The following is a 126,467-nucleotide window of genomic DNA, read 5'->3' on the forward strand; positions in this document are numbered from 1 at the left end:
TTCAGCTTTACTGGCCTCCTGCACTCCTTGGCATGTGGCCCTTTTCTCCATCTTCGAAGTACATGGCTCCAAAATCTGCTTCCATTGTCAAGGCATCACCTTCTTTTCTGTAGTTGTATCTCCCTCTGCGTCCCTTTTGTAAGGACACTTGTGATTAAATCATAAGGCCCACCTGGAGAACCCAACATAGTCTCTCCATTTTAAGATCCTTAAGGTCACATCCACATGCAGTCTCTTTTTCCACATGAGGTGACATATTCACAGGGTCTGAGGATTGGGATGTGGACATCTTGGGGGACCATTATTAGGTCTACTGTACTCCTCACACTTGGCATTATCTGACTTTTAATTTATTATTATTATTATTTACCAAAACAGTGGTTATAGAATTGTATCTAATTCTGGTTTAATCTCCCCCCATACTAATATTTTTTGCTCATTGCATGTCCTGCTATTTAAAATGCCTGTTTATGTCTTTTGCCCATTGATACATTGGCTATTTGTCCTTTTTCAAAGTGATTTGTACAAGTTTTTTATGTATTCTGGACAAATCCTTTGTGGATTTCATATGTGGCAGATGTGTTCCTTTGGTTTTAACATGTATTTTCACTCTTTACTTTCTTCACAATGTCTTTTGTAGACCAGCCTTTCCTTTTGTTTTTAATGCTGTAAATGTACCTATCTTTTGTGTATTTTTGTCTTAAGAAAATGTGTACCATCTCAAGGTCATATTTTGTTATACATGTATTTCAGGCCTTTTTTTTCCTCAATATTTTATCATGAAATATTCTAAGCATGCAAAAAAGTTAAAAGGATTTTACTGCAAAAACTTGTGCACTCACTGCCAACTTCTCACTGTAAGCACTTTCCTATACTTGCTTTAATATACTTCATTCCCCTATCCATCCATTTCAGTGTTAACTGGAGACATCATTACACTGCCCCCATGTACATTAACATGCATATTATTAACTTGAGTTCAATGTTGAATTATAGTTTTTTTTTAGCATAAAATTTAGATATAAGGAAGCATGCAATCTTAAGTGTCCATGTTGACAAATGCACAGTCCTGTATAATGCAAACCCTTGCAACATATGGAACATTCTCAGCACCTCAGAAAGTCTCTTTGTGCTCCTCCCTAGTTAATTCTTAACTCTATGTTCTCAATGGTAACAACTGTTTTGATTTTTTTCTCCATTGTAGATTAGCTTTGACTGTTCTAGAATTTTCTATAGATAGACTCATACAGTATGTACTCTTTTGTGCAAGGTTTCTTTCTGTTAGCATAACAGTTTTGAGATCTAACCATGCTGTTGCATATATCAGCAGTTTATTCCAGATTCTCCTATTAGTGGGTGCCTGAGCTATTTCTATAGTTTGACTATTAAAGAAAACACTGTTGGGGTGCCTGGGTGGCTCATTTGGTTAAGCATCAGACTTTGGCTAAGGTCATGATCTTGCGGTTCGTGGGTTCAAGGCCCACATCAGGCTCTGCCCTGGTAGTGTGGAGCCTGCTTGGAATTCTCTCTCTCTCTCTCTCTCTCTCTCTCTCTCTGACCTTTCCCCACTTGCTATCTTTCTCTCATAATATAAATAAACCTAAAAAAAATCTTAAAAAAAAAGAACAATGCTGTTGTGAACATTCTTATACAAATGTTTGCATAAACATATATTCATTTCTCATTGCTGGGTCGTAGGTAGATTTATGCTTAGTTTTATAAGAAACTTCCAGGCATTTTTTCAAAGTGTATTTTTTCAAAGTGGGTTTACCTTTTTACATCCCTCCAATGATATGAGAGTTCCAGTTGCTCCACATCCACTCTAACATTTAGTGTTATCAGTCGTATAAATTTTGGCTGTTTAATTTTAACATGTAGTGATATCTTGTGGTTTTAACGTGCTTTCCCTTGATGACTAATGATACTGAGCACTTTCTCATGTGCTTATTGCCATTCATATATGTGTTCACATACAGATAAAAAAGTCTGTTAACATCTTTTACTCATATTTTAGGTTGGGTTGTTGTCTTTAGTTGAGTTATTGTTTTTTCTACGTCCTGGTGCTATGGACTCAGTTGTGTCCCTTCAAAACTCATATTGAATCTATAAGCTCCACATGTGATGGTATTTGGAGATGAGGACTATGGAAGGTAATTCAGTTTAGATAAAGTCATGAAGGTGGGGACTTTGTAATGAGGTTAGTGCCTGTAGAGGAGACCCAGAAAGCTCTCTCTTTCTCTCTCTGTCTCCTCTGTCTCTGTCTCTGTATCCCCCATGTGAGGATGCAGTGACGAGGCCAGGAAGAGAGCCCTCACCAGGGAACTGAATCAGCCAAAACTGTGATCTTGGACTTCTCAGCCTCCAGAATCATGAATAATAAATTTCTATTGTTAAGCCACCCAGGCAATGGTATTTTGTTATGGCAGCCTGATCTGACTAATATGCCTGGGTACCAGTCCTTGGTCAGATATTTGTTTTGTGAATATTTTCTCCCAGTCTGTGATGACTTGCCTATTTATTTCTTTAACCTGATCTTTGATGAGTAGAAGTTTTAAATTCTGATAAAGTCAATGTAACAGTATTTTCTTTTGTGAGTAGTACTTTCAGTGTCCTAAGAAATCTTTGCCTCTTGTCTTGGAGATATTCTCTCTCTCTTTTCCAAAAGCTTTATGGTTTCAGCTTTTATATTTAGGTGTCTTGTCCATATTGAATTAATTTCTGGGTATAATGTGAGGTAGGAACTGAGGTTTAATTTTTTTTCCTCATATGAATATCCAGTTATCCCAGGACAATTTATTGAATAGACTTTCCTTTCCTTGTTGCTTTGGCATCTTTGTTGAAAATCAAATGGCTGTATAAGTGTGGTTCTACTTCTAGGAGCTTTATTCTTTTCCATTAATCTATTTGTCAATTCTTATGCCAGTACTTCTCTGTTTTGATTACAGTAACTTTATAATAAGTCTTCAAGTCAGGTTGTGTAAGCCCTTGTTCTTCTTTATTTTTTTAAGATGGATTTGGCTCTTCTAGGCCTCTACATTTCCATGTAAATTAAGAATTAGTTTGCTGACTTCTAAAAAAAAGTTTCCTGGAATTATGCTTAGAATTGCATTAAATATATAGATAAATTTAGGGAGAATTGCAAGGTGAAAGCATTCTATTTTCTTTTTTTTTTTTTTTTTTTTTTTTTAATGTTTTTTATTATTTATTTTTGGGACAGAGAGAGACAGAGCATGAATGGGCGGGAGAGGGGCAGAGAGAGAGGGAGACACAGAATCCGAAACAGGCTCCAGGCTCCGAGCCTGACAGCCCAGAGCCTGACGCGGGGCTCGAACTCACGGACCGCGAGATCGTGACCTGGCTGAAGTCGGACGCTTAACCGACTGCGCCACCCAGGCGCCCCAAGCATTCTATTTTCTAATGTTTAAGTGTGGCATATCCCTTATTTACTTAAGTCTTCTTTAATTTCCCTCAGCAACATGTAGTTTTCTTTTCTTTATTTTTTTAAATTTTAGAGAGAGAGAGTGTGAGTAGGGGGAGGGGGCAGAAGGAGAGAGAGAGAGCGAAAGAGAAAGAGAGAGAGAGAGAGGAAGAGAGAGAGAGAGAGAGAGAGAATGTTAAGCAGGATTCATGCTCAGTGTGGAGCCCAATGCGGGGCTCGATCCCATGGCCCTGAGATGATGACCTGAGCTGAAGTCAAGACTCAGATGCTCAACTGACTGACTCACCCAGGTGTCCCAATGTGTAGTTTTCAATGAAGAGGTCTTGCCCATCTTTTGTTAAATTTATTCCCAAGTATTTTATATTTCTTGGTGTGATTATAAATGAAATTTAAAATTAAGAGATTTTCCTATTGATTGATGCTACTATATAAAAATACCATTGTTAGTCAACAGTATATTAAAATGTATCTGGAGTATGTAAGTCTGGGTCCAATCAGGAGAAAGCAACCACACAGTAATTTGAACAGGGACAGTTTAAGATAAAGAATTATTAACTATAACAAGGGATTATAACAATGAGGGATTGACTAGTAAGAAATAAAAAGAATTCTAAAGAATATAGGAATGAAAGTTAAAAGCAGCAATCACTAATCTTAGCCCTGACACAGAGCACCTAAAGAAGAGACTCTCTCCCTCCCCAGGGCAGAGATCCAGAACTTGCAGGTTAGGACATAGTTGCAGCTCACTGGATGGCAGAGAATTTGCTGAGAGCAGTGCTGGAAGACTTGCTGGAAATCCACTCTTTAGGGTACCAGGAGAGCTATTCAGTAGGAGGTATCTCATTGGCTACTCACTACAAAACTGCCAAGGGTTCTAGAGAAGCTGTGAGCCCCTCACTAGAGGCATTTTGCTGCAAAACTGTCAGAAGAGGAGTCACAGTGAGGTTGCAGAGGAAGCTGCTGGCTGCTGAGGGCTGCTTGGCCTCTGCAAGAGAAGCTTTGTGTTTTAGCAGCCTGACGCTAAGGAAGCTGTACTCCTGATGAGAACGTGCCCAAGGAGCACACTGGAACCAGAAAACAAAACTCTTCTTCTTCTGTAATGTCTCTCCAGCGCTCTCTATTGACAAAACTTCAGTACCAACCGTCATGGGGAAAAAAATACTTAAAAGGCCCAGATCTATTTTCACAGAGCAGGCTAAAAGGAAGAATTTGGAGATTAGAGGCAATAAACTGATAACAGGCATGCTATGACATTATTAAATTCACTTATTCTAGTAATTTTATTTTGTAGGTTCCTTAGGATTTTCTACATAAACAATCATGTAATCCATACATAGGGACAATTTTACCTTTTCCTTTCCTTTTTAAGTATACAACATAACATTGTTGATCTGTATAGCAGATCCCTAGACCTAATTCATCTTGAATAACTAAAATTTTATATTTATTAAACAAAAATTTCCCATTTCCTCATACCCCCAGCCCCTGGTAACCACTGTTCTTTCCTCTGTTTCTATGATTTGACTATTTTAGGTACCATATGCAAGTGGAATCATGAAGTATTTGTCTTGTGATTGGCTAATTTCACTTTGCATAGTGTCATCTGGGTTCATCTGTGTTGTCACAAATGCCAGAATTTTCTTATTTCTTTAAGGTAAATAATATTTTATTGTATGTATATACCACATTCTCTTTATCCACTCATCTGTTGATGGACATTTGGGTTGTTTTGGTATTTTGGCTGTTATGAATAGGGTTGCCATTAACATAAGAGATTCTGATTTCAATTCTTTTGGGTCTATACCCAGAAATGAGTTTGTTGGAACTTATGGTAGCTCTTTTTTTAATTTTATTGAGGCACCTCAGTACTATTTTCCATGGTGGCTGCACCATTTTCCATTCTCACCAACAGTGTAGAAAGGTTCCAATTTCTCCACATCTTCACCAACATTTATTTATGTGTTTTTAATGGTGGCCATCCTAACTAGTGTGAGGTGATATCTAACCGTTGTTTTGATTTGTGTTTCCCAGATGATTAGCGATGTTAATTTAAACATCTTTTCATATACCTGTTGGCCATTTGTATGTCATATTTGGAGAAATACCTATTCAAATATTTTGCATATTTTTAAGTCTTTTTAAAATGTTTTGCTATTGAGTTGTAGGTGTTTCTTATATATTTTGGATTTTAGCTATCAGATATAGGGTTGAAAATATTTTCTCTCAGTCCATAAATTGCCTTTTTCATCTGTTTATTGTTTCCTTTGCCATGCAGAAGCTTTTTAGTTTGATGTAGTCCCACTTGTCTATTTTTGCTTTTGTTGTTTGTACTTTTGGTATCTATCCAAGTGTCAAAATTTCCCCCTGTTTTCTTCTAGGAATTTTATAGTGTCAAGTTTTACATTTAAGTCTTTAATCCATTTTGAGCTTGTTTTTATGTATCGTGTAAGATAGAGGTCCAATTTTATTTTCTTTTTATATAGATATCCAGTTTTCCCAATGCTCTTTGTTGAATGGACTATATTTTACCCATGTGTATTCTTGGCACCCTTTTGAAGACCAGTTGACTGTACATGTGTGGGTTTATCTGGGCTCTCTGTTCTGCTGCATTTGTCTACATGTCTGTCTTTATGCCAGTACCAGAGTGTTCTAATTACTTTATCTTTGTAATATATTTTGAGATTAGAAAGTGTGATGCCTCCAGCTTTGTTCTTTTTTTCTCAAGATCACTTTGGCTATTCTGTATCTTTTGTGTTTCCATATGAACTTTAGGATTATTTTTCTTTATTTCTGTAAAAAAATCTCATTAGAGTTTTGATAGGGATAGTATTGGATCTGTAGATTGCCTTCAATATTAAGTCTTCTAATCCACAAACATGGATGTCTTTCCATTTATTTGTCTTCTTTAAATTTCTTCCATTGATATATTATAGTTTTCAGTGTACACGTCTTTCACTTGGTTAAATTTATTCCTAAATATTTTTTATGCTATAGTAGAGGGATTATTTCTTTGATTTCCCTTTTGGATGGTTCACATTAGTGTATAGAAATGATTTTTCTATACTGAAAAAAAAGTGATAGAAACGGATTTTTTAAAACAAAAACACAAGAAAATAAATCTACACCCTTGTTTATTTATTTATTTGTTTATTTCCTTTTCAGCTAATTTAAATCCTTGAGGGGTACAGCATCACACAGGTTCTGTGGCCAATGGCTTTAGTAGGAAAGTTTATTTGTAATTTGGCACAAACTATGCCACTGTTTCCATGAGCATGAGTTCCTTTTCCCCAGATGACTCTGGTTTTGTTCAGCTTGCCACCAGGAGTCACCATGTTTTTCTTTGCTTTGTACACATAAGCACATCTCTTGCCTAGATAGAATTCAGTTTCATCTCAAGCACAAACACTGTCAATTTTAAGAAGAGCTGTGTGCTCCCTCTGGTTCCACAGACACTGCATATAGTCAGCAAAAATGGCTTTGGACCACAGCCTTCTAGACATATTTGTCATCATAGGAGTCCTGTTCCCAGCAGGCTTCCACAGGTTCCAAGATGGTGGAAAGAGTGATAGAAACTGATTTTTGAATGTTGATTTTGTATTCCACAACTGTACTGAATTTGTTAATTACTTCTAATATGTGTGTGTGTGTGTGTGTGTGTGTGTGTGTGTGAAGTCTTTAGGATTTTTTACATGTGAGATCATGTCATCTGGAAATATAATTTTGTTACTTCCTTTTCAATTTAGATGCATTTTATTTCTTTTTCTTGCCTAATTGCTGTAGCTAGGACTTCCAGTATTACATTGAATAGAAGTGGCAAGAGTCAGGAGTGGGCATTCTTATCTTGTTTTTGGTCTTTATTTTTATTAAAAAAATTCTTTTTAATGTTTATTTATGTTTTGAGAAGAGAGAGAGAGAGAGAGAGAGAGAGAGAGAGACAGAAAGAGGGAATGAGCAGGGGAGGGGCAGAGAGAGAAGCAGACACAGAATCCGAAGCAGGCTCCGGGCTCTGAGCTGTCAGCATAAAGCCTGACACGGTGCTCAAACTCAGAGACTGCAAGATCATGACCTAAGCCAAAGTCAGATGCTTAACTGACTGAGCCACCCAGGCACCCTTTGTTCTTGGTCTTTAAAGGCAAATCTTTCAGTTTTTCACCTTTGAGTATGATGTAAGCTGTGGGATTTTTATATATGGCCTTTATTATATTGAGATACATTCCTTCCATACCTAGTTGAGAGTTTTTCATGAATAGGTGTTGTCAAATACTTTTTCAACATCTATTGAGGTGAAAACTTTTTCCTTCATTCACATTAATGTGATGTATCACACTGAGTTTTTAATTTAAATTTTAGTTAGTTAACATACAGTGCAATATTGGTTTCAGGAGTAGAATTCAGTGATTCATTACTTACATTCAACACCCAGTGCTCATTACAAGGACCCTCCTTAGTACCCATCACCCATCTAGACCATCCCCCCTCCCTCCCTCAACCCATAGTTTGTTCTCTATCATTAAGAGTCTCTTATGATTGTTTCCCTCTCTTCTCTCCCTCTCTTCTCTCCCTCTCACCCTCCCCACATGTTCATCTGTTTTGTTTCTTAAATTACACATACTAGTGAAATCATGGTATTTGTCTTTCTCTGATTACTTATTTTGCTTAGCATAATACATTCTAGCTCCATCCACATTATTGCAAATGGCAAGATTTTGTTCTTTTTGATGACTGGGTAATATTCCATTATATATACATATACCACATCTTCTTTATCCATTCATCAGTCAGTGAACATTTGGGCTCTCTCCATAGTTTGGCTATTTTTGATAATGCTGCTATAAACATTGGGGTGCATGTACCCCTTCAAATCTGTATTTTTGTATCCTTTGGGTAAATACCTAATAGTGCAATTGCTGGATCACAGGGTAGTTCTATTTTTAGTTTCTTGAGGAACTTCCATACTGTTTTCCAGAGTGGCTGCACCAGTTTGCATTCCCACCAACACTGCAAGAGGATTCCCTTTCTCTTCATCCTTGTCAAAACCTGTTGTTAATTTTAGCCATCCTGACAGGTGTGAGGTGGTATCTCATTGTGGTTTTGACTTGTATTTCCATGATGATGAATGAAAATGTGTCTGTTAGCCATCTGGATGTCTTCTTTGGAAAAGTGTTGATTCATGGCTTTTGCCCATGTCTTCATGGGTTATTTGTTTTTTGAATGTTGGGTTTGATAAGTTCTTTATAGATTTTGGATAATAACACTTTATCTCATATGTCATTTGCAAATATCTTTTCCTATTATGTAGGCTGCCTTTTAGTTTTGTTGATTGTTTCCTTTGTTGTGCAGCAGCTTTTTATCTTGATGAAATCCCAGTCGTTCATCACTGCTTTTGTTTTCCATGCCTTCAGCAACATGTCTAGTAGGAAGTTGCTCCAGCCAGAGTCAAAGAGGTTGATGCCTGTGTTCTCCTTAGGATTTTGATGGTTTCCTGGCTCATATTTTAGGTCTCTCATTCATTTTGAATGTGCTTTTGTGTTGGTGTAAGAAAGTTGTCCAGTTTCATTCTTTTGCGTGTCCCCATCCCCTTTTCCCAAAACCATTTGTTGAAAAAACCATCTTTTTTCCATGGGATATTCTTTCCTGTTTTGTCAAAGATGAGTTGACCATATAGTTGTGGGTCCATTTCTGGCTTTTCTATTCTGTTCCATTAATCTATGTGTCTGTTTTTGTGCCAGTACCATACTGTCTTGATGACTACAGCTTTGTAATATAGCTTGGAATCCAGAATCGTGATGCCTCTAATTTGTTTTTCTTTTTCATGGTTGCTTTGGCTATTTGGGGTATTTTGTGGTTCCATACAAATCTTAGCATTATTTGTTCTAGCTCTGCAAAAAATGCTGGTTGTATTTTCATAAGGATTGCATTAAATGTATAGATTGCTTTGGGTGTATGGACATTTTAACAATGTTTGTTCTTCAAATCAATGAGCATGGGATGCTTTTCCGTTTCTTTGTGTCCTCTTCAATTTCTTTCATAAGCTTCTATAGTTTTCAGAGTATAGACCTTTTACCTCTTTAGCTTAAAAATTTTTTTTTAAAGTTTATTTATTTACTTTGAAAGAGAGAGAAAGAGAGCATGAGTGGGGTAGGGGCAGAAAGACAGGGAGAGAGAATTCTAAACAGGCTCTACACTGTCAGTGCAGAGCTCAACACAGGCTTAAACTCACAAACTGTGAGATCATGACCTGAACCAAGATCAAGAGTCGGCCTCTTAACCAACTATGCCACCCAGGCACTCCTACCTCTTTAGTTAGGTTTATCCCTAGGTATCTTATTGTTTTTGGTGCAATTGCAAATGGGATAGATTCCTTGATTTCTTTTTCTGCTGCTTCATTATTGGTGTATAAAAATGCAACAGATTTCTGTATGTTCATTTTATATCCTGTGACTTTGCTGAATTCGTGTATTAGTTCTAGCAATTTTTTTGGTGGAGTCTTTCAGGTTCTCTACCTAGAGTATCATGTTGTCTGCATATTGTGAAAGTTTGACTTCTTCCTTGCTGATTTGGATATTTTTTATTTCCTTTTGTTGTCTGATTGCTGAGGCTAATACTTCCAATATTATGTTAAATAGTAATGGTGAGAATGGACATTCTTGTCTTGTTCCTGACTGTAGGAGAGAGGCTCTCAGTTTTTCCTCATTGAGGATATATTAGATGTGGGTCTTTCACATATGGTATTTATTATGTTCAGGTATGTTTCATCTATCCTTACTCTGTTGAGTGTTTTTTATCAAGATTGGATGCTGTATTTTGTCAAATGCTTTTTCTGCATCTATTGACAGGATCATATGGTTCTCATCCTTTTTTTTTCTTTTCTTTTTTTATTAATGTGGTGTATCACATTGATTGATTTGTGAATATTGAACCAGCCTTGCAACCCAGGAATAAATCCCACTTGATCATGGTGAATAATTCTTTTTATATACTGTTGAATTAGATTTGGTAATATCTTGGTGAGAATTTTCGCTTCCATATTCATCAGGAAAATTGATCTATAGTTCTCCTTTTTAGTGGGATCTTTGTCTGGTTTTGAAATCAAGGTAATGCTGGCTTCATAGAATGAGTTTGGAAGTTTTCCTTCCATTTCTATTTTTTGGAACAGTTTGAGAAGAATAGGTATTACTTCTTTAAATGTCTGGTAGAAGTCCCCTGGGAAGCCATCTGGCCCAGGACTCCTGTTTGTTGGGAGATTTTTGATTACTGATTCAATTTCTTTGCTGGTTTTGACCTGTTCAAATTTTCTATTTCTTTCTGTTTCAGTTTTGGTAGTTTGTGAGGAATTTGTCCATTTCTTCCAGATTGCCTTGTTTGTTGGTATATAATTTTTCATAGTATTCTCTTATAATTGTATTTTGATGGTGTTGGTTGTGATCTCTCTTCTTTCATTCATGATTTTGTCTTTTTGGGTCATTTCTTTTTTATTTTTGATAAGTCTGGCTAGGGGCTTATCAATTTTGTTAATTCTTTCAAAGAACCAGCTCTTAGTTTCATTGATCTGTTTTACTGTTTTGTTGTTGTTGTTTTTTTTTTGTTTCTATATCATTTATTTCTGCTCTAATCTTTATTATTTCCCTTCTTCTGCTGGCTCTAGGCTTTATTTGCTGTTCATTTTCTAGCTACTTTAGGTGTAAGGGTAGGTTGTGTCTTTGGGACCTTTCTTGCTTCTTAAGATAGGCCTTAATTGCTATATACTTTCCTCTTAGGACTGCCTTTTCTGCATCCCAAAGGGTTTGGACTGTTGTGTTTTTATTTTCATTTGCTTCCATGTATTTTTTATTTCTTCTTTAATTTCTGGTTAACTCATTCATACTTTACTAGGATATTCTTTAACTTCCATGTATTTGAGGTCTTTCTAAATTTTTTCTTGTGGTTGACTTCAAGTTTCAGTGTTGTGAATTGAAAATATGCATGGTACAATCTTGACTTTTTTATACTTGTGTAGGGTTGATTTGTGACCCACTTTGTGATCTATTCTGGAGAATGTTTCATATGCACTCAAAAAAGAATGTGTATTCTGCTGCTTTAGGATGAAATGTTCTGAATATATCTGTTAAGTCCATCTGGTCCACTGTGTCATCCAATCCAAATCCATTTTTTCGTTGATGATATTCTGTTTAGGTGATCTGTCCATTGCTGTAAGTGGGTGTTAAAGTCTTCTACTATTATTGTATTATCAATGAGTTTCTTTATGTTTGTGATTAATTGATTTATATATTTGGGTTATTTCAACTTGGGGGCATAAATATTTACAATTGTTAGCTCTTTTTGATAGCTAAACCCCTTATAATGATATAATGCTCTTCTTCATCTCTTGTTATAGTCTGTGTTTTAAAATCTAGTTTGTCTGATATAAGTAGGGCTACTTCTGCTTTCTTTTGACCTCCATTAGTATGATAGATGGTTTCCCATTCCCTCACTTTATTAGCACCATGCTCTAACCAACTGAGCTCACTGGCCACCTGCTCCATTCTCTCACTTTAATCTGCAGGTGTATTTAGGTCTAAAATCAGTCTCTTGTTGGCAGCATATAGATGGGTCTTGGTTTTTTTTTATCTTTTGATTGAAGCATTTAGTCCATTTACATTCAGAGTGATTATTGAAAGATATGAATTTAGTGCCATTGTCTTGCCTGTAGAGTTAGTGTTTCTGTTGATGCTCTTTGGTCCTTTCTAGTCTTTGTTGCTTTTGGTCTTTTTTTTTTTTTTCCTTCACTCAGAGAATTCCCCTTAAAACTTCTTGCAGGTTGGCTTATTGGTCACAAACTCCTTTAATTTTTGTTTGTCTGGGAAACTATCTCTGTTTCTATTTTGAATGACAGCCTTGCTAGATAGAGTATTCTTGGCTGCATATTTTTCCATTCAGCACGTTGAATATATCTTGCCACTCCTTTCTGGCTTGCCAAGTTTCTGCAGACAGATCTGCTACAAACCTGATCTGTCTTCCCTTGTAGGTTAAGGACATTCCCCCCAACCCCCCTGCTGCTTTCATAATTCTTTCCTTGTCTGTGTATTTTGTGAATTTGACTATGATATGTCTTGGTGATGGCTGGCTTTTGCTGAATTTCACAATATTCTCTGTGCTTCTTGGATTTTGATATCTGTGTCCTTACCCAGATTAGGGAAATTTTCAGCTACAATTTGCTCACATAAGCCTTCTGCCCCCTCTTCTCTCTCTTCATCTTATGAGACTCCTATGATACAAATGTTATTATATTTTAATAAATTGCTGAGTTCCTTAAATCTGCCTTTGTGATACCTGACCTTTGTTTCCCTCTTCTTTTCAGCTTTATTATTTTCCATAATTTATCTTCTGTATTGCTGATTCATTCCTCTGCCTCATCTGTCCTCATTTTTATGGCCTCCATTTGAGTTTGCATCTTGGCTACAGCATTTTTAATTTTCACCTGATTAGATTTTTGGTTCTTTTCTCTCTGCAGAAATGGATCCTGTGGTGTTTTTTTCAAGCTCAGCCAGTAGCCTTATAATCATTGTTTTAAATTCTAGTTCAGACATCTTACTTATATCTGTGTTGACTAAATCCCTGGCCATCATTTCTTCCTGTTCTTTCTTTTGAGGTGAATTCTTCTGCCTTGTCATTTTGGAGGAAGAAAAAAAACAATAAGAATAATAGAATGAAATAAAAATTTAAAAAATTTAAAAAATCAAATAAAGGAAGCTAGATCCTAGGTGTATTTTAGTCTGCTTGTTAAGAGAAGCTAGATATAAAGAAGAGAAAAGAGAAAAGAAAAGAGAAAAAATTAAAAATTAAAAAATAAAAAAAATTTTTAAATGGGAAATATTGCTCCCTCTGTATCAAGAAACAAAAGAAAAGAAAAACAACAACAACAAAAACAAAACTAGAAGCAACAAAAATAAAAACAAATGAACAAGCAAACAAAAAACCCAAATGAAGCTAGATCCAGTTTTCCCTAGAGGTGAAACTTTGTAGCAGTCACTAAGCTCATGGAAGGGATTTGTTCTGGTCTTCTGGGGGAGGAGCCTGCGGCTCTGATTCTCAGGCTTACTCACTCTAGTGGAGATGTACCCGGAGGGCACAGTGGGGCAGAGCTTGGTGTAACGGCTTCATTCTCCAGTTGGTGGCTCACTGGGGTCCATCAGTGTTGGTGGGCTAATGGTGAGAATGACTTCGCCCCACTCACTACTCCAGAGTGGGAAATTTGTGCCCTCACAAATGAGCAATCAGTCACCCCTCTTGTGTTCCCTGCTTCCAACAGCTCTCTGCATTTCCCATGTCTGTGTCTGAGCTGTCTCCCTACTAGGTGGCACCTTTCTCCAGAGTTTTATCTCAGATGTGGCTGTGTTTCTAAACTCCACAGTTCAGAGACCCCCACAGTTTGGACCCTCCGTGATCTTCTGGGGGAGGGTCTTGCCACACTGTGACCAGGGCTGGCTTGTCCCAGGAAGTGGTTGTGCAACCATGCAGAGGCAACAGCTCAGAATTTATGGTAAATCACAACACACAGCCAGTGTCAGGGTTTGCTGCCCTCAACCAGTGTCTTTTGTTCCTATATGGGTGAACGTGGTTGCTTGATGGTGCCCTCTGTGTCTTTTGCCTGCGGAGAAGCCATATCACCTCTACCAAATGCACTCTGAGTAGGGGAACCACTTCTCCCTGTGCAACCTAGGGGATCCTCACACTGTGTTGCCCCCTACCGGAGCTCCATCTTTATTCCTTACAGGAGCACCACCAGGGCCTGACCTCTGAAACTTCAGACTCTGTGCCCCACTGTTTATAAAAACTGGCAGTATTGAAACCCTCTCCTTTTCCCCCTGTTAATGGTTTTGGGGAACTGCTCTCTTTCCCCTTCTGTCTTTCTTCTCTCCATGAAAATGGTTCCCTCCCCTCTGTTCATCTCCCCCAATTCACCTCTGCACCGCACCACATACCTGCTGTGTTCTCTCCCTCAAATTATGCAGATTGTTCTGTTAATCCTCAGATTGATTTCCTAGATATTCAAAATGGTTTCTTGTTGATCTAGCTGTGTTTGAGGGTCAAGACAAACCCAGGGTCCCTTTACTACTCTGTCATCTTAACTCCTCCTCTCCCTTAATTGATTTTTATGTGTTCAACCATTTTTGCTTTTCAGAGATAAAGTCAACTTGGTCATGGGATATGATCCTTTTAATGTGTGGTTAAGTTTAGTTTGCTAGTATTTTGTTGAGGGGTTTTTATATCTATGTTTATTAGAGATATTGGACTATAGGTGTGTATGTGTGTGTGTATGCATGTGCGTGTGTGTGTGTGTGTGTGTGTGTGTGAGAGAGATATGTCTTTGGCTTTGGTAACAAGGTACTAAAGCCTTCAAAAATTAATTTGGAAGTGTTTTTTCTTCAACATTTGGAACAGTTTAAGAAATATTGGCATTAATTCTTCTTTAAATGTTTGATAGAATTTACCAGTGAAGCCATCTGGTCCTGAGGTTTTCTTTGTTGGGAAATTTTGCATTACTAATTCAATCTCCTTACTGGTTATCGGTCTATTCAGATTTTCTATTTCTTCATGATTCAGTTCTTGTAGATCATGTGGTTCTAGGAATTTATCCATTTCTTCTAGGTTACCCAATTTGTTGTTCATAGTAATGTCTTATGATTCTTTTATTCCTGTGGCATCAGTTTTAATATTCCTCTTTCATTTCTGATTTTGAGTCTTTACTCCTTTTTCTTAGTCTACCTAACTGTGAATTTTGTTTATCTTTCTAAAAGACCATCTGTCAATTTCATTGATTTTTTTAAATTGTTTTTCTAGTCTTTTTTTGCTCGTATCTTTATTCCCTTCCTTCTGCTGACTTTGGACTTAGTGTGTCCCCTTTTTTTCTAGTTCCTTGAGGATAAGTTTAGGCTATTTATTTAAAATATTTCTTAATGTAATCTTTCTTTTTTTAATGTAAGCATTTATTGCAATAAAATTCTCTTTTAGTACTGCTTTTGTTGCATTCTATAGGTTTTGGTATATTGTATTTTCATTTTGTTTGTTTCAAGGTATTTCTTAATTTCCCTTTTAACTCCTCCTTTGACCTAATGATTGTTCAGGATTGTATTATTATTTAATTTCCACACTTTTGTGAATTTTCCAGTTTTCTTTCTGTTATTGACTTCCTTCCACTGTATTCAGAAAAGATACTGGGTGTGATTTCAAAATTCTTAAATTTGTTGAGACTTTTTGTGTGTCCTAACATGATATCTCATGAAGAATGTTTCATGTTTATTTGAGAAAAATGTGTATTCTGGTTTTTTGTGTTTTTTTGTTTTGTTTGTTTTTTTGGAGGGGGTGGAATGTTCTGTATAGGTCTGTTAGGAGCATTCAGTCTGTAGTGTTGTTTGAGTCCTTTGTTTCCTTATTGACATTCTGTCTGGATGGTCTATCCATTGTTGAAAATGTAGTTGAAGTCTTCTACTATTATTGTGTTGCTATCTATTTCTCTCTTCAGATCTGTCAATATGTGCTTTATATGTTGAGGGGCTCTAGTGTTGAGTGCATATATGTTTATAATTGTTATATTTTTGTTATGAATTAGCTTTTTAATTATATATCAACCTTTTTTGTCTCTTGTAACAGTTTTTGATTAAATTTTATTTTTTTTCTGATGTAAGTACAGCCATCTGTACTCTCTTTTGGTTACCATTTGCATGGATTATCTTTTGCATGGAATATTCACATTCAGTCTACATATGTCTTTAATTCTGAAGTGAATCTCTTGTAGGCAGCATATAGTTGGATCTTGTTTTTATTTTATCTATTTAGCCACTCTATTTCTTTTGATTGGAGAGTTTAATCTATATATTTTTATTTTATTAAATGTTTATTTATTGTTGAGAGAGAGAGAGAAAAAGAGAGAGAGAGAAAGAGAGGCAGAGAGAGAGGGAGAAAAAGATGATTTGAAGTGAGCTTTGCACTGACAGCAGAGAGTCCAGCATGGGGTTTGAATTCATGAACCGTGAAATCATGACCTGAGTTGAAGTCGGATGTTTAACCTGCTGAGCCACCCAGGCGCCCCGATCTATTTATTTTTAAACCAATTATTGATAGGTAAGAACTTACTATTACCATTTTGTTAATTTTTATTCTGTTTGATTTGGGTTCTTTTGTCCCTTTTTTCCTACTTTACCATTTTCCTTTGTTATGGTGACTATAGTGATATGCTTTGATTCCTTTCTTTTTTTCTTTTATGTATCTACTATAGATATTTTCTTTGTGGTTATCACAAGGCTTACATAAAATATTTTATAGTTAAAACTGTGTATTTGAGCTAATAACAACTTAACTTCAATTGCATACAGAAACTCTACACTTTTACCTCTCTCCTCCAATTTATGTTTTATGGGTATTACAATTTACATATTTGTATATTGTGTATTTGTTAATACATTCTGTATTTATAGTTATTTTAGTACTATTTTCTTTTAACTTTTGTGCAAGAGTTAAAAGTGATTTACACAACCCCACTACAGTATTACATTATTCTGTATTTGTCTGCATATTTACTTTTGTTAATGAATTTTATACTTTTGCATGCCTTCAATGTTTATGTGTAATATATATATATATATATATATATATATATATATAGTTTCAACTTAAACAACTTCATTATTTATGTTTATGTGTTATATATATATATATATATATATATATATATATAGTTTCAACTTGAACAACTTCATTAACTCCATTTAGCATTTCTCATAAAGCAGAGTAGTAATGAACCCCCTCAGATTTTATTGGTCTGGGAAAGTGTTTATTTCTTCTTCATTTCTAAAGGATGGTTTTGTTAGATACAGTTTTCTTGGTTATCAGTTTTTATCTTTCAGTACTTTTAATATATCAGCCCATTCTTTTCTTGCCTGAATTTTTCTCCTGAATAATTTACTGATTATCTTCTGGGGGCTCCCTTGTATATGAGGAGTTGCATTTCTCTTACTGGTTTCAAAATCTTCTCTGTGTCCTTGACTTTTAACAATTTGATGTTAAAGTCTTTTAATGTAATCTTTGGATTCACCCTTTTTGGTTCTTTTAAGCTTTATGAATCTGGATGTCTATCTCCTTCCCAAGATTTGGTAAGTTTTCAGCCATTGTTCCTTTAAGCCTTATGCTTCTTTCTTTATCTCTCTCTTTTCCTTTTGGGATTCTCATAACGTGTATCACAGTTTTATTGATAGTATTTCATAATTCTCTTAAGCTTTGTTTTTCAGTTTTTTAAAAATCCTTTTTTCTTTTTTTCTTCTGAATACATAATCTCAAATGATTTGTCTTCAAGTTCTCTGATTCTTTCTTCTGCTTGATCAATTCTGATGTTCAACTTCTTAGTGAATTTTTAAATTCAGTTATTATATTCATCAGCTTTATGATTTCTGTTTGGTACTTTTCAGTATTTTTAAGTCTCTGTTGATATTCTCATTTTGTTAATGTATTGTTTTTCCAATTTTGTTTACTTGTCTATCTTTGTTCTCTGGTAAGTCATTGAACTTCTTTAAGATTTTTTTTCAGGCAATGCATAGGTCTCCATTTCTTTAGAGTCAGTTACTTTCTGGGGGTTTATTTTGTTCTTTGATTATGTTGTGTTTCCTGATGCTTCATGTTTTCATAGTCTTGCATTGGTGTCTGCATATTTGAAGAAACAGCCAACTTTCCCCGTTTTTATAGACTGGTTTGACTGAGAAGACCAGTCTTCTCTGTCATCCTGGCTAGAGATTCTTGGCCTTTGTTTTTAGCTGCCCTAGGTGTCCAATCTTTCTTTTTCTTTCAAGAACCCATAATCTCTCGGTCTCTCTGGTGTCTGAGTATGTCACTTCCTTCAGAGCTCTGTGTGAGGTGAGGCAGAAACCAGCCCTTTGGGAAGTATGGGATGTTGGATTCAAACTCAAATCATCTCTCTTCTCTAGAGAAAAATCCTCTTTCGTGTGCATTTTCTGAACCTCATAGATCTGATATGGCTGCAGGAAGATGCCTTTTGTTCTAGCTGACCCAGGGGTCTGAACTCTGCCAGTTCTTTCAGCAATCTCTTGTGTGAAGTGAGACAGAAACCAGCTCTTGGAGAGTGCCCTGAAAGTCAGCAGTAATCTGGAAGCCTGGGGAAATTGGATGTTCACCCCAATCTCTCACCCTTTTCCCAGGAAAGAGTAAGATCTCTCTTGGCACTGAGCTGTGCTTATTTAGGAGAAGAGCTGACCTGGGTAGAGTGAAATTTCTCTTGCCTATTAAAGTGTGTCTACTTTCATGTTTTACACATATACATACTTCAATTTCTTAACTGGATTCTGGACTTCTTATAAAGGTATTTTGTTTCTTATGCAGTTGTTAAATCAGTGTTTCTGGTGGGGGGGGTGGGGGTGTGGATGAGAGCTAGGGCTCCTCGGACTCTCAGTTCCATTATTTTGCTGCTGCCACCTTCCCCCCCTTTTATTTCTTGGCTTGTTTCACTGGTTAGCACCTCTACTATAATGTCAAATAAAAGGGGCAAAAATAAGCATCCTTTTCTTATATCCGATCTTAGGGAGAAAACATTAAGTGGAATGTTAGCTGGAGGTTTTTTACGCATGTCCTCTAGAAGTGTGAGGAAGTTCCCTTCTATTCCCAGTTTTCTAATGGTTGGGTTATTCTCCCTCCTCACTAGTCCTTTGACAGCTGAATTTTGGGCTTCTTGCTTTGTATGAAGGTTCATGCTTGACTTTTCATTTAGTACAGACCTTGATTTCTGCCTTTATGTGAGGCTTATTGCATCTGAATTTCTAGCGTTTTAGAGATGGGCAAGTGCCCTGAGGAAAACCTTGAGTTTGAGCACCTTTTTAAAAAAACATTTTTGGCTGGATCCGGGGAAGATGGCGGTGTAGGAGGATGCTGGGCTCACTGCACGTCCTGCTGATCACTTAGATTCCACCTACACCTGCCTAAATAACCCAGAAAACCGCCAGAAGACTAGCAGAACAGAGTCTCTGGAGCCAAGCGCAGACAAGAGGCCCATGGAAGAGGGTAGGAATGGCGGTGAGGCAGTGCGCGGTATACGGGCGGGTGGGAGGGAGCCGGGGCGGAGGGGCGGCCCGCTGGCCAAGCAGAGCCCCCGAGTCTAGCTTGTAAAAGTGGAGGGGCTGGATGGAGTGTGTTCCGACAACAAGCGGGACTTGACATCCGGAAGGTTATAAGCTAACAGCTCTGCTTGGAGAACGGGAGAGCTGAAAGACAACAGGAGGGAGAGTTGTTGAGCCCCGAACGACAGAGCTCAGCTTGGCAGGGAACAAAGGTGCTTGCCAGCACCATCTCCCTCACCCATCCCCCAGCCAAAATCCCAAAGGGAACCAGTTCCTGCCAGGGAACTTGCTTGTACCACGCAAACTCCCAACGCTGTGCTTCTGTGGATCCATCCCTCTGGTGGGTCTGACTCCCTCCTGGTGCCGCAGGGCCCCTCCCAAAGCGGATCTCCGAAGGAAAAGTGAGCTGAGCCTGCCCCTCCCGCCCCCCCCCCCCCCCCCCCCGTGCACCATGCCGATCCACCCCAGCTAATACACCAGATCCCCAGCACCACAAGCCTGGCAGTGTGCAAGTAGCCCAGACAGGCCACGCCACCTCACAGTGAATCCTGCCCCTAGGAGAGGGGAAGAGAAGGTACACACCAGTCTGACTGCGGCCCCGCCCACCAACGCAAGTTATTCAAGACAGCACAGGGGAAGTGCCCCGCAGTTCCGCACCACTCCAGGGACTATCCAAAATGACGAAACGGAAGAATTCCCCTCAAAAAAACATCCAGGAAATAACAACAGCTAACGAACTGATCAAAAACGATTTAAACAATATAACAGAAAGTGAATTTAGAATAATAGTCATAAAATTAATCGGTGGGCTTGAAAACAGTATAAAGGACAGCAGAGAATCTATTGCTACAGAGATCAAGGGACTAAGGAACAGCCAGAAGGAGCTAAAAAATGCTATCAATGAGCTGCAAAATAAAATGGAGACAACCACGGCTCGGATTGAAGAGGCAGAGGAGAGAATAGGTGAACTAGAAGGTAAAATTATGGAAAAAGAAGAAGCTGAGAAAAAGAGAGATAAAAAAATCCAGGAGTATGAGGGGAAAATTAGAGAACTAAGTGATGCACTAAAGAGAAATAATCTACGCATAATTGGTATTCCAGAGGAGGAAGAGAGAGGGAAAGGTGCTGAAGGGGTACTTGAAGAAATAATAGCTGAGAACTTCCCTGATCTGGGGAAGGAAAAAGGCACTGAAATCCAAGAGGCACAGAAAACTCCCTTCAGGCGTAACTTGAATTGATCTTTTGCACGACATATCATAGTGAAACTGGCAAAATACAAGGATAAAGAGAAAATTCTGAAAGCAGCTAGAGATAAACGTGCTCTAACATATAAAGGGAGACCTATAAGACTCGTGACCGATCTCTCTACTGAAACTTGGCAGGCCAGAAAGGAATGGCAGGAGATCTTCAAATGTGATGAACAGAAAAAATATGCAGCCGAGAATCCTTTATCCAGCAAGTCTGTCATTTAGAATAGAAGGAGAGATAAAGGTCTTCCCAAACAAACAAAAACTGAAGGAATTCGTCACCACTAAACCAGCCCTACAAGAGATCCTAAGGGGGATCCTGTGAGACAAAGTACCAGAGACATCGATACAAGCAGGAAACCTATGGACATCACAATGACTCTAAACCCATATCTTTCTATAATGACACTGAATGTAAATGGACTAAATGCACCAACCAAAAGACATGGGGTATCAGAATGGATAAAAAAATAAGACCTATCTATTTTCTGTCTACAAGAGACTCATTTTAGACCTGAAGACACCTTCAGATTGAGAGTGAGGGGATGGAGAACTATTTATCATGCCACTGGAAGTCAAAAGAAAGCTGGAGTAGCCATACTTATATCAGACAAACTAGACTTTAAATTAAAGGCTGTAACAAGAGATGAAGAAGGGCATTATATAATAATCACAGGGTCTATCCATCAGGAAGAGCTAACAATTATAAATGTCTATGCACCGAATATAGGAGCCCCCAAATATATAAAACAATTACTCACAAACATAAGCAACCTTATTGATAAGAATGTGGTAATTGCAGGGGACTTTAACACTCCACTTACAGAAATGGATAGATCATCTAGACACACGGTCAATAAAGAAACAAGGGCCCTGAAGGATACATTGGATCAGATGGACTTGACAGATATATTTAGAACTCTGCATCCCAAAGCAACAGAATATACTTCCTTCTCGAGTGCACATGGAACATTCTCCAAGATAGATCACATACTGGGTCACAAAACAGCCCTTCCTAAGTATACAAGAATTGAAATCATACCATGCATACTTTCAGACCACAATGCTATGAAGCTTGAAATCAACCACAGGAAAAAGTCTGGAAAACCTCCAAAAGCATGGAGGTTAAAGAACACCATACCAAAGAATGAATGGGTCAACCAGGCAATTAGAGAAGAAATTAAAAAATATATGGAAACAAACGAAAATGAAAATACAACAATCCAAACGCTTTGGGATGCAGCGAAGGCAGTCCTGAGAGGAAAATACATTGCAATCCAGGCCTATCTCAAGAAACAAGAAAAATCCCAAATACAAAATCTAACAGCACACCTAAAGGAAATAGAAGCAGAATAGCAAAGACAGCCTAAACCCAGCAGAAGAAGAGAAATCATAAAGATCAGAGCAGAAATAAACAATATAGAATCTAAAAAAACTGTAGAGCAGATCAACGAAACCAAGAGTTGGTTTTTTGAAAAAATAAACAAAATTGACAAACCTCTAGCCAGGCTTCTCAAAAAGAAAAGGAAGATGACCCAAATAAAATCATGAATGAAAATGGAATTATTACAACCAAACCCTCAGAGGTATAAGCAATCGTCAGGGTACACTATGAAAAATTATATGCCAACAAACTGGACAACCTGGAAGAAATGGACAAATTCCTAAACATCCACACACTTCCAAAACTCAATCAGGAGGAAATAGAAAGTTTGAACAGACCCATAACCAACGAAGAAATTGAATCAGTTATCAAAAATTTCCCAACAAATAAAGATTCCAGGACCAGATGGCTTCCCAGGGGAGTTCTACCAGACATTTAAAGCAGAGATAATACTTATCGTTCTCAACCTATTCCAAAAAATAGAAAGGGAAGGAAAACTTCCAGACTCCTTCTATGAAGCCAGTATTACTTTGATTCCTAAACCAGACAGAGACCCAGTAAAAAAAGAGAACTACAGGCCAATATCCCTGATGAATATGGATGCAAAAATTCTCAATAAGATACTAGCAAATCGAATTCAACAGCATATAAAAAGAATTATTCACCATGATCAAGTGGGATTCATTCCTGGGATGCAGGGCTGGTTCAACATTCGCAAATCAATCAACGCGATACATCACATTAATAAAAGAAAAGATAAGAACCATATGATCCTGTCAATTGATGCAGAAAAGGCCTTTGACAAAATTCAGCAACGTTTCTTAATAAAAACCCTCGAGAAAGTCAGCATAGAAGGAACATACTTAAAGATCATAAAAGCCATTTATGAAAAGCCCACAGCTAACATCATCCTCAATGGGGAAAAGCTGAGAGCTTTTTCCCTAAGATCAGGAACACGACAGGGATGTCCGCTTTCACCGCTGTTGTTTAACATAGTGTTGGGAGTTCTAGCATCAGCAATCAGACAACAAAAGGAAATCAAAGGCATCAAAATTGGCAAAGATGAAGTCAAGCTTTCGCTTTTTGCAGATGACATGATATTATACGTGGAAAATCCGATAGACTCCACCAAAAGTCTGCTAGAACTGATACATGAATTCAGCAAAGTTGCAGGATACAAAATCAATGTACAGAAATCAGTTGCATTCTTATACACTAACAATGAAGCAACAGAAAGACAAATAAAGAAACTGATCCCATTCACAATTGCACCAAGAAGCATAAAATACCTAGGAATAAATCTAACCAAAGATGTACAAGATCTGTATGCTGAAAACTATAGAAAGCTTATGCAGGTAATTGAAGAAGATATAAAGAAATGGAAAGACATTCCCTGCTCATGGATTGGAAGAATAAATATTGTCAAAATGTCAATACTACCCAAAGCTATCTACACATTCAATGCAATCCCAATCAAAATTGCACCAGCATTCTTCTCGAAACTAGAACAAGCCATCCTAAAATTAATATGGAACCACAAAAGGCCCCGAATAGCCAAAGTAATTTTGAAGAAGAAGACCAAAGCAGGAGGCATCACAATCCCAGACTTTAGCCTCTACTACAAAGCTGTAATCATCAAGACAGCATGGTATTGGCACAAAAACAGACACATAGACCAATGGAATAGAATAGAAACCCCAGAACTATACCCACAAACGTATGGCCAACTAATCTTTGACAAAGCAGGAAAGAACATCCAATGGAAAAAAGACAGTCTCTTTAACAAATGGTGCTGGGAGAACTGGACAGCAGCATGCAGAAGGTTGAAACTAGACCACTTTCTCACACCATTCACAAAAATAAACTCAAAATGGATAAAGGACCTGAATGTGAGACAGGAAACCATCAAAACCCTAGAGGAGAAAGCAGGAAAAGACCTCTCTGACCTCAGACGTAGCAATCTCTTATTTGACACATCCCCAAAGGCAAGAGAATTAAAAGCAAAAATGAACTACTGGAACCTTATGAAGATAAAAAGCTTCTGCGCAGCAAAGGAAACAACCAACAAAACTAAAAGGCAACCAACGGAATGGGAAAAGACATTTGCAAATGACATATGGGACAAAGGGCTAGTATCCTAAATCTATAAAGAGCTCACCAAACTCCATACCTGAAAAACAAATAACCCAGTGAAGAAATGGGCAGAAAACATGAATAGACACTTCTCTAAAGAAGACATCCGGATGGCCAACAGGCACATGAAAAGATGCTCAACGTCGCTCCTCATCAGGGAAATACAAATCAAACCACACTCAGATATCACCTCACGCCAGTCAGAGTGGCCAAAATGAACAAATCAGGAGACTATAGATGCTGGAGAGGATGTGGAGAAACAGGAACCCTCTTGCACTGTTGGTGGGAATGCAAACTGGTGCAGCCACTCCGGAAAACAGTGTGGAGGTTCCTCAAAAATAGACCTACTCTATGACCCAGCAATAGCACTGCTAGGAATTTACCCAAGGGATACAGGAGTACTGATGCATAGGGGCACTTGTACCCCAATGTTTATAGCAGCACTCTCAATAATAGCAAATTATGGAAAGAACCTAAATGTCCATCAACTGATGAATGGATAAAGAAATTGTGGTTTATATACACAATGGAGTACTACGTGGCAAAGAGAAAGAATGAAATATGGCCCTTTGTAGCAACATGGATGGAACTGGAAAGTGTTATGCTAAGTGAAATAAGCCATACAAAGACAGATACCATATGTTTTCACTCTTATGTGGATCCTGAGAAACTTTACAGAAACCCATGGGGGATGGGAAGGAAAAAAAAAAAAGAGGTTAGAGTGGGAGAGAGCCAAATCATAAGAGACTCTTAAAAACTGAGAACAAACTGAGGGTTGATGGGGGGTGGGAGGGAGGAGAGGGTGGGTGATGGGTATTGAGGAGGGTACCTTTTGGGATGAGCACTGGGTGTTGTATGGAAACCAATTTGACAATAAACTTCATATATTAAAAAAAAAAGAAAAAAATTTTTGTGTACTATATGTAATTTACATATATATGCATACATTTCCATATTTTTGAGACATTTTTCATTAAACAATTTATCTTAGCTATGTTTCAGTGTCAGTATAGATCTACATTATCACTTTAAATGCCTTTGTATTATTTAATGTATGAATAAACAATAACTTATAATTTGAATTCCCTCTTTTTGAACATTTAAATTGTTTCAGAAATTTTAGTATTATAGGCAACACTGAAATGAACATTTTTATAATTGTTTTTGATCACTATTATTACTTGTTTTTTGTGGGGCTTGAACTCATGACCCTGAGATCAAGACCTGAGCTGAGATCAAGTTAGATGTGTAACTGACTGAGCCACCCAGGCATCCCACTTACTATCATTCCTTTAAAAAAATTCCTTGAAGATTTGTTGGGTCAAAAAATATGCACATTTTAATGTTTTTATTAAGTATTGCCAAATAATACTCCAGAAAATGTGTACCATTTTACCCTTTCACTTGCAGCATGTGAAAAGGCATTTTCTTCACATTATGGAACAATGATGGGGATTTTTAAATTTTGCCAACAAAACAGGTGAATAGTAGTGTCTCCTTGTTATTTTAATTTTCATCTTTTTTATTAGTAGTGCAAGAGAGCATTTTTATATCTATTAGCCACTATAGGTTTTTAAAGTTGACATGGCCTTTAAGGTTAATTTAAGCAAATGGTTTATTTTATAGATTAGTAAATCAGGATCCTGAGATTTTATCTGAATTAATTTGATTCATCTGATGTCACATATTGTACAAGTGACAACAGCAGTTCTCTAAATTGAGTCTTCTGACCCCAAGTCCAGTGTTCTTTTTCCTACCTTAAAGGCCAACAAATTACAGCAAGAGGCCAATTTGGTTTGCCACCTGTCTTTACATGGTATGTGAGATAAAAATGGCACTTATATTTTTAAATGATTTTTAAAAATTTAAAAAGAACATTTCAGCGTACATAAAAAGTATGCAGAATTAAAATTTCAACATCCATAAATAAGTCTTATTGGATTGCAGCCACACTTATTCATTTATGGTTGTCTGTGGCTGGTTTTGTGCTACAATGGCAGAGTAATTGCAACAGAAATTGTATGACCTTCAAATCCTAAGATATTTGCTATCTGGCCATGCACAGACAAATTGTGGACTCTTTTTCTATACCACACATTGTCTTCACTTTCAGTGAAGCCAAAAGAACAAATTCCTAATTGGGCCTCCAGAGGGAGACATTGAGGAGGGTCTTCAGATAGGGTTTGGTTTGTTTTGAGTCATACCAGACACTAATGATTTTATATACAACTCATGTATATTTCAAAACTTACTCCTATATTCAAAGGCCATATAGCTCAAAATAAAATATCCATGAGAAACATGTGTAATGCTTTAGAAAAGCAGCTTAAAACCCCACTAAGATGATGGAAATCAGGCTGAATTGCTGTTTAACAGATGGAGAAGAGGAAGTGAGTTTGGGGTGTCATTGAGGGATGGTTTGTAGAATGTTATGATCAAGTTTTGGATGTTGAGAACTTAAAGTCCACGTCTAGAATCAAGCTGATCTGGGTCTAATCCTGACGCTGCCATTTTAATACTTTGTGGTAGTAAATACACAGTTCCATTGAGCCTAATTTTTTCACATCAATAATATTCCATACATTTAAATATATAGGCCATCTGGAACATAAGGTGATTTTCTCATTTTACCAATAAAAAAATTTCTAAAAACTTGAGTATGTTTTTAGGAAAGTAAATGAAATAGTCAAATGTCTACCTGTAATAGTTTATTAATATAGTTTCAGACATTTTAAATTTCCTATATTAGATATATTAATTCAAAAGTAGTACTTCATTAATTCTCACACTTTAAGAAATAATTTTATTCAAAGTTTTCATAAATGGTTTTAATTTAATGGAATTGGCATCAACTAGAGTTATTTTTTGAGTTATTTAACACAGTTTTCAGGAGCATATACTCTTACTTTCATTATGTTGTTTGATATACAGTACCTTTGAATCTTAGTATGAAGCTGTTCTTGGAAATTTTTCCAGGCTACAGTTTCTCATTCACATGCTAGTATGGTAGATGGTCCTTTACACATTTGTGATTTCTGCCATCTAACTACTTGTTAGATTGTTTCCTATTTTTTTTTTTTTAATTTCTGTAGCTGGAGTGGAGGGCTACAACAGCACCTGGCTCAAAGGGACCCAAACCATCTCTGACAAAATCCAAAGGGCAGAGAGATGAGTCAGAAACCAGAAAGGAATGTATTTCTGTGAGGCCAACACCAAGAAGACAGTGAGCTGATGTCTCAAAGACTGTCTCCAAAATGCTGAAAATACTTCCAGGTTTATATAAGAAAAATGTGGGACAAAGCTCAGTGGGTACCAATGTGCAGGTGAGTAGTAAAGGTCAAGTTAATCACTGTCTTGGGGTCAATCACACAGGGTCTTGCTGGCTCAGGCAGTCCTTATTGCTTGAGGTGGCAGTTTGGTTCTCATCACCAGGATGCTCTGCCTGCAGGATATTTTGCCTGAGTTAAGAAACAAACTGGAAAGAAGAACTTACTCAGTTAGGAAGTACAGACTGAGGTCAAAATGGAGGTAGTTGAAATCCTCTTTCATTTAGCAATAATTGTATAGTTGCACACAGTTTTTAAAAATGATACAGAAGGATCCTGTGTCCCTTTACCCAGTTTCCTCCAAAATGGGAACACTTTGCAAAACTATGGTACAATATCATAATAAGAAAATTGACATTGATACAATCTACTGATCTTATTCAGATCTCCCAGTTACACATATACTCATGTGTGTATGTGTGTTTACCTCTATACAATTTTATTACATATAAGTTTGTGTGCCCACCATCACAGTCAAGCTACAGGACTGTTCCATCACCACAAGATTACTTCTGGTTGTTCTTTTATAGCCATGCCCACCTCCAAGCACTCATCAGCTATTCTCTTTGGCAACCAATAATCTGCTATTTCCATAATTTTGTTACTTCAAGAATGTTACATAAATGGAAACATACATATATAAACTTTTGGGGTTGACTTTTTTCCCACTCAACATAATTCCCTTGAGATTCATCAAAATAATTATCTGTATCATTAGTTCATCCCTTTCTACTGTATTTTTTTTAAATTTTTAAATGTTTTTTTATTTTTAAGAGAGAGAGAGAGACAGAGAGCAAATGGGGAAGAGGCAGAGAGAAGGAGACAGAGTCCAAAGCAGGCTCCAGGCTCTGAGCTGTCAGCACAGAGTCTGACGCGGGGCTTGAAATCATGAACCGAGCCAAAGTTTTGTAACCTGAGCCAAAGTTGGCTGCTGAACCGACTAAGCAACCCAGGCACCCCTATTCCTTTTTACCATTGAGTTGCATTCTACAGTATGGATTTATCACAGTTTATTTAACCATTCATCCACTGAAGGACATCTGGGTCGTTTCCAAAATGTAGCTTTTATAAATAAATTTGCTCTGAACATTCATGATCCACTTTTGTCTAAAATAAGTTTTAATTTTAAAATGATCTTTAGGGACTCCTGAGTGGTGCAGTTGGTTAAGCATCTGACTTTGGCTCAGGTCATGATCTTGTGGTTAGTGGGTTCAAGTCCTGCATCGGGCTCCGTGCTGATAGATCAGGGCCTGAAGCTTGCTTCAGATTCGGCGTCTCCCTGTCTCTCTGCCCCTCCCTTGCTTGTGCTCTCTTTCTTTCTAAAAAATGAATAAACATTAAAAAATTAATAAAATAATATTTAGAAGGTTATTGACTACGAACATTTGCAATTTTGAATTCATGTCCCCAAGGAATGTATTCATTAATTTCTCAAATATTTATTATTTTCTATGTGCCAGGTAGTGTTCTAGGTGCAGAATACATAGGTAAACAAAGTTCCTGTTTTCTTGGAGTTTACATTCTAGTGAAAAATGACAAGCCAAATATATGTATATAATAATTATAATTATAATTATTAAAAGGGTGCTACTTTTTTTGCTTCTTCTTCTCCTCCTCCTCCTCCTTCTCCTCCTCCTCCTCCTCCTCCTTCTTCTTCTTCTTCTTCACCTGATCCTATCAGTTGACTTGTAGCCATCCACAACTAGTATTAGTTGGGTCTCTTCTGGCTCATGTGTCTTCTCTAAGCAGTAGTTTTTTATTCAAAATAAAGTTATTGAGAGAACTCCAGGTAATGTGAGGGACTTCATAAGTTTAGTGAAGGCAACTTCCTTTTTTTTTTTCTGACGGAAGCTTTGAGACAAAGTATTGCCTTATATTTAGGCTGATGCTGTCTTGTCTTGCAATATTACTATGATAGAACCCCATAGAGCTAATGCTGTTTTGGGGGATGAGAGTGTGTGTCTGTTGCTGTTGTCCTCATTTAAAGGAAATTGCTTTTGATCTTCCTTACTGCTAGGGTTTAAAGGATTGCACTTTAAATGCAATTTTTAAAAGTTACCAGAAGCCATGTTAATCTGTTCCAGTAAAGATATCATCAGTAGCTTTAAGTCTACTAATTGGTTAAATTTACAATTTACAGTGTGTTGTCATCTGCTTTAATCCATCTGATTTCTATAGGGCAATATAAGTAAATTACACATGGATATGGCGACAACCACCTTTTTGCATCCTTATGTCTTTGGTGGTGATGCCAATCTCTGCAATTCTTTTTGACATGAAGTTTTGCCTTTGATTTACCTTCTTGGGAGGGGGACTTTAAGAGTGGGAACAGTTTTAAGAACTTATACTTGGTCCTTCTTAACAAAATGGCCCTTACTTTACAGGACAGGGAAGCAGCATGAGGGTCTTGTTAGTTTTGAATATACTCAATCACATTTATGCACTCAGTGGCCAAAGAACTAATCATAAGTTCCCTGTGAGATGAAACTGGCTGAGTGTTCCATATATCATCTGACATTCATAAGCTCCCACTCTGAATGGGAGGCCATAATGGTATTTTGTGTCCTTGGTATCTGTGCTGGCTCAGATGCTGTATTTAGTAGCCCTCTAAAGATTTGGTTATTCTCCTTTCTCATCTTTTGTGCTGTGGCCTTTTGTGTAACTCTGTTACCTTGGTAATGAAATCCTGGGCTTGTGGTCTGTCCTGCAGCTACAGAAGATAAGGGTATCTTTACACACTGCCAGAACTGCTGTCTGACTTTCACAGGAAGACTTGAGTTGATAGACTAACCTGAACCTAACATTTTTTTCAAGACTTCTGAAGTGTTTATAATAGTAAGCCAACTCTGCAACCATTATGAATACCCATGTCCCCATACCATTTAAAAACTATTGTTTCTGCCTGTGTCAAAGAGTCACTGTCATCTGTGTTTCCTTTCAATCCACCAAAGGTGAAATTGTTAGTTATTGTGATGTTACTGCATGCCAGGCATTATCCACCTCACATTTTGTATCAACTGTCAACCTAGATTCTCTTTAGGTAGAAAGCAGAGCCTGAGACAAGGGTTTGCATGTAGGTTGTTTGTTTTAGGAAGTGATGTCAGGGAGTAGAGTTGGAGGTCTTGGAGGAGGAAAGGAAGCCAATATAAGAGTATGCTATCAACTATCACCTTTATGGGTAACCGGGACTCAGTACTGCTGTGACCCATTGATGAACTCTACATTCCTCAGAATTATCCTCCTAAGAGGCAGGGAGGGAGCACTGAATCCTGAATCCCTGACAGTTAAGGATTGCTCCATGAGGTTATCTCCCTGCATTTGCATGTTTACACTCATGAATTATGGCTTTCCACAGACATCTCAAACATAGCTCAGAGAGGTGAGGGCAGAAAACAAGGATATGAATTTCAGTGGAGACAAGATACTTTTGGATTAGTCATGTGTGAAGGTGGTTGTCACAGCAAAGACTGGGGATAAAGGTGGGCCAAGAGGATATAAGGGGGCAAAAGGTGCCCTTTTCATCACCTTGTCCCTTTTTGTCCTTTTTCCTCATTTTAATTCTTTGTAGGTGCCAAATAATGTTGGATATCTTGTACTGGCCTCCTAACTTTCAAGTGGCTGAACTTTCTACCATTAGATTTACACTGTTTGCTTTAGATTATAATAGTCAGCATTCAGTAGGAATATTTGAGTGTATTGGGAAGGAGATCAAAACACATCAAGAACAGGGGCTTGTATACATGATTGGGCAGATTGGGACCAGACTGTGTAAATGTTTTCACTTATCCTAGGAAAATGAGAAAAATAAAGGCAATAGAGTTATTTATTCATGAAGTGAGAAATGAACAATTTAAAAGACCTGTACTTATCTTGAGATCATATCCTTAAGTATTTTGGGGGAGCCATGTCTGTTTTGAAAGATGAAATGATGTAAGCAAATATTTTCTAAAAAGCATTTTATATGACAAAATAGAAATTTGGAAACTGCAAGTCTGTCTCTTTGTTTTTCTTATCTTTAAAAATGTACTGGTCTGCAAGGTCCCTAATTTGGACAATCCCTAATCTAGAGCATGGAGTCCCATCAGAGAGCAGGCCTGGAATTGGTCCCCAGGAAAAGGGAGAACTGGATAATTAGAGGTTGCTCTGGGAACAGTAAAGACTTGGCTGAGAGAGAGGGAGAGAGAGAGAGAGAGAGAGAGAGAGAGAGAGAGATCTTGTCCACCTTGTGTCCATGCCTAGCACTGGAGCCAGAATGGTAGATGTACAAGAGAGGATGGGCCGAGAGTAATTCTGATGGAGATAGAGAACACTTCTTTTTCTCTTGGCTCACCAAAAACCTATCAAGGTGCTAAAGAAAATCTCATTTCTTACCCAGCTGGGTGGCTGTGATCAACAAAAGACTGAGATGGGCTAGAGAAATTTATGTCTATCTATATTTTCAGTACCAGCTGGCTTTGTGGTTGAGTGAAAGACCTGGCCCTCAGACTAGGACTTCCAACAGTATGTTGAATAACAGTGGTGGGAGTGGGACATCCTTGTGTGTTCCTGACCTTAGGGGGAAAGCTCTCAGTTTTTCCCCATTGAGGATGATATTAACGGTGGGTCTTTTGTATATGGCTTTTATAATCTTGAGGTATGATCCTTCTATCCCTACTTTCTTGAGCGTTTTTATCAAGAAAGGATATATTTTGTCAAATGCTTCCTCTGCATCTGTTGAGAAGATGTTTCTTTTATTTTAACGAAGGAATTTTAATAATCTTTCTTTTGTTAGTGTGATGTATCACATTGATTGATTTGCAGATATTGAACCAACCCAGCATCACAGGTATAAATCCCACTTGATATTTGGTGAATAATTCTTTTAATGTACTGTTGGATCCATTTTGCTAGTACCAGAGAAATTGGTCTGTAGTTCTTCATTGTAGGGGGGTCTTTGCCTGGTTTTGGAATCAAGGTAATGCTGGCCTCACAGAACGAGTTTGGAAGTTTTCCTTCCATTTCTGTTTTTTGGAACAACTTCAAAAGAATAAACTTTAACTCTTGTTTAAATGTTTAGTCGAGTTCTCCTGGAAAGCCATCCAGCCCTGGATTGTCATTTTTGGGAGAGTTTTGACTACTTATTCAATTTCTTTGCTGGTTACAGGTCTGTTCAAATTTTCTATTTCTTCCCATTTCAGGTTTCTTCCTGTTAAACATAGAAACATAGTTTATATGTTTCTGGGAATTTGTCCATTTATTCCAGATTGTCCAATTTGTTGGCATATAATTGCTCATAATATTCTTTTATTATTGTTTCTATTTCTGTGGTGTTGGTTGTGATCTCTCCTCTTTCATGTGTAATTTTATTCATTTAGGTCCTTTACTTTTTCTTTTTGTCCAATCTGGCTAGGGATTTATCAATTTTGTTAATTCTTCCAAAGAGCCAGCTCCTGGTTTCATTGATCTGCTCTACTGTTTGTTTGTTTTTAATTTCAATATCATTGATTTCTGCTCTAACCTTCTATTCTTTGTTTTTAAAATTTTTAAAAACGTTTTTTATTTATTTTTGAGATACAGAGAGACAGAGCATGAGCAGGGGAGGGGCAGAGAGAGAGGGAGACACAGAATCTGAAGCAGGATCTAGGCTCTGAGCTGTCAGCACAGAGCCCAATGCGGGGCTTGAACTCACAGAGTGTGAGATCATGATCTGAGCTGAAGCTGGACACTCAACCAATGGAGCCACCCAGGTGCCCCTGCTCTAACCTTTATTATTTCCCTTCTTTTGCTGGTTTGGGCTTTTTCTGCTGTTCTTTTCCCAGTTCAATTTGGTATAAGGTTAGGTTGTGTATTTGAGACCTTTCATCCTTCTTTAGGAAGGCCTGGATTGCTATATACTTGCTTTTTAGTACTGCCTTTGCTGCATCCCAGAGGTTTTTGACTGTTGTGTTTTCATCTTTATTGGCTTCCATGTACTTTTTAATTTCCTCTTTAATTTACCAGTTAACCCATTCATTCTTTAGTAGGGCATTCTTTAATCTTCCAGTATTCCTGGTCTTTCTAAATTTTTTCTTGTGGTTGATTTTAAGTTTCATAACATTGTGGTCTGAAAATATGCATGGTATGATCTTGATCTTTTTGTACTTGTTGAGGGATGATTTTTATGTAATCTATTCTGGAGAATGTTCCAAGTATACTTGAGAAGAATGTGTATTCTGCTGCTTTAGGATTGAATGTTCTGAATATATCTGTTAAGTCCATCTAGTCCAGTGTGTCATTCAAAGCCCTTGTTTCCTTGTTAGCATGATAGATGGCTCTCCATCCCCTTTCAATTTGCAGGTGTCTTTAGGTCTAAAATGAGTCTCTCTAACAATAAGCTACATATAGATGGGTCTTGTTTTCTTACCCATTCTGATACCTTATGTCTTTTGATTGGAGTGTTTAGTCCACTGATACTTAGAGTGAATACAGAAAGATATGAATTTAGTGCCATTGTGTTGCCTGAAGGGTTGGTGTTTCTGGTGATGTTCTCTAGTCCTTTCTAGTCTTTGTTGCTTTTGGTCTTTTTTGTTTTGTGTTATCTTTTCTCCACTCAAGGAGTTCCCCTTAAAATTTCTTGCAAGGCTGGTTTAGTGGTCACAAACTCCTTTAGTTTTTGTTTGTCTGGGAAACTCTCTATCTCTGCTTCCATTTTGAATAGCAACCTTGCTGGAAAAGTAATCTTGGCTGTATATTTTTCTGACTCAACACATTGAATATACCCTGCCACTCCTTTCTGGCCTGCCTAATTTCTGTGGATAGGTCTGCTGCAAACCTAATCTATCTTCCCTTATCAGTTAAGGAATTTTTTCTCTTGCTGCTTTCATAATTCTTTCCTTGTCTGTGTATTTTGTGAATTTGACCATGCTATGCCTTGGTGATGGTCAGTTTTTGTTGAATCTAATGGGAGTCTCTGTGCTCCTTGGGTTTTGATGTTTGTGTCCTTCCCAGATTAGGAAAATTTTCTGTTATAGTTTGCTCATGTAAATCTTCTTCCCTCTTTCCTCTCTCTTCATCTTCTGGGACTCCTATGATTCAGATGTTATTCCTTTTTTAAAAAGTCACTGAGTCCTCTAAGTCTTGTATCATGCTCTTTTGCCTTTGTTTCCCTCTTTTATTCTGCTTCATTATTCTCCATCATTTTATCTTCTAAATTGCTGATTTGTTACTCTGCTTCATCCACCCTTGCTGTTGTGGAATTATTCAAGATTGCATCTCAGTTATAGCATTTTTAATTTTGGTATGACTAGATTTTTTTCTTTTATCTCCACAGAAAGGGATTCTCTGGTGTCTTCTAAGCTTTTATTCAACCCCAGCTAGTAGTATTATTATCGTGGTTCTAGTTCAGATATCTTACTTTTATTTGTGTGGGTTAAGTCCCTGGCTGTCATTTCTTCCTGTTCTTTCTTTTTAGGTGAATTCCTTTGTTTTGTCATTTTGGAGGAAGAAAAAAAAATTAATAAAATAAAAATTAAAATTAAGAAATTAAAATCAAAACAAAAAATCAAATAAAGGAAGCTATATCCTAGGTGTGTTTTGGTGTGCTTGTTGAAAGAAGCTTGATAGAATAGAAAAAAAAAGAGAAAGGAAAGAAATAAAGTTAAGAAAAAATTTAATAATTAAAAACAATTTTTAAAATTTATATAATAAAATTGAATAAAATAAAATAAAGAAAATGAAATAGAATAGTAAATTTAAAAAAAAGTAAAAAAAAATGTTTCTCTTTCTGTATCCAAGAAAGAGCAAGAAGAGAAATCAAGAAAAAAGAAAACAATTTAAGTAAAAACAGAAGCAAAGAAAATGAACAAATAAGTGACCAGCAAACAGAATGAAACCTGAATGAAGTTACATCCATTTTCCCCTAGAATTGGAACTATGAAGCCTTCTATAATATGTACACTAAGCAGGTGGAGTGACTTATGCTCATCTTCTGGGGGATGTGCTTGGAAGGCTCAGTTGGGCAGTCTCCATTCTCCACTAGGTGGCGCTGCTGAGCTTACTGGGGTGGATCAGTGTGTGTGCATGCATGCGGGGAGAGGTGGAAATGGCTTTACCCAGCTCCCTAGTCTCTGGTGCAGGAACTTCACACTCTTACCCACGATCAAGCATCCCTCCTTTGGCTCAGGCCTCTGTCCACTCCCCACCTCTACCCTGTGTCCAAGCTGTCCGCCTGCAAGGCAGCACTTCCCTCCAGAGTTTTATCTCAGATGGGGTTGTGTTTCAAAATCCCACACTTCAGAGACCCCTGTGCTGGACCTGTGCTGACTCTCTGGGGGAGGGTCTCACTGAGCAATGGCTGGTGCCAGCTTGCCCAAGAAAAATGGTTTGGTGCTGACCTACCTGCATTTCAGAGATGAGACAAGTTCAGAGTCTCCATGCTACTTTCCCATCTTAACTCCTTCCTCAGAAGTCACACACTTTAGGGGCACCTAGGTAGCTCAGTTGGTTGAGCATCTGAATCTTGATCTCAGCTCAGGTCATTATCTCATGGTTTGTAAGTTCGAGACCCATGCCAGGCTCTGTGCTGACAGTGGGGGCCCTCCTTGGGATTCTTTCTCTCTCTTCCTCTTTCTCTGTCCCTCTCTGGGTGGCTCTCTTTCTCTCTCAAAATAAATAAATAAACTTAAAAAAAAAAGAATTCACACATTTTAGGTTAATCATCTTCCCAATGTTTAACATTTTTATTACCAATAGATTTACAGCTTACTGACCTTTAAATTAGCTATACTTTCTTGTTTGCTTTTAATTTTTTTAAAATAATATGGATAAATTATTTTTCTGGCTTAAAAAAAGTTTCCTATAAAAAAGTTTTCCTAAAGATTGCAAAAACAGTTGTTATATTTTGGGAATTTTAGCATTTCTCACAATGTCAAGTACGTTAAGAAAGCTTTCATATTTAGAAAGGGAACTGAAAAAAAAGAGAATCTACCTTATAATTCTTTCTTCTATTTTATTGAGTTTAACTTTTGACACGTTTTATCTGATATGTCTCATTTCTCAGATATCACAATCAGTAGTTTCTCTTCTCTGAAGCTTAGTTTTTATTTTGCCATTAAGCTTCTTCAAACAGATTGGTATGATTTTTCAATTTTTAAAATCCTAGATTATCTGTCTTTATCTCCAAGTTATCTATGAGTATTGCAAACACAGATAAGCTTTTTTTCCCCACACAATTCAGATGATGGAGAAATGCAAAGCCGATGGAAAGATAAGGAAGAGTATGTGACACACAAAAGGTACAAGGCAGAAAGAACAAGTTTATCAGAATCTCAGCCTTAGATCATTCATGTGAAAATGTTCTCAATTTAAAAATACAGAAGTGTCTTCTCCAACATCAAATTCTTTGTTTTCTGTCGTGTATAGTAGTTTTGATAACAAAATGTTTCTTGGATCGAACAAAAGAAATCCCCATCAAATAATTTTGTTTTCTTTATTAATCTAGTTTTTTGCCTTAAAAAATAATTATAAGTGAAACAACCTTTGGTCTTTGTAGGCAAAGATGCCTCAGACATTGAGAAACTGTAGATACTTTACAATAAAAAGAATTACTGATAATGGACACTTACAGGTTTTGCTTCTATGAAGAACCTTGACTAAGATTTTGGTAATGAAAGAGGTTCTAGAGGAACAGAATTTTAAGAATGGATTTTCTGAATTGGTTCTGGGGTTTATGGAATTGATTCTCCAATCTGATTAGATTTAAAGATGCTAATGATTCTATTTCTAGTAGTAAAGGGAACATAGCATAGTCCATGCTATGATCTGGCTTTTGAGATATACAAAATAGCTCCATTGTCCACTCCTAATCACTCACAATAAACAAGAATCTGGATGCCTGTGTATATGATACTTCCAAACATTTTTGTTAAACTAATGAATATAATGAGATTTGTTGTTTGCTCCTATTGTCACTGGACAAAGTGGGGAAAGAAAAGAATGAGCTCAGAGATTTGAAGCTCAGCTCATGTGCCACATAAGTGACCTGAAAACTTCTATATGTACCCAGAAGGAGACATTTATCTTCTGTAGCTGCAGGGCTGAAATTGCTGAAAGTCAAATCCAGGATCTTATCTTGTAACTGACTGAATTACAAGGAAAATGGAACTCCTAGATTTGCAGTTTGTCTACTGTTAAAGTGATGGCATTGTTAGGGAAGAAATGGGATCTTAAAAGTTGGAATGGGAATATGTGGGAAGACCCTGATAAAGCTGGGGATATTGAGTAAACTCTAGTAAGTTTTATCAGTGGAAGCAGCTTCTCCACTCCCCATAGAAGTGGCCTGTCTACCCATTTGAGGGAATTAAGCTTGCATTGCCTGAGGAAATGGTAATGGACTCCCCTGATACAGTGGCCATTCAAGACAATGCTGTTGCCCTCACTGTTTTTTTGCTTCACAACCTGTAACTAGACCTCAAGTCCCAGCAGGTCTCTAAAGGTGAGGTACAAAGTATGACCTATGAGGAGGTGCACTACACTCCAAAAAAACTACTTGAATTTCCTAATTGGAATGAACAGAAACCTGGAAGACATGTGGGAGAACAGATATGAAGGGTGTGGAATAATGGTGGAAGGAAAAATATGTTGGATCAGGGGAATTTATTGATATGGGCTCACAAACAGATTCTGCATTTAATGTTCTGCAGAACAGGGAATTAGAAGGGGCTCCAACTGTTTGTAAGATTGGCTGGCTGAAACACAAACCAAAAGGTGGCCACAATGAGCAAGTTAGAAATGCTGGGCCTGCCCTTGGTCTTATGTAGAGGAAGGGAATCAAAGGCTTAGGGAAATTGGAATGTTATAGTGGACTTGTCATGTAAGACCTACTCACCCACACAGGGAGGGTCCAGAAGACACATCTTTCTCCCTATGAGAAATATATTTGTAAGGGAGACCAGAATCCTAATGAGCTCTGTGATCATTCTTCTATGTAGGCCACCTTACAGTGGGAACTGTGGTCACTGAATTGAGATACCTAAATGCAATGGGAATCACTGAATCTCAGGATGCAGGGGCTGGGTGGTGGCATGCAATACCAAAGGCAAGGTGAATATGGCTGTCATCACGGACAACAGCATCAAAGCAGCAATCAGAACAATGTGACTCACACCCAGACCTATGGAATTGTCTAAGTACAACTAGAAGAAGAGGTCTACTAAGTTCCTACTTGGTTTGTATAGGCAGACAAGTTATAGGTCAAGTGAACAAAGGTTTAATCTGAATTGTATAAATGGAGTCATGGCCCCTCAATAAATTCTGACTTAAGCCAGCTTACAAACCCAGAACCCCTTGAAGGAGGGGAGGCCAGGTTCCCTTGAGGAAAGATGCTGCTACACTGTCAAAGACTTATATTGTTAATCTTTCTCTTAGTATTTCCAAATGGGACCTATGAGCTTTTACCAGGGTAACTATGAATTAAGGAAAAGTAAAATAATCAGACCTTTCAGGGACTACTGGACACTGGCTCTGAATCAGCACTGATTTCAAGAGACCCAAAACATCATGGTAGCCTATCAGAGTAGGGAGTTATGGAGTTCAGGTAATCAATGGAGTTTTAGCTCAGGTCCACCTCACTGTGGGTCCAATGGGTCCCCAAACCCATTGTGGTTATTTCCCCAGTTCCAGAACCATGAATAGAGCAGACATAATCAGCAGCTGGTAGAATCCCTCACTGGTTCCCTGACATATGAAGTGAGGGCCATTATGGTAAAAAGATCAAGTGGAAGCTATAGAACTGCCTCTACCTAGGAAAATAGTAAAGCAAGTGCAATATCACATTCATGGAGGGATTGCAGAGATTAGTGCCACCATCAAAGACTTGAAAGTTGCAGGGATGGTTACCCTATCACATCCTCATTCAACTCACTTATTTGGCCTGGGTCTTAGAGAATGACAGTGGAATATCATAAGCTTAACCAGGTGGTGACTCCAATTGCAGCTGCTGTACCAGATGTGGTTTCATTTCTCTAGCAAGTGAACCACATGTCCTGGTACCTGGTATGCAGCTATTGATATGGCAAATTCTTTTTCCTCTATACCTGATAACATAGACCACCAGGAGCAGTTTGCTTTCAGCTGCCAAGGCCAGTGATATACATTCCTGAGGGGTGTATCAATTCTCCAGCATCATGTCATAATTTGCCTTTCTCTTCCACAAGACATCATACTGTTCCATTACATTGATAACATGCTGATTGGAACTAGTGAATAAGTAGCAACTACTCTGTATTTATTGGTAAGATATTTGTGTGTCAAAGAGTAGAAAATAAATCTGACAAAATTTCAGAAGACTTCTACGTCAGTGAAATATCTAGAGTTCAGTGGTGTGGGGCATGTTAAAACATCTTTTCTATGGTGAAGGATAAATTGTTGCATCTGGCCCCTCCTGCAGCCATAAGAGGCACAGTTCTTAGTAAGCATCTTTGGATTTTGGAGACATGTTTCTCATTTGGGTGTGTTACTCTGGCCCACTTACCAAGTGACCTGAAAAGCCTCTGGTTTTGAGTGAGGCCCAGAACAAGAAAAGGCTCTGCAATAAATCCAGGCTGCCATGCAAGCTGCTTTGCTGGTGCAGACAGATGATCCAACAGATCCAGTTGTGCTTGAACTGTCAGTGGCAGATAGGGATGCTGTTTGGAGCCATTGAGAGCTCTCCATAGGTGAATCACAGCACAGATTTTTAGGATTTTTTAAACGAAGGCCTACCATATTTCTTTTGAGAAAGAGCTCTTGGCTTGCTATCTGGGATTTTATAGAGACTGAACACTGATCTATGAGCTACTGAGTTACCATATGACCTAAGCTGCCAATCATAAACTTGGTGTTATCTGACCCACCATGCTATAAATTTAGGCATGCACAGCAACACTCCATCATCAAGTGAAGATGGTATATACATGATTGGGCCCAAGCTGGTCCTGAAGTGAATGGCCCACTCAAATGCCCATGGCCTGCACTATTGCGACACTGCCTTGTCTCTCCCAGCCTTCACTTATCACCTCATGGGGAAGTTCCTACTTAATTGACAAAGAGAAGACTCAGACCATTTTTATGGGTGATTCTGCATGATAAGCAGACTTTACCCTAAAGTGGACAGCCCTTTTGTGGGACATTTCTGAAGCACCGTGGTGAAGGGAGATCCTCCCAGTGGACAGAACTTTGAGTAGTGCACTGGTTGTACACTTTGCATTGAAGAAGAAATGGCCAGATGTGTAATTACATACCAATTCATCGACTGTGGCTACTGGTTTGGCTGAATGGTCTGGGACTTGAAAGGAACATGATTGGAAAATTGGTGGCAAGGAAATTTGGGGAATAGGTATGTGAATATACCTACCTAAATGGGCAAAAAACTTGAATATATTTATGTCCCATGTGACTGTTTACCAAAGTGTGACTTTAGTAGAGGAGAGTTTTAACAATTAAGTGGATACCAGTCAGTTTTTTCCCAGCTCCCCCTATCATCACCTAATGGGTTCATGAATTATGTGGCCTTGGTGGGAGTGATAGAGGTTATGCATATACTCAGCAACATAGACTCGTATTCACTAGACTGACCTGACTATGGAACTGCTGAGTGCCCAATATGCCAGCAGCAGAGACCAAAACCAAGTCTCCCTACTATGACACTATTCCCTGGAGTGATCAGCTCCTACCTGGGCAGGTTGATTACATTGGACTGCTTCCATCATGGAAGGGCAGCATTTTATTCTTATTGGAGTACACTCTTGCTCTGGATATGAATTTTCTTTCCCTGCATAAAATGCTTCTGCCAACTTTATCATCCATGGACTTACAGAATGCTTTATCCACTGTCATGGTATTCCACACAGCATTGTTTCTGATCCAGGAACTCAATTCATAGCAAATGAAGTGTGGCAATGGGCTCATGCACATGGAATTCATTGGTCTGAGCATGTTCTCCATCATCTGGAAGCAGCTGGCTTGATAGAACAATGAAACAGCCATTTGAAGACTCAGTTACAGCACCAGCTATGTGGCAAAACCTTCATAAAAATTGACCAAAATGAAAAAAGTAGAACTTTTATAGGACATATTCATTATCATGAAGCAATGAAATTAGAAATAAGCATAAAAAGGGGACTAACAAATCATAACTACTTAGAAATAAGAACCACAGTCCTAGATAACACCAGAATCAGAGAGGATGTATAAAAAAAAATTACTATCTAGAAACAAAAAAATGGAGAATTACTGAAATGGAAAACCAACAAAAAAAGCAGAAGACCAAAGAATCTCACCAGTGAATTAGAGAAAAACCATCTGAACATAATAATGCCAGAAAGGCATTGGATTAAATTTATCAGTCATTCTTTTTTTTTTTTAATTTATATTCAAGTTAGTTAACATACAGTGTAGTCTTAGCTTCAGGAGTAGAACCTAGTGATTCATCTCTTACATATGACACTCAGTGCTCATCTTGAAAAGTGCCCTCCTTAATGCCCATCACCCATTTAACCCATCCCCCTGACACCACCACAGCAACCTTCAGTTTGTTCTCAGTATTTAAGTTTCTTATGTTAATATAAATAGAAAGAAGAAAACTCTGGAATATGAAAATGACTAAAAACCAACAGCAAATATTACCCTAAAGTGAAAGGCACTAAGACAATTTCAGTTACAGTAAAAAACTGGAGAGAAGGATGCCTACAATCACCATTATTATTTAATGTCATTTTGAAGGTGTTAACAAATGTAGTAAGGTACGAAAATGAAATAATAGGCATAAGTATTGGAAGAATAGGTAAAATCACCTCTTCTTGTTACTAATAAGATTATACCAAGACAATCTGAGGAATCATGGGGAAAAACTTACTGGATTTAATAAATAAATTTGGATGCAAGATAATTATATAAAAAAAACAAGAAATTTTCCCTACTCTGACAAGTAATGGAAATGGAAAAATTATATCATTTAAAATAACATTAAAAGTGACAAAATTATTTAATAGTAAAGACATAGAATCTATATAAAGAGACCTGAGATATCTTACTAAAAGACATAAGATCTGAATAAATGGAGAGACACCTTATGTTTTTGGATGGGTAATATAATAAAAATAATAAATCTCCCAAATTGATTATAAAAATTGCCATTTCAATTTAAATTCTTAGTGGGGTTTTTCTTAGAACTGGATGCAAATACCTTAAATTCCATATGGTAAAATGCTTAAGAATAACTAAGATTATTATGAGGAAGGAGAACAATAAGGCATGACTTGCCTCCTATACAATATATACAAAAAAGCTTTTATAATAAAATCAATATGGCATTTATATAAGAATAGACAAGTAGGTCAGTGGAACAGAATTAACAGTGCAGAATTTGTTGGACAACATAGGAATTTAACGTAAGACAAGTGAGGTAGTTCAATTCAGAGGAAGAATAATGTACTCTTTCATAAATGATGCTGACATAACTGCATATCCATCTGGAAGAAAAAAATGGATTCCATTCTTATATCAAAAACAAAAATAAATTCCAGATGGATTAAAGACAATTGTAAAAAAAATAGAGCTGCAAGAAAATGTAGAGTTAGAGAGATTCTACCAACCAAGATTGGAAACCCAGAAGTAATAAAAGACTTACTTAGCTATGTAAAAATGTAAAGTTTTTGGATAGAAAACATTTCCATATACAAAGTCTATAGATTAATAATAGACCCAGGAAAATATTTGTAATGCAGATGTCAAAGAGTCAATTTCTATAATATACAAACAGCTCTAACAAATTGTTGAAAGACTTAGCAATCATCAGAAAACTAAGCAGTGTGTTTGGAAAGACCCTTTATAGAATGAACAGTAAAAGACTATATGAAAAGATGCTCAAATTCATCAGTAATCAGGAAAATGCAAAGTAAAACAATGAAGTACCAGTTTACACCTATTAGGCAAGGAACTCTTAAACTCATTCTTTTCAGGTGTGTGTGTATGACACTTATACTTATGAAAATGTAAAGTGTTATATTTGGAAAGTAACTGGGACAATCTATCAAAATTTAAACTATCACACACCCTTTGAGAATGAGCATTACACTTCCAGGAATTTACTGCATAAAAACAAATGTACACAATTCATGAAGGCATATATGTTTGCTAATTGCAGTATTGTTTGAGTGGCCAAGAACTGGAAAAAAAAGTGAATTTCTTGTCGATAGGGATGTGACTGAATAAATAATGATACAGCCATACAATGAAATATTGTGCAACCATAAAAAAAAATTAGAGTCACATCAAATGACTTGGAATTATTTCTCTTAGGAAATGTTTGAGTGAATAGTGCAAGAGGCAGAAAACTGCAATAGAGCAAATGATGCTAGAAAAAAGTCTTGTGAATATGAATGTGCTTGTGAGCATGCTCGTGCACAGTGTGCATGTGTGAGTGTGTATGTAAGATTATCTGACTGTGAAGAAAAGTACAGAAAAACACCCATACATTTTTTTTTAAGTAGGCTTCATGCCCAACATGGGGCTTGAACTCATGCCCTTGAGATCAACATTGGAATTGAGATCAACAGTTGGGTGCTTAATGCACTGAGCCACCCTGGTGCCCCAACTCCCATACATTTTTAAACGCAGCTTATGTGGGGCATGGGGAATGGGGAATGGGGTGTGAGATGCAGAGAAGGTAAGGAGGGGGCCAGGAAAAGGCATCAAGGAAAAATGGCATATATATTATTTTCCTAATTGTGTAAAATTATCTAAGATTCAGTGGCAACAGATCAAAGTGAGGACACAGTTCTGATATGCACGAGTGTCATATGCATATGTATGTAAAATGTAAATGCTTTCCCATGAAACAAAATGCAATGAATAGTGAAGAAACTTCTGAAGAAAATGTTACAACTCTTTGAAAAGACCACCGGACTGTATGATCCATAAAGGCAGGTACCAGGTCAATTTTGATGATCACTTTATCTCCAACATGTAGTATGAGGGTGGCATTTGGTTTTTGTTGGATAATATTGTTGAATAAAATGAAAAAAATTGTAACTACCATTATTTTTGCCTCTCCAGTTGGTAATGATTAAAAATTACAATATTTAGAGATATGGGCATGCATGGAAGGGGCTGATGGACGTGTAAATCAGCTGATTACTTCTGAAGGGTGAGTTCTTCCAGACTTTCAAGGAATGAAAAATTCCCATTATATGTAATCTCCAGAGTTTAGAAAATCTATTCACTAACTTTATGAAACTCCTTTTAGGAGCCCTTTCTTATAAGTCCTGCTGTTTTCCTTCATGCCCTTTACCATAATTTTTAACTTTATTTAAAAGATCTACATACTGAACTATACTGTACTATATTCTATATTGTGCTATATCATAGTATATTATTCAATACTATACTATTCTATACTATACTATACTATACTATACTCAGAGAGATGAAATCACCATTCATTCATTTATTTCTTCCTTCATTAAAAATTCATGGAGGGGTGCCTGGGTGGCTCAGTCAGTAGAGCATGAGACTCTTGATCTCAGGGTTATAAGTTCAAGCCCCATGTTGGGCATAGAGCCCTTACTATGTGACATGCCTTATTCTAGGTGTTTACATATATTATCTCATTTAGTTTATGGTTAACTCACACCCAGTGCTGTACTGATCTATATTAGAACTAAAACAAAAGGAAAAATCAGTAATACCAACCCTATTTTGTTCATCATGGATCTCTTTGCATTAATTTTATTTAAAAATATTGCATTAAAATGTTATTTATCTTGATTATTCTGCTTTTTGGTACCCCTTTAAATTTTGTGTCTGAGGCAAATGCCTCACTCACCTCCCCCTGGTCTTAGCTCTGCTTATAATCCTGTGAGGTAGGTATTATCCTAATCATGTTACAGAAAAAAAAATTTCAGCTCAGGGATATTAGCTAACTTGCCCAAGTTTACAAAACTAATAAGTAGGAAAATAATAATTTAGATCCAGTTCTATGTGACTTTATGCCACTACAGGAAAAGTCCTTTAAAATCTAGAAAATGCTATTTAGTATTGCCACTCTAAAGCTTATTTATACTCTGTGTGTTTTGTTTAGAATCAAATGCTCCTATAATTTAGAGACCCTCATTTTCTTTGTATGGCACGGCATTATATACAGATAGGAGTGTGATTAATGTCAATTACATATGTATCATCTACAGTGTGCTTCCACACATATTAGCTGTTTGTTCTTCACAAGCCAGTGAAATAGAATAGATGGATATATTTCTCCATTTATTGGATGAGGAAGCTGAGGTTTACCAGGAATCAATGACTTACAGAATTCCACACTTACCTTCCTTTTTAAAAATTTTGTTATCATAACAGGTCAATAGGTGGGTAAAGTGATTGTCCTCATGCTATTTTTGGAGAAACTGGGGCCAGAGAAATGTGCCTTGCCTGAGGTCACAGAGCTGCAAGTGGAGAGGGAGATTTGGATGCAGGTCTCTCTGGCTCCAGAGCCCAAAGGCCCATCTCCACCATCTACCTGGTATTAGCTGAAGAATTGGGCAGTGTGGCTGAAGGAGGAGGGGAGTTCTGACTCCTGCTCCCCTTGTCTTCCAGACAGATGAGAAGGTGAGTGTGTGTCATTCTGGGGCTATGGGGAGCCACCATGGACAGGGAGTAGTGTTTGTTGGGGAGTGTACTGAGGGGTAGAGAACCCATCCTGGCCATGCTAACTCCTAGCAGGAAACACTTTTGTTTATTCAGCCAGGCTGTGGGCAGAGGGTAGCAGTGTGGGGTACCCACTGGCACAAGCTGGAGATGGTGATTAAGGGCAGAGGGTAAATAATTGCCCCGGTTATTTGGGTGTGCACCTGGGATGATGGGTCAGCTCTAGAATATTCTGGGATGGTATATAGTCTCTGCAATGTTTTTTTTAAATTTTTTTTTATTTTTGGATGCTAATAATGGCAGGGGTCTCCACAGTTCTAGAGTGGGAAACCCTAGGAACAAACTTAGTACATTAAATCAATAGTGAGATGATACTGTAAGAGTCTGAACCTTCATGGAGATCCATGTCAACCTGTTATTCATAATCACAGAACCCCCTGACATATCAGACATAGCAGGTCTGAGGAACTTCCTGTGGATTAGTACTCTCTGGAAACTTCTCAGAGACAACTTGGAGCTGGAATGGGGTGTTTATTCTAAGTGTGCACAGTATTATCATCACCCTCATCAAGAATCCCTCCACCAGGGAGGAGGAAAGAATGTGTCTTGTCTTTGCCCACATCTTTCAAGTTGTGTGGTGTGTGAAGCTCCAGACCAGTAGAGGGCACTCCTGCCAGTTGGCAAACCACTCACTTGTTGACATGCCCCATGAATCTAAGAGGAGTTATTTCATGAATACCAGCCCCAGTCTCATGAAGGTCAGCAATGTGACACTGTCTTTGGGCACAGATCTAACTAGAGTTTGAAGAGGGAAATCACCACAACAACCTCCTCTGTGGTCTGTGTCCAATTTTACTCTTCCAAACTCATTCTCCAAACCATAGCTAGAATGATCTTGGTCTACTTCAACGTTTTCTCTTCCTACTTTCCCTTAGATAAAATCCAAACCAGAATGGCTCTTTACAAATATTTACAACCCCATTTCTTACAGCTCTCATCCTCACATGTTATGATTCAACAATTTGGAGCCATTTTCAAAAACCTGAATTCACTGACCTGTCTCTTCAAGAGCTGTGCACGGGTTATATTTTCTGCCTAGGTTCTCTGTCCCCGGGACACCTTTTGCTTGGCTAACTTCTCGTCAACTCCTAGGTTAGATGTTATATTGTCTGGAAAACCTTCTCTGTCCCCTAAGATGGGATGATGGGAGCTTCTCATATGTTCCCATGCCCCCTGCCTTGCCCAGGTGTGGCACTCCTGTGTCATAATCATGCGTTTCTCTGACCCCTCCACTCAACTGTAAACTCTGGGGTCTTCCAAACCACCGGTCTTCATGTTCCTTGGTTACCTCTCCTCTGGTGCTCCTACCGTATTTCAGTTGCTTACTCTCACGAGTATCCCTTACGGCTTTTTACCCTATACCTTCTGCATAGTAGAACTCACCTGAGACTATTCAGTGAGTGAAATGTTTATTAAACAATTTGTTCTACAGCACCTTCCTAATGTGTCATTCATATCTCCAATTGTTATGATGTAGGTCCTTGGACACCACTCTCAGAGATTCTGTTAGATATGGGGTGGGGCCCAAGAGTGTATTTTAACAGATTTCTAGGTGACTCTTATGCATATTGAAAAGTAAGAACAACTGTTCTCATTTTGTTAATGATGGAGAAAATCCTTCTGTGTTTGTTGCCACCAACACAGTCAAACCCCCATCCAACAATCTCTTAGACTATGGATCTCCTTCAGTAGAGGGTGAATGTGATCTGGTGGCCTCTCCAGGACAATTTCTCCATTCTGTCTGATCCTCCTCACTGGAGACCCCATCCTCCAAAGAGAAATGCCCTTGCATTTAGCAGACGGTTCCCATCAGGTAGGGGCATGACCATGGAGAAAGGGGCTTTGTTCTTTTAGGGAGAAGGAAGGGCCTCCCTTGGTGGGAGCCAGCCTATTGGCTAACATGTTGACTCTCCCTCTCCAGATTATTTCTCCCTGTGTGTGCTAAGCACTTTGTAAATGTGATAATGAGGGGTCCAATTTGCTGTGCTTACAGATAAAACAGGGGAGCTGAGCGGCAGGGTTCTCTGGGAAAGCAAATATCTTGCTCATATTATTCCCTCATTTCCCCCTGCCTTTGCTACCTACCCCTCAGCTTGAACTAATCAGGCCACTAGCACTTTATAATGAATGTTAATAAACGCCTAATGGATAGTCTTGAACAAATAAGCCTTAAGGGCTAGAGCAAAACCTGGGCTCCCCATCTCTGTGCTCCTTGGGAATTAGGCCCCTGCTGGGAGCCAGGACAGGTGAAATGACTCAGAAGCTCCTCAGGCACCTGAGGCCAGAGTCTGGGCCATGGGAACGATATGACCGATATGACTGTCCCTTTCTTTGCTCAGCCTTAGAGGATATGCCAGTATAGCCAAGGCTCTTGTATTGGTCAGACCTTAGTTTGGAGAGACAGAAAAACAGCCGCCCTTCCATGTGCGACCACCTCCCCTGCCCACCCCCATGTCACCTGATAACAGGAGTTGGGAGAGGGAAGTGTCAAACTCACCCTCCCCCACCCAGGCTCTCTTTTGTGCTCTCAGAATAATCGAGTTTCAAAGAAGAGAACAGATGGATTGCATTTTCCTAACTTTTAGCTGGTTCCAATGTGCAAACGGTTAAGATCATAATGTTAACATTTTCTCGATGTTTTATGTGCATATAAAATATTCCTGAAGAATGTGCTTTTGAATGCAAAGTTTGATCCAATTACAATTTTATAGAGTTTATAAAAACATAAAAAGTATGTTTTCTGGGTGTCTGAGACCCTTTTGGCCTTTACAGTAAACTTGGAAGCTTGCAGGGAAACATAATTGCCACCATGTCAGAGAGGGCCCTATGGAGCTTAAAATGATGAGCCCATTATGTAAATATGGAAACATCCCATAGTCTCTTGGGGTGAATGAGATACTGATGAATGGAATTAAAAACAATCCTGTGGTCTGGGATCAGATTGGAAATGGTTGTTGTTTTCTGTCTTTGAAGAGCCGTTTAAAAAAAAAAAGGAAAAAGAATCTTGCAAACTTAACTTCTGTGGTTTAGAAAACATAAGGTGGCTCCGTGCAAAATCAGGCAGCTTCCCCATTCATGGGGCAGAAGAAACAGCCCCATAGCAAAAAGCACAGACCAGAAGACCCTTTTCAGCATGAACTCAAATGTCTGCAGAACGTGCAGAAAGCTTCCACTTGAGGACGAAGTGTAAGGGGATGCTCCTGGGAATAGAGACAAGCTCTTTCCAGTCTCATTGTCACTGTACCTGGGCAAATAACTCCAGCAATCTGAGCCTTGACACTTTGCTTGTAAAAAGAAAAGGTTGGGTTTGAGGATCTCTCTTCAAGCTCCAAACGCTGTGATTACTTACCACCGCACCCCCGCCCCAAAGTAATTACAAGCTGTTGGGATACATGAGACAATCAGCAGCAGCATGTCTGGAGGAGGAGTCCATTAACGAATGTCCAAAACTGAGTCCCCAATCAGAAGGCTTGGTTCCTGGAAAATATAGTTGCATAACAATCCTGTGTCTGAGTTGATTTGCTTGCTGTATTTTCTGGTTCCATATGTAAGTAGTTCATAACGTTTCCAGACTGTTCCCATTCTGAGATGTTGATTAGGAAAAGCTCTTGATACCCATAGTGAGAGCATGCACAAGATTGTAAAGAATAGTTTTGTTAAGCAAATGTGGACTGGATTTTGTTCCAGGGACTGGTCCAGCTCCAGCAGCTTCCCTGTGGCATTCAGGTGCCTTACAAGGGTGAGAATTTTTCCAATGCAAACATCTGGGGCAGGTCTTCTAGCTCTGGAGAAAACCAAGGTCATCTAATGAGAATTGCCCTCAGTGTATGGATCTGAGTCTATATCATTCATTAGTAATAGTTGCAGCTTTCAGAAAGAAATCTAGATAATGTCATGCCTTGTACATAAGGAAAATGTATGAAGCTTAGAGAGGTCAAGAGACTTGGGCAAAGTCACACAGAATCTCTCTGCCGTTTTGATATAATACTGTTGGCATCTTCCACATCCATATGGGGCATTTGAGGAACCCCATATAACTGGAACTCAATGAAGGAGGGAGAGTATGTGAGTTTCATAGTGCTGCCATTAGAAATTGTCATCAACTTGGTGGCTTAAAACAATGGAAATTTATTCTTTCACAGATCTGAAGGTGAGAAGTCTGAAATCAAGGTATCAGCAAGGCCGTGCTCCCTCTGAAGACTCTAGGAAGGAATCCTTCCTTATCTCTTCCAGCAAGCATGGCCCCAAGCATTCCTTGGCTTAGGCAGTATAACTCAACCTCTGTCCACCCCTGTTTTCACATGGCTGCCTTCTCTGTCTCTGTGTGAGTATTCTTTTCTTCTTCTAAGGATATTAGTCATTGGATTTAGGGACCACCCTAATCCATTACAGTCCCATTTCTATGCTTAACTCATTATGTCAGGCTATTTCCAATAAGGTCACATTCTGAGGTTCTGGGTCAATAAGAATTTTGGGGAACAGTATTCAACCCACTATAAGTGAGTGGTAGGAAAGGAAGTCTGAGAGAAGAGCAGGATCCTAGCTATTTCTGGGACATGCCAAGTGCATTCTCTCCTCACAGCTTTTGTACAAGATGTCTTTCCCCAGACATCAGTGTGGCATGCTCCCTCACTTCCTTCAGATCATGTCCTTCCTCACTTCATTCAAGCCTTCTTGATGAGGTCGAGTCTTATAGGCCACTTGTAACAATTTTATTAGTTTTTATTCTATGAGATGAGGAGAACTTTGAAGATTTTGAGCAAAAGAGTCCCATGATCTGACATGTTTTGTAAGATTCATTTTGGTTGGAAAATTGGCTATAAGAGGTTAGGGTAAAAGGAGAGAGAGAGAATGATATGGTTTCTCTGTAGATTAGGGGAAAGATGTTCAGAGTTGGAAGTGGTGGGAATGTAGGATGTGATTAGATTCTAAATATATTTTGAAGATATAGTTGGAGTTTTGGTCATTAGTGTTTGAGATGCCTATAGACATCCAAATGGAGATGTTGATTAAGCAGCTGGATTTATAAGTCTGGAATTAAGGGGGAGAGGTATGCATTAGAGATAAATATTTGGGAGTCACAGCAGTTAGATGGTATTTAAAGCCATGTCACAAGAGGAGCTTACCTGAGGGGTCAAATGAAGATAAAGGAAAAAGAAATCTGAGGTTTGTGTGTTGGGAATCTGCATCATTTCGAGGTTAGAAATATGAGGAGGATTCAGCAAAGGAAACAGACTACGTGACCAGTGAGAGACGATGAGAACAAGAGAAAGGGGTGCCCTGCAAGCCAGGTGGAGGAAGGTTTCAAAATGGAGGGAGTCATCACGTGTGTCAAGATTGGTTGACAGGTCAAAGAGGATGAGGCCTCAGGACAGTGGGGGTTGGTGCTGACTTTTACGTGAGAGAGGTGTGATGAGGATAAAAGCGTAATTAAATGCCTGCCCTGCCAGACTTCTGGGTCAGGTGGAAAATTACTGTCACAGAATCCACCCCTCCTACTCCAGGGGTGGATCCAGAGCTGCCTTGACCATCAGCAGTCTCACTGCACTCACCAGTGAGGTTAGGGGCCATGTGACCTAACACTGCACAATGAGGGGAAGTTGGCTGAGGGGATCAGGTGAAAATGTGTACTCATGTCTAGAAAGGACTAGCCAGAATACAGACACTCTTTCTCTTTGTGGAGATGACACATGGATGAGAAGAGCCCAGGCCTGTGGAGGGGTTCCTTTTCCGTCTGAGCACAGAGAGGCTAACTCGCTCTCTCCTTTCACCTCCAAGACTTCTCTGAGGAAGGAGGCCAGAGCAGAGGGTAACCCAGGCCTGATAATTTTGTCTCCTACATTTTGAGCATCATTGCATGGCTACAGCTTCCCTTCTGGTGTCTGTCCCAGTCTCCTCCAGTCTCGAGCATCCAACCAGCTCATGTCCTCATTCACAGACACTCCATTCCTGCCTTGGTAGGACTTGCTCCTCAGAACCTCTTTGCAGTTTAAGAAGGGGGTTCCTGAAGTTGGAAAAATCTTGCCACAACATTGATATCAGAATGGAAGATTCCTAGGCCTCCAGGTGGCCCCCAGGAGATTCATTCTGGAGCTGACAGGTTCATCCAAGGGGCCTCAAACACATCACCCAGAGGGAGCAAGCCACTTCATTTTCTTCAGACCTTTCTGTCTCCCAGGCAGACTCCCCCGGGGTTCTTCAGACCAAAGTACTTCACAGGAAGCTAGAAAAGGAGTTCTTGGAAACATACAGAGGCCAACTACGTGGGGGTGAGCAAGAGGTAAAAGATTTTTGCTCCAAAGGGAGGAAGCCTAGTGGAGGATGCTTTCATTTAGCCTGTGATGACAAGATAAGGAATTAATAGCTTTAAGCTGCATTGAGGAACGCAGAGATAACAGTGGGCGATAAACCTCCCAACCAGATGGTGCTCCAGACAACACGGGAGGGTCCTTGGGCTCCAGCCCAGCTTCCCTCAGAGTTACAAGAGTTTTAGAGCATTCACAAGGCCAGCTCATGGCCTTGGGAGTGTGTGGAAAATAACAAAGCAACCTGTAGAGACCTGGAAAAGAAACACATGCAATAAGGAAGGTTCTGTTCCAGCCTAGGGAAGCACAGGGGTAAGCCAAGACTGACCTTGTGCAGGAGATTTGCTTATACACTTCAGGAGACTAAAAACTTCCCAGGTTCCACACTAAGAATCCAGGATCCTCCAAAGTGAATTTACAGGGAAGTGACACAATTTATTAGAAGTCTAATAAATTAGGGCACTTGGGTGGCTCAGTCGGTTAAGTGTCTAACTCTGGATTTCAGCTCAGGTCATGATCTCACAGTTATAAGATCAGCCCTGAGTCTGGCTCTGTGCTGGGCACGGAGCCTGCTTAAGATTCTTAATCTCCCTCTCCTTTTGCCCTTCACCTTCTCTCTCTCTCTCTCTCAAAAAAAAAAAAAAAAAAAAGGAAAGTCTGTGGAATTGCACACTTGGTCTTGATATTTATGGGATCAGTGGGAAAAAGGAAGATGGAGAGAGTTCCGCTCTCTGAAGCTGGACATGTGCAGCCTCCAATTCAACTGTCTTATGAGCAGAACTTAGCAAAAGTGTGTACCTTCTCTCTAGAAGCAAGGATGGGGAGTCCATTTTGGACTGCTCAGTAATTTTAGGAAACAAATTCTGGCCACCATGGCACTCACTCTTGTGATTCATTTCTCCTATCTAGAATGGATCATATTGTCTAAACGTCAGGCCTATCCTTTGCACCCCACCAAAAAAAGAAAAGAAAAAATAAAGGAAGAGCCAAACCAATGCAGCAAGTGGATTTACAGGATGCATTTGGGCAGCATCCAGTGTCTCAAGAAGCTGTCAAAGCAAGTGTCTCCACGGCACAGAGCAGACCCTGTTGGGGCCAGAGTGACTCACCAGCATTCTTTTTCACCTATTGTTCTGGGAGAGGGAAGCTCCCTACTCCAGATGCTCTTTCTTACTCTCTTGATCAGATTCAGGCTCCCATTCCCCAACCATCAACCATCACCCCCACCTGAGTCTTCCTTCATCACTACTATTCTGTCCTCTGTTCTCATCACCCCCACCTCTGGGAGGTGATGAGAACAGAGAGGCATCTTCCTTTCTCTCACTCTGTCCATTAACTCTTCTGAGGCCCACCCCAAAACCCCCACGCTGAGCTCTGGAACACTAGGGTAATTTGAACCTGCATCTGTGGATAGCTTCGTCTGTGTTTACAGATAGAAGACAAGCTGCAAGAAACAGAATTGGATTTGTTATTTGTAAGTCAAACCAGCTGTGATCTCCTGTCTGTGGCTGCTTCCTTTGCAAATGCCAAATGTCACTTGTGGTTGGAGACACTTTTCTTCCCAGGGAGTTGTTTTCCCCTCCTGTAGCCAGCTCTCCTCCTGTGCCTCTTCCTCTGCCAGCTGCTCTTCTGCAAGGTGTGTGGAGCCAGCCTGTGCCCCACCCCCAGCTGGCTCCTGAGAGAATTCTATGGCTCAGGAGTTCCAGCACCTTTTGGAAGTCTGCTTAGCTGGGTGGGAGTGGGGTACTGGGCTGGATTAGACTAACTCCTTTCCAGAGTCTTTCTTTCCCCTCCACATTTTAGAAGTCAACTTGAAGTGTATCTCCATGGAGTTCTAAACTAAGAATCACTTTGGGGGGGAAAAAAAAAAAGAAACACTTGGCTTAACTTACTACCCCCCTAGAAGGGAGCATCAGAGTGAGTTTATATGTGTTTGGGGACAACTGCATTTCAAATTGGTAATATTTAAATCATCAACAAAAAGAAACTTTTACATTTAAGTTGGTCAGTATCCATCCTTTGGATGCAAGCTTCTTGGGAACAGGGACATGGTCATGTTATCTAGGGAGTTCCATATACAGATCTCCATTCAGCATTTGTTGAATACCTACCAGGTACTCAGCTTATGCTGTTAAAGAGCACACAATCTACAAGGTAGAAGAAAAGTATATAGCCATGGGAAAAGGTTTGTTTTATTCCCTTGCACTATTAACCAAGGGCTAGTTGAGGCTTATTGGCATACAATGCAATGGGAGTTTAGTGTGGGGAACGATAGTAGGCTGGGGGTGATCAGGGAAGGTTTCATGGAGGAGGGAGGGCTTAAACTGAGGCCCAAAGAAGTGACTCCATGTTTATAATAAAGGGATGTGTTGGAGCACCTGGGTGGCTCAGTTGGTTAAGTGTCTGACTTTGGCTCAGGTCATGATCTCACATTTCGTGAGTTGAAGACCTGTGTGGGGCTCTGTGTTGACAGCACGGAGCCTGGAGCCTGCTTTGGATTCTGTTTCTCCCTCTCTCCCTGCCCCTCCCCTGCTCGCACTCTCTCTCTCAAAACAAACAAACAAACAAACAAACAAACAAACATTAAAAAAAAGATGTGGAAAAATGGGGTTGGGGGAGTGTGGTTAAAGTTCAACAACTAGCTCCCCTCAACCTTGCATAAAAAGACATAATTACCAGTGTTGGCCAATTTCCATGGGGTAAATATACCCAGCATGGCTAATTTCATGGCCAATTTCAAGGTACTAATGTGAAGTCACTGAACTATGAGCCAGGAAAACATGCATAGTAGAGCACCATTAAGTAGCACTTTTGCCATACAGATACAATAAAAGTAAATCATGATGTGAATAAAATGCAGTAAAATAATTAGGAAGTGATGGGTTTTGAGCATTTAGTACCTTTGCTTTTTTTAAAAAAATTTTTTAATGTTTATTTATTTTTGACAGAGAGAGAGAGAGAGAGAGACAGAGCATGAGCAGGGGAGGGGCAGAGAGGAAGGGAAACAGAATCAGAAGCAGGCTCCAGGATCCAAGCTTCTAGCACAGAGCCCAATGCGGGGCTTGAACTCACAGACTGCGAGATCATGACCTGAGCCGAAGTCAGACGCTCGACTGACTGAGGCACCCAGGCGCCCCTACCTTTGCTTTTAACTTCAAGTTTGTATAACTTACTTTTTAAAAATGTTTATTTATTTATTTTGACAGAGAGAGAGATAGAGAGTGAGCAAGTGGGGGAAGGGGCAGAGAGAGCGGTAATCCCAAGTAGGCTCTGTGCTGTCAGCTTGGAGTCCAACATGGGGCTCAATCCCATGAACTATGAGATCATAACCTGAACCAAAACCAAGAGTTGGGTGCTTTAACGACTGAGCCACCCAGGATCCCCCAATATATACCTTACCTTTTAAATGATGGTTGGGCTTAACAATAAGATCACAAATTCCGGAATATTTTAATGGTTGGCTCTCATGAGTCACTATGAGCCAACTCCAGCACACCACTGGTACAGTACAGATAGAAGTATGGAATGGAGATTGATATGGGGTGTTTGGTGGATGTTGTACCAGTGAAAGGCTTTGCTAACACTAGTGATGATTAGTCTAGCTTTGGTGTTCCTGTTCACATTCTATTCTCTTCTAATGTAGATCTAATCTAAATTAGACTAATCTAAATTAGTTTCTAATCTTAAGAGACTCAAACTGCTAGGAATTCCAGCTGCCTATCTCTAAAGCTCCAGAGAAAAATCTTACGAACAGAATTAAAAAACATTTTTTTAAAGTTTATTTATTTTTGAGAGAGAGAGAGAGAGAGAGAGAGAGAGAGAGAGAGAACAGTGGAGGGGAAGAGAGAGAGGGAAATCCAGAGCAGGCTCCAGGCTCTGAGCTGTCAGTGCGGAGCCTGATGTGGGGCTTGAACTCACGAACTGTGAGATTATGACCTGAGCCAAAGTCAGACACTCAATTGACTGAACCACCCAGGTGCCCCTGAACAGAATTTCTATTTTTCTTTTTTTTCTTTTCTTTCTTTTTTTTTTTTTTTTTTTTTCTGTTTGAGACTCCATGAAAGAATGCTATTGAAGCACCCATTGGTCAAAAGTCACTCACTCTTTTGGACAAGTAGAACTTCCCCAGGGAAAATGCCAAACCTTTCTGCCTCCTTTTGCTTTCCTCCCATGGCTTACTATGCTTGGGCCTGTTCACAGAACAGCTGAAAGAAAGGATCACCACATTCCATGAAAGACCCTTTTTGGAAGGCGTTTGAACGGGGAAAAGAGAGATCCCAAGGGAGGCTGCTTTCACTTTTCTCTGGGAAGGGTGGCCTTAGATGTGTTTAAGACTTGTGCATATGCTGGTTTTTAAAATGATTTCTGGACATCAATATATGAATGTTAGCTCAAGAATGATGATTATTTATGTATTTATGTATTTATTTATTTTAATGTTTATTTATTTGAGAGACAGAGAGACAGAGCACAAGTGGGGGAGGGGCAAAGAGAGAGGGAGACACAGAATTGGAAGCAGGCTCTAGGCTCTGAGCAGTCAGCACAGAGCCTGACACTGGGCATGAACCCATGAACCATGAGATCATTACCTGAGCTGAAGTTGGACACTTAACTGACTGAGCCACCCAGGTGTCCCAGGAATGATGATACTTTAAAGGAAAGTAAGAGAATCAATGAGTCTGTTAGACATTAACCTACAAGTTGTTTCCACAAGAACAAATCTTTCTTTTTTTTTCCTGGGACAGGATGGGATGTTAATTGAAATGATTTTAGTGGGTGACCACCCCACACTTGAAATCCCATCTGCCAGAGTTTTCTTCTAGAATTCTATAGGCCTCTCATCTTAAGTTCCTCTGCAGCCCCTTAGAATTGAGTTTATAGGTACTGATGACATTTGTCCTTGTGGTATAATGTTTTATTTCCCCCTGCTCTTTCTTTCCGATTGCAGTGGTGGGGGAAGAACCAGCACTGGATTCTAGTGTTATAAAGAAAAGTGTAGGTAATGTAGAGAAGAGGTCTGACCTGAGCTCTGGGGCTGATGAGAAAGATCCCACAAAGAGACTTAGGTGTGGCCCATGACCCAGAGGAAACTATGGGAGACTAATACCTGAAAACATGGACAGAACATTTTTTTCCTTTAAGTTTCATTGGGACATAATTGGCATATAGCACTGTACACATTTGAGGTATAATGACTTACATATATTGCTAAATGACCACCAAAGTAACTTTAGTTAATATTCATCACCTCCTGTAGATGCAAAAAACAAACAAACAAACAAACAAACCAAAAACAAAAACAAACCCAAAACTTTCTTTCCTGGAGATGAAAACTTTTTTGGATCTCCTCTCATTGCAACTTTCGAGTATACCTTACAGCAGAAGCACAAAACATTTTCGAAGAAAGAGGATGTGATTAATTTGTGTCAAATGTTGGTAAAAGTTGTAAGAAGAGTGCTGAGAATTCATCATTGGATTTGGTGGAGGTCCCTCATGACCTTGTGTGTTGTGTTAGGGCTTTCCAGAGGACCAGAACCAATGGCATGTGGGATGTGCATATATCTATAGAAAGAGATTTATTTCAAGGAATTGGCTTAGATGATTATGGAGGCTGGGTAGTACAAATCTTCAGGATGAGTCTGTAGGTTGGAGACCCAGAGAAGAGCTGATGCTGTGGATCAAGACTGAAGTCCATCTGCTGGAATATTCTTTTTTTTTCAGGTGAGGTAGGTGTGTTTGATTAGATGAGGCCCCTCATGTTATAGAGGCAATCTGCTTTCCTCAAAGTCCACAATATTAAATGTTAATCTCATCCAAAAACACTCTCACAGAAACATCCAGAATAATGTTTGACCAAACATTTGGGCACCATGGTTCAGCTATGCTGACACATAAAATCAGCATCACGCTTTGACAATAGCAGTTTTGGTGATGGGGTGGGAACAGAGGCCTTATTAGAGTGGGTTCCAGAGATAATGGAAGGGAAAGAAGGAAGACAGTAGAAATCACTTTTTGAAGAATTTTTGCCATAAAGGGATATAGAGAAATGAAGCAGTAACAGTGGGGAGACATGAGATTTCTTTTTAAAGAGAGATATTGTAGGATATTTACATATTGATGAGAATTATCCAGTAGGAAGTAAAAAATGTTGGAAAAAAGAGAGGGGACAATTGTAAGAAAAGAGTCTTTGATCAGATAAGAAGCAACAAGATCCTGTATACAGCTGGAGGGGTGGCCTTATGGATAGATTTGGTAGAGGGGGCATGTGGAAGATCTCTTCTGATTGCTTTAGTTTTCTCATTGAAATAAAAATAAAAGTTATTATTTAAGGATGGGGTAAGGGAAGGGGCTATTATAGTATGGAAAGTGATAGCAGAGACTAGGTTGCAAGCTCAGGAAAAATGATGTTTATTTGGAATTACACTGAGACCTCTCATTGTAGCTTTCTCAAAGGAAGGAGAAGGAGGCAGGAGAGAAGAGGTGAAGAAAAGTTCAAGTATTTCTTCTTTACATGGGGAAATCTTGCGTATGTCAGTAGGCTAAGAGGGGGGTGGTGTGGGGAGACTGATGTTCTTTAAGACAATGATCAATTACACAGGTTCTAGATTGTTGAAGTCATTTCCTATTCACCTTTGTAGTCAACAGGTAACTTGTCTAATGTCCTAATTATTATAGATTCTTAAAATTTTCAGCAAATGTTTAGATTAGTTTCCTCATTTAGTAAGTGACAGAGGAGAGATTTTTCATCTAATCCATTTCATTTATTCACTGCCTGCTATGTATCAAAGGCCATGGACTCAGAGAAGCCCTAAAACTGAGTTAGACATATGCAAACATTTCTTTGATTTTTCAAGCATAGCTGATTTTTTCATTCTACCTTATCTTTTATTCACAAAAACGACTCTGTTTTTAGTCTTGCAGGAATTTAAAAAAATGTGTAGCCTGACAATCAGAAAGTGCTTCTTTAAGTTTTAGGTTTCAGTAGAGGCTCAAAATGTGGCTCTTAATTTATGTGAAGGATGGTATGAGAAGATTGGGGAAGAGGTAGTAGGGTAGGGGATTTCATGCAGGCAAGTAAGGGATGCTTTCAATTCTCATCATGATCTCCATTTGGTCAACCCACTCAATATTTTTACATCTTAATTTGGCTTAACTTCTTAGCAGCATAGGAATTAATGACCCCTCTTCCTTTTCAGGCTCAAAGCCCTCTGCATTGTTCTAAATGTCTGACATCTTCAAAGCTTTTCCACTATGCCTGCTACTCTTCTTGATGTCTACTCCTTCACTAGGCCATCTCCTCCACACAAATACTAGCTGTAGGCAGATTAATATATTCAACCCAGATATCTCTTTGGACCTTCAGACCCATAAATTGAAATGCCTACTTGGTATGCCTTTGGAGGTCTCCAAAATACCTCAAATTCAAGTCTCAACCTGCCTTGATGACCCAAGTTAAAATAATTAGTCCTTCCTTTCTGTTGCCACTACATCTTATTGCAATTATATGTATACCTGTGATCATTACTATCAGCCTGGGAGTGCCTAGAGAAAGAAATTTTGTTTATCAGTGAATCCCTAGCTCTGGCTCCAGTGCTTGGCACAGGGTAGATAGATGAAAGAATGAATAAATGAATGAATTATTTTCTATCAGTGAAAGACCCTGTGATTTTTTTGAAATTTCAAACATAAATAGTTGAGGAGTACATACTATTTGGTTTCCATCTTCATTATTTCACTGAAACTGTTCCTGTCAAAGTCACCAATAACCTCTATATAACTAAGTTCTGTGGACATTTCTTTCTTAAAAATTCATTTTTTACATTAATTTTTTTTTCTTTTAGAGAGAGAGCAGGTGGGGGAGAGGGGCAGAGAGAGAGAGAGAGAGAGAGAAAGAGAGAGAGAGACTTTTAAGCAGACTCCATGCTCAGCACAGAACTCAAAATGGGGCTCTATCCCACAGCCCTGGATCATGATCTAAGCTGAAATCAAGAGTTGGATGCTCAACTACCCAGGTGCCCCTCTGTGGACATTTCTCTAGTCTCATCTTATGTGGCTTGCCACTATCATTCCACATGATTTATCCTTCCTCTTGGCTTTCATGGTATTGTATACTCCTGGTATTCTGTCACTGGGTACTCCTTTAAAAAAACTTAAAAAAATGTTTTTATTATTTATTTATTTATTTATTGAGAAATAGAGAGAGAGAGAGAGAGAGAGAGAGAGAGAGAGAGCATGAGCAAGGGAAGGACAGTGAGATAGGGGGAGAGAAAGAATCCTAAGCAGGCTCCATGCTGTGAGTGCAAAGCCCAATGCAGGGCTCCATCCCAGGAACCATGAGATCATGACCCGAGCTGAAATCAAGAGTCAGCTGCTTAACCGACTGAGCTACTCAGGCACCCCTAAAAACACTTTTTAATTTAATTTAACTTAATTTAATTTAATTTAATTTAGCTTAGTTTTATTGCGTGTAATTGACAAATAGAAATTTTACAAATTTTAGGTATGCAACTTGATGTTGTGATATATGTATACAGTAGTCTCCCCTTTTCCATTTCCATGGGGAATGTTGTCCAAGACCTCCAGCTGATGACTGACACTGCAGATAGCACTGAACCCTATATATACTGTGTTTTCCTACACATACATACCTATGATAAAGTTTGATTTATAAATTAGGCACAGTAAGATATTAACAACAACTAATAATATAATAGAACAATTGTAGCAATAGATTCTAATAAAAATTGTGTGAATACGGTCTCTCTCTCTCTCAAAATATCTTGTGCTATACACTCACCTTTCTTGTGATGATGTGAGATGACAAATTTCCTACATAGTGTGATGAAGTGAGGTGAATGATGTAGGCATTGTGATGTAGTGTTAGGCTACAGTCTAACAGGGGTGGAAGGTTAGGGAGAGGGCCAGTCTACATTGTGAGATAATCACCAGAATCAAGCTAGTTAACATATCCATTACCTCATATAGTTACTTTTTTGGCTGTGTGTGTGATGAGAGTTCTTAAGATCTACCCTTTTAGCAAATTTCAAGTATACAATATAAGTAATATTAACTAGTCACCATTGGTATATTAGATCTCCAGGACTTATTTATCTTGCATAACTGAAATTTTGTACCCCTTGACCAACATCTCCTCCCCATTTTCCCCACTTCTACCCCCTGGTAACCACCATTCTACTCTGTGTGTCTATGAGTTCAACAATGGTAGAATCCGTGGATACTTCTTTTGAATCTTCTTGGCTCGATCCTCTTCTCTTTGGTCTCTAGATCTTGGTTGGCCTCTAAGTCTTGTAGTGTCACAAGATTGTAATGTAGGCCTCATTGTCTTCTTTCTCCACATTTTTCTCCTAAGTGATCTTATTTAGTTCCATGACTTTAACAACGACTGTCTTAATGCTTTTTAATTTTTATCTCTGATGACATTTTAAAACATTAGGTTTATATTTTACTGCTTGCTTGATAACACCATTAGAATGATAAATATCTCAAATGTATCCGGGATAAAATGAAATTATTAATTTCCTATCTTTTTCCCATCTCACATGTTTCTCCTAGTCTTCCCCAACTCATTATGTGGCTTTCCTATTTATTAAGCCAAACCCTAAGAAGGGGCCTTGATTTCATTCTAATTTACCTCCCACATTCATAGTTTTGTCTCTATAATACAGTGCTTTGCACAGAGTAGTAATAAAACATATTCATTAAGTGAATATTTTATAATATAATACATAGTAAAATGCATCCCTAGTTCTAAACAATTAATAAATGAAGTTTGGAAAAATAACGTTGCTGTTAGTTTTTGGCCTTTTCGTTTTAGACATGGCTTATTTATTTACTTAGGGTCTTCCTTATTGATATGTCATTCCTTGTCATGTTAGTCTTTCCATTTATCCTGTTGAGTGTTTATTTTCCAAGGATTGCTGGCTCCCTCTTTCGAGAATGGAATTGGAAATTCAGATCTGGGCAGTAGATGTGTTCATTGCTAGTGTAGTATTGTTATTTCTAGGCCTTCTCAGTTGAAAAAGCAAGGAAATATAAATGAGTATACTAACTATTTTATATACACATATCTTTAAATATTTCTATATGGAACCATGTAACCTATATTAAGCTAAACAGGAGTACACATTGATGTCTCCAACTCCAATCCATCACCACATGGATCATGGATCATTTTGGCTTCCTCCCCTTGCTTATCTGTAATTCCCTCTCATACAATGAAAAAAATGGCTCCCACCACCCACCATACATTTACTTATTTGTTCAATTACAGTATACATGTATTGTAGCTGTATCAGAATTGTTAACCCATACCCCTGTGGAAAACAAGTTTATCAACTAGAGTACAGTGTTTATGTAAACTTCCTTTTCCTATTAGGTTTACAGACTCCATTCATTTCTAAAGTTAGTTAGGTTCAATAATATCTCTTCCTTTCAGTAAGATTGTTTTGTACATATATTTTAAAATTATTTTAATATTTATTTATTTTTTGAGAGAGACAGACAGAGACAGAGCATGAGTGAGGAAGGGGCAGACAGAGAGGGAGACACAGAATCCAAAGCAGGCTCCAGGCTCTGAGCTGTCAGCACAGAGCCCAATATGGGGCTCAAACTCAAGGACTGTGAGATCATGACCTGAGCTGAAGTCGGACACTTAACCAACAAGTCGGCACCCCGTTTTGTACATATTTAATACCTGAGATCCTTTGACCTCCCAAATGATTTAATTTTTTTAAGTTTATTTATTTATTTTGAGAGAGAGAGAGCGCAGAAGTAGGGGAGGGGCAGAGAGAGAGGCAGAGAGAGAATCCCAAGCAGGCTCTGCACTTTCAGCACAGAGCCTGATCCCGGGCTCAATCTCACAAACCATGAGATCATGACCTGAACCAAAATCAAAAGCCAGGCACTCAACTGACTGAGCCACCCAGGAGCCCCAATGATTTAATTTTTTAAAAATTTTGCATACATTCAGGTTGGCTTTTTGTGGAATAAAATTCTATTGCTTTTAACAAATGCATATCATGTATACACATTACAGAATCCCACAAAATAGTTTTGTTGCCCTAAAAATCCTCTGTGATTCACCTACTCAAACCCTGTCCCCATCCCCCTGGCAGTCACTTATCTTTTTACTGTCTCTATAGTATTGTCTTTTGCAGAATGTTATATAATTGAATTATCTAGTATGCGACTTTTCCAGACTACCATCTTTCACTTAGTGATATGCATTTAAGGTTCACCCATGACTTCCTGTGGCTTGATTGCTCACTTAAAAAAAAAATCATGAAATAATATTGTATTATGTTAATGTACCACAGTTCATCCATTCGTATACTAAAGGATATCTTGGTTGCTTCTAGTTTGTGGGATTATGAGTAAAGCTGCTAAAACATTCATGCTAAAATATTTCTGTGTGGTCAAAAGTTTTCAAATCAGTTGGGCAATAGGGAGATAGACAGCCAGGAAGAGATTTCCAGCCCAGTGTTACCTTTCAGACATAAAAACCCAACTTCTCTTGTTTGTGTCTCTAAGCCAGCTTCAGACAATACACTTAGAGTTTCAAGAATAAAAATCTGTCTTGGGGCACCTGGGTGGCTCAGCTGATTAAGTGTCTGACTCTTGGTTTTAACTCAGGTCATGATCTCATGCTTTATGAGATGGATCCCCTTGTCTGGCTCCATGTTGACAGCATGGGGCCTGCTTGAGATTTTCTCTCCCTCTCTCTTTGCCCCCCCCAACCTTGTACATTGATATCTCTCTCTCTCTCTCTCAAAATAAACAAATAAACTTTAAAAAATCCGCCTCTACTGCGCTTCAAGGACTGTCATCTGGAGCACTGGGTCAGCACTGAGTGAGACTCACCAAATGATCTCTGATCAGTCAGCCAGGAATGAAGACAAAGTTGGCAAAGGTGCTCACTTGAGAGATCTGGGGTGGGGGTGGGGCCAATGATAAATTGGATTTGACTGATGGCATTATAAATGCTGAAGAAATAAATTGTTTATGATACTTGTTAAAGATTATAAGGAAAATTTTATTCAGAGGGAGCTAACACAATGGGGTTTTGCAGTAAGGGAGAGAGATTGGGTCAAATATGAATGTGACAAAGAAAAGTAAAGATTTATAGCCAAGGATTCATAGAAGCAGTGTTCTAGTAAGTGAAAAATTACTAAGAGATAGCATAATTCTTTGCTAAATTGACCTAACAGGATTTTGGCTGACGGCAGCCAAGAGGATAAGATACACAGGGTAGGGAATGAAAAATTTGATCAGATATCAAGGGTTATTAGGCCAAGGTTGGGTATTTTCACTTAAGTAATTCAGTGAGATTCTTACTAAAACTTGAGTAGGTGGACCAAGGGCAAGAGTCCAAGGTTGAGGCTTAGTCAGAAAGATGACTCCAAGGAGCCTGATTCAAGTTTGGTCAAAAGAGAGTATTGTCACTTAATAAATGATGGAAAGAAGGAAGGAAGGAAGGAAGGAAGGAAGGAAGGAAGGAAGGAAGGAAGGAAGGAAGGAAAAAATAAGTATATGTTAATGTCTACAGACACACACACACACACATAAGTTGATAATGGAGGTTAGCCCAGTGTATGAGACACAGAGGCAGTGGGATTAAGCCTGCCTGAAGGAGTCAGGAATGATTTTAGAGAGGAGGTGATGGAAGCTTGGGCTAATTCTTGAAGGAAAGCATTTGTCCTGGTATGGGAAGGAATGTTGTACTTCAGACTGGAGGAGAGAGTACTTGTTGGAATGGAGGGGGGTTAGAGGTGTGCTGTGGGGAGATGATGCTAGGAAGTGAGTTTCAATAGGTTAGGAGAGGGGTTGATGCCAAAAAGAGACAGGAAAGCCTGCAAATGAGATTAGTTTGTGTCCTGTGGATAGAGGGACAAGGGAGCCTGGGCATTCAAAATGTGACTCAGGTATAAACAGCATCTCTATCACCTGGGAGCTTGTCAGACATGAAACACTTGGGCCCCACTCCAGATCTACTGAATCAGAATCTGCACTTGAACAAGATCCCAGGGGATTCTTAGACACCTCAAGGTTTGAGAAGTACTTCTCTAGGAGTTCTGTGCAGGGATTACTGTGGCTAGAATTGAATTTTGAAGTTCTTTCATCTGTGACAATTAAATTTTTCTAGTGCAAACTCATCCAGTTTCTTGTGTGGGGGGCATATACCTAGCAGCAAGTGTTCGGGGAGCAGATAGGGGATGACTGCTGTGTCCTCAGCTCAATATTCAGGCTTTAGTTTTATCTGTCTGCTTTCAGCATCATGCCCCATCCCTACCATTTGGACATTATTTTGCACAATCTTGACCCTCTCCTGAGAATAAACTTCTGGTTTCTTGAATAGGGTGAGTGTGGATATTGTTTGGTGGGGGAAAGAATCCAGGGGTCCAATTGTTGTATTTATTTATCAGTATCCTTACTCTCAGCCCCACACCTCATTGTCTGTAGTGCTTCCACATTCAGAAGGATAAATTGGCTTATTTCTCAAGGGACCACCACTCTCCAGGATTGTACCTTGCTCTACTGAGAGAGAGGCGATATTTCTTTATCCACTTTACTATTTCCTAAAATTCTCCTAAATTCTCACAAGCACTATTACTGTCTGTCTTTTTTGTACTTGAAGATTTATATTCCTTTAGTGACTCTTCAGTTGAGTTTGGGAGAAAACAGACGATTCTTCCACATTTAAAGGAAAATTTTCGAGATTATGCTCTAATTTCTTTTTTTTTTGAAGTAACTTGACTTTAAACAAATCTATACATATAATAAAATGCACCCATTTAAGCATACTCTCTGATGAGTTTTTATTCTCAATCAAGATGTACAATATTTCTATCAACTCATAAGTTTCTTTCCTGCAGCAGGCAGTTTCTAAAAAGGCTCGTATTGATTGCTACCTCCTAGTACTCTTTCCCTTGTATAATTCCCTCCCATTGAAGGTGAACTGCACCCAGGGACTTGATTCTAATGAATAGAATATGGGAAATGTGATGAGATATTGCTTCTGAGATTAGGTTACAAAAGATTGTGACTTCCATCTTGCTGGCATTCTCTTGCCCTTTGTCCTCTTGCCAGCTTTCTCTGGCAAAACCAGTTTCAATATTGTGAGCTTTCCTGTGAAGGAGCCACCATGTCAAAGAACTGGGGGCATAATCTGGTCAACAGTTTATGAAGAATTGAGGCCCTCAATCCAACAACTGGCAAGGAACTGAATCCTGCCAATAACCACCTGAATGAGCTGAGAAGTAGATTCACTCTAAGTTGAGCCTTAAGAAGATTATAAACCCAGTGGACAACCCTGATTGCAGCCTGTAAGACATCCAGAGCCAGAGGAACCAGTTAAGCCATGCCCAGATTACTGGCCCACAGAAACTGAGAGATAATAAATGTGTTAAACTTTTAGTTTGGGGGTAATTTATTAATAGATAACTAATATGCCTCCTGACTGTTTGCAAATGGTCAGTCAAGTATCCACTGATTAGCAGATTACTTCAATACTATAGAGTTGTCTTCCTCTTCTAGAATTTCAGATAATATAGTATTTTTGTGATCTACCCATGTTGCATATATTAGGTATTGGTTCATTTTTATTGAATAATATTCCAGTGTATGGATATAACAAAATTTGTTCTCCCATTCGTCTATTGTTGAACATTTGTGTTGCTGCTAGGTTTTGGTTATTGTGAATAAAGCTGCTACAAGCATTCATGTATAATCTGTATGTGAAATATGTTCTATTTCTCTTGGGTAAATACTTACAATTGCTGGATCATATGGTAAGTGAAGCCTTGTATATTGTTCTTTTTAAGATCTGTTTCTTAAAGTGTTTGTAACTTTTTCAAGATCACTTTTTCTCTTGGGCTTTCAGCAGTTGACAGTTATGCACCTTTGTGTGGTTTTCTTTGTATTTGTCATATTTGGGAGCATCAAGTTTCTTGGACTTTTAAGTTAATACTTTCTTTTCATAATTTGGAAAACTTCTCTGCTCTTTATTTAAATATTTTTGTGTTCTTTTCTTTCTGGGACTCCAATTACACATTTGTTAGACTGGTAGGCTACATATCTACAGGCTTGTAGCCTGTAGGCTACATATCTTGTAGGCTCTTTTAATATTCAAATCTATTATTTGAACTAGATAATTTCTACTGATTTATTTGCAAGTTCATGGATTCTTCCCCCATCTTTATTCTACTGTTGAACTCATCTAGTAAAATTTTCATTTCAGTTGTTATGCCTTTTGGTTCTAGAATTTCTCATGATTTCCATTTCTCTATTTAAATTCTGTTTTCTCATTAGAACTCCATTTTCCTTTAATTATTAGTTCTTATTTTTCTTTAATACTTTAAAAATACTTATAAAAATGATTTTTAAATCTTTGTCTGCCAAATCCAACATCTTGGGCCACTCAGAGTCAATTTCTATTGACTAGTTTCTTATTTCTTCATATCTAGTATTTTTTTTGAAGTTTATTTTTATTTATTTTGAGAAAGAGAGAGAGAGCAAGTGGGGGAGTGATAGAGAGAGAGGGAGACAGAATCCCAAGCAGGCTCCTTGCTGTCAGCACAGAACCCAAATGGGGTTTGAACTCATGAATCATGAGATTATGACCTGAGCTGAAGTCAAGAGTTGGACGCTTAACTGACTGAGCTACCCACGTGCCCCTGTATCTAGTAATTTTTGGTTGAAAATTAAGTAGCATAGTACAATGTTGTAGTGGTTCTAGGTTCTATTATATTCTTCTAAGAGTTTTTGTTGTTATTGCTGTCATTCTGATAGTTAACTGTCTTAACTCAGACTGAAAATTCTGCTTCCTCCATGGTGTGCAGTAATTAATGTAACTGCTCAGTTCTTTTAGTTTCCAATTGCTGTGTTTTTTACCCTTGCCTCCCGAGTGGGTTTTTTTCCCCCCAGGTGCTTTGCCTCCTCCCCACACATGCATAATTTTGTGCTCATTGAGGACTTTAGGGCATAGTTTGCATACACGTTTTTAGTCCCACATTTTCTATAGTTCTTTTGCCCCCAGGATTTTAACCCTAAATTTCTACTTCTCTGCCATTGCTAAACTTTTTCTTCTGAAAATTTGAATTGGCAAGCCTCATTAAAAAAAAATAAACAAATAAACTTTCACAGCCATGAGGATTGGAGAGTGCTCTGAGGCAAAAACAAACAAACAAACAAACTAAACAAAACAAAATAAAAAACAACAAAAATAAAACACAGAGACCCCAAAGACAAAAACCCATAAACTTGTAATTCTCACCTGAAGCAGTTGTAGTCTTTCCCGAATAAGGTCTTCTCTGATTTACCAGTTTCTTTAAATAACTGATTATTAAAAAAAATAATTGTCCATTTTATTATTATTACCTAGGAAAGGATCCACCAACTACTTCACTTCATCATTATTAGAAGCAGGTTTATCTATATAGTAGCACTACAGCCTTTGTTGTAATAGTTTGTAATAGTTTTCCTGTCTTCTGCATGATTTTAGAAGTTTTTCTGCTGCATAAAAGGACTCTCCAGAGGGGCACCTGGGTGGCTCAGTCGGTTAAGTGTCCAACTTAGGCTCTTGTCATGATCTCACGGTCCGTGAGTTCGAGCCCCACGTCAGGCTCTGTGCTGACAGCTCAGAGCCTGGAGCCTGCTTCAAATTCTGTGTCTCCCTCTCTCTCTGCCCCTCCCCTACTCATACTCTGTTTCACTCTGTCTCAAAAATAAATAAATTAAAAAAAAATTAAAAAGGACTCTCCAGAGCCTACTCCATGATCCTCCTCCAAATCTCCTCTTTCTCTCCTTCAGTCCCTGCTGGGTACTCATGAAACTCAGTGACTTGATTTTTCATTTTATAAATGATATTTCTTCACATAAAGAAGACTTACACTTTGATATAGTAATTTTTGATCTTTTTCTTTGTTTTCTTTTGCCTTATTTCCTTCTCAAACCTTAGGTTGTATATTTACCTTATATTCATCAATTTTTGACATAATAGCTTTCCATTTAATACTTAAGCAATAGATAATTTATTTGAGTGTATGGCATGAGGTAGGACTTGAACTTCATTCTTTTTTCACTTGTTAACCAGTGTTCCCAGCACCATTTTATTGATTAATGTGTCCTCTTCCCATGAAAGCAAAATGTTGCATGATAGGGAATAGTTCTTCCCCATTTTAGATGTTTTTACCTTTAGGTGCAGGAAGTCTATTAGTGTGATACTTTTGATATCTTTCTATCTCTGTCCTCATTCCACTCCTGAGAAAGTTGAGTGACTTCTCTATTTAATAAATCTTCCAAAAAAAAAAAGAAAAGAGAAAAGAGTCAAGCATATTTAGTTTGTTTTTGTCTTTTCTGTTGGAATCAAGGTGTCCATAGGGAACAGTCTTTCGGTGTTAAATGTTTTTGACCTATGCAGCTACCATGGGATTTCTGAAGGGCATTTCTCTTCTCCACAGGAATTCTGAAAAAATTGAGATGATAGAAGCCATTCTTTATTACTGATAAAGGTTAAGTTGGAAGATGCAGTTTATTATGAGAGCCAAATGTGCTTGTTGACTGAATCTTGGGTTGGGCAGCTGGACTCAGTGCATGGAAATACTAGACCACAGCAGCCCTTCCTGCATGAAGGAAGATCCTGTTCCTGGAATTAGGGGAGAATGCCTGCCCCTTGTGGATAGCCCAGTCCCAAGTGAAGCATTGCCTCTATTTTCTTCTATATTTATAATTGAAGTGCTTTCAGGCACAGATACACACAGATTTATTTCTGAGCTTTCTTTTAGGTTTTGTTGGTTTGTTAATCTGTTATTAAGTCAGAGCCACTCTTTTAAAGTATTAGAGCTTTATAATACTTGTTAATGTTTGGCAAAGTGAGTCACTCTTCATTACTTTTATTTTGGTAATTATTGGTGATTACTTGGTATTTTTTGATTATTTTTGAAAATTATTTTTTAGAATAATTTTGTTAAGTGAAACATCTTGTTATTTTTTACATTGAAAATGTGTTAGGGGCACCTGGGTGACTCAGTCAGTTAAGCATCCGACTTTGCCTCAGGTTATGATCTCACAGTCCATGAGTTCAACCCTGCATAGGGCTCTCTTCTTTCAGCACAGAGCCCACCTCAGATCCTCTGTTCCTCTCTCTCTGCCCCTCCCCTATGCATAAATTGAAAATGTGTTATATTAATTGAAGAAATAATGACATATTTTTAGTACTGAATTTCTCATTTAGGAATGTGTATTTCTCTTGAGGTTTATGATTTTAAAAAATTTCCAATAAAATATTATAGCTTTACATATAGATAACCTGTATATATTTTCTATTTAAAGCAATTGAGAGAGATCTGATTTTTTTCATTATGAGCACATTTAATGAAATCAGTGGAGATTTCAGTGTTCTTCAGGGTAGCTTTTGTGCATAGAAAAAAATTATATGCAGGATGTTAATGTTAATATTTGATTTATTCAAATTATAAATTTAGAAAACTAGATTTTCCTTAATCATCTTTGTCCACATTACAAACCTTATAATTCTATTAATAAAATTAGCAAAATACAAAAAATTACTTTTCCTTTGATTAAAGTTTAATTAATGTGAAATGAATAGAACATATCCCCTTAAACAATCAGCCCCATTTACACCTCTGTTAATTAAATTCCTTCAATCATGAAAGCTGTATTTATTAAGTTTAACATAGTTGAATGCCTCTAAGCAGCATTGCTGAACAGCTCTATTAAGTCTGATAGAACAAACTGATAAATATGGCAAATCTTTAAAAACATTCCAGTGCTGTTTAGAAACTTAGCTAAAGTCTCTTACACCTTTCAACTTACAACTATAAAATTGATTACCTAATTGCATGTTGTAAAATGGAATCACAACTTTAATCTGTTAGATTCTTTCATATGCCCAAAACTCTTAAACCCTGCGATTACTGTAAATACCAAATACACACAGATTGTTCCAATGATTACAAAAACCTGTTTTTGAATGTAACACAAAAGTATTAATATCATTGAGTTATTTACTCAATTTGTATTTAATTCTAAACCTTCTCAGAATTAAAAAGACATCCCATAACATCCAAAAGACAATAACAAAAGTTATTACCCCAGTCAAATGGGGGAGAGATTTTAGCAGAATAAGTTTGCTTCTGGGCCAGAGATTTTTGGCCAGTTACTAGATCTGATTCTCCTGGAGTCACTCAGCAACACATCAATTCAGTTTTTTTTTTAAGAGAGAGAGACAGACAGAGAGAGAGAGAGAGAAGGGTGTGTGTGCTCATGAATGCATGAGGAAGAGAGGGAATCCCAAGCAGGCTCCATGCCCAGTGTGGAGACTGACATGGAGCTCCATCTCACTATGGTGAGATCATGACCTGAGCTGAAATCAAGAGTTGGATGCTTAACTGAATGAGCTATCCAGGCACTCAACTCAGTTTTTAATAGTCACTGAAAAACAGGGGTTCTGAGTCTATACCCTTTGGAAGAGATTGATCTTTTCTGAGTTTAAGATATACCATTACTTAGCTACTGTTGGGTGTTAAGTCTGCAACGTCCCATCCAGTTTGCTTCACCACATGTTTAGGTCAATAAATCAATTTCTGCATGATTTCATTCCATATTCCTTTCAGTCCTTTCTGTATGCCTCAGTCACACTTTCATAGCTGTTAATTACACCCTGTTGAATTCAGCATACATTCCCTATTTGGTTCACTTCCTTCCCAGGACTGAAGTCATCCTCACTGCAATAGAGACTATTATACAAACATACTTTTGCTCATCACTCAGCCTTTTCAAATCTTTAATTTTTTGTTATGTTTGCTTCAAGTTTTAAAAAACATTAAAACATTTCAGATGCAGTGGGAGCCTCCAGTGTACTCTTTCTTAATTTTGTGTTTTCCTTCCTCAGAGGAACACTCTCCTGAATTTTTTGTTTAGAATTTCCAGTGGAGATATAAATTATTAATTTTAGAATGTTAGTGATGTCTCTTATCAGTTATAATAGTTTGTAGTATTCTAGATTGGTTTTTCATGTATAAAAACATCATCTGGGGATAAGGACAGTTTAAAAAATTTTTTCCCAATAATTATTTGTTTTATTCTTCTGTTTTATTGTATTGGCCAGGACCTCCTCTGTAATGTTGAATGTAAGAAATGATGGTGGGTATATTTGTCTCACTCCTGACTTTATTGATAATGCTTCTCAAGTTGTACCATTAATTATGATATTTAATAAGTCTTTTGTATCATGTTTGATAATATAGTTTATGAGATTAAGGAAATCAGCTCATATTTCAAATTACTTGGGATTTAAAAATTTATTTTTATTTTTATTTTTTGATGTTTATTAGAGAGAGAGAGAGAGAAAGAGAACAGGAGTGGGAGAGGGACAGAAAGAGAGAGAGACAGAGGGTCTGAAGAGGGCTCTGTGCTAACAGTAGATACCTGAGAGAAAGTCAGACACTTAACAGACTGAGTCACCCAGGAACCCCTTTTGAGATTTTTTTTAAAGCATAAATTGACTTTTATCAAATGTTTTCAGCATCTTTTGAAATGATTGTGTATTTTTCTGTTTTAATCCATTAATTTACTTATACTACTAGTATTCTGATATCAAATCATATTTTCATTCCATTTAGTTAATGCTAATGGTTATACTATACCACAGTAAAATGCATTAGGTAGTCTTCTTTTTCTTTCCAATTTTGTAAAAGAGTTCCTTGAATGTTTTGGAAAATTCACCTATAAAACATTCTAGCCTTGGTGCCTTTTGTAGGGAAAGGCTTTTGATTACCAATAAAATTGCTTTAACCTGGTTTTTTGTTGAGGTTTTCTATTTCTTCTTAAGTTGATCTTGGTAATTAATTGTGTTTCTAGAAATATATATAATTCATCACATTTTCAAATCTGTTAGCATTTAATTCATATTATTATCTTATGATTTTTAAAACTACTGTTCTGAGATCATCTTCCTCTTTCTGTTTTAAACATTGTTGATTTGTGTCTTTTCTCTTGGCAGTCTTACTGCAGATTTGTTTTATTAATTTTTATAAAGCCCACCTTTCATTATTATTTATACTATGATTTGTGTTCTATTTAATTAATTAAAAATTTTTTTAATGTTTATTTTTTAAGAGAGAGAGAGACAGCGAGCGAGTGAGGAAGGGGCAGAGAGAGAGGGAGATGCAGAATCAGAAGCAGGCTCCAGGCTCTGAGCTGTCAGCACAGAGCCCGACAAGGGGCTCAAACCCATGAGCTGTGAGATCATGACCTGAGCCGAAGTCGGATGCTTAACCGACTGAGCCACTCAGGTGCCCCTCTATTTAATTCATTTTAGCTATTAACTTAATTCTTTCCCTCTTCTATTTTCTTTGATCTAAGATGTTGTGTCCTGTTTTGCTTTGTGAGTTGAGTATTTAGTTATTATCTTCAAGCATTTTTTACTGAATGACTTTATAACTACAGTTTTGGTACAGCTGCACCACACTAGTTTTCCTATGTACCACTTTTATTGTTATTCAGTTCTAATATTTAACATTTCCATTTTAATGTTGTCTTCATTTTGTGAGTTATTTCAGAGTTCATCTAGAAATTTCCAAACATACATTTCTTAAAAACTATCTTATCATTGCTTTCTAGTTAATTTGACCGAGATTAAAGAACATAGTTTGTGTCATTGATTCTTTGAAATCACTTGAAATTTTCTTTGACATCGAAGATATGTTCAATTTTTGTAAAAATTTCATGTGTAATTTAAAAATTGGAGTGCCTGGATGGCTCAGTCGGTTAAGCATTGACTTCGGCTCAGGTCATGATCTCATGGTTTCTGAGTTTGAGCCCCACATCAGCTCTGTGCTGGTAGTTCAGAGCCTGGAGCCTGCTTTGGATTGTGTGTTTCCCTCTCTCTCTGCCCCTCTGCTACTTGCACTCTGTCTCTCAAAAATAAATAAACATTTAAAAAAAATTAAAAAATTATTTTTCCCACTTCTGGGGTAGAAAGTCCCTCTTATATGTATTTCAAAGAAAGTTGAATTTAGTAGTTGAGATTACAATTTTTGTAATTACAATTACTGACAATTGTGACTTATTTCTACCATCTTTTTTTCCTTTTAATCATCCTTTTCTTGCCTTTTTTTGTACCCCATATTTCCTTCTTTTGATGTATTGATAAAAATTTCTATACCTGCCCATTTTCCTTTCTCAGATGGTTTGGAAGCTCTGGATGATATTTCTATTCTTTTGACATGTTCATACTTAAGTGTAATTTTTTTTTTTTTTTGGTAACAAAGCCTACAGTTACTTAGTATGCTTTTTTTTTTCTTAAACATGAGAGAGAACTTATCAGTGGTTGACAACTCATTAAAAAAATCCTCTGTCTTCTGCCTTGCCACTCCATCATTTTGAAATTGCTATCTAGAAAGTGCTGAGAGTCACATAGGTAATATAAAATTTTCTTGTAGTCGATTAAAAAAAGTAAAAAAAAAATAGTGAAAATAATTTCAATAATGTTTTCTTTAATTCATATCCCAAATACTATCATTTTAATATGCAATCATTTAATATGCAATCAAAACCATTAATGAGATATTTTAAATTATTTTTCATACTAAATCATTAAAATGCAGTGTATATGTTAAACTTCATCATACTTCAATACAGATAAGCCAGATTTTAAGTACTCAGTGCTCACATATAGCTAGTGGCTACCATATTGGACAGCTCAGTTCTAGAATTTTCATTTTTACCATATTCCAAACATAAAAATTACCTATAATTATTAATTATAGTATATATACACATATATAATATATGTTATATACTATATGTTTATATATATATATATATATATATATATATATATAGTATAGATATGTTAACTTTACCAACAAATCTATTTATTTTTAGTTCTTACTATTATTTCTTCTATACCATGTTTTCCCTCTGTATTTGCTTTTCTTTCTGTTGAATCACATGATTTGTAGTTCTTTTAGTGAGGGACTGTTAGATATAAAAATTGAAACGTTTATAGATCTGAAATGTTCTGTTTTGGCCTCACTCTTGAATAATGGTTTAGTTGGTTATAACACTATGTTGACAATCATTTTTCCTTATGGTTTTAAAAATATTACTCCACTGTCTCCAGGCTTCAACAGTGAGCCTAGCTATTTTCCCTTTTCTTGGAAAGAGTACTTTAAGTGCCCTTTGTCATTAAGGAGCTGAATTCTGGACCAATTGGCTTGCTCCTGGATGAAAGCCTAGCAGGCCCATAGCTTTGAATTTATTTATTCCCTTGTACTTCTCTTCAGTTTCTCAACTGTGGTGATGTTTATTTTATTTTTGAATTAGCTATGGTTTTCTAATATTCTATTTTACATTTCTTCTGTCATTGACAAGGGGTGTGTCAAAGCATGAGCTAATAGAACCATCTTGTTCAGAAATCAACAACTTTGCTAAAATGGAATCTTAGGTATTGATTGTTTTCTTGCATCTGTAGTATCTTTGCCTTTATAATTTCTATTTTTTTTTTTTTTTTGCTTCATGGTGTTCAGGAAAAATATTGATTTCCGTACACATATTTGTAATCACACACCTTCCTTTCTAATTGTTCTGCTTATTTTTTCAGTTCATTTTGTAGGCAAAAGGTAACATAACTTGCAAATAATTTATTTTATCTTCCTCTGTTTGACATGATTTATATGATTTCTTTTTCTTATTTTATTGCATGGGTCAGAACTTCCATGTTAGTTAACAGTGGTGATAGCTAATATGCAGATATTGTCTCTAACTTTAAAGAAGATTTAATCTAATGTTTCATCATTAAGAGTAATAGTGGAACTTGATCCAAAATAAATATTCTTGATTAGGTTAGGTAGTATCCTTTTAATTCTAGTTATCCAGTTATTTTTAAAATAAATCAGAAATGACTGTAAAATTCTTCTAAACACCTTTTACTTTCCCTCAAGATATTCATATGCTTTGACTTATTATTGTGTTAATGTATATTGATTTTAAAATATTGAATCATTCTTCATTCCTGGAATAAATCTTATTTGGACATGGAGTACAATTCTTCTAATATACTGCTGGATTCCATTGCTAATATTTTAGTTAGACTTTTAGATTAAAATAACAAGAGAGATTAGCCTGTAGTTTTCCTTTTTGTGCTTTCTTAGGTTTTGATTGGAGAGTTATGACGACTTTGTAAAATTAACTGGGAAGGTTTCCATCTTTTCATATGCTCTGAGAAAGTTTAATAGCATAGGAATTATCTGTTCCTTGAAAGTTTGAAAGAATTCATCTGTGAAACCATCAGATTATTGTTTCTGAATTGTTATTTTTACATTATGTATCTTCTGTTTCAGAAGTTATTTTTTAACATTTGCAATTAATTAGTTAACCAGACTTGCAGCAGCTCTTCCTACTTAACTGTTTGGTGCAATTGCTCACTGTCATTTTATACCATAACTGCTCCATTCTTAGGCTTTCATTTAGCTAAGTGATATTTTAAGATTTAAAAAAATTGTTTATTTATTTTGAGAGAGAGAGCGAGAGCGTGTGAGAGAGAGAGAGAGAGAGAGAGCGAGCAAGAGAGAGAGACAGAATATGAGTGGGGGAGTGGCAGAGAAAGGGAGAGAGAGAATGCCAGGCAGGTTCCACGCTGTCAGTACAGAGCCTGACGCAGGGCTCAATCCCATGAACCATGAGATCATGACCTGAGTTGAAATCAAGAGTTGAATGCTCAACTGACTGAGCCACCCAGGTGCCCCATGATTCTTTAAGGAAGATTATGTATATTTAGATCCCTTGTTCATATGATTTTTATACATGAAGGATAATTTCCCTGAAAGCAATTCTTGGGCCACAACCTTTTCTTCTCAAAACCGTGTAGACTTTCACCTGATATTTAGTATGGTGGTACAGAATTCTAAAATAGTCTAATGTTTATTCCTTTGAAGATAAGAAATTTTTTCAAAAATATATTATTCCTGGATCTTAGGGAATTTTTATCTGTAACTGATGATTTAAAAATTCCAAGATATGCATAGACTTGCATCATTGCTTATTGGTTTATGTTTAGAATGTAGTTTACTCTTTCAATATGCATTCCCTTCCTTTTTTCTTTTTGCTTTTTAATGTATTTTACTTACATATATTTTATGTACACATAAAGCTGTTGCTTTAGTTCCAGTTCTCATTTTTTTATGAAGAATAATCCCTAGGCTTGATTATTTATTTATATTCCAGATATTTGAGAACTTCTTTTGCAGTAGGGTCTGATCTAGGTACATATGTGCAATTTCTCTCATAAATTTCTTTGCTGAAATTTTCTCTCTATATTCTGATTTGATTTCTTTATATTTTTTAAATCTCAATCATATTTCTTTTCACTTAATCTTGTTATCCTTTCGTCTTTTCATCTTTTATTTTTAAGAATACTTGCCTCTGTTTTTACATTCTTTTGAGAATACCAAAAAGTTTTATGAATTAGTTTCATAAATCTTGCATTAAATAATTTTGAAAAGTATGTTCTGTCCCTGAATCTTTGGATCAAGTTTCCTTTCCTCTCATTCTGCTATACTTTTTTTTCATAGACTCCATTTACTTTATTTATTTATTTATTTATTTATTTATTTATTATTCTGGAATCTCTATGAATAATAGCTGTGTTGACTCAGAGCTTGCCAAAAGATTTTGAGAATTGCTTCTAGCATTCACCACATTCCCTCTTCAGGTCTACTGTTAGATGTATTCAGTTCTCATCTGTGGTAAACATCTATTATTTTCCCTTCTCATTGCCCCACTTCTTTTAGGAACTGCTCACCCCTCTTCTGGGAGCTGACTCTCCCCTGCTCCATCTGCAATGCCAGGTTTATGCCACATTACCCCATCTCTGAGGCACTTTTAGGGTACCTGACTGAGACTAGGCCATTCACTCTTTCATAGGAATTTTGAAATTAGAAAAACAAGGAAATATCTGGTTTTCCCTGGTTCACTGAAGTTGTAGCTCAAAAGTTAGAAACTATTTGTAATCATATATGTGTATATGTATATTTTTCTATCATGGTATTTTTCTATCATGTGGACTGGAGAAGTGGAAAATGCTGCTATATATAGAGAAAAAGATGAATAAAGCAGATAAACAGGGAGAAAAGGAGATGATAAGACTCATAAGTATGGAAAGGGGTGTTGGGCTGGAATCCAACACTGAGGTGTTGGATTGGAATTTGGAAGTATCATGAATTCATGGATATATATATATATATATATATATATACATATATATGTATATATGTATACATATATACATATATATGTATATATGTATACATATATACATATATACATATATATGTATACATGTATATATGTATATATATATACATATATATGTATATATGGAAATACACACATATGTCTATATCTATATCTATCTATATATACATCTATCTATATCTATATCTATATCTATATCTATATCTATATCTATATCTATAATCTAAAACCTCCAGCTAGATATGTAGGTAATTATAGAGGTATATGTATGTATATTCTTAGAGAAATAAATGAATCCAGACAGAACTAAGAAAAATAAAAAATGAACCTGAAATATTTTACTGGGCTAGGAAATGTGATAGTGCTCAAAGAGTTAAGGGATATGTCAAAAGAACACAAGGACCAGCTCAAAGGGGCTCCCCCTAACCAAATTTAGGACAATGTGAGCCTTAAAATAAACAATGAGAGTAGTGGGTCATAACCTATTGAATAAAAAAGAAACTGCAAGTCCATGATAGTATAAGAAAGTAAGTAAATAAATGAATAACTATAAACAAATGGAGGAGAAAGGAAAGTACTTTCAGTCAGAAGAATGTCAACTAATAGTAACATTATTTGCAAACATCATAAAGGTATAGTTGACATAGGTAGGAAGTTATCAATGGATCCTAGGGCCGGTGGGTAGAAGTTTGAGGATGAAGTGGACAATACTGGGGTAATAGAAGAATATTCTCCCAGCAAAATACTAATCAAATACAAAGGGGGAATGGTGACTTTTACAGTGGAGAAACATGGCATATACCAACTTGACCAGGTCATAAAGGTTAATATGACCAGCACTGAGACAAGTCAACTTAACTTTCTACTGATGTGATGCACGGAGAAAAGAGCAGCAACATTTCTGTGATTATTTCTTAGAATTTTAATGGAAATACAGCATTATCTTTTAGTATTTCTTTAAAATTTTTTTTAAGTTTATTTATTTATTTTAAGAGAGAGAGACAGTGTGTGAGCAGGGGAGGGGCAGAGAGGGTGAGAAAGAAAATCCTAAGCAGGTTCCACACCGTCAGTGCAGAACCTGACATGGGCTCAAACTCATAAACCGTGAGATCATGACCTGAGTCAAAACCAAGAATCAGATGCTTAACCGACTGAGCCACCTAGGTGTCCCTTTTAGTATTTCTGTAAGGAGGTCTGATTCCAATGTCATTTTTGCTCCTTATATAAAAGCTGCTTTTGCTCTAAATTTTTTGCATTTTTTAGCCTGTGTTCTGAAATATCATGATGATGTGTCCTTTTTTTTTAAGTTGAGGGAGAGAGAGGAGAGAGAGAGAGAGAGAGAATGAGCAGCAGAGAGGCAGAGGGAGAAAGAGAATCTCAAGTAGGCTCCATACTCAGTGAGAGCCCAATACAGGATTCAATCTCACGACCCCAGGATCATGACCTGGGCTGAGTTGGATGCTCAACTGACTGAGCCACCCAGGTGGCCCCATGATGTTATATCTTAAGGTAAATCTACTTTCAACCACTTTTTGGGGCACTTTGTGGGAACTTCCAAAAAAATTTTTTTAATGTTTATTTTTGAGAGAAAGAGACAGAGCATGAGTAGGAGAGGGGCAGAGAGAAAAAAAGGGAGACACAGAATCTGAAGCCAGGCTCCAGGCTCTGAGCTGTCAGCACAGAGACTGATGTGGGGCTTGAACCCAGGAACCATGAGATCATGACCTGAGGTGAAATCAGTTGCTTAACTGACTGAGCCACTCAGGCACCCATGTGGGACCTTTCAACATGGAAGCTCAACTTTCTAGAATATTTCTTTGAAGTTTTCCTTTCTTTGTTTTCTCTGTTCTATCAGATTTTGGACCTAATTACAAAATTCTTTTCTCTCTGATTTCTTATTTGCACTGCAAATTCTTCTGTCTCCAACTTCCTGTTGGCTTTTTAAAAATCTTTTTGATTTCAGTCCAAGGTGGTGACAGAGGAAGCTCCTGAACTCACATTCTGCCATGAACACACTGAATCTACAACTACATATGGATCAATTCCCTCTTAAAGAAATCCAGAAGATATCTGGGCAATTCCTACACATCAGATGAATGAGAAATTACCCATACTGAAATGGGTAGGAAAGGCTGAGTCACATGTTCACCATAAATCCCACCCCTGTTATAGTGATTACAATCAGGAGGAAACTCCCAGCTCCCAGCTTCTTCCTAAGGAGTGAAGGGCTTAGATCCAACATCTACCATCCCAACTTTTAAGACTTCTGCCTGATGAATGGGCCCTCAAAACACCCAGCTCTGAAGGCCAATGGGACTTGCATCCATAAGACTCACAAGACTATAGTGAACAAAGAAATAGTTCTTAATGGGCTTACTAGTACCCTCAGTGAATTTCACCTTAAGGCTCAAGGCAGAAATTAGCAGGCAGAAATGACCATCTCCTAGTCTTTCCCTGTAGAGGCTTATTTGCATACTTTAAGTGTTGCTGCCTGTGGATCAGGCTTCTAAATTAGCAAACATCTATGGGCTGACTGCAGTCCTCCCCAGAGATGTGGGTAGGCTGGAGGATGTTGTCTCTACATTCTCACTTTGGTGCAGTCCAGGTTGCTACTATCTCCCTGAAAGGAACTTATGCACATGTGTGGCACTTAGGGTTTTTTGGCCACCATCCAGAGGACAAACACCTTGAATGTCTAGCTCTGGTGGCCAGTGGGACTTGTGCTTGTGGTCTCTCACAGAACTGTGACAAACAAACAAACAAACAAACACCCCAGTTCTTAGCTGGCTATTCCTCCACTACTCAATATAGAGGGAGCAGACAGGAGTGTTCATCTCCCAGTCTTTCCCTGAAAGAGGCCTATTTGCTATACTTTAAAAGTTCCTGCCTGATAGCCTGAACTTCCAATCACCTGTTTGTAGGTCTTCCCCTTTGAGACACTAACAGGTCTTGGCACATTTTCAACTGCTGGGAACCATTAAGAAAAAATAAGGTGGCTTGGACAATCATAAAGGTTTGAGACACAACCAAGAGCTTGGGCTGGGCTGTACTTTTATCTTCTACATGAGACATCTCTGTCAAGACTGGGAGAAGTGGCTGTTTTATGCAGAAAATAACACGAAAATTCAAGGAAGATGAAATAAAAAACCACACACAACAGAGCAATATGTTCCAAACAAACAAGCAAGCAAACAAACAAACAAACAAACAAAAACAAGGTAAAGTTCCAGAAACAGACCTTAATGAGACTGAAATAAGTGATTTTCAATAAGTGATTTTCATGATAAAGAGTTCAGAATAATGGTCATGAAGATGCTTACTGAAGTCAGGAGAATAATGCATTAACTAGGTGAAAAATTCAACAAAGAGATAGAGAATATTAAAAAGTACCAAACAGAAATCATAGAGCTGAAGCATGTAATAATTACAATGAATAATTCAATGGAGGGGTCAACATCAGACTAGATGAAGTGGAAGAAAGGATCAGTGAACTCCAAGACACAGCAGTGGAATTCATCCAATCAGTGGAACAAAAAGAAAAAAGAAGGAAAAAGGAATGAAGAAACCTTAAGGGACCCATGAGATACCATCAAGTGGACTAATATTTGTATTATAGGGGTCATAGAAGGAGAACAAAGAGAGTAAGAGGCAGAAAACTTATTTAAAAAAATAATAGGTGAGAACTTCCCTAAGTGGGGGATAGAAACAGACATCCAGATACAGGAAATTTAGAGAGTTTCAAATGAGAGGATCCAAAGAGACCCACACAGGGACACATTATAATTAAATTTTTAGCATTTTCTTCTTCTTTTTTTTTTAAGCAGTCTTCATGTCTAGTGCAGAGCCTAACACAGAGCTTAAACTCATGACCCTAAGATCCAGACCTGAGTTGATATAAAGAGTTGGATGCTTAACTGACTGTGCCACCTAGGTGCCCTATCCTTAAAAACTTTAAAGTCAAAAACAAAGAGATTCTTAAAAACAGCAAGAGAAAATCAACTTGTTATGTACACAAACACTTCCAGAAGAAATTTTGCAAGTCAGAGGGGTTTGATGATATCTTCAAAGTGCTGAAAGAAAACACTGCCAACTAAGAATACTCTACTAGGTAACAATGTCCTTCAAAATTGAGGAAGACATAAAGAGTTTTTGGACAAGCAAAAGCTGAAAGAATTCATCACTACTAAACCAGTCTTATAAGAAATGCTAAAGGAATCTCTTCAAGGTGAAACAAAAGGATGCTAATTAACAGGAAAACATATAAAAGTATAAATCTCATTGATAAATATATAGTTAAATTGAAAACATTCTAATGTAATAGTGGTGGGTAAATCATTTATAAATCTAGTATGAATGTTAAAAGACAAAAGTATTTTAAAAAGCCTTATAATTAGAATAATTTATTAATGGATACACAAGGTAGAAAGATGTAAATTGTGACATCAAAAACATAAAATTTGGGGGGAGAGGACTAAACATGTAGAACTTTAGTATGCATTGGAAGTTAAGTTGTTATCAGGTTAAAATAGACTGTTATGACGGTGAGATATTTTATGTAAACCTTATGGTAACCACAAAGCAAAAATCTATAGTAGATACACAGAAGATAAAAAGAAAGGAATATAAGCACTACAGAAAATCAACAAATCATAAAGGAAGGAAATGAAAGTAGAAGAAAGGAACAAAGAAATTAGAAAATCACCAAAAAGAAAAGAAAACAAAACAAAACCATAATAATAAATCTCTACCTATAAATAATCACTTTAAGTGTAAATGGACTAAATTCTCCAATCAAAAGACAAATAGTTGTTGAATGGATAGCTAAAGACAAACAGACAGACAAACAAACAAAACCCCCCAAAACGAAAAAACCAAAAAACACAAGACCCAATTATACGCTGCCTACAAGAGACTCACTTCAGCTTCAAGGATTGAAAATAAAGAGATAGAAAAAGATAATCCATGTAAATGGAAATTAAAAAAAAAAAAAAAAAGGAAAGCAGGGATAGCTAGACTTATATGAGATAAAATAGACTTTAAGCCAAAGACTCTAATACAAGACAAAGAAGGTCATTATATAGTGATAATGGGGTCAGTTCAACAAGAGGATATAAGGTTTGTAAATATTTGCACACCAAACATAGAAGCACCTAAATATATGAAGCAAATTAACAGACTTGAAGAGAAAAATAGACAATAATACAATAACCGCAGGGAACTTTAGTGCAATTGCCATCCAAATTTCAATGGCAGTTTCACAGAAATAGAACAAGGAATCCTAAAATTTGTATAGAACCACAAAAACACTGAATAGCTAAGGCAAACTTGATAAAAGCATCATACCTCATTACTTCAAACTATCTGACAAATTATAGTAAGCTATAAATTATAGTAAGCAAGGTAGTATGATACTGCATAAAAACAGACCTATTGATTAATGGAACAGAATAGACAGCCCAGAAATAAGCTCATGCATATATAGTCAGTTAATTTACAATAAAGGAGCTAAGAATATATTATGGGGAATGATAGTCTCTTCAATATATAGTGTTGGGAAAACTGGGAGCTCCATGCAAAAGAATGAAACTGGATCCCTATCTTATACCATACACAAAATCAACTCAAAATGGATTAAATATTTGAATATAAGATCTGAAACCATAAAACTGCTGAATGAAAACACAGGGGGTAAGTCCTTGACATTTGCCTTTTTTTTTTTTTTGATTTGACACCAAAAGCAAAGAAAACAAAGGCAAAAATAAACATGTGGGACTATATCAAACTAAAACCTTCTGCACAGCAAAGGAAACCATCAACAAAATGAAAAGGCAACCTACCAAATGGAAGAAAATATTTGCAAGTCACACATCTGATAAGAGGTTAATATCCAAAATATATAAAGAACTCATACAACTCAATAGCAAAAAAAATCCCCAAAATAAAAAACAAACAAACAAACAACAACAAAAATCCAAAAACAACAACAAAAAACCCACAACCAAATGAACAAATAATCGAATAAAAAATTAGCAAAGGAACTGAGTTGACATTTTCCAAAAAAAGACATACAAATGGCCACAGATACATGTAAAGGTGCTCAATAGCATTAGAGAATGCAAATCAAGACTATAATGACATATTGCTCTACACCTGTGAGAGTGGCTATCACTTAAAAGGCAAGAGATAAGTGTTGGAAGGGATGTGGAGAAAAGGGGATTCTTCTGCACTGTTGATAGAATGTAAATCGGTACACAATTATGGAAAACAGAATGGAAGTTCCTCAAAAAATTAAAAAGGGAACTGCCATATGATCCAACAGTCTCATTTCTGAGTGTATGTCAAAGGAAATAAAAACAGGATATCAAAGTGATAAATAACAGCACTCCTATGTTCATTGCAGCATTCTTAATGATAGCCAAGATACAGAAACAACCCAAGTGTCCATCAGTGTATGAATGGGTAAAGATGTGGTGTATATATCCAATGGAAATTTATTCAGTCATAAGCAATGAGGAAATTATGCCATTTGCAGCAACATGGATGGAGCTTGAGGGCATTATGCTATGTGAAATAACCCAGGCAAAGACAAATACTGTTTGGTATCACTTATATATGCAATCTCAAATGAAAAAAAAACCTGTCTATCATATAGAAACTGTAGAAAAGTGGTTTCCAGGGGATGAGGAGTAGGGGGAATAGAGTTTGGTGAAAAGATACAACTTTAAGCTATATGATGAATAAGGTCTAATGTAAAACATAGTGACTATACTTCATAACACTGTATTTTATCATTGAAATCTGCTAAGAGAGTAGAACTTAAATGCTCTCACCAGAAAAAACAAACAAAAAACCCAAACACCCTCAAAACTGAGGATAAATATGTGAGGTGATTGATATATTAATTAACTACATGCAATGACTCCTTTCACAATGTATATGTATATCAAATCACCATGATGTACACTTTGAATATATCACAATTTTGTCACTTGTACCTCAATAAAGCTTAAAATAATAAACTTTTAATATTAGAATATGTTTATATTTACAGAAAATTAACAATTGTGCAGAGAATTCCATATATTCCACATCCAGTTTTCCCCTGTTATGGACATTTGTATGGTACATTTGTCCCAATTAATGAACCAATACTGACACCTTATGATTAACTAAGGTCCACAACTTATTCACATTTCCTTGATGTTCACTTAATGTCCTTTTTGTGTTCCAAGAGCTTAATCAGGATTCAACACTGCACTTAGTTGTCATACGTCCTTAGATCCCTCTTAGCTATTCTAGTTTCTCAAAAACTCTTCTTGTTTTTAATGACCTTAACAGTTTTGAATGTCTCTCAGTTGGGAGTTTGATAGTTTTCTCATGATTAGACTGGTGTTATGTATTTTGGGGAGGAAGACCACAAAAGTAAAGCACTTTTCTCATATCATCTCAAGAGGACATACTAATTATCATCCTGACTTATCACTGTTGACATTAACCTTGGTCACCTAGCTGAGGTAGTGCTTGAGGGGTTTCTTCACTGTAAAGTTATTGACCCCCCCTTTCTTATTATATTCTTTGGAAGGAAGTTTCTAGTGCAGAACCACATTTAAGGAGGGGGAATTATGCTCCACGTTCTTGAGGGTGGAATATCTACAGAAATTATTTGGAAATCTTCTACATGGTCTCTGTCTTTTTGGTCAACTTTTGAGGAAAAGTCCTCAAGTTTGTATTTCAGTTCTTATACTGAGTTTTTCGTTTCTAGCATTATATTTTTAATTTCCAGTATCTGCCTTTTTATTCTTTGAATGTTGCTTTTTAGGATTACCTGCTCTTATTTTATGGATGCAACTATTTTCTTCAAGTTGCTTTCAGCTGTTTGTTTTGGCACCTATCTTTCATATTATAGATCTTCCTCTAAGACCTTCCTGTACTTGGCTATCCCATCACACTTAAAAGCAGGTCACTATAAGACCACAGAAGCCCAGGGTGACAGGGCAGAGTTTGTTTACTATGACTTTTACTTTAAGGTGTTTTGGTTATGCTGCTTCATTTGGGAGCTCCCAAAGTTGGTAATGTCAGGCCCTGTCTCTTGTTCTGATTGGATTTCCCAGAGAAGTCTTTTCTAATTTCCTTCCTGAAGAGTTATATGCCTGCTTATCAGGAATCTGGATGCCAAGAGGGAGAAGAAGGACAAGACTTTCAATATTAAGAACCTAAATTTCTACTTTAAGCCTTATTTTCAGAACTCTCCTACCTCCAATCTGTGCTGTGGTGTTCCATGGTCCAGAGACCCAAAGTTTTACTTTCTTCAGGAAACAAATCTTGAATTTTCTGCCAGGGAAAGGGAAAAAGAACTTACTCACAACATCTAGAGATCCCAGGGTCTCAGACATTTTTTTCCTAATTCTAGCTCCACCTTTACTCCTACCTCCAGAGGTATCTGGTGCTATTAGGTGTGCCATGATGTACACTGGTTGTTTCTATTTCTCCACTTTTCTCTTAGTATTCAATTTTCTACAGACTGCTCAGTCAGTTACACATTCATCCATTTGCTTTCCAGCTTCCAACATTTTGTTGTTCTGTTCCTCTCTAACTCTCCTGTCTTATTGGGGAAGAAGAAGAGAACAATGTATATGTTCAGTCCTCCATTTTTAACTGGAAGTCTTCAAGATCTGCATTCTCTAGTTCATACCTCCTTCCATAGAGAAAGAAAGCCTGTGCATATGTACAAGTTTAATCACAATGTAAGAAGGCAGCATTTGTTTGAGTAAGGTTGATCACTGCCACCATTGTATGATTTCTTCTGGGGGAGCCAGGAGCTCAGTGGGCCAAGTGGTGAGCTCTGTGGCACAGATCAAGAATTAAAGTCACTTTATTATTGTGAAATATATTTCATTAATTGTAAATATTTCGTTAGATATTTCTAAGGCCCTATTTTGAAAGAAAGTAAATGCATATTTTTATTAAAGTAAGAGGTGACATTTTTCTGAGCCTGGATTATATTATAAGAGCTACCTGCTACTTGTAAATGGTTCTATCTTTCTTCTCCTGGAGGTATGGCATTACCTATAAATAGCATCTTTTAAATTCTCCAGTATACAAGAAGAGAGATTTCTGGTCATCTTTACCATAATAATAACTAAACATGCTACATAATATAACCACACAATTTAGCATGTTTCTCCAAGGGGGGTTTTGCTCTCTTGAAGTGTGATTGTGTCTTATCTTACTATCTGGTGTTTGGTTAGACGAGGCCAACAGAATAGTTGGAGAGAAATAATCTCTTGTGAGCCCTTCCAGCTGGGGATCTCGCATTTTGTCCTATCCCTACAACAAATTACTTACAGAGACCATACCTCCCATGATGCAGCAGAGCATTTCCCAAGTTCCCATGCTGTTGACTTCCCAAGCCTTGATGTCCCTTTGAATGGATATAGAAAGTTTTGGAAGGAGGGTTGGGATGAATGGGAACAGGATCCATCCAAAAACCAACCAAAGTAGACCTCACTTTAAAGTTAAAGAATTACTATTTCATTTCCTGGATGTTAGGAATCAGAAGGAAAGCAATGAGGGTTGACATATATGAGGTTTTCCAAATTTCTTTCAGGAGGTTTTTATTTTATAAAGCAAAATTTAGGATCGGGGTGTTGGAAGCTCTTTGAAAAATATGGGTCATCATCTATGTGTATGTGTGAAATACATTTTTAGTCAAAATATTTATTTAAACATTTCAACTGATAATTTGTTCCCTTTGGAAAGAATTGTTTTGCTGCATGTGAACCTCGTGGGAAAAGATGTTGAAAAACTGAGTAGTTCATTTTACACATTTCCAGCTCACATTTTGCCTCCCTCATCCACATGCTATTATTTCTATTGAAAACTCTCTTTACACCTTCATTTGAGACAGAAACTGATACACAACACTAAAACAATTTCAACAGATGTCAATACCAAAGTCAAGAATAAGTACACTTGGTATATTTTCTGAATCAATAAAAATGTTATTATTAATAAAAGACATTCGCAGTTTTTAAATTTTCATTTTGCAGAGCAGGAAGCCAAAGTTCTGGATAATTAGTTTAATACAGAACACTTGGAAGCTGGCTTGGGAAGGAAGGTTTGCCTCATTCCAGACTGAGCCAGGGACCTTCAGTGAGCTCCTTTCTGGTGCTGTTTCTCAGTGTCTTCATTGTGAAGGGACTGGGGGTTGCAAGAGCTGCTCTTTGCTCTCCCCTGGGCAGCACCATGAGAGGTGAGGCCAAGAAAAGGCTATTTAGGCACTGGAGGGCTCTCTAACCATTGCTGAGTGTAAGCAACCTTAAAGTACTGATCTCTGTTTGTCTCAGCTGGGGTGAATTAAGTTACTTAAAGGCTTTCCTACTCTTTTTCAGGTTGTCAGATTCAGAGGTTTGAGTACAGTATTTTATTTTAAAAAGCATTTCATCTGTAAGACTCCTTTTTAAAAGGTGGTATTGAAATAGCAGTTTTCTGCCCAAGATTAATTGGTGAATCCTCTCCCCAATTAACTAAGGCAAACTTCAAATTTGCATTACTGCTGCCCTTTTCAGAATCCAACAGCACTTCTAAAACAAGCATTCAATGGCTCATTTCAGCTCTACCTAAACATCCTTACAGCACAAATGTTATTTTTGGCTCAGGGTATATTCTTTCGGCTATCTCTCCAAAGCGTCCCCGCCCAGCCTGCGGAAACTCAGCTGTGCTGAGTGTATTCAGGCCCCTTCACATTTGCATGTCTATCATTGCTCGTTCACGGCCCCAAGGCCCCAACATGTATTTTCCAATGGCGGCTTTGTTCTTCAGAACCACCGCAAATCGGGACTTCCAACTTCCTTTCTGTCTTGCTGCTTCAAGTGTGGTTGAAACACCTGTTTCCAATGGACTCCTGAAACCTTTGCCTTCTACTTATAGGAGTTTCACCTTCACTACTTGCTGAGATGGCCATTTGTGGGGGCAGTGCTTGAATTTTCCTCTTGGAAAAGTGATCAGAAGCTACCTCAAGTTTTAGGTGATATTATTTGATTTAGCACTCCTTCCTACCTCATTAAAAAAAGGCTGGATTGCCACGTGGATGGGGGAATAAAAAATACTTGTCTCATTAGCTTTCTCTTTATAAATTTAAAATTTGTCCAAAATCTACATGTAAAGTGATTGATAATATTGTGAAACCAATTTTCAGCTCAGACTGTAAAACATCACCATGTTTAAGGAGATGAATTAAAGTCTACTGCAATTATTTATTCCACATTTTGACAGGTCCACTTACAAAAGCGTTGGGGAAGACTCAATGTGAGTAGATATGTTTGTTCTGACTTGTGTGGTTATATATATGTGATATATGTGTCTGTATGTATACGTATATTACAAATGTTATATGTATGTATATATATTTGAACACATGCACATTCATGATTACTTATATTCATTGAAGACCAAAAAAAAAAAAAATCTTTCATTTGTTCTTTAAAATCTCTATTTAGGGTCCACACTTAGGTTGACTCATCTGCAGATCTACAAAGTGCATACCTGAATTTGATACTTCAGACCTGAGAATAAGACAACCCATTATTTTTATTTCCATGTTAATGAATGAATTTTTATCTTTATCATTAATAACTTCTTTATCATTCAACTACTTGGAAGCAGACCCAGGCTTTGTGTCTTCTGGCCTTTTCTGCCCTTTTCTCCTTGTTCCCAGCTTGGTGGCAACCCCACCCCAAAGCTGTGATCATTTTACATGAGATATATATATATATATATATATATATATATACACACACACATATATATAATTTTCATTGAGTTAGAATTTTAATAACAAGAAGATAATTAATTGTGAAGCAAATTATAAAATTCAGTTAACGTAGGTAATATTTAGATGTAAAAACAGTTTAAAATGGCTCATACTTATTGAGTTCAGTGAACTTAAATGTGTTGTAAAATTTTGGATTCCTGCTTTTTCAATGATTTTCCTTCATCACCCAAGAAGCTTTATTCACTTTATTCACTTTTTCTCAGAAGGGTGGCAAATTTGCATTTGGGCTAGTTTCAGCAAATCACTTTTGGGTTTCTGGATAAATTGTATGTAAAATATTTACTCTATGGAGTCACCCGAGAGAAATGGTACACATTACCATTTTTGGACATTTTGTGATTATAGCCAGAGAAAGTGAAAATGAGTAGTCTAAGGAAAAATTTTAAAGCCTCTACTACCCACATGAATGTGACATTCAGGCATTCAGACTGGAGATCCCCCAGTTCCCTGGCATCTCTGGGATGCCCAGAGGACGCCAGTGCACATATTCATAGTTTGACCTAATTTCCCCTGGGTGCCCCTTTCCTTTTCCTTCTGGATAGCAAGATTTTCTCTTTAGGGTTGCTCTAGTCCCTGAATTCACCACAGTAGACAGTTATAACTCTCTCCAAATATATATGTATATATATATATTTTCTAGGCTTAGAGGGAGGTGGGCTGTGGGAAGGAAGAGTTAGGACTATCTAAAGGCAGAATGAGAGAGCCAAGCAATCTGCTGGAAAGACTATGTTCCTAAGAGAATTGGCCATGCCTGCAATAGCTCCTTGGGAAATGCTTCTAAACCATGCAGGGGCCGGAGATAGGATTAGACACAGCCTCGGCCTGTGGCTGCACAGAATGTTCATTCAGTTCAGGGTTATTTCTGCCCCCTTTTCTCTGGGGAGTGACCAGGAGAGAGGGCAACGTGTCACCGTGTTTCCCAAGGAGCAAACAGTGGAGGTTGGGAGAGGTGAAAGGTTAAACACTGGTGTCAATAAAGTGAAGGGGATTTTTTGGGAGGAGGAGCAGGTCAGCAGGGAGGTTGGAGAGAAGGTGGGGGGAGGTGAGGGCCTTGGCATGCCTGTCCCAGAGTTGAGAGAAAACAGACTGACCGTTCCTTCCTCCCCCCCTAACTTTAGACTCTACCTTTGTTCACTAGTGGTTGTGATTCCATCCGTGCCTTGCCTTCTTCTGCTTCATGGTTTGACATGGCCTCAATGCCATAGCATTATACATAGGATGTTCACAGAGATGCCTGCTAAATTATCCTGACCCGGCCTAGACTTTGGATCCTCTGGAAACATTCTGCTTTCGGAATTGCTTTCAGTATTGGGGCATAGTTTTTCATATTGCCCTGGTGATTGCTAATTTTCCTATATTAAAGACAGGGTTGATTTTTTGGAAGAAGCCCCAAAATGATCAGTTATAAAATCTGAAAAAAATAGAGAATGAAGCTGTGGCTTATTGAAAATTAACTACCTTCTTGAAAATCTGGGTTATTAAAAATTAATGAATATTTTTTGTGCTTCTCATATATATTATTTTCTGAAAACATTCCATAATAATGTCGCTAATTGTTAGTATATTTGGGGTAAGTGTATAGCTTCTCTAAGTGAGTGGTCATTCTGTGGGGACCAGTTAACTTTCCGAGTATTTGTTTAGAAAGAAAGACTGTTTTCTTCTCCTAGCATCATATCCCTCATCATGGACTCTTCCTGGAGAGCTGAAGAGAGGCTCTGCCTAGAACTTATGTGAAAAACAAACAAACAAACAAACAAAACAAAACCCAGTTACCTCTAGGACCATATCCAGCTTGGTTGGCAGAATCCTTTTTTTAAAGTTTTTAATGTTTATTTATTTTTGAAAGCAAGACAGAGCTTGAGCAGGGGAGAGGCAGAGAGAGAGGGAGACAGAATCTGAAGCAGGCTCCAGGCTCTGAGCCATCAGCACAGAGCCCGATATGGGGATTGAACTCACGAACCGTGAGATCATGACCTGAGCTAAAGTCAGATGCCTAACCAACTGAGCCACCCAGGTGCTCCCAGAATCCTTTCTCAGAGAGATCTGCCACATAAGTCAAGTGGAGAAAAGTGCACTGTGTTCTGGTGGTGAGATGGAGGCAGAGATCCCAATTAGGGGACCTGGCTGGGCTTGGGTCTACCTAGGAGCTAATTACTGATTTATATATTTGGCAATGTCAACTCGATGTTCTGACTGAATTTAAGACCTCCCCACTTTGGGTTAGATTCTTTTACTCTAAAGTAGAAAAAAAAAAAAAGGATGATTTCTCTCCCAGTGCCGTGGGGATGGCTGTGAGATTCTTTGGGCTCAAAGAGGAAAAAGAAAGAAGCAAACAGAAATCATTAGGAAGAATAAAAGAGAGGAAAACAATACAAAGGGCTGGCAGGGAAAAGGTGGGAAAGGAAACTGATGGGAAAGGGAAAGGAGAGGAGAGAAAAGAGAGGAAGAAAGTGAAAAGGAGGGATGGAAGCAAAAAAAGAGCAAAATGGAAAGGATGATCTCATCAGATAAGAGGTCAACGTCAGCCTGAAGATCTCAAAAGCACTGGGGTAGATAGAGTGAGATTTGGTTTGAAAATCTTCAGGGATCTATTTTCTAAACTGTCCTGGGACAAAACCCCAATGGCTGGAAGACACCAGTGTATGTTCTCTTTTGGTGTTGGGTCCTGGGACTAGAAGGAGGGGAAAGAAACTCTCTGCAGAAGCAGAAGTAATGGATTCCAGCCTAAGGCTTCCTGTGTGAACATGAAACCTGGGGCTGGGGGGCAGGTGGTGAAGGTGGCAGGAGGGGACAGATTCCCAGGTGGAGGAAAAATTTGTGTCCAAAGTGGGATAAAACTCCAAGGTGCCTGAAATCACACACACACACACACACACACACACACACACACACATTTAAATTTTGAAACACATTAATTTTATTTACGATAGGACAATGTTTTTAAAAATCCCTATAAAAACATTCAAGATAGAAATACCATTTCATAGAAATACCTTATATTACTGTGATGAACCCATGTGTGTCTATGCCTGGCTCTCACCTTCAAAATGTGTAAGCCACTCTGTGTGTGTGGACCCTGGTGAACCATGGAAGGTCTTTTGACTTTGTTGCCAACACACCGTCTCATAGCAACCTTCTATTCCCAACCCCAAATGGAGACATGCAGCTTCTACATGGTCTGATACCCTGACACTGGGTTGGAGCATTTAAAGTGAGACTGTCCTGGGAAATCAAGGAATGTATAGACTTCTCCATTTAGGTCTTAGTGATTCAGCCACAAACTTCCTTCCTTCCAGAGAGGAGGCACAGGTGCTCTCACTGAGAAGGAGGTCTGGTTCCCTCACAGAGAGGAGCCCCCTGTCCCCTTACAAGGAGGAGGTCTGGTCCCCTCATGAGAAGAAGGCCCCTGTCCTTTCCCAGAGAGGAGGTCCAGGTTCCCTCACTAAGAAGGAAGTCTGGTCTCCTTACAGGGAGGAGGCCCCTGTCCCCTCACAGTAAAGGAGGTTCCCATCTTCTCACAGTGAAAGAGGTCTGGTCCCCTCACAGGAGCTGACAATTTCTGGTCTGTGTAGAAATGGAAGCTAAGGTTGACCCCAAGGGACCATGGGTCCTCAGAACAGATTTCCTTTTCCTTTATTTCTCCAAGTAAGGAATCGGAAGAAACTGGAAGGGAACTTCCCCTAAGAGCTTCCACTGGATGGCTGGGTGTGGAGCTTCCCTCTGTTTGCACAGACCTAAGGGAGGCAAAGGAGAGGCGGAGAAGCCGGCTGGTTGGCCTGAACTCAGGAAGCACTAACAAGATGCAAACATCTCCCTGCCCCCCTCGTGCCCCCACTTCCCACCCCTTGCACCACCCCCATCCTGCTGGTAACGCAGGGTGTAATCTTGCCTCTAAACACAGAATTACAGAGACCAGGGGGAAAAAGCCCCGAAAGGAATAATTAATTTCTGCTTCCTCATGCAAATCCTTTGGCCAGTCATTTAAGGTTCAGAGCAGGACCAATTCAGCTCCTTGTGCAAATTCCAAGCTGAAGGCATTTAGAAAAGACTAGAGAGTGAGAGGAGAGAAATTGAATGGATTTACTTTTCTAAGAACCAGAATTAACAAAGGTTCCATTTTCCATGGTTATGGGTCTGGCTAGACAGCCCTCACTGACAAGCTCTCCAAACACATGTGCTGGCCTGTTGAAAAGGCCTCAGTGTTGACTGACAGATAATTGAAGTGACAAATTGTTTCATTGTATTTGGCAGGGAGAGTGCTGTATTAGATAATTATGGGGAACAGAGGAGCTCTGGGGTCTCAGGTCACAAGACATGCCTGACCCTATTTTCTGAAAACTCTGAATGGAGTTCTCGGTCCCAGAGGACCTGAGTGTGAGGCTGTCTCTCTTTTTGTTGGTGTTGAGTGTTTTTTTCTTCCCTTTACCTCCCCCCTCTGCCTCCAGGCCCCGCCCCTTCCCCCTTTTCCGATCTAATGATTAAGAGCTACAGAATACAGAGACCTCCAGAGCTGAGGGAACAGGGCCCGCTCTCGCCCCCACCCCACCCGCCCCAGCTCCTTGCCTTTCAGGGAGACAGCTTGTGGATTTTATCCATGGCAGCAAGTTTGCAAACTCTTCTTCTTATGGGCTGCCCACGGTGGCCGCTCCTGGAGGGAAGGTGGCTGGGAACAAATGGATCACTTTCAGGTGGCTGCGGGGCTGGAGCTGCTTCTGGGCAGGGTGCAGTCTGGCAGGCGTGCAGTCTGGCCACATGGGGTTTCCTGTGTCCTTACTTCTTCCTGACCTTAGTTTTCCTGAAGGAAAATCTGGGGACCGGAGAGACCTCAAGATTACTGGGTAGTGCAAGCATCTCCTTTGCCATCTGAGCCCCGGAGGTCCGTGCTGTTTGTTAGTGGAGAAAGACGGCAAAACTTGGGTTGTGGAACTCCCCATCCGGTGCTCTTTTCTCTAAGCCACGGTGCCACCTGGGAGGTAATTTTGAAAATGTATGAGAGTAGGGGCGCCTGGGTGATTCAGTCGGTTAAGTGTCCGACTCTGGCTCAGGTCATGGTCTCATGGTTCTTGAGTTTGAGCCCCGTGTCTGGCTCTGTGCGTACAGCTTGGACAGCCTGGAGCCTGCTTTGGAGTCTATGTCTCCTTCTCTCTCTGCCTCTCCCCCGCTTATGGTCTCTCTCTCTCTCTCTCTCTCTCTCTCTCTCTCTCTTTCTCTCTCAAAAGTAAATAAACATTAAAAACAAAACAAAACAAAATAAGAAAATGTACTAGAGTAAAATACAAATAACAATGTCCCCCCTGCCTTCCTAACTTCCCTTTCTGGGAATTATCCTTCAAGAGATTGGAAGCAGCTTCACACCAAAAATATTTAGCCTCAGGTATGGCTAGTGTGGAGTAGGGATAGAGCTTGCCCTGTGTCACACCACCTCCCCCACCCCCAAACCCTCAGGGCAGTTATTCTTAGGGGCAGGGGGGAGAGACCCTCAGAATATAGAGGTCCCTGGATGATTCAGTGTGGAGCCAGAGCAGTCTAGACAGGTTGGGTAAGGAGCCTCCTATGTCCTCTTATAGGGGAAAGTGAATGCAAGGTTTCTACCACTGGCACCATAGCCTTTGGTGGGAGAGGGAGACCATAGGAGATTGGGGTGTGAGGGGTTTTAGTACAAACCTCCTTTGTTTGCTACAGAGCCTTGATGCTTCAGAAGACTCACTTTCCTTCCAGACAGCAAGGTTTCAGAATTATGTAAACTCTCAAAATTCATTATTTTCAGTTGAATTTTCATTGCCCCCCCCCATGACCCTTTTTTCTTTCTTTCTTTCTTTTGACTTTCCATTCTTCAGTATTAATCCAGAGAATAATCTCAGAATGTGGTTTGGTTTCTTAAAAAGAAATGGTGGGGGCACCTGAAAATTTCTGCAGTGTGTGTGATACAGTTGAAACCCATGGACTTTCTGTTTTAGAGACACAATTACTTAAAAAAAAAAAAGCTCCTTAGTGGTTTTTTTTTTTTTTTTTTAATTTTTTTTTCAACGTTTTTTATTTATTTTTGGGACAGAGAGAGACAGAGCATGAACGGGGGAGGGGCAGAGAGAGAGGGAGACACAGAATCGGAAGCAGGCTCCAGGCTCCGAGCCATCAGCCCAGAGCCTGACGCGGGGCTCGAACTCACGGACCGCGAGATCGTGACCTGGCTGAAGTCAGACGCTTAACCAACTGCGCCACCCAGGCGCCCCTCCTTAGTGGTTTTAAGCAGCCATTCTCTGAGCCAAAACCTAACATGCTCAATTCAGGACTGGTTTTATGAAGAAAGCTTTCTTCATAAACCCCTTTTATTGACTTGCCGAAGATATGTTCCTAAGAGAATGCATTAATTAGAGGGATCATGAGTTTGAGGGGAAGGGAATAAAGGCAGTACAGGGTCAGAGATGAATAAAATGGTTGTAGACTAGTGGAATAAGAGAAGGATATGATACAACTCTGTGTTAGAGAGTTTACAAACATGACTGCCATCACTTCCCTCCTTCCCTGTACATGCACTTCTCAGCTTAGCAAGAAGTGGAATTCAATTACCCTTCTCTTGAATCTAGATTGACCTCAGTGCTTTGCCTGAACAACAGGACAGGGTGGAAGTGACTTTCAGGGACTTCTAGAGCTAGATCTTAAGCACCTTTGCAGTTTCAGTCTGGGTCTCTTAGAAGGCTAGCTTTTTGGCACACTCCTTTTTGGGGCCTGATTACTGTGCTGGGAGAAGCCATATGGAGAAGCCACATGAAGGTGCTCTGCTTGACAACCACAGCTGATCTCCAGTTGACAATCAGTATCCACTGCCAGCCATTGAGTTAGCCATCTTGGATGTTTAGTATAGTCTAGCTTTCAGGTAATTCCAGCCTTGGAGATCCAGACAGGGATCTGTCCTATTACCACTCCATGAGAGATCTTAAAGGAGAACTGCCCAGCTGATCCAGTCAACAGATGCCTAAGAGATGGTAATAATAATAAATCGCTATTTTATTTTTTTTTTTTTTTTTTTTATTTTTTATTTTTTTTTTTTTAAATTTTTTTTTTCAACATTTTTTATTTATTTTTGGGACAGAGAGAGACAGAGCATGAACGGGGGAGGGGCAGAGAGAGAGGGAGACACAGAATCAGAAACAGGCTCCAGGCTCCGAGCCATCAGCCCAGAGCCTGACGCGGGGCTCGAACTCACGGACCGCGAGATCGTGACCTGGCTGAAGTCGGACGCCTAACCGACTGCGCCACCCAGGCGCCCCTAAATCGCTATTTTACACCACTAAGTTTTACAGTAGATTGTTAAGCAGCAAGTTAGCCAGAACAAAAAATGAGGCTTTTGTCTCTAAAGCTTTGCTCTGGGAAGGTGCTACAGAGAGAAGGAGAAAATGAACACAATCTCCTAGAAGTAGATAAAACAAAGACCTCGGAGAATGTGACACAGGAATTCTAGGGAGCTGAAGGATATTGCCCAGCAACATATGTAGGATGCACAGCTGGCCCCAAATGTTTTGAAGTACTAGGGAAAAGTCTTCATTTTTCTCTCCTTCCTACTACAAGGATACTTTTCCTCATGAAATAGCTGTGAAGGATTCATTATGGTAGGAAGCCCCCACCCCTTATTACCTGTGGAATTAAGTCTTAACAGACTCAAAGGAAAGGGATATAATTTATGAAGTACTCAGTTCAGGGTGAGTAGAAACTAAAGACATCTTTATGGACAAAAGGTTGTGAGTGATGCTTTGCAACCAGAAGCCGGAGAGAATTGCAGAAATCCAAGGTCATCAGGAAAACAAGCTGACAGGGTACCTGTCACTCTATTCTTGGTTCTTTTAGTGTGCCTGGCCCAACACAGAGCTGGATGCAGGAGCAGGTACTAGTTAGCAATATCAAAGGCCCTTGTTTTGGAGTTTCAATCTCTCCTGCTCAATGGACTTACTTCCTCTTTCCTTTTCTCTACCACTCCTCCCATCGCATCCTCTGACATAGACCCTCCCTCATGACTTAAAGACTTTTTTTGAGGACTGATGATGATCTCAACCTTTTCTCTTTTACTAAACCTTCCTTGTGAAGCTAGGCTCCCATATGAACCCACATGCGACTCTGGCTAACAGGCATGCCCTTTTGAGGCCTCAGCTGTGGTCTCTGTGTCTCAGGAAGGAGACTGCATACAATCCACTTGTCACTAATTGTGTTCTGAAAGAAGAACAAAGAAGAGATGAATATTCTTTAAGAACACTTGATAAAAAAAATTCAGATTTGATAGTAGGTAAACTAGAGTACTATTCATGTTGCAGGAGGTTTTCCTTTAAATGTCCACTAGCGCATTTAAGTATAATTTTATTTAAAAAATAACCAAGGCAGCATTTATTTAGGCCATATTTACCATGTAAAGTGAGAGGGGCAGATGTTTATAAGAAGGGGATCTAGCAGAATGTGCCTCAGTCTAAAGACAAAGGGAGTCCTTGATTGACTTCTCACAGGGGGAGACATCTTTCCACCTTCTGAAGTTAAAAACAAACAGCTAAAGAGGTGAACAAGTCCAGGCTTTCTGCAGTCAATTCACTTCACCAAATACTTTTTTTTAAGAACCCATGTGAGCCCAGTGGAATATGCCAAATAGAGAGTTTCAAATTGGTAGAGCAGGCTAGAAGAAAAGCCATCTTCAAAACTATTAACAGGGTGATACAAATTTTACTATTTTAAAATGGTGTAAGATGAGATGGTATTCTTTCATTCTTTACTCCATGCCATTTCTAGAATAATAGGCTGATAATCTTAGATCTCAGGAATGAAAAATGAATTTTGCCAAATTAGTAGGGAGAAATGTCTGGATCTGGAAAGATCTTTGCATTCTAAGTTAAACTCCTGCCTCAGGCAAATTCATTCTCAGGGTAAGGCAAAATCAAACCAAACAACCAAAATAAATAAACTAACCAGAAGAAAACCCCAAAAACAAAATCTACCACCAACAAAAACAAAAGTGAAAAAAAAAAGACTATGTGGAAAAAAAACTATAAGTAGAGTGCGGGGGGGGGGGGGGGAGGGGGGCACGAAATGGGAAACTAATTCAACTTAATTCCATTCATTTCAACCCAAACCAATCCGAACCAGTCCAACCTAACCCAACCCAACCCAACCCAACCCAACTCAACTCAATTCAACCCTACCCAACCTAACTCAATCCAGTCCAATCCAATGTAATCTCATTCCATCTAATCCATTGAATATTTATTGAGTGCCTAGTATGTGCTGGCAGGGTGTTAGATTCCATAGATTTAGAGATGGGTGAGATATAGTCTCTGCTCCTAAGAAGTTCAGTTTGCAGCATCTGCAGAACACCAGACATGCATTCATACATTAGAAAAGGGCCTGGGCTAGCCCACTGCTTCCTGGCCCTCTGGGAAAGCCCTGCCCTTATGACCCCACCTCTGTGCTGTCAGGTTCAGCATGGTGCCTTCTCATCTCTGCATGGAGGGGGATGCCACTGCTCTGTGTGCATGGTTGTGGGGGGCAGTGGTGGCTAATCAGGTATAACCCATCTTTTCTAGCACATCTGCTAGTGCTTGAATTTCATTAAGATCCCCTTTTTCTCTCCCCACTGTCAGTATAGCACAAAAAATAATTATTAAAGTCCCTTACCCACTATCGAAATAAAATACAGCCAGAGAGCTAAAAACACAGCCAGCCCATTGAGAGCCGACTGAAGCTGGGTAAGACCAATAATTCAAAACAGATGAATGGTACAGCAAATACTATGGGCTCAGTATCCCAGGCTGACCCGACCTTTGAAACTTGCTGAAAGTTATCCTTGAAATTCCCCAGAACTCCTTGAATAACTTCTGTAAAAAGGCTTATTTATCACAAAGTCATAAATAATATTTGCTAGGTATTTGCTTCATTTATCTAGAAAATGAATTAGGTTAGAAGACATAAGTTCAGGGGCTGAGCAGGGTGGGGGTGGGGTAGCCAGGGTTGTGGCCTGACTGCTCACAGTTCCGGGAAGGAACAAGGAGAAGCTGCAGAGTTCCATCTTCCATGCATGGGGGTTGGGGGTGTAAAGATAGGGCTGTTCAAGGAATCTGGTTCAATACAGCAGATTTTAATTTCATTGCTTCTATACAGAGGTGGCTGTAGACGGCTGTCAAGAGACATAGCTCTGGTAAATAATTCAAGCGATACTTTTACAATCACCAAATGGTTTCTGTGCAAGAATCGCAAAGTCCCTACCCAAAGAGTTATAGATGTTTTGTGACTGGCTTCTATGAAAGCTGGAGGTGTCATTCATTCATTCATTCATTCAACAAATCTATCCAAAGGCATTGTCTTGGTTCTGTAGGGGATATAGAAATACAAAAGACTGGGGCTCCTGGGGGCTCAGGTGGTTAAAGTGTCCGACTTTGGCTGAGGTCATGATCTAATGTTTCGTGAGTTTGAGCCCTGAATCGGGCTCTGTGCTGACAGTGCAGAGCCTGCTTGCAATTCTCTCTCTGCCCGTCCCGCTCTCTTAAAAAAAAAAAAAAATATATATATATATATACACACATATATATATATACATATATGTGTATATATATCTACACACACATATATATATACATATATGTGTATATATATCTACATATATATATATGTGTAGATATATATACACATATATGTATGTATATATATGTGTGTAAATATATATATATATATATATATATATATATATATATATAGGACTTAAGTTACATCTTTAGGAATCTTTGTCAGCAGGGAGACAGGAAAATACATGTGTAAGTGACTAAATACATGATGAAAGAAAGGAAGGAGCGAATGAACAAAGAGTGAGTGATGTAGGTCTAACACTCAAAGTACCTAAAAAAACATTGAGATCCTCAATCAGACCTGGAGAAAATTCTGGAGTTTTGAGAGGAAGCATAAGAAAGACACACAGCAGGGTGTCTGGGTGGCTCAGTTGGTTAAGCCTTGATTTCTTGGGCTCAGGTCATGAGCTGGGTTCATGAGCTTGAGCCCTGCTTCTCTCTCTCTCCCTCCTTCTCTGCCCTTCATGGGATTCTCTCTCTCTCTGCCCCTCACTCACTTGTGCTCTCTCTTTCTCAAAAAAGAAGGAAGGAAAGAAGGAAAGAAGGAAAGAAAGAAAGAAAGAAAGAAAGAAAGAAAGAAAGAAAGAAAGAAAGAAAGAAAGACAGCTTTTTAAGGTACAAAATCATTAAGGAACATTCTGTTTAAAGAGAAAAGTCTTATGGGTGCAGTGAGAGGAAACTGAACTAAAAACCCAAAAGCCCTAACTCCTCAAATTTTCTTTCTTCTCTAATCATAATGTAATTGGTTAATTTCCTCACTTTGTTATTTCAACAAATATCTAGGATACAATGTAGAAAGTGATAAGCATCTTAGGATAGGTATAGTGAGAGCTGTAGAAACTCAGAAGGTAGAGAGATAACTTCCAGCTCATAGAGAGTGGGATGGTAAGAGGGGGCAGGATGAGAGGATTTCTGGAGGAGGCCCCTCTGAGCAGAATCTTGAAGTAGGATTCTGAGTAGGGCAGAAGTGAATCCTTCTGGGCTGAAGGGAGTGTGAGGGGATCAAATATAGACATGTACAAGCCTTGGCCCCACATAGGCTATGAACTTAAAAAGGTGGTGGTGAATAGGGAGAGGTGGAGAAACTAGGGCTGGAAGACTCTGAATGATAGTGTTATAAGATGTAAGGAAGATTGTGTTCATAGGAATGAAGAGAAAAGGGTGATCCATAGCTATTATGGAGGGTGATAGAAGTTTACAACTAATTGTGTGGGGATTGGGGATAGGAAGGAAGATGAAGGAATCCTCAAACAATAATGTTAAGATCATTTCCCATCTTGAGTGTGTGATGCTATTAAAGATGAACCTCACAGTTTGAGCCTGCGTGCTAGGAACTGGGGAAGGGTAGGGAAGTTAGGAAGAAGTGCCTGCTTGGATGGTATCATGAAAGGTAACCAACAATATCTTAAGCTGCTGACAAATGGGGACAAAGAAAGACACTGGGGTGTTTGCAGGGGAAGGGGAAGGAGCCAGTAGGGAGAGAGGCTGAATGTAAGGGAGTGCATGTGTATGCTACACATAGTTGAGGTGTAAGAAAAAGGATATGTGAACCTGCAGAAGGAAGGAATGAGATATGATGAGTGAATGTCCAGAAAGATTTCGGCAGCGAGAGGGGGAAGTTGAGAGTGCCAGTCCTCATCCTGATGAAGTCAGTGGGCAGAAAGATCTTAGGAAGTGGTGGATGCTACCCACAGTTTGGCAGGGAGTGGGGGTCAAAACCTGTGTAACGTTTTGCCTCTGTTTTTATTCTGTACATAAGGGCAACAGGTTCATCTGGGGCTGTGGCTCTGCCAATTGTCCCCTGGAGTATGGAACTCTGAATTAGGCGATGGAGTTGTTTGTCTTTACCAGGGAAGCAGGGCTTTGTGATAGGATGATGGCTAAATATTGAGAAGGCAGGTTTCTGTTTGGCCAAGAAGCTCTGTCTTGGGGTGCTCTGAAGATCCTGTCTTGTGTTTCTGTTTTTCTTCATGGCTTTCCTGTGTTAAATACCAGTGAACATCTGCTTTCTGCCTGGCTTAGGATTCTTGGTGGTGATGGATGACATCACTCAGGTGCTTCTTGTGGTTCCCATTCTTACTCTACAGCTGCAGAGCTACAAGGAAGCTTAGAGGTCAGTGGTTCTCAACCTGTCAATCCAGAAAACCACATCCGGGTCTAGTCTCCCAGCAGCTCCCAGCCAGAGAAGCCCTCCAGGTTCATGAGGGGAGCAGAGTGGTTCAACTTGACTGGTGCTTCTCCTCTCCAGCACAGATGGTGAGGCTGGGCTTCAGAGAAAGAGTAGGGGAAGTGTGTCCCCAAAAAGGTCTGGAACTACTCATTTGGGGCAACCTCCAACTGGCAAAATCATAAGTTTAGGGCTCCTGCATAGCACAGAGTAAAAGCTCAATAAATATTTGTTGAAATAACAAAGTGAGGAAATTAACCAATTACATTATGATTAGAGAAGAAAGAAAATTTGAGGAGTTAGGGCTTTTGGGTTTTTAGTTCAGTTTCCTCTCACTGCACCCATAAGACTTTTCTCTTTAAACAGAATGTTCCTTAATGATTTTGTACCTTAAAAAGCTGTCTTTCTTTCTTTCTTTCTTTCCTTCTTTCTTTCTTTCTTTCTTTCTTTCCTTCTTTCCTTCTTTCCTTCCTTCTTTTTTGAGAAAGAGAGAGCACAAGTGAGTGAGGGGCAGAGAGAGAGAGAATCCCATGAAGGGCAGAGAAGGAGGGAGAGAGAGAAGCAGGGCTCAAGCTCATGAACCCAGCTCATGACCTGAGCCCAAGAAATCAAGGCTTAACCAACTGAGCCACCCAGACACCCTGCTGTGTGTCTTTCTTATGCTTCCTCTCAAAACTCCAGAATTTTCTCCAGGTCTGATTGAGGATCTCAATGTTTTTTTAGGTACTTTGAGTGTTAGACCTACATCACTCACTCTTTGTTCATTCGCTCCTTCCTTTCTTTCATCATGTAGTCACTTACACATCCAGTAAATATTGATTGGCCATCTATGATAAATCATGTAAAGAGGAGATATTCTTGATGCTCTTGTAAGAGGAATGAATTAGTAAAAGATAGTCTGCCTAGTGTTTCCTTTAACCATTGAGGTAATTTGCAATAATGGCCACAAGGTTATCTCCTCCCTGGGCTTATACCCTCTTGCATCTTAGCTCGGACTCTTTTCCCGCTCAAAGTCTGGGCTTTGTCACATGACTTGCTTTGTCTTCTGTGAAACCAGCAGAGGCTGAAAAGCATATGTGCAGTGGGACTTGTCTTCTCTTGCTGTTTTTGGAGCCCTGGTACTGCCATTCATTGGAGAAACCTGGGCTAGCTCTGGTGATGTGAGCCATGTGGCACAGCTGCCTCTGTTGTCCCAGCCCACCTGCCCACAACCAGACATATGAGCAACACCACCTAACTTTTAGGCTCATTTGTTTTATGGCAATAGCTAACTGATAAAGCACTCCTCCTCATTATCCTTGAAGAGACTATGAGTAGTGAAGACTTAGTATCTTTCCAGCCAAAAATTCATTCAAGCACTGAGGCATGCCATAATTACAGCCCCGAAATAATTCTGCAGGGGGCAGCTATAGATCTTTTTTTTTTTTCTATCATGTTCATACTTTCCTGAAAACCACTTGTTCTCTTACAATCTCTGGGCATGAAATCAACAATAAATGCTTATTGGATTCCCAGTCACAGATAAGACAAGATGCAAGGTGGAAGCAGGCATTACCAGATTCCCAGATCTGGTAGGAGTGGCTACACCAGAGGCAGGGATGAGTATTTAAGGGAGCACATTCTGAGACCCTTATCAGGGAGCAGAGGAGACCTGTTGCTTCAACGAAGGAGCTTTACAGAGACTCCATTCTGGCCAACTCAGGGCACCTCTGTGCATCACCCTGCCCGCCCCCCCCCCCCCCAAGGAACTTTTATCCTTAAAGGGCCAGACACTACTATCCAGCTAAAGACACCAAGGGGAAATATCTCTGTTTGCCCCTTCAGGAGTCTTCACTGGGTGAGAGCAGGCTCTCAGCCTCCAGGGCATGAGGGCCCCAGCTGAGGAGTCTGTGCTTTGTTGTACAGAGAGAACAGTTCCAGAGGGTGAGGCTGATGCCTGCTTGTGGAGTGCTGTGTGACGCTGTGGTCCCTGCATTAGTGAAGGAGAGACGTACAGGGGTAGGAAATGGTCAACACTGTGCTTGGTACTGGAGAGAATGTAAAGCGGATAAGGAAATGATGTTGACACATAAATAAATGGTATTGATGATGATGATAGCAATACTGTGATAATAGGAGCCTCAGTTGGAATTATCATATCACCAGCTCTGTTAGTATACGTGCTAGTGCTCACAGCACTTCAAAGCTGGGTTTGCACATGTCCCGCCTTGGGTCAGCCTATATCAAGGAAATGTGGAATTTATGTTCAGCGCCCCTTTCTCTGGGTTCTCCCTCCTCCATCCTTCAGTCACCCCAGTCACCCTGACAAGCCCCTTGAATGTCCACCGCCCCCTGTCCTCAAATTGCAGTGTCCCTATCCTCTGTCATAATCCTTATGGGCTCTGTTCTCTACCAGCAGACAGTTCAGTCCAGATAAAGGCAGGCCCGCTAATCTGTTGGCTCACGTGGTCCCTTTCCCGGATAACATAACTCATTACCATAGATACTTTGCAGGGTTCGTGGAGAAGGCCCCGGAGCAGCAAGGCTTGGGCTGGAATTCAGTTTGTACCTGGGGGTCATGGAGAAGAACCTGAACAGACGGGGTCTCATTAGCTCTCCAATGGTCACAAAGGTGGCCATTTAGGCTTCTTCCCTGTGTCTGACACTGTCCCCTGGGGGCAGGCAGTCTGATCTGATGCAGTTGAAAAGTCACAGGCCTTGGCCTCTTGTAAGCTCTGTGACTTAACAGTTTGCTTATATCTCTGGACCTCAGTATTGCTCAACTTGAAAAATGGGAAGATCACATCTACTGTGCAGACTTGCTGTGAGCATTAGAAAGAATAGACGAAAAATGTTGACCCACTGTGGATCTCCTAGAGGCAGCCCTGGGAATTGGGGGGTCCTCTTATTTAAAAACTTGGGGTACGAAGATGCAGAGCACCTCAAGGTACAAGGCTGCAGACCTGACTCTGGAGCCGGAACCTGTGGGCTCAAATGCTGGTTCCTCTACTCACTAGATGTTCTATGAGAAAGATACTCTTCGGGGCCCCCATTTTCTCTTCTGTAAGGGGCAGTGGCAGTCCCTATGTCATAGGGATTACATGAGGTATTTCAGGCATGTGATGGAGCTGGCACTGTGCCCAAGGGAAGGGGATGCTCAGAGGGGACAGGCACTGGGGGTGAGGTGAGGACTTATGGCCTGGCTATTTGCCTCCCTCCTTCTCAAGTTCCTTTGGAGCTGCTGCTCTGGGCAGGGGTACTGAGGAGCATGCTGGGGGGCCTGGGTTCCTCCTCACCTGCCCCATACTCTTCAGCTCCATGAGGCAATGTCTGGGATGTTCTCAGGGTCTGATGGGTCCAAATAGATCTCCTCAGGAGCCAGAGCAACAGCCTGAGGCCTGAGAACTGCCAGGACACCTCTCCAGGAGCGGTGACCAAGGCTCAGAGAGAGGTTTGGGATGCAGAGGACTCGCCAATTGCTTGGCTCCTACTGTGTGCCCGCGGCTGCACTAGACACTAGTAAACAATATCTCCATGTATCCTCACAGCCACCCACTGGGGGGGCTCATCCCTGCTGTATAGATGAGGAACCCAGCACACGCTACATCCACTGTAGCAACCAAAATCCTTTCTTGGGTGGTGTGGTCTTGCAGTGGCCTGGGGGTGGCTTTAGTCAGTTACCAGGGAGAGGAAAATAGGCGGTATGAAACTTGGTTACCTGGGATCCTCTGGGGTGCGGTTTTGTGAATCGGGTCAATCAATCAACAAATACAGGCAACCTCCGACTTGCAGAACAGGTCGAGGGCAGCCTGGAATTGAGAATTGCTGTGTTTGCTGATTTGGGGCAGAGTCACTAGCACTGCCTTTAGTAAAATTGCTACTGAGACCACGGATGTTTAAGCACCCCTCCTATCTTTTTTCCTGGAAGTCTTTTTCTTTAAAGACTTAAAAAAGTCTTTTCTAAAGAAAAAAAGACTTTTTCTTTAAAGACTTAAAAAAATTTTTTTTTTAATTTTATATATACAGAGAGTGCAGGGGAGGGGCCAGAGGGACAGAGAGAGAATCTTAAGCATGCTCCACGTATGTGGAGCCCAACTTGGGGCTTGATCCCACGACCGTGGGATCATGACCTGAGCCAAAATCAAGAATCTGATGCTCAGTCAACTGAGCCACCCCTTCCTGGAACTCTTTTTGATCACAATTCTAATGTCAGTTTGTTTTCTTGGATTGTTTCTTTTTTTCCTCCAGAAAGGGTACAAAGATCTGAACAGACAAACAAACAAAAACCGAAATATACAACCACAAACCTGAGTGAAATGCGAATCTCAGCGAATGTAGTTCTGGTTAACTGAAGCACCACTGTTGAATGTGGCTTTTCTTGTTGGTCCTGGGCATTGGCTTTTGTGTGTCTGTGCAGCATGGAGAATTTGTCACTGCCAGTGACAACCAGGGACTTGCTGGCTGAGGCTATTGTGTCTCCTGCTGTGTGTGGTCACAGTTAGCTTCCGGGGTGTCTGGGCTGTGGGATAAAGAGGCCCAGCATGTTGGTCTGTCCCTCAGTGATTTCCTGTGGGGGCAGTGGCCCTTGAAGAAGAGGATTTCACGGGGCAGGGCCACCCTTGCTCTGCCTTTGCATATTTTTTCCTCAATGAGCCCAGACCTGTGTGATGAATACCACAGAAAGGAGGCCCCAGGCAGCGGAAGAGGGAAACTTTCACCATCCCGTCTTCAGTAGCCAGGCCTCTGGGTACTAACTAGGATGCTGGTGGATCCCCAGGGCAAAGGGCCTTTAGTTTATTCATTTATTCCTTATTTCTTCCTTTTTTCCTCTTCCTTCCTGTTGCCCTCCTTCCCTCCATTCTTCTTTCCTTCCTTCCTTCCTTCTTTCCTTCCATCCATGCAACCAACCAACTATCCATGCTATTGTGCAAGAATTGTGGGGAAAACAGATAAGACCAGGACCTTGCTCTTTAAGAGCCTCCAAGGTAGAAAGACGAATGAGAAAAACATACACACAAAGCAAGGTAGAAATACAGCAGGGCCACATAGCAGAGTATCAATTGCCATAAGCATCAAGAAAGAAGTCTAACTGATGGGGGTCAGCCAGGTGGGTGATTGAGTTGAACTTGGAGGAGGGGATAGATGAGGCGATTTCAAATGATGGAGGGGACAGGATTAGATTCTCAAGAAACTGGAACAGAAAAGGGAAAGGTTGGAAGGTGGGAAGCCCGTGGGTGTTCAGGGAAAGGTGAGCTTGTTTAGTTTGGCCAGGGAGCAGGAGTGAGTGGGAGGTAGAGCCAGAGGGATAGTTGTGCACCAGTGCAGAGGGCCCTGAAGTTAGGCCTGGTGCAGTAGGCAGTCAGAATCCACTCTAGGCTTGTGGATAAGGATGTACCATGTACAGAGTGGTGCTTTGGGATGGCAGAGACAACGGCATCAGGAGATATTCTTTAAGGCTCTCCTGAGATGTGCAATGGGTGAGACCACACTACGCTCACTCCTTGACCTTGTGACCAGCCAGCCACTCCCCTTCCCAGTTGACATTCTCCCTTCCTGTCCCAGCACTTTGGCAGTGGCCAGTCAGTGCCACACACGTTTAGGTGTGAATCCAATGAGAAGGCACTGCCTGCCAGGCATGAAGAGATGAGTAAGAGATGGGCAGCCTGTATGGACAAGAAACGCTGGCCAGAAAAACTTTTCAAAGTCTCTAGCAGGAAGGGTTTGAGGCAATTCAACTTTTACAGTGACAAAGAGAGGCACCTCTTGGTGGGTGTGACTGTTCCAGTCATGTCTGTCCTTTTCAATGAGAGGTTAGCGTACCTCTTATGGTGTGTTTTAATGAGTTAAATAGTTGTCCATAATAATTATCCCTCTCCTCCAATGCTTTAAATGGGCACTATTAAGCATGCTTTTGGTTTAAGGAACACAAGTCTCCCAGCATATAAATTCTGTATCTTGGGAGGTTAACACACTGAGAAATGTTGAGCCCTAAGACCTCAATCCAAATGGATTCCTTAGGTTAGCGAATCTGGATGCTACCAGCTTCTGAGTGATCGGCATCCAGAACTGAATGGATATGGATATTTTTTAAAAACAAACATTTAATAAGCATCTACTATGTGCAAAGGTCTAAGCTGGAGCTAGGGCTGGGGTCATAAAGATAATCGCACGGTAGTCACTGTGCTGGGGACACTAAGAGGGGCCTATGAGTCAGTGAAGAAGAACAAACATCGCTAACATTTTGCAGGTGATGGGGATTATTTGGCAGGCATTATTATGCTTTTAAATGCACTATCTCATTTGGGGCGCCTGGGTGGCTCAGTAGGTTAAGTATCTGACTTTGGCTCAGGTCATGATATCACGGTTTGTGGGTTCGAGCCCCCATCGGGCTCTGTGCTGACAGCTCAGAGGCTGGAACGTACTTCAGATTCTGTGTCTCCCTCTCTCTCTGCTCCTCCCTCACTCATGCTCTGTCTCTCTGTCTCTCTGAAAAATAAATAAACATTAAAAAAATTAAATATAAATGCACTATCTCATTTAAATGCATTAACACATCCCTATAAGATCGCTAGTAGGATTTATTACCATTTTAGGCTGAGGAAGCATGCTCAAAAACATATGTAAATAGTGTGAAAAATCAAATGATGGAGGGCTCGGGAGGAAGAGAGCAAAGCAGATGGGAGATGGCAGATCCCAAGCGTGGAATCAGGGAGGGTGGTTTGCCATAGGACGGACTTGATCACCTCGCATCCCCAAGCTGGCATGGTGCTTGGTGCATGAGAGGTACTCAGTCCATGCTTGCTAGATTTGCTCTTCTTTTCTCAACAGTAAATTTAGGGAGCTGGACCAAAAGAAGCAACTGTGGAGGCCTACTAGGTTTGTAGGGTTAACTGAATGAGACTGGACCCAGGTCTCCTGCCCAGATGGGACCTACCAGCTCTTAGATATAATCGAGGATCAATGTAATTCTTCCACTTGGATGCCATGATAAATTTTGATGCAGCCTTAAAGCTGGGTTGAGAATAAATGCCTCTCTTGGTGGATTCTGGGAGGATGCTACCATGAGAGTGCATGCGTGTGTATTTGTGTGTGTGTGTGTGTGTGTATGTGTGTGTGTGCACACATATGCTCAACCAAGCTTTCTTAGCCCCATGCAAACATGGAGGGCTTCCTTTACTTGGAAGGTCTGTGACAGCCCAGCCTTCTATTCACAGGTTGGAGAAAGGGCATTAATCTTCTTGACATGGCATTGGTAGGGGGAGGGGTGTTGGGGGCTGGAATTCCTCAAACTGGGACATCCCTGTGAGCAGAGAGATCATTGTCTTCCTTGGCTGTGTGAATAAGCTTTAGTTCATAAGCCCAGGGCATAAAAATGTCAGGAGGGCTAGAAGAAAATCAAGTAGCATCATAAAAAGCAAATATCATTTCCCCTTTTTCTTCTTACTGCTCTTGTGGGAGTGGAGCAGACGTGGAGGGGACTCTGTGCTTGTGGAGGGACTTTGAAGTGTTTTCTGGGAACAGACTCTCATGTTCTCAGCAGGAGGTTCCACAGTGGGCAGGGTGTGAGGGGAAATTCATGTGGCAGAGAGGGCAGGTCTGGTGAAGTTTAAACTTGTGAGCAGAACATAATTTGTACAGCCAAAGCTTTTTCACACTCCTGGCAAGCTGGTGGGGCCATCACCTCTCTCTCAGGGAGTCCTCTTTCCCTGAATGTTCCTCCCATGTGATTCCTCTGTGTTAAGCTGGGCTCCACAGCCACAGAGTGGGGGGTTAACCAAGAAGAATCCAGAGGCTAAACAGGCCCACAGAGGTTGTTTCTCCGGAATGAGGTCCCATACATCTGGAATGAGAAGGGCAAGGTTGGGAGTGAGGAAAAGTGAAGATGGTCAGGCACCCAGATACATCAGTTACAGAAACTTAGGACAAAGGGGTAGGTGACGATTACATGCTCTGCCGTGCTGCACCCCTCACCGTCTCATGAATAGGCTGTGTTATTTCCTCACTCCAGCCTTCCCCCACCTGGAACACTCTGCGACCTCTTCTCCAGCTGGCCCTCCCGAAACCTCTAGACAAGTCCAGCTAAGAGTCACCCCACATAACTCCATGCCTACCTGTTCCTGGATTGTTTCACATGTCATAGTCCTTGCCTCTGAGGCCTTTACCCTCTTGTGGAGGAGTTGGGTCTGTCCTATACTTGCAATGTAGGTCTCAAGGGAAATGTCACTTCCTCTGAGAGACCTTCCCTGATCTGAGCCCTCCAGATAGAATCATCCTGTTTGAATTTTTCCATATCACTTCACGTTTTCTTGACACCTTGTTTGTGTGTGTGTGTGTGTGTGTGTGTGTGTGTGTGTGTTTATTCTCTCACTCCACTTAGAAAGTAAGGCAAGAATGCAACTTTTCTGCCTCCTTCACCACTATGGCTTTGGCGCCTGGCACATTGTAGACCTTCCAAAAAAGTCCGCATTGAATAAACTAACAAAAGAATGCATCCTCTTTCTCCCTAGGAGGATAACCAGCATGTGTCTGCTAATAGAGTGGATAAGTGACTCACAAGAAAGAGCTAATGGTGGCATGGTGAGGAAAGCAAAGGAGGGAGCAGAACAGAGGGGTCCAGGAGCAGATCTAAGACTAGGACTTGGGGTTCTTAAATCCATCCTGTGCACGACTCTGGGTAGGTGGCTGGATGACACTCCCAGTGCGTTTTCCTATGATTCTAGAGCTCCGGAGGTGAGAACGTGTGAACACTCTGCTTGGCCATCGGACCTGCCTGGGCAGCCTGAGCCCTGCATACAGGGAAGTGCTGGTGTGCCTGGGGCTGCCAGCCTCTTTATGGAGCCACTGGAGCAGGCCTCGTTAGTGAGGAGAGGAAAAGGGAACAAAGAGCAACCTTCCCAATTATTAATAAGGCAGCAACCCCATCCATCTTAATGAGACAGGGCGGAAAAAATCAGCGGCCAGGCAGCCAGTACACAATAGGATACAATAGAGACCCTGCTTTCTTTTTTAAAAAGAGAAAAGAAAGAGAGACAGACAGAAAGGAAAGAGCTGTGCAGATTGGAAAGCCGTTCCAAACGCCCACCTCCATGCACTTTGTAGAAGGTGTCACCCTGCTCTGCAGCGATAGCTACCTGAAAAAAATTCAGAGGGTATGGTGGTCCTCCGCTGCTCCCTCCCCTTGGCTGGCGGGGATGGGACAACTTCTCTGGCAAGCAGGGAGTTGAGTGGCACCCATCCTAGCAAGAGCCTTTGCTCCCTGGGTGCAGTGTGGCCAGGATGAAAGTGAAGGTCTCTGGCCTGGTGACACAGGACCTGATACGTTAAATGGGGGCTCAAGAAGGTTTGTTAACCTTTTCAGTTAGTAGCTTCCCACCTCCATCTCCTACTTTCATGTCCTGTCAAAGATTTTCTGTGCCCTGGATCTCAGTCTTCTACTTGCCAAATGTGTAACTTCTGGCAAATTGTTTAACATGTCACCCTCTGTTTCTTCCAAACTGTCTTGCCTCCTGGGCTCATTGAGATTTTATTGTGCTAACCTACAAATGATGGCCAAGATGGCTGACACAAAGAAAGCATTCAGTGACTCTTGACAGAATCAGAATATGATTCTTATTTCAGCTTGTGGACGGGAGAGTGAGGTCTTCTCCAGGAGGCTAGAAACATTTTGAGGGTGGGTCTGTCTCCTGTTTACTTTGCTTCCCCCAGCTGAGCCCAGGGCCCAGCACAGGGTAGCTGAATGAATGACGGAAAGGCAGGAACTATAACCACTTTATCAAGATGAGACGCTGATCAAATGTTGGTCATTCCCTGCAAGGTGGAGAATTGTCCTTCGTCCTGGAGATATTCCCTAAGTGTGGAAGCCCTGCCAGCCCCAGGGATCCCTCCCTCCCCACACAGCAGGTCCCCGTGTTGCCAGGTCCAGCTGGGAGCACCAGCAATGATGTTCCACTTCTGGCTGATACTCTCTACCTGCATCAGGGATGGGCCTGGGAAGACGGAGGCACCATGCATGGTCTGAGGTCTAATCAGAGCCCCAAGAGGTGGGTGGCACAGAGACTGGGCTGGAGCCCTGAAGCACACAGCTGGGGCTGCACAGAAGGAGAGAAGCTGGTCCCTCCTGGCTATCTCTGCTTAGGTTGAGGCTTCATTGGGGTTATTCCATGGGGACATCTAAAGCATTGTGGGGCAAGTGGAGGGCAGAGGAGCCATTGGTGAGGCTAGTGACATGCTATACAAGGTGTCTCAGATCTGCACCCTACACCAGGGTACAGAGGTGGGGCAGGAAAGCTTCTAAGGAGAACAAGGCTCTTCACTCACAAGCTGATGCCCTCCAGTAAAGCCAAGGTTGGATCGCAATTAGAGCAAGGATTCCTGCCAGTGACCATGGAGCTCTGCCAGGACCCTCATTAGTTTGGCGGGAAATCCTTGCAAGCCTTCCTGGATCCTACCACATGCCCAGACACGCTCCCCGACGTTCGAACCACCAGGCTCTCTACCTCCTCTCTTTCATTGGATGACACATGGTTTGTCCAGCATTTCCTCAGAACAAACACCCCCAGGCCTCTGCACACTCGGGTGCTCTCTGTGGTACTCAAGGAGGCATTTTTACTATCCCTCCCATCTTGGGACAGGGTCCAGTGCAAACGGGATAAGTGTGTTTTGTGTGGCAAGTTATTACAGGATGAATTCCAGCAGTCCGGAAAGGACGGCTGCCAAGCGCTCCCCTGGTATGACAGGTATATGACCTTCAAAGTCTCCCCTCCTGGCATGACTGTCTCATGGGTGGATTATGCCAGGGAGCCCTTGTTCCACACTCAGTATGGCTGCAGGGTGGAGGGACCCGAGGCAAGTGGCCTGGCATCCACAGATAACCCACTATGTGACCTCAAGCAGACTGTTTAACTTCTCTGAGCCTGTTTCTGACCTTCTTATGCCCCATGTTCATAGTTAGAGGAAGTGGAGGAAGCTCAGAATGTCTTCTCTTAGGATGATGCATGGTGCAATGATCAGATGCCCAGACTGGACCTGTGCTGCCCTGGGAGGACGAGGGGCCCAAGATTGCAAAATCAGATGGGGCAAGATGACAGGGAGCAGTTGAAGAGGGTATGTGTAAGAGGGAGGTAGAATGCACATCAAGTACAGACCTTTGCACATAGTAGGCACTCATTAAATATATGTTGATTGATTGCTGGCCCAAGAGTTCTGATTCCATACTTCGCTTCTGTGTGGTCCGGAAGAAAGATGTAGAATATGATTGCAAACGCATCCTGACCTGGACAATGGGGGCAATTATCCAGAAATGTGAGCCATCGCTCACCCCCACTCCCACACTAAGTCTTTTGCAATAATTACCTGACATTTCAAATGAGGCAGGATTTTTAAGAACCTATGTAATTGAAACTGGTATTAGAGACTCACATTGTTCCTTGTGCTATCATTTATGCTATCCACATTTATGCTATCTTCTCTTCTTTAAAATTAATATTTATATTTTTACCTTTTTTTTCAAAAATTATGATTATTGTAGAAATTTTGGAAAATGAGGAAAAACAAAAAGAAGACAGTTTAAACTGCCCATAATTCCAACAAGCAGAGATAATTAACATTTCAGTGTACCTATTTCCAGGCTTTTTAGCTTTTTTCCTTCCTTCCCTGTCTCCCTGCCTCCTCTTTCTACTATTCTTTCCACAAAATCTCAATGATACTACATATATGTTTTTATTCTATATTCTCTGTCATTCATTCATTCATCATTCAGCAAGCCTTTATGAATCGAGTGCTTACCAGGAATACCAGGGCACTGCTCTATAGGATACAGCTGTGAACAAAACTGATGCAAATCTCTGTCCTTGGGAAGCTTACATTTTGATAGTGGTGGTGGTGAGACAGACAATAAAATAAATGAGCAAAACATGTGCTTTGTTAGAAAATCATAAGAAGTAGGTAGGGAAATAAAGTAGGAGAAGGGACTAGGGTTTGGTGGAAAAGGGAATAGGGAGAAGCTGGGTGCAATTTAACTAGGAAAGACCACCCTGAGTGGCTGATGTCTGAGTCTGAACCAGCAGGGCAATATTCTCTCTGAAGATCCCCCATTTTCAGGTTCCAAACTTCAGCATGACTTTTTCAGGTGTATAAAAAATCTAGGCAAAATTCGTGTATCAGTAATGCAATAGCTAAGGAGAAAAATGCCAAGAAAAGTGCTCAAAGCCTATGACCAAGTCCTGGGTCTTCTCCTCAGGGTGATCTGAGTATGTCCAGGGCAGGAAAGAGCACGCTGTGGGGGAAAGAGGGTTTGGTTTGGGTAGGGGGGCGTTGCTGGTACCTGCTGGTCACAGCTATGCCAACATGTTGGCTCTCTGTTGCCTCCCCTCTTGGACAAACCTGTTTAGGAATAAGAAAAAAATCACACCACAACAGCTCCATTTTGGGTGCTGGCATTGTTTTTTTCACAGTGATTTTTGCCAACGGTCATAATTACCACTAACATTTCTATTGCACTCTACAGTTTTCCAAGCTCTGGTGTTTCTGGAGTTCCTGATCCAGTATGGGATAGTAAAGTGAAGGAAGTGTGGTCAGAGTTTGTGTTTCCCATGAAATTTGAAAGTTTGAATGGGTCTAGAGCCTCTCAGTTCCTCTTCTTCATAAATTAAGGACCTGAGGCTCAGAGAAGTGAAGAGGTTGAAAACAACACTCAGGACTTCAGGCTGGAAAACTTTTTAGCTCAATGTTGCATCCACAAAAACAGGTGTCTCACATAGGGTTGATGTTATACAGCATCATTCCCTTCTAGCAGCCAAGTTGATTTTTCTGATGTAAAATTCCAAACGATCAAGATTGTTTTGGAATCAGCCACCGGTACCAGGGCCCTCAAATTAAAAATGAAACCTGTCTTGCCTGTTTTAAGTGGCAGTTTCTTTGCCTGCCTCTGGGCCCATGTGGGCTCTGTCTAGGGATGGGCCTGGGTGGCTGGTGTCAGCCTCAAGTATCATTCCTGGGTTGCTTTGAGTGATGGTGGTGGTGGGGGGCGGGGGCGCGGGGGGGCGGGGAGGGATCCCAGGAAGTCACCTGGTGCTGGTGCCCCAGTGCCCATTAGCCAACCCTGTATGAAGTCCTGAATATGGACTTTGTCTGGTGAGCTCCACTGAGCTCCGAATGGACTAAAGCCAGTCATTTGGCAAAAATCAGCTCAGTTGCCGCCATTGTTCTTAAAGAGGCAGTGCTGAATGGGCTGTGGACTAATGTATTCTATTATGCCCCTCAGGCTGGCCTCTGAGTGTTGGGGAGAGGGCTGCATTCCACATGCGCTCCCTCCCTCCCCTGCACTCTGCTCTCCAGCCCTGCACTGGCCCCAGGGAGGAGCTGCTCAGACAGCCCCCGGACCCTGGGTATCTCACCTCCCAGGAAAAGCGCTTGATAATCAGCTGTGGGGAAGGTGCCCCATCTGTAACCCCTGCAGTAGTAGGAAAGGGTGTTGAGAGTGGCCAAGAGTCCAGTAAGAGAGCCAGGAATGGGCATGGAAAGGCTTGGCTGCTGAGAGGAGCAGGCATGTTGCCCCACATCCTTCCCCCACATCCACCCATCATGCAGCCTGTGTCTGCTGCCCCCTTTCTCCTGAAGCCCGTTGACTATCAGGAACATGCTTCCTCTGGAGAACATGACGGCTCATGGGATATATTTCAAGCAGCCTGCAGATCTTTCATTCCAGGGTCAGTTATGCCCAAACCAGGAGAAATATGATGTGTGAAAGATAAGGGGAGAGGATTTGGAGACAGAGAGCCTGTGCTCACACATTTATCATATATGCCCTTTTAAGCACAAAGGAGAGGCTTATATGAGTCTTGGGACACTACCTCTTGCTCCTTGTGTTTTGCAAAGCTAGGTCTCTATCCAGGATTTCCCTTCACCTTGGAGAGCTGGAGGGGACCTCAGCCAGAGGAGTAAGGACAGAAGCCAGTGTGTGGCCAGCTGGTTTAGGTGTCCTCCCTAACCAGATGGAAGTTTAGAAGTGTGAACTTCCTGGCTCCAGGACTTGGTGAGCTCGTTCTTCAGAGCCTTCTCTCCTTTCTGGACTTTCACACTCTTCCTCCCCAGCACCCTAGTTAATCTGCCACAGGTGTACTTATTCTCACTGACAATAGCTACCCCATCTTTGGAAAGCTATCAGAAGGCTGAGAGCCTACTTGTTTAGGATAGTTTGGGTGGGGCTGGGGTTGAGGAGGTGGACAAAATGATGGGGAGAGAGAGAACTGTCAGCCAGTCTGACAGAGTCGTTAGACCTGAGAGCTATGGGGACCTGCATATGCTTAATGCCACAGTGAGGTAGGTTCCTGGTCACTTGTTCTGGGGCCATGGCCCTAGCATGGCTGTTGGCTGCTCTGAATTGCTGGGCAGTGAGTGGGCAGATGAATGCTCCCAGATGAAGCATGCTGTCCTGACTGAATGTGACATCTCAGCCTGAGCTCTTCACACCTCCCCTCTCCCGAACCCTCTCTTCTGCACTCAATCCTGCTTGGTTGCTTTGATGTGTGTCTTTCCTACCTCTATGCTTTTTGGGTTTTGGGAATACAATAAAACCTTAGTTTGCGAGCATGATTCATTCCAGAAATATGCCTGTAGTCCAAAGCACTCATGTATTGAAGTGAATTTTAAGAACCATTGGCTCGGGGCGCCTGGGTGGTGCAGTCGGTTAAGCGTCCGACTTCAGCCAGGTCACGATCTCGCGGTCCGTGAGTTCGAGCCCCGCGTCAGGCTCTGGGCTGATGGCTCGGAGCCTGGAGCCTGTTTCCGATTCTGTGTCTCCCTCTCTCTCTGCCCCTCCCCCATTCATGCTCTGTCTCTCTCTGTCCCAAAAATAAATAAAAAACATTGAAAATTAAAAAAAAAAAAAAAAGAACCATTGGCTCAGTTGTGATCATGTGACATTCAGTGTCATGTACTACTTGCATTGCAAGACATTGCTAGTTTATCAAGTTAGAATTTATTAGAAATGTTTGCTCGCCTTGTGGAACATTCACAGAACAAGTTACTCGCAATCCAAGGTTTTACTGTACATCTTAGATGGCTTCTTTTTCTCATGTGACTCAGTCCAGGCAGAGGTTATGGTCAGGAGAAAAGAGAGAATAGAATAAACTCCAATCTGAAATCCCTGCTAATTGCAAGGAGGCAATTTCCTTGGAGAGGGGATGGAAATAAAAAATCTGGGAATGTGGGTGAGTTAAAATGGTGTAGGATGTAGAACACTTCATCCTCCAGAAAGAGTAATTTATTCTCCTGTCAAGGCGCCAATGATAATGGCAATAAAAGAAAACATAAGTGATGGTGGTAAGGATTATGTGGCAATTTAGGAAGGAGCCAGTTATATATTTATGGACCAAAATGGCTGGAAACCCTTCACACCCGAGGAGTTAATGCAGAACTTGGGAAGTGCTCCAAGGCTGAGTGGCTCTACTTGGGAAGTTGTTATTTATGGAGCTTTAAACAGGGTATTCAGTAATTTGGTGGTCTAGACTATAGTTAAAAATAAAGAACAAAGGATTTGATGGACAAATTATGCTTTCCTGAGGGGTGGGGGCTATGGCTTTCTTATAACACTCTGAGTGTTAGAAGGATTGATAAAAGGCAATGTTTGTATAGTGACAGATATTAAATATGATAGAGTGTGGAACTGCTGGAAGATTACAGAAGCCTCCAGATATACAGCTGCTTAAAATACAGTGCGTGGGGAAGAACGCAGGGTCTGTTCACTCCTGGCTGCTGTAGTCAGCTTCAGAGGGGCCAAGGGATGGCCCTTCTTTGCTGCCTAATCTTTACTTGCTAACACCTCTGCAGTGTGGCTTCCTGAAGAAAGAGGGTTGCCTGTCCACCCTTTCTGTTGGAAAACCTAATTTCGTTATTAAAGAGCTGTCTGAGGGGCACTGGATTGGCTCAGTTGGTTGAACGACCCCCTTCAGCTCAGGTCATGATCTCATGGTTTGTGAGCTCTGGCTCTGTGCCAGGCTCTGTGTTGATGGAACAGAGTCTGCTTTGGATTTTCTGTCTCTCTCCCTCTTTGCCCCTCCCCCGCTTGTGCGCACGCTCTCTCTCTCTCTCTCTCTCAAAAACAAACATTAAAAAAAAGAGAGAGAGAATTGTCTGAATGCTCTATACTTGCGGTGGCTGAGGAGCTTGTCTATGACTTAGTTTCCTATTCAGAAAAGTGGGCCCTTCGAGCGGGATGCTAAATCTAGGGATACAGACACATGCGATGCATGTTGTGAGACAAATCCCCCGACGCTTTGAAATAGGGTGCTTTGCAGCTATAGGAATCAAAACAAGAGAAAAGCAGGCACCTGGAAGAGTTTCTTAGGATGGTGCTTCTCAGTCTTAACTATGCATACAACTCACCTAGGAATCTTGTTAGAATGCAAATTCTGATTGGACATGTCTGGGGTGGAGCCTGAGATTTTGTGTTTGCTACAAGTTCCCAGAAGATACCGATGCTGTCAGTCTGGGGACCAAACTTTGAATAGTAGAGTCCTAGGAGACAAGCAAAAATTAGAACTTGAAGCCTTTGAGTTTTCTGTCTGCTTGGAGAGTCTCTAAACTATAGATCTGTGCTAGTTAGGTTTATTTCCAGCTGTAAGAAAGAGAAAACCAAAATGATTTTGGATTCGAAAAAGTGAGAGAGAGATTGTAGGTCTCACCTGACAAGCATTCCAGGGCAGGCCTTTGGGCCATTCCTTACAGACCAGGTTCTTTCCATCTTCCTGCTCCTCCACCAGAGCGTGTGGGCATTTATCCTCATGTGTGTGGTCTCATGGTTGCCAGCTTGCTGCTGTATCTCTTGGGATCCCACCTGAATTCTGGGCAGGAAGAAGAGCGAAAGGTCAAGGTGCATGACTTCTAAGGCCGACTATTTTAAAATGCTTTCTGGGGGTGCCCCACTTACCAACCTGCACTTAATTCTCAATGCTTAGAGCTGGGTTATAGGACCGATCTCATTTGGTGACCACAGGCCCGCTGCACACCTAGTATGTGGCAGGCACTGGGCTAAGTCCTGGAGATACGAGGCCAGAACAGATATAGTTTCTGTCCTCAGGAAGCTTCTAGAGGAACTCTGGACATGTAAACAGGCAAGGGGTGTTTGAGGAGAGGTGCTCAGATAGCCTTGGTACCCAGGGGCAGACACATGCCTTCCTTGACCCTTTCTAGCTGAGAGGCTGAAGAGTGGCTGGCCAAGAGAAGGTGGAGAGCTGAGTCTTGGACGGGGCAGGGCGTCAGCATTACCTTAGGCACAGAGGCACAAGGCAGCATGGTGCATTCTGGGAACTGCATATCCACTCACACCACTGTTGGCATTGTCCCAGTGTCCCAGTGGGATCCAGCCAGTACACACCTGTAGGGCTTGCACAGGTGATTTTCATCAGACATACAATCTTACCACTCATGCCATCCCAGATTTTAAATAATTTAAATATCACCCCTGGAATCATCATGGAACTCTGGAAACGTCTAGGCCCTAGAGAGGACCATAAGTAGGACTCCTGCCTTAGCAGGACACCCTAGATTAGCTTTTGTATAGTCTTCTCTTTCCATCTTTCTCTCAAGGGTATATAGTGAGCCCTTTATCTCTTGGCATGGTCTTTTCTCCCTTGGAGTCTTTCTTTTGGGCATCCACATGATGGCAGGCCAGCTATGCATGCTTTATGGGCAGCTGCCAGCACAGAACACTGGGGTCACCTCTGCAACCCTGGCCAGGCCAGGGCACCCATTCTTGCAGCATCCCCCAACCCCCCCCCCCCCCCACTTCTGACGCCTGTATGTACTCACTACTCTATCCAATTCTTTTTCTGTCCTGGGATCCCATAGGAAAACACCCCATGTACTTGTCCAGACCTTCAGACCTCTGTCTCCATCCTCCCTCTCTTTCAATGCCATCTTTTCCTTCTAGCTGGCCTCTTGGAAGAGTCCAATAAATGAGTTCATGATAAGACATTAAGGACAGCCGAAGGCTCTGCAGGCTTCTCTTCCTAAGGATGAACATTGAGCAAAGGCAATTCAGCCTAATGCAGAGTCAACAGAATTGGAATCCAAAGATCTGTGTTCCTGACTTGAGTCTGTCCTGCACCAGAGCGCAGTGGTGGGTGGACTGGTGGAAAGGGGCCCATCACTTGGAGCCTCTGGGTCTTTTATAAAGTGAGAATAATGAGCTTCTCTGCCAGCTGTGAGGCTTTGTGTGAGGTTCGAAGGCGATAAGGCAGGAAGGGTGCAAACGGAGAAAGCCTGAAGGAAGACAGCTTACTCTATTGGGCGGGCACTGTGCCTTAGCCAGTGGAGGCCAGCCTGGTACAGGAGGCTGCCCCCTGCCAGGATGGAGGCCCCGGGTGATCGCTTTCCCAGCCAGCCCTGGACTGGAGCTGGGAGTGAAGCTCTCCGGAGGAGGGGAGGAGAGCAGGAGTGTGATGATGGCTCTCTTCCACTCTTCCCCCCTCAGCCCCTCATTCGTATCCCAGCTGCTGTTGAGAAAGGTGGTGGAGCTGACTGGTGTGCCTGCCAGGAAGGATTAAGTCAATACACACAGGGCTCCTTGGGGAATGTGTCCCGCCTCTGGGCCACTGCCCTCCCTGGAGAAATCTGGGCAGATTTCTGGGCTTGCAGTCATGGAAGCATGTGCCAGTTCGCCTTCACAGGGAGAGTGGGAGGGGTCCCTAAAGACCCATTTTTCCTTCCCAGTGAAGCCTTGAGCTCTGAAGCCAGAACCTGGCACCACGTGTTACAGGGCCAGAGCCCCTACCAGGCGTCTCCTGCCCACTCCACTCCCAGGTGTTGTCAGAGGCTTCTGGAAACCTGGCTTTCCAGGTACCAGCCCCTGTTTTTAAGAGGATTGCCTTAAGAGGCTGGGGATCAGTGTTCACTGCAGCATCAGTCCCTGAAGGACTTACTGGAAGCTCTGCCCTCTTCCTGAAACAGCCCACTGCATTCATCAGCCCACCCGCTGGCTGCCCATCATTTAGAGCAGCCTACTCTGTGTATGCCCTGGGGAGAAGGAGGTGAGTCTTCAAGCATCTGTGCAGCAGGTCAGCTCTGGACATGGACCAGAGGAGGGTCAATACAAAAGCCCCACACCCTCTTTACAGTCTTTGTGTAAGGGGCTCATGATCATTTCCTTTAGAATTCAGATCTTGGGAAGATTTTTCTTTCCTGCAGATAAGGACAGCCACGTGAGTTATTCATGCTTGCTTTTTACCTTGGTTCTTGGGAAACGCAGTGCAAAATCAATGCTCAGGCATAATACCTCCCTTAGATTGGGTATTTCACATACCTGCCTCCTTCTACTATATATTGATGCACTTTTTGTGATGGTGGGCTTCACCAAGCACTGGCTGTGTGCCTGGAACAGTGATAGATGCTGGGGATGCCCACGTGAGACAAAATATGACAAGATTCTGGCCTTCCAAGGGCTCACAGTCATGTAGTAGATACCCCAAAGCAAACGGTTTGAAAACATCCACGTGAGTGCTGTAACAAAGTGTGCACAAGTGCTCTGGGTGCAGGGCGGAGAGAGCAGTTCATCCGACTAAGGGTGGAGAAGGCAGGTGATGGACTGAGAGGAGGTCAGGCAAGGCTGCTGGGAGGAGGCGATGCCCGAAGGACGGGTAGTGGGTTTGCCAGGTAAAATACAGGACACAGGAGTTCAGTTTAAATTTCACATAAACAAAGAATACCTTATAGTATAGGTATGTCCCATGCTCTATTTGGGACATACTTATACTAAAAAACTATTAAAAAGCATGTACTGTATTTTATTTTCCAGAGTAGTGGGACAGGCATTAATAGTTCTGTTTTACAGATGAGAACTCTAGGGCCAGAGGGATAATGTGCGAGCCATTCAGCCTGTGAAGAGCAGAACACAGGCATTACTCCATATTTCCTGACTCGGGGCCAGAATGCTGTCCTCTGCATTGTACCAGACCCACAAGCACCCAGCCATAGACAGGACACTCTCTTGCCCTGGATAATGGAGAGGATGCTGAGTGTATCTTTGGAGTGTCCGAAAAACCACTGACAAATGATAATGGAGCAGAATAGGAGGAAGAGGCTGAGGCTGAAAAGCAACCCCCACCTTCCCTCCCTTTTTCTAGGAATGGGCAGGAAGGAGCTCTGTGTGTAAGAAGAGGCCACCAGGTAGGCACCTGGGAAGCCCCTGCATGGTCCTGCTTGGCCCCAACATTCGGCTTTGGGCAATGGGAAGACTGAAGAATGCCTCCTTAAGCTGGTGTTATGAAGCAACAGGGAACACATTTCCAACTTTCATGTATGGGCAACTGGCAGTATGGGAAAATCAAAACTTTTTTGAGATGAAAAACACGTTTCAAGTAGTATTTTGCTCCTGATCATTTAAACCATTCAAGGAAAGGAGGTGTGCTTCCTGGCTCACAGCTCTCATATTTCAAAACCCTGGTTTCTGGGAGCTCTGTCACATCAATAGCATGTTTAAAAAAATCTTTGTTCTAGAACTTTCTCCTCTACATACACAAATGCTTGCTATTAGGAAAAGGGAGACTGGACTTTGAAGCGCCAAGTTTTGATAGTGTGAATAAGGACAAAAACCTGTATGCACCTCTAAAGTACAGTTTTCAGGTTGTTCTGCCTGGCGCTATTATATGATATGTGAACTGATTGGCAGTGGGCAGTCACTCTCCAAAATCTCAGGTACAGGTTCTGGTCTGTCAGTGGTACTGAGACTGAGTCCTTCCTTTCCAGCTGGGTCTTTGGAGGAGCCAGAAATGTACTGGGTTTAGGATTCTGGGTTCTTAGTCATACCAACACTCCCTGTCTGTCCTCAAGATGACTGTGTCCTTGGTACAGCCCAAGAGGCCTCTCTCCCAAGCAGTAAGATGGGGTGGAGGGTTGGGGGTTGGGGTGATCAAAGTCCACAAGGAACAACTAGGTGCAGCCTAGCTCCCTCTCTCAGTGGGACTGTGAGATTTTCTCCTTGAGACCCTCCGAGACTGGTGGAGGTCTACTACTGAAAGTAGCTATCACCCAGGCTACTTTCCAGAATTTTAATGGTGGAAAGACATAAGTTCCCACCATTTGGGGAAACTGCAAACATGAGTGAGAGGTCAGCTAAGCGTGGATTCAGAGATGAGAGGATGTTATCTACAAACACAACTCTTTCCAGTGCGTGAGTAAACAGACACATTTGGTTTGGAACTGAGGGCCTGGCTGTAGGAAAGAAAAGGACCCCCTAACAAACAGCATTCTTCTCTAAATGCCCCTTGAATTGAGAAACAGTTGCCCAGTCTCCTGCAGTCTATTCTCTGTGAGGAATGTCTTCCCCAGCTTCTTGGGCTGAGCATCACCAATTGTTTGGGGATTAACCCTTGGCCATCCAAAGTCTTGCTCTATCTCTCTCGTCTCTTTCCCTCCATTCTGCCTGTCTTTCTTTGCTGCACCTTTCATGAGCTGAGAAATGACAGAGAGGATGACCGTGCAGCTGCTTCCAACGTGGGTGGCTGAATCACAATCGCTGGATGGGCACGACTGCTTTAAGAACAGAGCCTTACTTCTTCATGAACTCTGGTAGTTGTACTTGGAATCCATCCATCAAGAAATTAGGTCTGCAGCGTCCAAAGCAACCTTCCCCAGAGCTTTACAAACAAGCTGGCCCAGCAAGACAACACCACCTACAGTGCCTGCCTTGAGCTCTGAGATCTGTGGCCCATTTGCCACATGCAGTAGTGTCACACTGCTCAGATGTGGGTTTTCAGCATCCTTGGCTTCCCTCCACACACACTTCAAGACACAGGCAGTGTAGAGACCTAACAAGCTTCACGAGATGTTTGTGGTTGTCACCTGTCCTCAGGGGTCAGTCATGGTCACACTCTCAGCTCTCTGGAGATTGACCCTTCCTCTCAGGGTAATGTTAGAAATATACAAAAAAATTCCCAGAGACTCCGAGGGCAGGGAGACTTCTGTTTCCTTGGGGGAGGGGTTGCCTTTAGAGAGGGCCTGCTGTATATCTACTGATACACTCTTTTTGCCTTCTGCCTTAATGGGGACCCTGGGTTTTGACCCGAGGTTCCTGGACCAGCTCTGAATGTAGCATGTGAGCCTGAGTGATGGACTTGATATTTACACAAGCCACACTGATAAGTGCACATGTGTTTTTAATGTTTTGGCTTTCTACACCACAAACATGTCAATGTGTATATGTGGGCACACACAAGACTTGCTGTCAGGCTGGGACTTGAGTATGTCTTTTCTTTTCTCCTTTCCTTTCTTCTTCTGTCCTCCTAAAGCTAACACCTCTGTGAGAAATATTTCCTCCCACCCTGAGCAACATTGGGACAGTTACCTACTGCCTCTGGTGTTGTCTGAGGTTGGCCACCGGCCGGTTGTCCCACCTGGAAGGGTGCTGCATTTTTAAACCGGCAAGCGGCTGGAAGGCTTAAACCCTCCCCTTTGGGTTTGCACGAACTGAGCCTGGACACCTGGACGGCTGGGGATTTAAAAGCAGACCTCCCTTGGTTCAGCCTTCCTGAGCCCGGGTTTGTCTGAAATGGTCTTTGTACTGCAACTACAGAGGACAAAACCAGGGAGGTGGGCTGCTTGTCTGGTGGGCTGAATTTCTGCCTGAAATTAGGAAAAATTGTATTAAAAAAAAGGGGGGGGGTCTTCAGTATGTCACGGGTTTGCAAGTACTGTTAAGGTTCCTGGCTTTTCATCAAGCCTACTCAAGTTGACCAGCGTTGACTGTCCTCTTTATCCACCCCACACTTTTATCTATCCCCTCTTTCTTTTCCTGTCCGTTCCTTCCATTTTCTCCTCTCCTTCCCCCACTTCTTCCGCTATTTATTTATTTATTTTTGGTTTTGTTTTTTAAGGGGTGTTGACCTGGGTTTAGTTCTAGTAAACGGAACCCTCTTGCAAGTGAAGCGATTGGTTAATTGCGCCGGTGACTGACGTGCTAAATGAGTGCGGCTCGCAGCAGCC

At 40.1% G+C, this 126,467-nt stretch overlaps 1 long non-coding RNA gene and 1 pseudogene across 1 annotated transcript; both read right to left on the reverse strand.

Annotated features, from left to right (window-relative positions):
* Nucleotides 1-6,606: 6,606 nt before the first annotated feature.
* LOC131506082 (large ribosomal subunit protein eL33-like) lies at nt 6,607-6,948 on the reverse strand (annotated as a pseudogene).
* A 20,185-nt stretch (nt 6,949-27,133) lies between these two features.
* LOC131506697 (uncharacterized) lies at nt 27,134-61,525 on the reverse strand. Its single transcript, XR_009259097.1, has 3 exons — nt 61,422-61,525; nt 41,294-41,644; nt 27,134-27,775 (listed from the first exon to the last, which is right to left on the reverse strand). It is a non-coding gene; the product is annotated as an uncharacterized LOC131506697 (long non-coding RNA).
* Between the last annotated feature and the right edge of the window lie 64,942 nt (nt 61,526-126,467).

The sequence above is a fragment of the Neofelis nebulosa genome, chromosome 3 (genome assembly GCF_028018385.1).
Source record: "Neofelis nebulosa isolate mNeoNeb1 chromosome 3, mNeoNeb1.pri, whole genome shotgun sequence".
In the NCBI taxonomy this organism is placed as follows: domain Eukaryota; kingdom Metazoa; phylum Chordata; class Mammalia; order Carnivora; family Felidae; genus Neofelis; species Neofelis nebulosa.